The sequence below is a fragment of the Thermobia domestica genome, chromosome 8 (assembly GCF_964235325.1).
Source record: "Thermobia domestica chromosome 8, izTheDome1.hap1.1, whole genome shotgun sequence".
Classification (NCBI taxonomy): domain Eukaryota; kingdom Metazoa; phylum Arthropoda; class Insecta; order Zygentoma; family Lepismatidae; genus Thermobia; species Thermobia domestica.
Window position 1 is genome coordinate 297,521,093 of NC_137461.1, and position 130,614 is coordinate 297,651,706.

At 35.1% G+C, this 130,614-nt stretch overlaps 1 protein-coding gene across 1 annotated transcript; it reads right to left on the minus strand.

Moving 5' to 3' along the window:
- Positions 1-32,642: 32,642 nt before the first annotated feature.
- On the minus strand, positions 32,643-98,806 carry LOC145693743 (uncharacterized). The gene is made up of 3 exons (XM_081770040.1): positions 98,188-98,806; positions 87,797-88,349; positions 32,643-40,395 (listed from the first exon to the last, which is right to left on the minus strand). Exons 2-3 carry the CDS (start codon positions 88,282-88,284, stop codon positions 38,847-38,849), a joined length of 2,037 nt encoding a protein of 678 aa, XP_081626166.1. The 5' UTR covers positions 88,285-88,349; positions 98,188-98,806; the 3' UTR covers positions 32,643-38,846.
- Positions 98,807-130,614: the final 31,808 nt, after the last annotated feature.

Sequence of the window (130,614 nt, forward strand, 5' to 3'; positions counted from 1 at the left end):
TCAATGGTAACTAGCCTTTTTGTGCTATTAAATTTGAGTGACCTATTGAAGAATGAATAAATTTTGTTTGCAATTAAAAAAGCGGAGGTCTACTTTCTGTACCAACCATAGAAAAACAAATTTGTTTGACCTATTCACTTTTATAGCAAGGAGCAAAAGCACGAAAAAAAAGGGAAGAAGGTTCATTATAACAAGCTAGGTATTTTTATACCATTTTGTATTACGGGTGGTCTATTTCATTTGTGTAAGAATCAGAAGAAAAGCTCAGAATGTTATACCTTTGTGATGCTACATTTTGTATTATTTTTGTGTCATCCAGAGAACAATTTAAATTGCCTCTCCCGTCACTAAGAAAGGCTCATAAAATATTGAACATGAGATTTAACAAACCAGAGTTGAGTCATAATTGTGTAGAACAGACTCCATAGCAATTTGCGTAACAGCATGCATGGCCATTTTTGATCACAGCAGAAGAATCAGCTCATCAAGGAAAAGAAAAGTTTTCAAAGTTCCATGTTGCTGCAGATATTTAACATTTGTATTCCTAGTATAGTGAGGGTTGTAATATACTGCCTATTGCTCAACGATTCAATTATTTTTAGACTTTCCTTCCTCGTCTAAGTCAAAAAGACAAATATATATTTTTGCATTTATGTATTTTATTATAATGGAATATAAGTTTATGGAGTATATTTGGAAAATAATAGAACATACATCATGATGTTTTGTATTGCTTGAAACATATTATTTAAGACGGAGAATGCATAGAATGCTTTTATTGTATGTATATAAAATTAATTATTTGATTTGTTTTTGCTGAAGAGCAGAAAAATGACTAGCATGGAGATTGTTTATGTTTCACCTAGAGAAAAAGAAATGCAGCGTGAAAATGAAAAACCTATACTGTTAATTCATCCGTCTGACCCTGATTTGCCAGATGAATTATGTGATAAAGTGAGAATCATATATCCAACACAAGAAATAGAAGAAGTGTATTATTTTAGACGCTATAATAGATATAATGATGAAATACTCCCGGAAAGTGATGATGACAGTATTTCAAATATTACCTGTTTTGGAGTGGAAGCTAATGAGTGCGGGTGTACTAGTGAAAATATTAGTAATACATGTGTTATACAATTATTTAATGAGTACACACCAAATTCAGTATTATTATGTAAAGCATGTGTTGAACATAATGAAAATGAAAAAGATCACAACTGTTTGCTGCAGTATGATTACGAATTATTACAAAAGGTGTGGACGATCTTAATTAAACGTGAAATGAGAGAGAAAATCTATAAATTCTATTTAAAGAAGCACTTTAAAGGTTGCAATATTAAGAACACTTATACTTTGGAGAAAAAATTTAATCTGGTGTATGAATACATTACAGAGTGTGATTATTACATCAAAGAAATAGTAGAAATGTTTTTAGAGAAAGATAAACAATTATTTAATTTTGTAAATGAACACTGAGCCTACTGTAGCATATGCATTTGATTGTGTAAGAATAGAAGAAATTGAGTTGATTTGATGAGTTGATTTTGAGTTTAACGTCCCGTTCAGCAGCGAGGCTATATGAGACCTGGACCTACTGATTAACGTGGAATCCGAACCACATGAGCTCCCACCGGGTAGAAGAAATTGAACTGATAAATGGATCAATTTGTAGTACTGTAATATTACAAACATTGGACTCTGGCAACTGAATTGTCAGTGGGAGTCAATTTAAATTGTTCTCTGGATGACACAAAAATAATACAAAATGTAGCATCACAAAGGTATAACATTCTGAGCTTTTCTTCTGATTCTTACACAAATGAAATAGACCACCCGTAATACAAAATGGTATAAAAATACCTAGCTTGTTATAATGAACCTTCTTCCCTTTTTTTCGTGCTTTTGCTGCTTGCTATAAAAGTGAATAGGTCAAACAAATTTGTTTTTCTATGGTTGGTACAGAAAGTAGACCTTCTCCGCTTTTTTAATTGCAAACAAAATTTATTCATTCTTCAATAGGTCACTCAAATTTAATAGCACAAAAAGGCTAGTTACCATTGACCTTCTGTGCTTAAGCCACTCAAATTTATTCTTTCCTTTTTTCTGCTTGTAACAAAAGTGAATAGATCACACCAATTTATTCCTTCGTTTGTTTAAATAGTACAACATGGTGAAGAAATTGGGTAGACCAAAAACACAAAAAGCTATAACATGCTGAGCTATTTAAAATGGTATTTCCTTCCTTTTTTCGATTTGATACAAATTTTTCAAAAAGGTATAAAATTCTAAGTCAGTTAAAAATGGTTCTCGTTGGTAAAAAAAGAAATAGGACACCCCAATAAATGGCACAAAAAGTATAGAATGCTGATCCTTCTTTTCCTTTTCTGGTTAGTACAAAGTGTTAATTCTTTCCTTTTTTTTCTGCTTGGCTAGTTAAAATGACCTTTCTTTGATTTTCTTCTGATTGGTACAAAAAGTAGTACAAAATGGTATAAAGATCTGAGTTAGTTAAAATGGTTCTTCAAATAATACAACATGCACTAGAAATTCTAAGCTAGATAAAAATGGCATTTCTCCTTGGTACAAAATGGAATAGATCACTTAAATTTATCCCTTCGTTTATTTAAATAGTTAATATAGCATATCGTTGCTTTCTTTCTTGTTACTCCGTCCAAATTAATTTTTGCGTTACAGAAATTCTGCGCTAGTTAAAAAGGTCTTTTTTCGCTTATTCTTTCGTTTATTTGAGTAGTACAAAATGGTATAAAATACTCAGCAAGTTAAAATGGTTCTTCCTTGTTTGGTATAAAAAAGTAGAACACTCAAATTTGTTCTTTCGTTCATTGAGCTAGTAAAAATGTACCTTCTTCGATTTTTCTGGTTAGTACAAAAAACAGGCCACTCAAATTTATTCTATCGTTTGTTTAAATAGTACAGAAAGGTACAGAAATTCTCAGTTAGTTAAAATGGGTTTTCTTCGCTTTTTCTGATTAGTACAATTTTGTTCTTTCGTGAAAATCCTTTGGTTGCTACAAAATTAAATAGCTCACTCATATTTATGCCTTCGTTTATTAGACTAGTTTAAAATGATATAAAATGATCCTTTTTTTTGCTTATTCCTTTGTTTGTTAAAATAATACAAAATGGTATAAAATACTCAACTTCGTTTTTTTCAAATTAAATAGCTCACTCAAATGCATTACTTCGTTTAATTGATTTTAGAGTTGACACAAATTATAATTCCTTTGTTTATTTGAATACTCCAAAATGGTGCAAAACTAAATACTCCATTGTTTATTTGAGTAGTAAAATTATATAAAATAGTCCTTCTTCGCCTTTTGCTGAGCCATTTCTCATTGGTACAAAATTGAATAGGTCACTTAATATTCAGCTAGTTCATTTTTTCTCGTTGGTATAAAAAGTAGAACATCGAAATTATTCTTTCGTTACAGAAATTATGAACTTGTTAAAATGACTCTTCTTCGTTTTTTCTGATTGATACAAAAATAAAATAGTCCACCTAAATTTTATTCATACTTCACTTCTTTTTTTCTAGTTGGTACAAAAACTAAATACTCTATTCCTTCGTTTATTTGAATAATGGCCCTTCACTTTTTCCAGTTGGTACATAAGGAAATAATCCAATCAAATTTTTCTGGTTTATACAAAACTAAACACTCCATCCAAATTTGAGTATTACAAAAATGAAATGAAATTCTGAGTTAGTTAAAAAACATGGTCCTTCTTGCTACAAAATTGGAAAGCTCACTCAAGAGTACAAAATAGTATTGAACTTCTGAGCCGGTTAAATTTATTCGATTGTTTGTTTCTTTAAATAGTACAAAATGATTTAAAATACGCAATTATTTCTCGTTGGTGCAAAATTGAATAGGTCACTCAAATTCACCCCTTCGTTTGTTTAAATAGTTAAAATGGCATATCTTTGCTTTTCTTCTGATTGGTACAAAACATAAAATAGACCACTGAAATTTGTTCCCTCTATTATTTGAATAGCACAAAAAAGGTATAAAATGACCCTTCTTTGATTTTCGCGTGATTGATACAAAAATAAAATTTCGTTTATTTGAGTAGTACAAAATTGTACAGAAATATTGAACAAGTTAAAATGGACCTTCTTCATTTTTTTCTGGTTCATACAAAGATGAATACTCCATTCAAATTTGAGTAAAATGGTCCATGTTCGCTTTCCCAAATTTAGCCCTTCGTTTTGCTTAAATAATACAAGATGACATATAATTCTCAGCTAGTTAATATGGCATATCTTTGCTTGCTTTCTTGTTAATCCATTTCAATAGCCTAAAAAGGTATAGAAATTCTGCGCTAGTTAAAATTGGATTTCTTTCTCATTAATACAAAAGTAAATAAGCCACTCAAATTTATTCCTTCTTCACTTTTTTTCTGCTTTGTACAAAATTGAATAGATCACAAGGCTTTGTTTAAAGAAATTAAGGCTTAAATATTTGACCATCGACCTCGATAGTCAGTACTTTTGGAACATGTAATAGTTGATGACGTATTACTAGATTTGGAAACAGCACCTCAATACGTTGCTCTGTTTAAGGGTTATTTGCGTTTAAATATTTGACCTTTGACCTCGATGACCATTATTTTTGAAACTTTTAGTAGTTGATGACCAATAACTAGATTTGGAAACAACACCTCAATACTTGGCTCCGTTTTCGAGTTATTAGGTTTTAAGTATTTTGACCTTTGACTTCGATGGTCATTATTTTGGAACTTGTAGTAGTTGATGACCTCTTGCTAAATGTGGAAACAGCACCTCAGTATGTCGATCCATTTAAGAGTTATTTGGTTTTAAGTATTTTGACCTTTGACCTCGATGACCATTCTCGATGACCATTATTTTTGAAACTTGTACTAGTTGATGACCAATTACCAAATTTGGAAAACAGCACCTCAATACTTGGATCCGTTTTCGAGTTATTAGGTTATAAGTATGTTGACCTTTAACCTCGATGGTCATTATTTTGGAACTTGTAGTAGTTGGTGGTCGATTACTAAATGTGGAAACAGCATCTCAATATGTGGCTCAGTTTTCGTGTTATTAGGTTTTAAGTATGTTGACCTTTGACCTCGATGATCATTATTTTGGAACTTCTAGTAGTTGATGACCAGTTACTAGATTTGGAAACAGCACCTCAATATGTGGTTCCATTTAAGAGTTATTTGGTTTTAAGTATGTTGACCTTTGACCTCGATGGCCACTATTTTGGAACTTGTGATACCTGATGACCTATTACTCAATGTAGAAACAGCAGCTGAGTATGTGGCTCCGTTTTCGAGATATTAGGTTTTAAGTATGTTGACCTTTGACCTCGATGGTCATTATTTGGGAACTTGTAGTACCTGATGACCAATTGTTAAATGAGGAAACACCACCTCAATATATGGATCCATTTTCGAGTAATTAGGTTTTAAGTATGTTGACCTTTGACCTCGATGGCCACTATTTTGGAACTTGTGGTACCTGATGACCTATTACTCAATGTGGAAACAGCACCTGAGTATGTGGCTCCGTTTTCGAGTTATTGGGTTTTAAGTATTTTGACCTTTGACCTCGATGGCCACTAATTTTGGAACATGAAGTACCTGATGACCAATTACTAAATGTGGCTCTGTTTTCGAGTTTTAATTTTTGACCTTGATGGTCAGTACTTTTTTCATGATCAATTGCTAAATATGGAAACAGCACCTCGATATGTTGTTTCGGTTTCGAGTTTGACCTTTGTTCACGATGGTCAGTAGTTTGAGGATATGCTTATGTCATTTCTGCTATGTTAAAATGTTCAAATAGGGGTTGAAAAAGTAATCATAAAAGGGAACGAGTTCACCCCCTAAAAAGTGTTCATAAAAGGGAACGAATCTTATGTATTATCTGCTCTCCTATGTAATTTCATTAGGGGTGGAAAAAATGGTCATCAAAGCACCCTCTAAAATGATTATCTGTAGACCGTGGGTGTTCGATTGTAATCTTTGGTCGTTATGTTAAAATAAGGGTTGGAATGTATTCTTATGTCATTTCTGTTATGTTAAAATAGGGGTTGAAAAATATGCTCATAAAAGAGAACGAGGTCACCCCTAAAATGAGGCCTGCTATGTTATGTAGTCTTCTGCTCTTATATGTGTTCGTAATCTTATGTTACCTACTATGTTAAAATAGTGCTATGTGTTATCTGCTCTTCTATGTGTTATCTGCTATGTTCAGAATAGGGGTTGAAAAATATGCTCATAAAAGAGAACGAGTTCACCCTTGTTATGTTATGTACTCGTAATCTTATATGTTATCTGCTATGTTAAAATAGTGTTGTGTTATCTTCTCTTCTATGTGTTCGTAATCTTATGTATTATCTCCTATGTTAAAATAGGGGTTGAAAAATATGCTCATAAAAGAGAACGAGTTCACCCTTGTTATGTTATGTACTCTTATGTTTATCTGTTCTGCTGTGTGTTCATAGTCTCAGTGTAATTTCTGCTATGTTAAAATAAGGGTTGAAAAATATGCTCATAAAAGGGAATGAATACACCCTTGTTATGGTAGGTAGTCTTATGTTCTGCTGTGTGTTCGTAATCTTATGTGTTATCTCCTATGTTAAAATAGGGGTTGAAAATATGCTCATAAAAGAGAACGAGTTCACCCTTGTTATGTTATGTACTCGTAATCTTATATGTTATCTGCTATGTTAAAATAGTGTTGTGTTATCTTCTCTTCTATGTGTTCGTAATCTTATGTATTATCTCCTATGTTAAAATAGGGGTTGAAAAATATGCTCATAAAAGAGAACGAGTTCACCCTTGTTATGTTATGTACTCTTATGTATTATCTGTTCTGCTGTGTGTTCATAGTCTCAGTGTAATTTCTGCTATGTTAAAATAAGGGTTGAAAAATATGCTCATAAAAGGGAATGAATACACCCTTGTTATGGTAGGTAGTCTTATGTTCTGCTGTGTGTTCGTAATCTTATGTGTTATCTCCTATGTTAAAATAGGGGTTGAAAATATGCTCATAAAAGAGAATGAGTACACCCTTTTTATGTTACGTACTCTTTTGTGTTATCTGTTCTGCTATGTGTTACGTAGTGTTATGTGTTATCTTCTCTTCTATGTGTTCGTAATTAACATAGGGGTTGAAAAAGTGCTCATAAAAGGGAACGAGTTCACCCCCTAAAAGTGGTCATAAAAGAGAATGAATACACCCTTGTGTGTTACGTATTCTTATGCTCTGCTGTATGTTCATAGTCTCAGTGTAATTTCTGGTATTTTAAAATAAGGGTTGGAAAATAAGCCATGCTCTTTTATTAGCTGTATTTCTGCTATGTTAAAATAGGGGTTGAGAAATGTGCTCATAAAAGAGAACGAGTTCACCCCCTGAAAAGTAGTCATAAAAGAGAACGAATACACCCCCTAAAATTTGGTCATAAAAGGGAACAAATTCACCCCCTAAAATGTGGTCATAAAAGGGAACAAATACACCTCTAAAATGGAGGTCGTAAAAGACCGTGGGCTCACGGTGTACGGTGGTCAATTTCCCAGGGGCTCCTGAGTTGTCCTAGGTTGTCTTATGTTGTCCAATACTGTTCCAGATCGATCCATTTTCTACTACTCACGTCACAAATCCTATGTAGGTGTAATTTCAAAGTTTCTAGGTAGTCTCTAGAGCAGTGGCTCCTAATCTAGGGGTGCGAGTCTCTGACAGAACTAAATTTGAAATTACAAATATTACAAATGTTGTAACAAACATTAAATTCAATATCAATTAAACACGAAATAACTATTGTGTAAGAACTGTGGTTTCATTGACAAAACTTGTAAAATATAATATTCCACTGCATTACAATGCTATGCAGGAATCTTGCTGGAAATAAATATAAATTTGTGAGAATATGGCTATTTATAGTTACTATTATCATATGCAGGCCCGTTCTTCGTACGGGTAGAATAGGTTTATGGTAAATATTAAAAGTTACATTTGATCACCCTTTCCCTGTTACGTAACTTATTTGAACAAAAGTGAAATAAAACCCCTAGCTCGACCATGTACAAAAATGTGTTTCATACGATGCAGTATTTATTGTTTGCAAGAAATCTAAATTCTCTTCTGCTTTTACGATTCTTTTATTTCGAAGTGAGTTTATAAAATAGAAATGTCCCACATGCTAAGTATGTTTAAAAATCATTTCAGACGTTTCAAACACTTTGCCACACTGTAACTTTTTTTGGAAGTAGAATTTTCGAAAACGGTGGGGCATGTCCACATGATGACCTCGTTAAGTAAAAAGTTTATATACCTAGTTTCATCTCCTTGACTTGGAATATATTTAATTTCCGCCGTATATATTAAACCCTCCACCCTCTTAGGATTCGAATTTTAATGAAACTGACATGGTTAAGAAATGGTTTCAGCCAAGTGCTAACTAGGTTCTAAAATTCTCAATCATTTTTCATGAGATGAGACGGAAGTGGAATTTCCTAGAACGCTGGGTTGCGTGTCTACGTGGTTTTTATATTAAATTTCATCTTCATACATGAGAGATTTGTAAGATACTGTATTTTTAGCAAATATTTTAGACGTTGACCCCTCCCTTTAGGATACGCATTTCAATGAAAGTGATATGATGAAACAATGCTCTAGAGTAGTTCTAAATATGTTCAGTAATTCTCCTCGAACATTCTATGATGATAAGACAGCGAACCCCGATTTGAATGTCGAGAAATAAGTAAATTAATTTCTTCCTCCTTCTGCTTAAAAGGACAATTTCGAAAACTCTGAAATACGTATTCCATTATTTTTAGTTCATAGTAGGTGTACCAAATTTCACATTTCGAATTTAAGCGAATTTCACATTTAATGACATTTTCTGAATAAATAGTGGTAAATTTTAATATTATAGAAATCGTCTCTTTTCTCCATCTTTAAGAGGGGAATTTCCGGAAATATACGTTCAATTATTTTTAGTTAAGAAATCAAAGCCAAATTTCAAATCTCAAATGTAAGCAAATGCAGAAATTTTAATAGGTAGACACTATCCTCCATCCTCCTCTTAGGACAGAATTTTCGGAAAAGCTAAACATGTATTGGTTTGTTTTTAATTGAGTTTAATCTTGAAATTTCACGTCTCCAATATAAAGAATTCCTACATTTAACATTTTCTAAATATAAATGAAATAAAATACAGTTGAAAATTTAATGTTATAGGAATTACTCCTTTCTTGTTTAGGTTCGGAATTTTCAGAAACTGTCAGAAACATGTTCAGTTATTTTTGATGGTTAGTTTATATGCTTAGTTTCATCTTCCTTTCTTCAGGGATTAGCAAGATACATTATCCTATTTACGCCCTAAGGATACACATTTCCAAAAATCCTTCTTTATCCCTTGCTTTCGCCAAAAAGAGTATTCTTGCTAATTATAGTATTATGGTTTCGTCGATAATGAGTAACTCACTTATATTGTCTTATATACAGTATACACTACTAACATTATTGTTATTATTTTTGTTGCTATTACTGATGATTTGAGAATACAATGCTGCAACTAAAATTGCAGAAACGGTCAAAGACATGCGTGAATGATTTGGGCTTGAAGTATGTAGGGTTTAAGAATGTGGGCGCTTGTTAAAAATGTGGGAACAATTACCCTAGAGGATCCCAAAATTTTAATTCAGAAAACACAGCGTCCTGTATCATTTTCTACTTTATAACACTACAACGAATAATCTATAAGAACATTGTACTTCTGTTAAATTACCTCGCTCAACAGTACTAAATGATCACCGAAGGCTAACATGAAATGGAGGCCTCACACAACTAGATCCGCTTCTTCTTGAGTTAACTAAACATTAAGTATAACACCGAAGTACCATTATAGATAAAGTGAGACTGTAGAAAAAATGAACCTTTCCTCTAACAGTTAAAAGGAAAACAGAACATGAACGCAATAATAATAATAATAATAATAATAATAATAATAATAATAATAATAATAATAATAATAATAATAATTTAATTTCTTAAAAATAGTATTCAAAAATAGATAGAGGAAACTGCAGTCTGGTAATAATTATAAGGAACCAGATTAAAACGTATTAGCCACTTCTCAGCCCACTGAGGAAGAGAAAAGTTGAAAGTAAGAGATGAAAGGTAAGAAAGGAATAGTAAGAAGAAGAATGCAGTTAGTCGATGATTTGAAAAATGGAATCAAATATTGGGAATAAAAAGAGGAAGCTGAAGACCGAGAAAGGTGAAAGAAGAATTTCCAGACTAGAACCTAAGAAAACACACAATCACACTCACATCTCCTGTTAGTCCAGTACCTGCCAACAGATAGAATACTTAATAATAATAATAATAATAATAATAATAATAATAATAATAATAATAATAATAATAATAATAATAATAATAATAATAATAATAATAGACAACGATAGCTGCTGCGACTAAGTTACTGCGCACGATAGCTCTTGAAAGAAAGCCTTTTTTTTTTTTTTTTTTTTGCAAACTATGGTAGAGTAATTATTTCGAAAGAGCTAGTTAACTGAAGTGATTCATTAACCGAAAGTGGTAGAAATCAGCCATTTCGAAGTTTTAGCGTTCACCAGTATAAAACAAAAACGGTTTTCGGCAATCGATTAAGCATTCCAAGAATACCCTTCATCTCCTTTCGTTACCAACCGAAAGTGGTAGAAATAAACAATTTCCGGTTTTACGTTGAACACTATAAAGCCAAATCGATAAATAGGGATGAGCGGCTTTCTGTAATGGCAAATTCTTTAGATTGGATCTGGCAAAAGATTACCGAGAAATAAATTACCACACGCAAATCAAGCCCAAAACTTGGCCAAGCTCGGCTAGCAAATATAGAGATCTTAATTAGGTTGAGGTCTACCCACCACCGAATTTTGTTCCGATTCGGCCAATAGTTATGAAGAAAATGCTGCTGGCTAATTAAGTAGTTATCGAGAAATAAGGTATGAAATGCAAGCCGCGTCCACCCGGTTCTTGGCCGAGTTTGACCACAGAATATACCAGTACTTATTCCTTAGGGAATGGGCTAGTAGCTCACAAAATTTAGTAAACATCCGGCTAGTAAATAATTTAAAAATAAACTCTAGTAAAAACCGTAAACAGGATGACGTGATATGTTATCAATTAATACGGATTCCGAAATTTGTATCACATTTCTTGCACTTCTGGTATTAATAGAGAGATTACTATCGAGATGGAATACACTCTTGCGGTACTTAATGAATTACATAAAATAACTTCTAACTCTCCAATCTATAACACTCAGTTTATAACCGGAAGTGATTGATATCTGCCACTTCTGCCTTTAGTATAAAGGTTAGAGTCGAGATAGAACATATTCTTGGGACACTAAATGATTATAGAAAACCGCTTCTCGCTAACTGTTACCTTTTCTAATCTATTGCGATCAACACTGAAACCGGAAGTAGTTGGGTTTTGCTACTTCCGGTTTGGAGTTTAAGAGAGATAATAACTTACCTGTTCCCACAACGTTAAATTGATTCCACAAAACTGCTTGTCCTATATCTTATAGTTTATGATCTATATAAATTAAATTGAAACCGGAAGTTATAGGTGATTTCTACACTTCCATTTTACTAGGGTGTTAAGCACGAAGATGAAAGTTACTCCTGGAAGGCTTTATCGATTGCCGAAAACTGCTTCTTGCTATCTATTATCGTTTTCGCTCTATAGTGATCAACGTTGACACCGGAAATGGCTCAATTCTGTTACTTTCAGAATCTATTAGCTTGTTAAATATGAAGAAGGTAATCCTTGAAAAGTTTAATTGATTTCCGAAAACATCTTCTCGTTATCTATTATCGTTTTTGCTCTATAGTAATGAATGCTAAAACCGGAAATGGTTCATTTCTACCATTCCTAGTTGTACTAGAATGTTAAGAATAAGATGAGAGATTATCTTGAAACGTATAATCGATTGCCGAGAACCGCTTTTCGCTATCCATTACCATTTTTGTTTTATATTGATCAACGTTAAAACCTGAAATAACTCATTTCTACCATTTTGTTTGTCGAATCAATTCTAATTATGAACTCTCTCGAGAAAATCACACTACCCAGATAGCACGAATACTTGCGGCAAATTTTTGCTTCGTTTAGTGGAGCAAACAATCTGAAAGTTTGCGAAAGCAAAATTTCTTAATATTTATTACAAGCTTTTAATATGATCTGCAACTTTTCACTGATTTGTAAAAATAAATTCACCACTGCAATTAACTTGCATCTTTTTTGAAAATATAGCGTTGAAAGTTTGCCGTCGCAAACAGTTTGCATTTCTTTAAAAAACTTGTTTTGAAAATTTGCTGAAAGCAAATATGTGATAATATATCCGAGTGCGCGCGCATCGTACCCAGAATTCACTTCGCTACATCAACTGTGACAAAACAAGCCGGAAGTGAGAATCGAGATAATCCAATACATCAGAGGACTCCAGAATAAACTCACTGGTTTCTTATCAGATGTTTTTATTGACCCAGGCAGCCTGGCGTTATTTTGTGAATGTGTGTGAAAGTAAGTACAGGGATATGATCGTTGAGTAAGTAGATAAATTGCGAATTCGTTAAGTATAATTTGAAATTTAAGTACGCTTATCCACAGACAAAGGATATATCCTTTGTCTGTGCGTTTATCGTTCGTAAGTTTTTTTATATTTGACAAGTAGCGTAAAATGTTTATTGCTTGCCACTAAGAAAAGACGGATCCACATTATAAAAATTTTGATGTTCTATAAAGTTAGGTTTCACTCTTTTTCTGTTGCCGGGTTCGCTTATAAGCAGATGATTTTACTAAATGGAATAGTTATTTTTACATGTTGAGTGTGTTCTATCTGTGCTTGATGCGAAATCAGGTTGATTCGAGATAGGAAGGTTGCAGAATTCGAAATTTTGATATTTTCTTACATTTTCGCACAATTTTCAAACTCAAAAAAAGTGGTGGGATGCGTTGTGAAGAGACTTCAGAAATTGGCATCTGGTACTAAGTATTATTATATATACACACAACAACTTGCTTTTTTCAACTTTTTTTCTATAAAACAGTTTCTGTTAATCCCCTTATGCATTCTGTAATATGATCACTAAGTATTGTTATAGTTTGTAGTACATTGTCATTCTAAAGTCAAAATCAAACTTTATATATACATGTTTTTTATATATATAATGCCCTTTATTTACCGTATAGTATTTTTTAATGTTTCATTCTAATCATCTTATAGTTATTTTTATATGCTTGTCCTCACACATTCTAATACGGTTGTGCCATTACCATGATTTTTACTGTTTTTTTTTCAACACGACAATTTAGAAAAGGCTTAATCCTTTGTACTTGGAGCCATCTGGATGCCGCCATGTTTGTTTATGCATTTGGAAGTGTCTGTTTTCCCTTGTGCATTATCTTCGAGTATAATGTCTTGTTATTGGGTAATTTGTCGTCAATTACTACTTTGCTGAGCAAATTGTGCAACTGACTGTAAAATTTTGGATTAAAATGTACAGGCTAAATTCGTTGAAAGGTCAAATTTATTAGATTTGTTTCAGTGGCTCGCTTTTAAGTCGAAAACTCCCTACGAGGAACCAGAGAAAGTTTTCGTGTCCATTACAAGAGTAAGTGATGGAGTAAACGTTGATGTAACCTTCAGAAATATTCAGGTTTAGGCGTTTTCTATTTTTTAAGTATTTATGTATACACATATATAAATTAAATGACGTTAAAATAGTCGGTTATAAGTTACTTCTTATTTTATGAACAAGAAAAGTGCAGCTGGAAGAAGCAAACTACCTTCTATATTTGCTCTCTCCAAAAGGATGTAGGCTGATAAGGGCCATTTTTCGCCTATCGAACACCAGAAAAATGTAAAGTGTCTGTAGAGGCTAGATACATTTTGTTCACTCATAGGTCGAAAGACACACTGAAACAAAATAAATTGATCCTCCTATCAAAGCTTACACAGCGTTATATTATTACGAGTCTGGTTTATTTAGGTTCATCGAATCCTTCTTACTACAAGCCTACGTCAACGACAGCAAACATTGTCAAAATGACGCAAAACTACCTCTTTTTGGACACTAATTTCTATGCCTTATTATTTTCTTTCTCACGTATCTATTATATTCACATACAAAACATATCTTCCAGTATACAGACATTGCAAACTTGTCTGAATCGGACTCTACAATTTTTTCGGTGTTCGATGGGCGAAAAATGACCCTTATCAGCCCATCTCGTTTGCTTTTTTTTATATAGTTGTACTAGTTTCAAGACAATTGCTGCAAATTTTGATTAAGATATGTAGAAAAATTCTGAAACTAGTGAGGTACAAGTCAGAATATAAACTGCTTGGGATTTAAAGACTATTAAAGCATACGAAACAGAATGTCTCATTCCGATTATATTTAGGCGGAACCTGGAAATAACAATGAAAAATATCTTCTAAACGTCACAGGTGATTATTCCATGAATGCAAACGGAATGCTAGATTGTGTTTCCTATGTTTTAATAATATTAAATCGCAAGCAGTTAATATTTTGACTTATACCTCGATTACTAGTTTCAGAATTTTGATACATATTTTAGCCTTATACCAAATTTGAAACAAACAGTACCTTCTAAATTTGCTACAAACATTACCTTCTAAATTTTTAAACAAACATTACCTTCTAAATTTGAAACAAACATCACCTTATAAATTTGCACCAAATATACCTTATAAATTTGCAACAAATATTACTTTATAAATTTGCAGTAAACATTATCTGATACATTTGCAGCAAACATGATCTTGCGATCGTGAGAGCACTTTCTGCAATGTTGCTGCAAATTTTTTTTTATTTTCACCAAATTTATCATCTCATTTTCGGAAATTATGTTAAAGAAAATTTACACAAAATATTTGCAGCAAAGTCCTGGCAAACTTTCTTGCTGTGCAGTCGCAAACATATCGTTTGTATTGGCAGATGTTTTCGTTTTCTGAGGCAACTTTGCTGCAAAGTCAACCTGGGGTCAACTTCGTTATTTCCATTGAACGTTCGGCAAATTTTCTCATTTGAAAAGGTAAGTTCTTTGCAAACTTTTAAGTTTGCCTTTGCAAATTTTTAAACATTTTTTAAAAAAATTTCTGTGTTATCTGGGTATCTACTTATTGCAATAATAATAATAATAATAATAATAATAATAATAATAATAATAATAATAATAATAATAATAGAAAATTCGCATCCTTTCAAATGTTATCCTTCGAAGTAACGGACGTATGTATGTACGTACGTACTAACATTACGATATTACAAGTTCCACTACGTGATCCTAATAATAATAAAATCTTAAAGAGGATCATGTTATATTTTCTATAGTGGCTTGGAAACCAGAAGCTCTAACTAAAAACTAACTAACTCTATGGCCTATGGAACCCGGAGGTTCAGTGCCGCGTTCAGAAAAGCTCTCCACTGACTTCTATCCTTAACTAATTGCATCCAGTTTCTACTTTGTATTCCTATCTCTGCGAGATCTATCTTAATATTGTCCTCCCATCTGCGCCTAGGTCTTCCTAATGGTCGTTTTCCTATGGGTCTACCAGTCAAGACTTTGAAAGCGTTTCTACTTTCTTCCATTCTAGCTACATGACCTGCCCACCTAAGCCTCCTAGACTTGACGACCCTAACAATGTTGGGTAAACCGTATAAACTATGTAGTTCCTCGTTATGAAGCTTCCGCCATTCTCCATTCTCGTTCCTCTTGGGTCCCAATATTCTTCTCAGGATCCTGTTCTCAAATACTTTCAGTCTATGTTCTTCCCTCAGAGTAAGCGACCATGTTTCACAACCATACAGAACAACAGGCATGATTATCGTTTTATATATTTTAAGCTTCAAATTCCTCGACAGAATTCGCGACGACAAGAGATTTTGAACCGAATAGTAACACGAATTCCCTGCTTTTAGTCGATATTTAATTTCTTCGTGAATATGATTTTCGTCTGTTAATATTGATCCTAAATATTTGAAAGTATCCACTTTATCAAAAGCATTATTTAATATTTTAACGCCTCCACAATTTGCCGGAGCAATTGTAGACCAGAAGCTCTAGTATATTTATTTCACTTCCGATTTGAGTAGATGGATTACTGCCCAAATGGAATATACTCTTGGAGCACTTAATGAATTACCTAACAAGCCTTCTCGCTATCCATTCTATAACGCTCAATGTTATAACCGGAAGCGATTCATTTCTACCACTTCAAGGTTTAGTAGAAAGATTAGAATCAAGATAGAACATATTCTTGGAACACTTAATTGATTTCAGAAAACCTCTTCTCGCTATTTAATATCGTTTTAATCTGTTGTAATCAACACTAAAATGGAAAGTACTTGACTCTTGCTACTTCCCACTTGATCAGAAGTTTAAGAGAGAAGACGATATTTATTGCCACGACCTTATATTAATTCCTAAAAGAGCTTCTTCTTATCCCACTATGTAGATTAATTTGAAGCCAGAAGTCATAGTTAGGTTAATTTCTATCTCTTCCGGTTTTACCAGGATGTTAAGGATGAAACTGACAGTTATCCTTGATACCCTTTATCGATTGCCGAAAAGTGCTTCTTACTATTTATTACTATTTCCGTCTATAGTGATCAACGTTAAAATCGGAAATGACCCATTTCTACCACTTTCAGTTGGCGAATCACCTCCATTAAGGAACTTCCTCGAGAAGAATCACTCTACTTATTTATTGCAAAAAGCAGAATTTAAAAAAATCGCATTCGTCCAAAGTTATCGTGTGAAGTAACGGCCGCACGTATGTACGTACTAATATCGATAAATTCCACTACGCGATCCCAAATAATACTTCATATACCCCCGCCACACACACGGAAGTATACCTGGTATTATCCACACGCTTACGCCGGAAACTAGAAACACACAGACACAGACAGACAGACAGGGAGAGAGAGAGAGAGAGAGAGAGAGAGAGAGAGAGAGAGAGAGAGAGAAAGAGATCTTGTTGTACCTTTATACTGAATGCACCATTACTCACAAAATCAATTAAAAAAGAAAAATGAAAAAAGTTGTAAATGAAACTTTCAAAGACTTTTACCATTGCTGCGTGTAACACATGAAATTGTTCCATAATGATTGATTATTAATATGATGTATACGGGTTTCTTAATGGTAGTATAACTAAATGCCTTCAAATTGACTACAAAATAAAAAGTGAAATTTATTCCTCAAATTTTGTAAAATCGAAGTCGTTGGGCATTATGGGAACAGTCTACAATAACAATATATGCAAAAATATATTAATATACTTCGCGTTTTCCAGTGGGTGCAAGAGAGCTTCGAATAATGTTCGATTTCATAATCATTAGTGAATGTAAATATATATATATATAGACACACACACACACACACAGAGAGAGAGAGAGAGAGAGAGAGAGAGAGAGAGTAAGAAAAAAAGTGTCTCGCTCCCTTCTCGCACCTGTTCTGCGTCGGAGCTAAACCATGCCTCTTTGTAAAACGTATTGACCAGTCTAACCTAAGCAGAAGCATCCCAGCACTCAAAATAGAAATCGTGGTCGAGAGGTTTAAGGCATGTAATAATTGTATTTTTAATGATCATGAGTACGGGTTCGATCCCCTCCACTTCCATTTTTTTAACTTTTTGCAGCTACGTCGGAGCCTTCAATTTTTATTCTTTGCTAATTGCAAATGGCGTTTACATTCGAAATGAGAATTTCGTGGCATTTGTTCGGATATTCTTCTCTTTCGAACAATAATAATTGGTACGAAAGATTAAATACGACCTCTTTTACCATCTCTCATGAATTGTATGTATTATTAACAAAAATTTTTAAAAATCTTCTTGCAGGGAATTCGAACTGACGTCCTTGGCATTTGTAAGCCACTACCTAACACCTTAACCACTACACCAAGATCATTGCTAGCAGTGTTGAATTCAAACATTTTCACCCGGGGGGAATGTCAACTCCTCGGGGGGAGGGTTATTTTTCTGTATTTTTGCAAGAAAGCAGCATATTTAACAATTCCATTCACATGCACATCTTACCTAATATTGACAAGGTACATTCGCGAAGTGTCCTCTCGCGATTCGTCTAAAATTGATTTAAATGCAAAGTTTTCTGCGGCCCAAAGTGTATTGTACTAATTTTAGCGGGCCATACGGGTAATTTGCATATTTATGGGCCTTCATATATCCGGAATTCATACACTACTATAATGCTTGGTCACAAAATTGCTTTTAGTTTCTTTAGATGTAACGGAATATGAATGTGGGCATATGCAAAACAAATTGGATCAAGTACTGCTTCTCTGACAAGTTTTATCCACACCGGCCGCCATCTTGGATCCGCCATATTGGATTCAATTTTCGTTTTTTCAAATGGGAATAGGTGCATGTGATACATCAAATTCATACAAAATTTTCTCGGAAATTCATTGGTGTAGTGAGATTTACGGTAGCTTGTACCATTTGCAAGATATTGAATGTTAAATGTGAGGCACTTCACAAATTCAACCATTAAAAAGTTGTGCAGGGCCTCGTATGAATATGTGATCTTTTATTTACGTGATTCATTGTTGACGAAATGTCTTCTGAACGTACATACATACAGACACACAGACGTAAATAGGATATGGTAGATCTTCACCAAAATCTGGTCGTATCTAGATTTACATTAGGCATTATGTTCGTAATACAATACTTCCTTGTTCGTGGAATAACATGGAAGTAATAACAATCACTCACAGAAATGTTGTAAGATTATGACACCAATGTTGTAGAGGGTTTGTTTATACCTACAGTATTTTCCAGTTAGAAATTGTTTTGATTTGTCAACATCAAAAACGTAAGCGTAACTCACATTACTCTGTAATGTCTATTCGCGAAGTGCCTAGAGGGATTTAACATGTAATATCTCGCAAATGGTACAAGCTACCGTAAAACTCACTACACCAATGAATTTCCGAGAAAATTTTATATGAACTTGATGTATCACATGCACCTATTCCCATTTGAAAAACCGAAAGTTGAACTCAATATTGCGGATCCAAGATGGCGGCCGGTGTGCATACCACGTGCCAGAGAAGCAGTAATTGATCCTATTTGTTTTCCATATGCCCACATTCATGTTCAGTTACATCTAAAGAAACTAAAAGCAATTTTGTGACCGAGTGTTATAGTAGTGTGTGACTGAATTCCGGGTATATGAAGGCTCATAAATATGCAAATTACCTATATGGGCTGCTAAAATTAGTACAATACACATTAGGCCATGGAGAACTTTGCATTTAAATCAGTTTTACATGAATCCCGAGGGGACACTTCGCGAATGTACCTTGTGAGACTAATTGCTGATAAATATTCTATGTGAGATTACAATTGAAAAAAACAATCCTTTAATTTTATCTAAAACATTAAATAAAGACTGGCAAAAATATTTTAGACTAAACTTTAACTGCTATTTACAGTAGCTATTTTTGTTATGATTTCCTATATTCAGTAGTTACTGTTTGTTACTAATGTAGAAGTTTTTAAAAAGATTTAAATTAATTCAAATATATTTTTCCTAAAACAAACATACATAGGAATATCTTAACAAAAAAGTTATCATTCTTTCTCACACTTCTGATTCTAAATCAAGCATATTAGCCTTGGTTTCTTCAGTGCATACACATCAATAGTTTAGTTTACGAAATCTTCAGTAGGATTAGTGCCGTGTCGTGGAAAATCAGCGCTTGGCGCGAGTGTATACGAAGGCACCCCCCCGTATATATGAGTGAGGTCGACGGACCAGCCGCGAAAGGTAAGAAAATTTTAAAAACTAAACCCTGCTTTTCCTTGCTTTTGAGCACTTTTCATTACTATTTTCCTTTCATTTCATATATGTGCAAATGTCCACATCGCACTTACTTCGGCGCCCGGGGCCGTCGCCCCGCTTGCCTCTCCCACATGGCACGGCATTGAGCAGGATCTTCATCACCTTCAATAACAATCTTTCACTTATATACTACTATTATATTGATAAATTCTATATAAATCTCTAACCCAGGAAGGATAACTGTTCCTCCCTGATCCCTCTAAATGACGCCCTCTGAATCTCACCCTTTAACTGACTTATTTTTAATTGAAGAAAAGTGTGTTTACTTTAACAATCGTAAAACACATTACGTCTGTTACTTCCGATGCGAGGAATGGGATTTAGGCGCTCTATTTAAGATAATGTAAGAACTGTACATTTTCAAGAACTGAAGTCTGCTGACATCAGAGATCATATAGAATGATCAAAAGATCTTCTCTATCTTTCCTTTCCTATCTCAATCTGTGCTAGTGCTACCTACTAATATATAATATAGGGCGAGAGTATAGTACCTACTAAAATACAAACCTTTTTTCAACAGTTAACAATTTCATGTTCTGCCAAACTCGGTCATAGCGTTAAGAAATGCAACTTTTATTCACTATTTGGTATCCTATCTTAGATGTTACATGTTTAATATTTATATAGAATGGGTCTGCGTCATTTATATGTATATTGAGAGATCGGATTTCGTCTGCACGTGCACGGAAAGAAAAGCAAATAATGGGGTGAAGTAATTTCTACATTTTGTGACTGAAATTTTTTGAGTTTCTCCGGGGCGGAATGAATTTTCTTCGGGGGGGGAGATTCCTCCCCGGGCTACCCCCTGAATTCATCCCTGATTGCTAGGTAAACGTTTCGTTATCAGCGTATTTGCTGGTATTTGTATTTTATGTTCCCACTTCGACAATTTTTAATCTTTTTTTCTCCGTTTAGCAGCTGTTTCTGGATTCTCTTTCGGTGTCGTCCTTTATTTACACTATACACTATTCGTATTCACAGTTTGTGCCCCTCTGCAATGTCTTATTTAGATTAGACTTTTCTTCTTGCCGCTCAGTAAACATTTGATTGATTTAATTCTCATACTCTCCATGGATGGAGCGCGGGAATGCTAGACTCAAAAAACAGGTGTACATTTACTTTCCTGACAGACTGTACTTTTTAGTATTCGCAGAAAAAAGCAGCATATCTTTCTTATACGCCGTGTTATAATAGAAAAGAAGAAAGATAGGAGGACATATGAAATAGACAGCAACGAAGATAAAAAACTGAAAGGGAAAAATGTTTTCAATTTTCTTTTTCACATTCCTATTATTATTATTATTATTATTATTATTATTATTATTATTATTATTATTATTATTATTGCAGTGCAGTGGACATTAAAGTCCCCTATGATCCTTTGTATTCGTTTCTCACGTCCTTATGTCTTCTTTTTTCAATTCTTAAAATTACATCCAGCATTTGCTTCGTTTTGAATAGGCTCAACTTCAGTTGGACAAAATTTTTCGAGTGGAGTCAACTTTCAATTAAAACTCACTTCAACTTGGCTATGCTCATCCCTAATAAACACGATCCCACCCAGAATTAGCCTGGGATAGGGAACTTATATTTAAAAGAAATTATAATCTTAGCAAAATGCAGAAGTACTTTAGTGTGAGAGAAAAAAGGAATGAAATCTCTAATTTCTATTTCTATTAGTCTTGTAGTTCTCAGTCCGTGGCAAAAGTACTGATAGGAATATGGACAATGAATAATGATTATATTGTAGAACATTCCACTTTAATATCACAGGAATTTCATCTTCCGGTTTGCTTCATTGCAAAAAATTATAGAGTATATTATTATACTATGTAAAGTATGTGTACTGTTGCAGGCACGTAACGAGGATTTCGTAATTGGGGGGTTCGTGACATGAAATAATGTGGTTATCAGACCAGGTCTCTATCATTTTAAACCATTTTAGTGGCAACATATATTGGTTCGATTAGCCAAGATTTCGTACTGGGGGGGGGGAATGCTGGGCGTGAGATGAAATACTGTGGTTATCACACCAGGGGCTCGATCAATCTAAACTGTTTTACTGGCAACACATATTGACAATAAAATGGGGATATGTTAATAAGTACTTTAATAACAAACTATGTAGGAATCTCGAGTAAAAGAATTTTAAAACAAGTATTGAAAAATATTTTACAATATCTACGTTAAATGCCGGATGTATGAACCGCAAAACCTCACCCGAGGGTTTTTAAAGGTTCCCTGCATCTTGCCTGTAAATACTACTTTTTAAAACACTTGAAAGAGAATGATATTTTCCCAATAGTTCAATTATTTGAACCAAGTAATGAGCTACCAGGACTAAGAATGACGCACAAGATGTCTCTTACTTTCGAGGGGTTTAAAAATAAGCTTATATAAAATAGCTCTTGCATTGTGCCTCTTGCAAGAGTTGAAACATTGCTGGTGTGCAGGCGCTGTGACTCTGAATTTTAAGTTTAATAATTTTGTCGGCGCTGTGACTCTGAAACCCAACGTCGTAGAGATCAGTAGGCTGTCACTCTGCCACCTCAGAAGTACATTTTACAAGTATGAATTTCTAAGTTAGAACTTAGGAGTTGGTAACACAACTTAGATTTGGAGGGTTGAATCATAAATAGTTGACTGTAGCGATAATTAGAAAGAAGCCAACACTAACCCGTAAACAATTGTCATGCCTTACGGTAATATGAACTTCTTTCCCGTCTCGGTTTCACTTTTCCTAACTTAGTCTCACGAAAGAGGCTTTTCAAGTAACTTACACATTTTGTTCTAGCAGCTCATAGCATACAGTCAGTTAAGTTGGGGTTGATTTCATACAAAGTTAGAACCTACCGCTTGTGTTTCACACCAATTAAGCCTCTTGAAATTTTCATGTAATTTTCCATTTTCCTTCATTGTAATAAAATCACTTGTTAGAAATTTTCTCTTTGCTTCAACCAATATAGATCCACAAGCTAATCACAAATACAACTGAAGTTATAAGAACTTGGTTTCAGAAATTTCTGGTACGAATCTCGGTGTATGCCCTCATCTGAGATTCATGGTCCCAGTGTCTTATATTTCCGAAGTAGCGAGCAGAAAATGACGTCTGCCTTCCTAGGCTTAAATGCAAGTTTCCCATTTCCGAACTTGATTGCTAGGTAAAAGAGATGGAAAAGCTGTCACTAAAACGCAAGATCGGTATAGGAGAGGGTTTACTAGAAAATTCTGTTCTAAGCGAAATAGTATGGAGACCTATAATCCGGCTTCATACTATATGGTTTCTATCACACGTTGAAGTGAGACACAGGAGAGAGAGAGAGAGAGAGAGAGAGATAGATACCTTGAGTGAAACTTCCCTCACGTGTACTTACGCCGGGAGCTAAAGAAAACACTCCATATAAACAGAATACACTTTTAATTCCACTGCATTAATAATTGGACACGTATCTGGTAGTGATTTTCTGGGTCGTGCATTATCAAATTTTTCGCATTTCTTACTTGTCACATTGTTTCCTTTCTTATCATTTGTAAACTACTAAAGTATTAACTAACTAACTAACTAACTAACTCTATTGCCTATGGAACCCGGAGGTTCAATGCCGCGTTCAGAAAAGCTCTCCACTGACTTCTATCCTTAGCTAACTGCATCCAGTTTCTACTTTGTATTCCAATCTCTGCGAGATACATCTTAATATTGTCCTCCCATCTGCGCCTAGGTCTTCCTAATGGTCGTTTTCCGATTGGTCTTCCTGTCAAGACTTTGAAAGCGTTTCTACTTTCTTCCATTCTAGCTACATGACCCGCCCACCTAAGCCTCCTAGACTTGACGACCCTAACACTGTTGGGTAAAGCCAGTGGCGTATTTACGACTTTGTTTCGGGAGGGGCTTTGCTAACTTTCGGGGGGGGGGCTTTGCCTGTAAATGTGAAAATTCTACAAGGTATTTCATTTACTTTACTATACTAAGTAAGATTTCGGGGGGGCTTAAGCCCGGAAGCCACTTCCCTAAATACGCCACTGGGTAAAGCATATAAATTATGTAGTTCCTCGTTATGAAGTTTCCCCATTCCCGTTCCTCTTAGGTTCGAATATTCGTCTTAGGATCTAAAGTATTATATTTAAAAAAATAAAGTTGTAAGAATGGAGTGGATCTACAAAAACATTGGAGATGAAAAACGTTATTTCTACTTAAGCTTGTATAATTATCAGTACACCACACTAAATCCGCTGAATTAAATTTTTGCTTTTTAACATATATGCATGTTTCCGAGCAATATCACTTTGCTTCGGGTATTAAGAGAAGAGTTTCTTCTCTTCTTATGTTCCCGCCCGATATCATACATGTATTAATATGTGCTTGGATAAAATATATACACGTTTCAAATCAAAAAATAGGTAAACAGTTTACGGGGTTATGAGGAGCTATCAAGAAAGCAGAATTTCGAACAGTAATCTATAACCGATTTTCGTAATCATATTTATCCAGGGAAAGCAAATTGTACATATAAGGTATATATGGATAATTGTGTATATATCTATTTACAAATGCTTACTTAAACTTACTTAATTATAAAATCCGCTCTGTTACGTTCGATTTTAAGTCTCTCTTGTGAGATATCACTTTCAATTTAATTTCTTGCCAATATTAAAACGGTTTTTTTACGTATCTGCAAACACTTCGTTTCTTAACCCCTTCCGCTACGATTTTTTATCTGAATGTTAATAATTGACGTATAAATTATAAAAGTGTATTGTAGATATTTTATCATGATATAACTTTCAAAACATCAATACAGTAACCCTACGTGATGCTACAATAGTTTAAATTTTATGACGAGTGTGACTCGTCACTGTGGGACCTGGCACCGGGAGGCTCTGATGCGCTAGACTTGTCCTTTCAGTGCAATGGGTTAAATGTGGTTTGTTTTTATTACTTGAAAATATCCTCACAGCTATGAATTAACATGGATGTTGGTAGGCTGATCTTTCAATAAATCTTTTCCACATTCCTCTCACGTTAAGGCCTTTTGTCTGCATGCGTTACGGGTGTACAAAATTTTCGACTTTCAAAAATTTCATTGTCTCAAGACAGGGAACTTGTATCAGATAAAATATGTATTTTATAATTCAATTTTAAAGTAATCCCTTCCTTCCACTCTTAGTTTATATAAACTTTCTAAGCTCTATGTGTTAACACTATGCAGCCCATTTTGATTTCGATCGCCTTTCCCCAGCTGTAGGCACATGTAATGTAATTCATGTGATGCTCTAATATAGCTCAGAGAATTGGATTTTGGTTGTATGTTTTCCTCAATTGTGGCCAGATATATTTCTACTGTTTTAGCCTTTGCTGCTACATGTGAACTGTAAATTGCTGCACTCTTGGTAAATAGAATGCTTTCTATTTTTATGTTAGCGTGAGGCGTACATGACGTATTTGTTGTGCATTTCAACATGTGCGTTACCAAGGTTGGCCTTTGAATAAAATCTTCTCTTTTCTCTTGGTACGAGGTTTCTCTTCTGTCTGTACTAAGTATCTTGCTAAATATGACTATTCAAGGGATTCTACTTCAATCTTACTACGTGCAAAGGGTTTGAATTGTATATTCGAAAATGTGTGTTGGCAAACTTTTAATTTAGGATGAATGTTACATTATCTTATTCAATTAGGATGAATGTTACAATCTTTTTTGCCAGGAAAATCTTGTCTTACTAATTTATTAGTACTTCTGTCCGATGCTGCGGACAGCATCTCAGAAACTTCTCAACTCGACATTTTGTATTTGGACCTGTATAAGGCTTTCAATTCTCTTGCACACTATCTTCTTCTATACAAACTCAGTTCTAGATTCAATATACATGGTAAATTACTTAGTCTTCTAGAAACATATCTCAGTAATAGGACGAGTTTCAGTTTCAGGTTACTTTTCTGACTTTATTCCAGTAACTTTTGGAGTTCCTCAAGGCAGTGTTCTGGGTCCACTTCTATTTTTATTATACATGGATGATCTGCCTTCTTCGTTTAAAACAGCTCTACCAATATTCTATTTGTTGATGATTGCAAACTCTAAAGAAAAGTTAAATCAGAGTACGATGATCTTGCTATCCACCGTGATGCTTGTATTCTTCTCAACCGGTGTAACTCTTGGAAACAGTTTAAACATCGAGAAATGTGCTTCTCTTACGATTACTCTTAAGAAAAGGTACAAAATTGGTCATCACAACAAGTCCTGTCACCTCTTTCAGGGATAGTGATGTTACTATTGACATTAAGCTTACTTTTGCGGATCATATAAGCACAATATCTTATACTGTTATGAGGAAACTAGAACTCCTTTATCTCTTCACTGACATAAAAAACCCTAATTCCTTAAGCTTGTCCTATGTCATATGTTGCTCCCACTATTGAGTACGGTTCTTCTATTTGGTTTATGGCCTGCCCTACTCGTCTGAAAAAATTAAATTCTGTAATTAATATCTTTTTAGTTATTGTATCGTATTGAGTACCTCATCTCCGAACACTTTCGAGAAAGGACGTTTTAACATTTCTCAATATCAAATCTCCCTTAGTTAGAAACAATTTCTGACCTAATATTTTTGCATAAAATTGTAAATGGCCATATATCGTGTGAACAGTTAACAGATCAATTTTCGCGTACCCGCTAGAACAACACGGTCTAGTGATCTCTTCTACACTCGAGCTCTGAGAGAATAATATTGTCCAGAGGTTCCTTCTTAACCGAATTGTTATCACGTATAATCAGCTACCAGAAACTATAGACGTTTTTTTTTTCAAATGAGCATACCTTCATATCTATAAATGAACTATCTTTGTAATGTTGCCATTGTACTGCACTGTCTTGATTTCAAATTATTCTATTGTTATGTTACACAAGTGTTTAAAATGTTTCAGTGTAAAATTGGCTGTATCTGAAACCTATTATAAATAAATAAATATCTGAACTTAGACTATATCTTTTTCCATACACTATGCATGTCTAGGGTTACGTCTGTACATATCGATATAGCTTTTGCCAAGTGAATTTTTAATAAATCAGTTTGGACAGTTTCGGTCACTTAAAGTTTTATACATGTACGTGTGAATCTAAGTGCAATTAAAATGGAAATCCAAACTTTTCAAACTTTTGACACGTGTGAGACCTTTCAACTCTATGCATTTTCAACTATATGTGCTGCTAAGTCTGACTTCTTAGTAATTACGTTTTCACAATTTTGGCACATTTGTGAGGCTGTTCATCTGTATATGTGACTTGTTTACCAGAAGAGTTTTTCCCGGAATACCTTTCGATACTCTTGGCAATAATGAGGTTTTAGCTGCATGTAGGAATAGAGATGCAACAGCTCGAAAAAAAAACGGCTTTTTGGGAAAGAACTCGTATTTTTCTGCTTCGCTTTTTTGCTTGGGAAATTTTTGGGCTTTTTTCAAAATTTTGCTTTAAATTAATAAAACAGACTTTGTTTCGCTTCTCTACAGCACAAGAACTCATTTGATTAGTGGTTGATGTAGATAATAATATAGAACCTCTAAAATAAAACATGAATTTCGAAAAGATTTTTTTAAAATTCTTAACATATTTACGTTATGAATTCTAAAGGATTAACTAATATATATATATTGACAACCTCGCTGCATCGTGCCTTAAATCTGGGGATGAATTGCTTACTGATACAAGAAGATTGCTTCCGTCCATTATCGGAAATGGACAGGTATTAAACCAATTTTACTGTACGTTTCGCGAGAGGTTAATTTCAATGACAAACATCAAATTAATTTAAATAACTAATGTATTCTGATTAATTTAGTAATGTGTAAAGTGTGATGTTAAAGATAGATACGACATAACATTCTCAGATTTCAGTACTCAAAAACCTCAGAGAATTTAGACATAGGCAACAACATAGCTGACGACATACCTGGAACTGCTCGTAGACTGGAACATGGACAATGGTTGGTTTGTTGACTATTGTCCAACTATAAGCCAACAACAGGAGACCGTCTGGTCTCGATCCTAAGACCGAAGTTCCACACACCTCGTCGACCTCTTCTCTCTCGACTATAATCGCTTGAGTACTTCCACTCAACTTTCCTCACAATTCAACAAAGATTTGGTTTTTATTGTCATGTTCCAGACGATGGAATTTGTCTGCTCATCTCTGGATTGACGTCAGATGCCTTAGCTATTGGAAAACTTTCGTTTCTCCATTGTCATGCCATGTCCAAAATTCTCAGACAGTTTATTTCTGCCAATCTGCATATTATGTCATATCCCAAATTGTGTATTTTGTTAACAAGCTGAATTTACAAATATCTTACTTCATTTTAAAGCTTACACGCTCTTTTCTCAATTCTTTTCTTTACAACATAATGCAAACACTGTCTAGACAATGTCACATAAACAATAACAAAACCATGTGTAATATCTTACTACATGTTAGTGTTTACATTTTCCCTTATTCTTTATGTAACCAAAACTTGACTTTATTTCAATACAATTTTAAATCAGATTATTCTTAGATAGTTAACAATAAACGATAATGATAATAATTGATCATTGAGTGCATCCACATGCCCCCCCTCAAAACTGAGGTAACATCGTTACCGACTAGATCTCCGTGGAGATCGGTCTCTGTTTACCTATTTAAAATAATAAATAATCTGATTATTACAGTACCTTTTTTTCCAAAACAAAAATGCTTTTTATCCTACAAACAAAACACATAAATTGTCATTATCTTAGTTATTTATCTCATTCATTTTATAAGACCTTCTTTATTTATTTACATTACTACTATTTTTATTTCTTAAATTAATTCATTCTGTATATTTGTTTATTTACTTTTTTCAAACGTTCATAATATCCACATAGTCTCTAAAACGTATTCCTCTGCCATCTATTAGTTAAAACGTGAACTACGTGGTACTGATCACACCAGCCAAGATACATACATACTCACTTCAGTTATCATTTCGTTTTCACACATCTGAATGACGGAATTTTCCTTCCGGATGTCAACACATAGTTCATTACCATAACTTCCAACTCCAATGTTTTTATTTTGGTCGCCAGGAATTTATCCTTACCTGGTTTCCTTTTTCTTTTACACTGATAAGACTGTAATTTAACACACGAAAAACACCAACAGATTAGCTTTACACTATTTTATTATTTTATCACTTTTTCTTCATAACCTACGCCGTTAAAAAAAATTTCACTATGTCAGTATTGTACAAACTTGCACAATCTTTTTTTGTGTAATTGGCAACACTTGATTACACTTCTGAACGCACTGCTATGTCAGTGTTTTTGAAGTCAACCTTGACAATGTCTTCCGTTGACGTGTCCCACTTTTTAGTCTACAAACACCAAGCCGGTCTTCACCAAGTTCTTTTTACTCCACAAATTGTGAACTACATTCGGAATGTTAATCTAATCCTCACCAATATTCTTCAATTTTCGTGAAATTGTTTCGTCATCTATATTCTCGTTAACCTATGCAAAAACTCATATATATTAAACACTGTTAACTGAGTATGAAATGTTTTCAATTTATCTGTGTTATGTTCTGTGTAGTGTAGTTTCGCTATGTTCACTTAACTATGTTTTTCGTGAACTGCGCATAGAGTGCATACTATTACTGTTTGGGTAAGTACATATATTTATTTATTATAGTTACAGTTACATTATTAATATTATTATTAATATTATTCGCGTTCTTTTATTTAAATCAATCTATTTATTTAATTCACAAGAATATATTTATTTAATCACCCTAAATATCGATAACTACAACCAAAACCTGTTTACAGATTCGGGGTTTTAATCGATGGAAATCCACATTTCCTTGGATTTCGATGAGCTTTGGATGTTCAACGGCTGCTCGACTTGCCGTGCATCTATAAACCTGCTTTGTTTCTAGTTATCGTTTTATTTTAAAACCTATCTGTTAATATTAAACTCTATCAAATATATCACTATTATTTATTTATTTTTTTCAAAAATGTCATTCTTCTTCACACTCATAATTACATTTTTTTTCAAAAATCGATATTAACCTTCCTATCACTTCCGCATAATAATAATAATAGTCAAGACGTCTCCCAACTATTTTCTTTTGTCATTAATCGTTATAAAATTTAAATTACCTCGCATGCAGATAATTAAATTTTAATACATTATCACATTCGGTATTATTATTCTAAATCTATATATTGGCTCATTTTCTGTTCTTGGTAGCTAACCAGCAACAAAACAATTTTTGCCATAGTCTATATCCGTGTATCTTTTATCTCATAATCATATAAGTATAACTTAAATTACTTAACTTTACTACATAACGTACGCAACGTCCAGTGTATCTATGTTATCCTTATAAATCCATTATATTAAATGCCATTTGGCCTAAGCTTTGAAACGATCACTGTAAATCTAGTATCTTAACGTATATATATGTTTATCGTCTCGAAATTGTTCTTATCTTTATTTAGGGCAACTTTAGATCGGTAATACCTGCATCTTTTTCTTCCCTAAACTTATTTCTTCTTTCTCTCATTTTTTTTTCTTTCTTACTATATATTCTCTATAACCTCATTTATGCTTTATTTTCACTTCCTAGCATATATATACTTATTTCTCTATATTTATATTTCATCTATTTTCTATACTATTCCTCGTATGTATTTTCTATATTCTTCTCTATATTCATATTTCTTTTCTATAATATATACACTATTTGTCTAACTTAGGTATTATTAAAGTCACATCCATACTTATTTTTTAATAGTCACAATATTATTCTCTATCTTTATGCTATCACTTTTCTATTTATCTATTATTCTACGGCTCTCTTTCTCTTACTATCCTGATTATACATAATTCTCTCTTTCATCTCTCGTCTCAATCTTTATGAAAATAAGCGTTAATGACTCGCTACTTATTACTTCTAGGCCTGAAACTAACCTAGTCTTCTACTAGATCCGCCAGCCTCTCTTCTATTATTTACTGAAATTACTTAAAATTACTTCTCTTGTTACTTCTTACTTCTTTCATTCTCAATTACATACTTAATTCTTTAACTCTTAATTTCGTACTCTTAGGATTTTATTCTAAATAGACTGGATTCACCCCAAAAAGAATTTGTCACCGCTTCGCAAATGATAAACGAGGCATCCTCCTTGTCTCTTCTAACTCTATCATCGAAGACTTATGTGATTCTCTAAATAAAATATCCTCATTGACGTTTTGGAAAGACCCACTTTTAACTCAACGAGAATGTGATTTCCCGTCTACTTAGTATTTTATCCTCCAAGAAATTCGCCTAAATTTTAATGTTCATGTACTAATTAAGTCATTATGTAATTTTAATTTTTAATTTTCTTACCAGCTACAGCCATTAACCACTAATTTTCATCATGCATTTTGTCTAGTCTTTGCCTTCTCCTTTTACTCTAGATATTCTTATTCCCTATATTTTCATTTATAGATAGCATTATTCATTATATTTCCATTCTTCTTTAACGTCATATTTCGTATCCCTTGTTTATTCCTTAATCATTTTATCTCACAACTAGACTTATTTCTCCTACTCCTTCTTACTCCTTATGTTTACTTAATCACTTTATCTTTTAGTTCTGTATTTTTATTCAGTACTCAATTTATCTCACTAATTAAACATTTCGATTTATTTATTTACTATACTTAACTAAATCTTTCTAACTTCCTAATATTATTACATAATTCTATTATTATTCTAGCCTAACCTATAATATCATAATAATAATACAACATTAACTTAGTTCTAAAATAATTATAACTATACTTATAACTATATTTATATATAATAACTCTTTACTATAATACCCATTAACTTATTTCCGCTAATAATTCTAAGCCTAATTATTTACATATAATTACACAACTGATTATTCAATTTACTGGAACATCTTAGAGTTTCTTTTAATGAATAAGTCAGCAAAAGCTGCTAAATCTAATAACAAACTGTCATTAGCTATAATGAATTGGGCCTCCTTCTCATATTGAGCTACCGTAGGAAGTAACTCGGCAATTTGAATCGCTTGAGAGCACTCAAAACGAAACCTAAATCTATCAAGCCACTGATTCACTCTCATTTGATCTTTACTTGCTTTGAATACAGCACAAATCTTATATTTGTACCCTTCTGTTTTTATGACGAAAAAGATTGCCCCACGTAATGTAATACATGTTTCGGAAATATTTGATATCGTCGCAAGCACATGTCGTCTGAAACCCAGTTCTAAGAGATCATCCATGCTAAAATCCTTTTCCGTAAACTGTACTACATAATAATTTCTATATACTCTATCTAGTATATTTTCTTTGATTTTACTCTCAGTTTTTACTCCAAATGTTGGACTGTATCCGACAAAGTGTCGCAATACTCACTGATCCAGATAATAGTACCGTGCGTTCGTAAACATGGTTGCAGGTTTCCCATTATCTTTCATCACAGGGTAATGAACCCTATGATTGTTTATTAACGATAACATATTTTACCAATATATCCAACTTAATTTCTAAAACAAATATCTGCAAGGGTGGGCGGGTGGGTTTTAAATTTCTTTAGAATTTAAACACTTTAATCTTAGCTATTAAATCTTATATTAGGGATCTCCACCTTAAAATGTCACCACCATAACAATGGTGATTAATTTAAATTATTTGGAACTAATTATACACGCACCGTGACAATCTAGACTGGAATGCGATAATGATCATATCTCCACCAAATAACCTACGATAAAAATTTATAATGTAGGATTTACGCTTAACGTGCGAGAGGTAATAAATTACTTATGTATTAACTGGAATCGAACCTAAGCATCTGCTCCATGATAACCTTAATAATGGCTTCTAAATACCCCTGGGATCGGTACAAGGCTTGAGCCTTTCAGCATACTCTACCATGACAACCTCGCTGCATCGTGCCTTAAATCTGGGGATAAATTGCTTACTAATGCAAGAAGGTTGCTTCCGTCCATTATCCGAAATGGACAGGTATTAAACCAATTTTACTGTACGTTTCGCGAGAGGTTAATTTAAATGACAAACATCAAATTAATTTAAATAATTAATGTATTCTGATTAATTTAGTAATGTGTAAAGTGTGATGTTAAAGATATATACGACATAACACTCTCAGATTTTAGTACTCAAAAACCTCAGAGAATTTAGACATAGGCAACAACATAGCTGATGACATACCTGGAACTGCTCGTAGACTGGAACATGGACAATGGTTGGTTTGTTGACTATTGTCCAACTATAAGCCAACAACAGGAGACCGTCTGGTCTCGATCCTAAGACCGAGGTTCCACACACCTCGTCGACCTCTTCTCTCTCGACTATAATCGCTTGAGTACTTCCACTCAACTTCCCTCACAATTCAACAAAGATTTGGTTTTTATTGTCATGTTCCAGACGATGGAATTCGTCTGCTCATCTCTGGATTGACGTCAGATGCCTTAGCTATTGGAAAACTTTCGTTTCTCCATTGTCATGCCATGTCCAAAATTCTCAGACAGTTTATTTCTGCCAATCTGCATATTATGTCATATCCTAAATTGTGTATTTTGTTAACAAGCTGAATTTACAAATATCTTACTTCATTTTAAAGCTTACACGCTCTTTTCTCAATTCTTTTCTTTACAACATAATGCAAACACTGTGTCTAGGCAATGTCACATAAACAATAACAAAACCATGTGTAATATCTTACTACATGTTAGTGTTTACATTTTCCCTTATTCTTTATGTAACCAAAACTTGACTTTATTTCAATACAATTTTAAATCAGATTATTCTTAGATAATTAACAATAAACGATAATGATAATAATTGATTATTGAGTGCATCCACAATATATTAATATATTAATATATATATAATTTTTTAACTTCTTACAAAGAAAAATAAGTAGTTTTTTTTATAAAAAAGATACACAAATAACTATCTAAATTGCATGTAGTATTATTACTTCAAAATATCACACACCCTCGTTTTCAAACAAAAAATAAAACATGAGAGAAATACATTTATATGACAATCTTAAAAGCTGCACATCAAGAGCTTAGTTTAGGGTGGTCCTGTACATTCTTGAATTTTTTACGTTTTAAATTTTATATACATATGAATATTCGAACTATTTTTTCATTCATTGATCACATACTTAATAATGTTACCATCTATCAGGTCCTTGGAATCTACAAAATCGGTAAAATTCTGAATTCTATAGGTATAATTCACAGACTGTTCCTTAAGCTTGTTCAGAATCGGAAAAGTACCAAATTTTCTGTTAATGGATCATATGCGTAATAGACTGTTCGTCTGATCGTGCGGTTTCCTAGACTTATAACCACCATCACGGTTTACCAAGCCCTGAAGGTTTCTGAACTTTTAACGACAGGAATTCAATATATCATTACGAAACTTAAAAAAAAAAAAAAAAAAAAAAAATCCTATGGAATACATTTAAGAAGAGTGGAAAGAATCAATTACTTTTCCAATTCACTAGAAAGGCGACAAAACTGAATATAATAATTATCGAGGCATTTTACTTAACATTCTATTAACAAGATTGATTCCATATGCAGATTGGAGATTATCAGTGTGGATTTAGGAAAATCGATCAACTATCGACCAGATATTTACTATTCGATAAATGCTCGAAAAGAAATGGGAATATATTACCCAGTACATCAGCTGTTTATTGGTTTCAAAAAGGCTTTCGACTTGGATAGGAGGGAAATATTGTACAACATTCTTACAGAATTCGGAATACCGAAAAATCTAGTTAGATTAATTAAAATGTGTTTAAATGAATCTCAAAGTAAAGTCCGAGCAGAAAAATTCTTGTCCATGAGCTTCCACGTCGAGAATGGCCTGAAACAAGAAGATGCGTTATCGCCATTATTGTTCAGCTTTGTTCCGGAGTACGCTATTAGGAAAATTAAAGATAGCAACCAGGCCCTAGAGCTGAATTGTATTCACCAGGTTACGGCGTATGCTGATGATGTAAATTTGGGATGATAGGAGAACAATAAAAAGAAATGCAGAGTCCTTATTAAACGCTTAGGTTTAGAAATAAATGCAGAGAAAAACTAAATACATGGAAGTTCACTGAGATAGTAATATGGCAAATTATGGATGCGTTAAAATATCAAATATTACTTTCGACAAAGTGGATACTTTCAAATATCTGGGATCAATAACACCAGACCAAAATCATATTCACAAAGAAATTAAATGTCGACTAAAATCAGGAAATTCATGTTATTCAGTTCAAAGTATTTTGTCGTCGCGAATTCTGTCGAGGAATTTAAAGCTTAAAGTTATAAAACGATAATCATGCCTGTTGTGTTTTATGGTTATAAAACATGGTCGCTTGAGGGAAGAACGCAGACTGAAAGTATTTGAAAATAAAATCCTGAGATGAATATTCGGATCCAAGAGGAACGGGAATGAGGGAAACTTCATAACGAAAAACTGCATAATTTATACGGTTTACCAAACATCGTTACGGTCATCAAGTATAGGAGGCTCAGGTAGGCAGGTCATGCAGTCAGAATGGAAGAAGGTAGGAACTCTTTCAAAGATTTAACTGGAAATCCAATCGGAAAACGTCCATTAGGCGCAGATGGGAGGATACTATTAAAATGGATCTCGCAGAAATAGGAATACAAAGTAAAGACTGTATCCAGTTGGCTAAGGATTAAAGTCAGTGGAGAGCTTTTGTGAACGGGGCAATGGACCTTCGGATTCCATAGGCCATAGAGAGAGAGAGAGAATATATTTAAGTTAAGCACAACTGCACAACAACCATGAGTGAGTGGTTAGCTTTTGCGCTTCTATCGATAAGTCCGGGATTCAACCCTGCATTCGACGATTCTGACAAAAGTTTTTGTTGATTGTATCTGTGAATGTAGAGATAATGCGTGTACTGTGAGTTCTGGCCAACTTCCTTTCTTATCATTTTTAAATTGTTGTTATTACTAATTACTATCAGTGACGGATTTGCGAAGGAGGTTAGGGTGGGGATGTTTTACAGGTGAAGTTCGTACCCCGGAATTACAGAATTTCTAAAACAAACGAAATATTTGTTATGCCTTTACTCATAAACTTTCAGCTCTTCTCAAATAAAAATGAGGTATTTTTAGAAAAACTAAACATTAATAAGAAAAACCCCTCCCAAAATACTTTTCTAAATCCCTCACTGATTGTCAGTATTAAATGGTCTTCAAGTTTGTATCCGGAAGCTTGTTGCTGAATATACAAACAAAACGAAATATTAGTTATGCTTATACTCATAAACTCCCTAATAAAAATTAGGAAATTTTAGAAAAAAAAAACATTGAGGAGAGAAACACCTCTCAAAATACTTTTCTGAATCCGGTTATGATTATTTGTATAAAATGGTATTCAAGTTTGTATCTGGAAGATTATTGCTAAATCATTGCACAGCTACAGTATAACAAGAATGTGGAAGTACGCTTTGACAGATATACTGACAAACGTACTCTCTGACGGATACATTGAAAAACAAAATTTAACTTACGTGCTAGAAGCTGGAGTAGGCCTACTAATCTCTAGGAAATGAAACACAGATGACTAAAAAGAAATGACGTAGAAAAGAAAAAATGTCGATAACTCAGAAGTTAAAATAAAGTTAAATATCTTCTACAGCTGCCCTCAAATACTACGTACTCTATGTTTACTTTAATTTATAAAATATGTGTTCCATCCATCATGATGCTGAATTCCAGAGCGAAATACAGCATTTAGTTCATGAAATATTATTTAACTTTAGAGTATACGATAAGAAAGCTATTTAAATAGAAAAATCATGAAAATGAAAAATCCAAAATTTCCAAAATTCTCGTATTTTTCCCAAAAAAGCCGGCTTTTTATGTGCAAAAAATTATCGATTCAAAAAAGCCGGCTTTTTTGCATCTCTATGTAGGAATATATGTTTTACCGAATATTTTCTAATAACTCCCTTTTGACACTATTTGCGCCCGTGAGCTCGTCACTTCTATGTGTCAACATGTGTTTTGTCGAACTATAACTATCAGTAAATCCTCTTCCATACTCTTGGGACATTTTGACTTTTTTCACCTATATGTATTAACATGTGTTGCCAAATTTGAACTTATTAACATGTGTGAGCTCATTAACTCAATAATTTACATATGATACGGTATGCATATATAGGCTACTAACGTTTTCATCAGCTCTCGTTTTATCCATAAAACTGGTAATGCTACTAGATGAACATTCTTCATAGATGGGGGAACTCTTCATATCTGAAACCGCATCAAAGTTTTATCAGCCACCCTCGTTACTAAAGAGTCATCAATGCTTTTATTGTTGCTACAACCTGACGTAGGTTGTTCACTTCCATTCACTTGTTCTGTCCCAATTTTTTGCCAACAATCAAAGAAATTTTTCCCTTGTAAACCGTTAAAAATTGTTTTCTTTAGACTTTCAGGACACTTAAAACATTTACTCACATGATCTGACATTTCATTTACATTTTCGTGTATAGTATTTACCACAATACTTGCAGTTTACTGATTTGTCACTTCGTACATAATACGCGCTCCAAATATTACTTTTATTTCTACCCAGTTTCAGTTTTTTCTCTTCATGAATAATATAAATCTTAGGAAATTCAACTAAGATAAGAGGCATGTCTACTCTCAACAAGTCTCAAATCAATACCAGTACTGAACTTAATTACAAAAAGGAATTGTTCCAAGCAATGTTACAAGATATAAATTATGTTTCCAGTTTCAGGGTTGCATCTTTCTTTAAACACGTTTGTATCTGGAAGATTTTATTCTGCTATTTTTTATGTATTCTTATTAGGTAATCTTGCAGTTTGTAATAAATACCCATTTGGGTAGGTAAATAAAATTTCGGTATTTACCCATTTTTTATTTATCTACCCAGTGGGTAAATACCCAAGTCCCACCCCTAGTGCTGCCAAACTTCCAGATTGAGTCCTTTTGCACATTCTTGGGACGTGTGGGGGATTTTTACCAGTATGTATTAACATGTGCTGAAAAATTTCCAGGTTGTGTAAATCTTTTGGCACCCTGCGGTTTTACACCTGTATGTATTAACATGAGCCTTGCCAAACTTGAACTGCTAGAAAACGTCTTTCCACACTGCTGGCATAAGTGGAGTTTTACACCCGTTTAGATTAACATGAGTTTTGGCAAATCTCCACGTCGATTAAATTCCTTTCTGCATTCTTGGCACCTGTGGGATTTACACCGATATGTATTAACATGTAACTTGCAAAACTTGAACCTTTACTAAACCAATTGCGACACTGTTGGCATGTGTCGGGTTTTGCACCTGTATGTATTCAAAGATGTCTTGCCCAATTTCCACGTTGAGAAAATCACTTAGCACATTCTTGGCACACGTGAGGTTTTTCATTCTTATATATAAACATGTATACTGCTAAATTTCCACGTCCGGTAAATCCCTCTCCGCACTCTTGTCACGTGTGGGAGTTTTCGCCCGTATGTATTAACATGTGTGTTGCCAAGTTTCTACGTTCAGAAAATCCTTTTCTATATTATTGGCACGTGTGGTAGTTCTTGCCCGTATGTATTAACATGTGTGTTGCCAAGTTTCTACGTTGAGAAAATCCCTTTCCACATTCTTGGCACATGTGGGAATTTTCACCCTATGCGCTAACACGTGTCTCGTCAAATTTCGCGTCCAGTAAATCCCTGTCCGCATTCTAGGCACCATTCGGTTTCTCACACATATGTATTAATATATGTTTTGTCAAATTTAAACGTCCAGTAAATCCCCTTCCGCATTGTTGACACCTGTGGTTTTTTCACCCGTATGTATTAACATATGTCTTGCCAAACTTCCACGTTGAGAAAATCCCTTTCCACATTCCTGGCACGTGTGGGATTTTTCACCCGTATGTATTAACATGTGTGTTGCCAAATTTCCACGTTGAGAAAATCCCTTTCCACATTCTTGGCACGTGTGGGGTTTTTCACCTGTATGTATTAACATATGTCCTGCCAAGTTTGCACGTCTATTAAATCTCTTTCCGCATTCTTGGCAGGTGTGGGGTTTTTGACCCGTATGTATTAACATATGTTCTGCCAAATTCCCACGTCTAATAAATCTCTTTCCGCATACTTTACAGGTGAGGGGTTTTTCTCCGGAATGTATTAACATATGTTCTGCCAAACTTCCGCGTTGAGAAAATCCCTTTCCACATTCTTGGCACGTGTGGGGTTTTTGACCCGTATGTATTAACATATGTGCTGCCAAATTTCCACGACTAATAAATCTCTTTCCGCATACTTCACAGGTGAGGGGTTTTTCACCCGTATGTATTAACATGTGTGTTGCCAAATTTCCACGTCTATTAAATCCCTTTCCGCATTCTTGGCACGTGTGGGGTTTTTCACCCTTATGTATTAACATATGTCCTGCCAAACTTCCACGTTGAGAAAATCCCTTTCCACATTCCTGGCACGTGTGGGATTTTTCACCCGTATGTATTAACATGTGTGATGCCAAATTTCCAGGTCTTTTAAATCCCTCTCCACATTCTTGGCACGTGTGGGGTTTTTCACCCGTATGTATTAACATGTGTGATGCCAAATTTCCAGGTCTTTTAAATCCCTTTCCACATTCTTGGCACGTGTGGGGTTTCTCAGCCGTATGTATTAACATATGTCCTGCCAAAAGTCCACGTTTATTAAATCCCTTTCCACATTCTTGGCACGTGTGGGGTTTTTCACCCGTATGTATAAACATGTGTGTTGATAATTGTGCACGATGATAAAATCCCTTTCCACATTCTTGGCACGTGTGGGATTTTTTACTCGCATGTGTTAACATGTGTGTCGCCAAATTTCCGCGTTGAGAAAATCCCCTTCCACATTCCTTGCACGTGTGGGGTTTTTCATCCTTATGTATCAACATGTGTGCTTTGAAACATCCAGACTGAGTAAATCCCTCTGCACACTCTTGGCATCTGTGCGGTTTTTCGCCCGTATGTATTAACATTTGTCTTGCCAACTTTCCACGATGAGTAAATCTGCTTCCACACTCTTCACACGTATGAGTTCTCTCACCAGTATGTATTACCATGTGTGCAGCCGAATTTGAACGATTAATACATTCCTTTTTGCAGTCTTGGCACGTACAAGAATTTTCTGCTGTATGTATTAACGCTTGTGTTGGCAAAAGTGATCGAGAGATTCTTTTGCAAACTTCCTTGTTAGTACGGGGTACCTTACCAAAATGAGAAATATTATCCATTGGTGTAATGAACGTGTGTGCTCTTCTGGAAGGAGTATGTTTACGGAATCTGCAAAAAAAATTGAATAAACACGAAATGGAAATATATAAGATGAAACACCACAAAAATGCAAGCGTTGGTATATAAAGTGCAGCACTAATAGGAATATATTTAGTTTGTATTACACTTCTTTTGCATCTAAAATATGAGAGGTTCCCAAGTAGTGATGGGTAATATTCCGGAAATTTTTGTACAATCACAAAGAAAATTGAATTATATTAGTATATTATGATTTCATAGGATAATTCGTTTCTTATCACCGTTAATTAGTACTGTTATGTCCAGATGATTTTTCAAAATTTATATTCTGAACGGCATTATGTTATTATATTTAGAGAATACCCATAAATGTATATTTACTTACAATATGTTCTATGCAAGTAAATATGTGGAAAAAATGGTATAGTACTTCCACATATTTTTACACCGCTAAACAGTTTAAATTTATACGTAAGTGGATTTTCTAAAGTTGATTCTAATATTGTTATTATAAATATATTAAATTTTTATATGTTATAAACAAATTAGGTTGGGTAACTATCAGAAGACACATGTTTCACCATGTCTCAGAAGACATACTTGCGCATACATTCTAATAAAAGTCCAATTGAGCAAAGCAATATATATATTTAAAGATTATATATTTGTGCATAATCTTAAAATATATACACAAATATATGATCTTAAAATATATATACATATATACTGCTTTAGTCAGTTGGCGTCTTATTAGTAATCTTGAATTTTCCGAAGCTAGAATGAATAATTTACAAGTTGCGCATACATTCTTATGTTCACAATATTTGCAAGATACTGACCTAGTGTTATAATTTAGCACCTAACATTGAAACACACGACCTTTCTTGCTACCTATTTCTTGAAATTTCATGCGTTATTTCACATGTAAGAGACGTCGAGTCAGAGAGAGGAGACACCGACATCTATTACTAACGATGTTTCGGGGTGTATTAATTGTACTTCATCTTTGTTTCTAAATAATTTATACATTACTTTACAAACTTGTTCCTTTTTATCATTTCTAAATTTGTACTTTGCTCCTCTTTAGTGCAAATAGAAATGGTAATTAAAATATCATATTAGGTATTTATAGTACGGTCAAAAGTTTTTTTTAAATCTCCAAATTTTTAAAACCTAGAATAATAATAAATGAAAATAAAGTAATTAGACACATGGTTCTTCTAATTTGGAAGATAAAGTAATGAAAATAAATTCCTTCCCGGGAATTTATATGCCAGGGAAAAAAGAGGGAATATTCCCATTTTTTATTTTCCTTCCCACCGGGAATATTCCCACTGCCCATCACTATTCCCAAGCACTCGTACATATTTCGTGATGAACTGAAATCTCATACTATGGAACTATTACATGATATGTCGAAGAAATACGGAATTTACAACAATCGAGTGTTTTCCGTAGCACTTATATTCTCCACAGACGAGAATCCATTGTGTTTACATTTAAAAGTTAGAAATCAGATTAACTCAAGTACGCACCAAGGTGCATATGTTACAGTATGGAATGAACATGATTTTATAGGTGAAAATGGACGTAGGAAGTCAATTAATATATTTATAAATAACATTGTTAATTTAAGTGATAGAAACTTTAGTCAATGCGAGAACTTGTTGCAATTACAACTACCAGAGACAGTTACTATAATCACAAGGGAACAAAGGAAGGCTATAACAACTTTTAAAATTTTGCAGTGTAACATAAACTGCAGGTATTTTTGTACCCTCGGATTGTTTTCATATATTTGATTTTACTATTCTCAGACTGTTCTGATATATTAAAATTTTAATCCACATTACGATCTTCAGGGCCATTGAAATATATCTACGTGGTTAAATGTGATACAATATTAGGTGCTTTCTCGAAATAAAACCTTTCGAGAAACGTCGAGTTTCCAATTCCTCGTAACTTTTCACCTATTTATAAGAAATGTAATTAGGAATATAAAATTCGGCGCTAGGATAATGAGCAAATATAGTGCCCCGTTCGTCTCCTTTGTGTTATTACTGTTACAAGCATTTCGAATTTCATAGGTTTTTAAGCTGTAACGTCTTCATCTTGCACACCGGAAAAACACTCTGCTATTCTACAATCCGGTTAGCACCTAGAATTTAAATTTGTAATATACTCATGACGACATTGAACGAAAACAAAATTCTATACTTGGTTTTCAATACTACTATCGCAGGGTATGTCAAACAACGTCTCTCGGGTATTATTTGCATTGCGAAAAAGTTCAGTGCTTATTGTTTATTACTTTAAAGTTTAAAGAACGTGTCAAGATAAATGATCCACTGTTTATTTAAAAAATGAAAGAAACGTGTTATAATTTACATTATAAAGGGAAGGTGGTTGAATTTTTTGAAATGAATTTTATAATATATTGGATGTCTAACTTCACCTCAGTTTTTATCATCTTCCTTTCATTGAAATGGGTATGATAAGAACAGAATTAGAAATGTTCGTCAAAAATTATCATCTCACGAGTCACTCTTCTTAGAGAGAGATGACTTAGTACGCATGCTTATCATTCAAAATTAACTGCGTCGTGCACTAGTGTTTTGGGAAATACTGTATTCCCAAGAAAAGGTAAAAGATCTGTGTATTACTTCTCAGTATGTAAATTTCAAATCCAGCTTCTTTCATTAGGTCAGGAAACGAGCAAATCGTTTGAAATTAAATTTTATACTGAAGTTATTACTGCCTCGGACTGCAATGAGGATCCTATGAGTAGTCGAACTTATGTAAATTGTAGGCCGAAACTAGGATATATGACAAGTGGATTATGTCAGGATGGTGAAATTTGCTACATAAAATCTTTACTAAAAACCAGTAGGCAAATGATCTACGCTTTAAGGGTTGAAAGCGGGCTATTTGTATAGTTTTCAGTTATATATCAAATTATCGTTTTGTAGTACAATATAAAATTATTATCTTATATACAGACTCTATCACGTCATCTAATATAGTTTAGTGGCCACAGTTTTGCCAGCACAGAAGGAATTCTAGGAAAACTAGGTTTTCAAGTGGATGTTGCGTCTTAAACCCATATATCTCCGATAAATGTACCGCAGATACAAGAAAAGAGCAACTTAGATGAATTAGCAGAGAAAATAGAAGATAGAACAAAATTAGCAATTACAAACTCAACAAAAGGAAAAAAGACAACCAAACGATTACAGAGTAAAACTGAAACCTTCCGGACCAGTGAAATAGAAGACGTGAAAAGAAAAACACGTAAAGCTAGGAAACTTCAACATATAACAGAAAGTAATTTAAGACGAAACAGATTATAGATTATAGAGTTTAAAAAATACTAAAATAAAATGATAGAATCAAAGAAAAACAGCTGGAAAACACATTAAAATTAATTTAAATCTAGATCCCTGGGGTGAACTCTACAATTATAAGTAAAACACCTACCACACTCTAAACTCTGAAAAGAACAAATGGTACATATACAAATAATGGGGAAGAAACAATAGACTATCTAATAAGTGAAAAAGGAAAATCTCAGTCCGACTCCGACCCATGTTAAAAAATGCGTTTGCTATAAAGAAGCCTTCATTCTTCTCAAGAAATATAGTCTCTGTTTCCACGCCTACGATCCATTTTTCACTCAAAACGAGTTGATAACAGAAAGTCGACCCAAGTGCTAATCATGTTCAAAAATTCATTTCAAACGTTTCAAATGTTTCAAATGTTTCATAAATCTGGACATTTTATGAATATAAAATATAAAATAGAAATATGACCTCTGACACCTTTATAAGTTTAAATACACCTTTATTTATACCTTAAAATGAAAATATAATTGTAATGAAAATGTTCAGACAAATTAGACGAAATTCCTTCACCCCACCATTTTCAAACGATTTCGGATCCTGGGTTGAAATGAACTAATTTATGGTTTCATTAGTAATACTCACATATTCAATAATTCTATTGCTGAAGGATACAGTGTTCGATTGCCTATTTATAAACATGTTATGCTGATTGCAGCAGTAATAAAAAAAGAAATCTACCTATAAAATATATCATAAGTAAGAGTATACTCTGAAGTCGAAGGAAAAAAAACACATCAACATTCTTATTTCGAGAATAGCCCACGAAATAAAATTTGAGTTTTATGTTCCACGATTATGCCGGTTAGGCTAAAGGAGACGATGATGATGAAAGAATGAATGAAATGGGGCGGAATTAATAGTGGGAGAAAACCCACGCATACGGTGCTTGTCCACCACAAAGTTCAGTTGGCGGGGGCTAAAATCAAAGCCGGCTCCCTACACACCAAAAGTGAACGCTCTACCACTGAGCCACCGCGCCTCCCAAAAAAGTCAGTTCAATAATAATAATAATAATAATAATAATAATAATAATAATAATAATAATAATAATAATTATAAGTAAAGTGGAAGCTCTCCAAGAATTGATTTTGCAAATCTATGGCTCGAAATCATTGGTCGAAGTTAAGTCAAACTTTAACCTTATACTTGCAGTAGACATTTGCATAGAGGCCGGTCCGTATGTTGCGCTTCGCCCCCTCTCCTAAGTTCTCTTTCGCATTTGACCCTCGACATCTGCCACCTTACCAATCTCTATATAGATAAATTTCAACAGTTCAAACAGTTATTCTGGTCATTTTAGAGACACTCTCGGTAGTTTCAATATTAAAACTATTGCGTACAGTCGAAAATTCGAAACGAATTTCTTGTATTATTAAACTAACTCTGTTGTAAAACTCAAATTAATCATTCTCTGTAAATTTACTTAAAAAATGAATTTGCAACAATTCAAATTTTTCTTTACAGGATACAAAGTGAAAATCCAGTAAAATTTGTACAAAAACGAAGATATTTATAAAATAAGCTTTTCTATATGATTATTTCGTATTGTTAAAATTTTGTTCATCGACGGGGAGAGGAGAGCGCTAAACGCTTTTGAGCCTAGGGGCGGCAAAACAATAAATACGGCCCTGGTCGAACACTAAAATTAAATCAATCATAGTCCGACTAATATTACATAAATGGTATAAGGTATATCTGTTTTGGATAAAATATAGATGAAATATAGCTTTAGGAACACACGTGAGCTAGTTGCATCCTCCTAAGTTGTTCCGCTCTCTGAACAACGATTAAGGATTATATGAAAATGAATTAAGTGGTCGAGGACAGCACATTTACTCTAGTAATACAAAACATTTATTTATGGCTGTTCTGCGTAGTTATATCTATACAAAAACAATTACTTGCTAACTATATGAATTTCATTTCCAAGTAAATAGTCGGTGTATATGAAATTCTATATACTTATCAAGATGTAATAATGTCTCTCAAATACTCGCTCAGAAAATATGTAAATTCTATTTTCTATTTGGATCAGGCAGGAGTGCCCACAGGCTGCTTTTAGGGCGTTGGTTGCACCTGTTAGACTTTTTTTCGGGGGGAGAGCATATTTTCTTTAAAAATGACAGAATCACACTTTTAATTATACTATAATTTTCCTTTTAAGAACGGCAACTGTCAAGGTGAATGAATGTATTCTTTGGGGCGTGAAAGGATAAAATTTTGACGGAAGGTGGAAGAAAATACTGTATAGAATGATCCTGTTTAGAAAGAATGGACACGGGCTACTAAGTGATGCAGTCTGCATGCATTCGACATGCAAACCAGTGTGGAAACTCATTGGGGAGGGGGAATCTAGCTAAGAATTTAAGCACTCTGTTTTGGGGGCGAACAGTATATTCGGGGGAAAAATGCGCCCAAGTAGTTGGAGAGATGGGCTCGCCTCGGCCGAGGGCAGGGGAGGGCTGCTATTCTTATGTCGTTAACATCTAGCCCAAGATTCAAGATTCCACTCCCCTCTAGAAAATTCGTAAATAAAACCCTGACTTAGTCTACAAAATTCCTATTAAACAACGGCAAGCGAAATCACAAGAGCAACTTATAATTAAGGGGACAAAGGAAAATATTCAAACCAGTTTTGCCGGTAATGTATCATTAAAAATGTAGGTAAATACAAAAAAAATAATTTAATAGGTTATTTTATGATACTAAATTATGAATGTTCTTGACCGGATTTCGAGGCCAAATACTCCAGTGTGCCTGACAAAACATCAAGACATTCCATGATTATCTTCTATTTGCTTCTAAGAAATACCTGATGACAAAGACACTAAAACTTCTATTCCACGTTGGCCAATGAAAAAAAAAAGGCCGGGGACCAAAGATAGTCCCTGCTTCCCTATGGTCGTTTAACAGCAGGTGTTATCTTCAGATAGGGAAAAAGAAGCTTTTGTGTACAGAAGAAAAAGTTTACAGTGTTTTCGAATTACAATATAGTTCTCTCTGCTATTGGAAGAACCAGGTGTCTACTTTGCTCCAACCTCACTCAACCTCACGCTCACAAACCCATTTCGACCTCACGCTCACCTCACCAGTCTGACCTCATGCTCACATCAACAGCCTGACCTCACGCTCACATCACCAGTCTGACCGCACGCTCATATCATTCTAACCTTACGCTCACTCAATCTCACGCTCACATAACCAGTCTGATCTCACGCTCACTTCGTGAGGTTGAAGTCGAGCGAGCGTGAGTTCGGAACTCGTGAGCGCCGACCTCATGAGTTTGGACATCTTTGGTCGTTTCCGCTTATTTTTGCTTTCATTCTTGACTTAGAATTATGGTATTGTGTACCTCTTCATAGCTACTTTGCTACCGCTAATGCTTTCCATGCGTGTGTTCCAGGTTCAATGATCAGTGGTATGTCATACCTGGGATAAAACCCTAATAGTAACCCATATTTCACTATCAGCAACAGACTTTGTTTCATATAGCCTTAGTACAGTATATACAATTAAAATATAATAAATTAACTTCAGTACTATATAGTAGTTAATTTCCTTCCTTTGTTCAATAGCTCCTAACGGATAACGCAGCACGAGTGTATTTAATCGTACTGAAATTGAAATTTTCAATTTATAATTTATTATCCAATATATTCTGCTTTGACTGTCATTTTAAAAACATAATATAACGTTGATTATCTTAACAAATAGGGTAAATTATTACCACAATATATTTTGTTTCAAATTGATGAAATGCTTTATAACACGAACTTCCTGAACCTTGTAGTGGGAGCTACGGCACTCATCTTTGCTATATGTGGTCTCGGGTTGGATCACCAAACAAGTTAATTCAAAGTCCGATGTTTGGCATAGTTCACGTCTCACTTTAAATACATTCTGCTTTTTATACAAGTTCATAAGTTCGCAATGCATTACGTAAGCATACAAACATAGATTAAGCTTATTCCTGAGCTCTCAGTGGTGTATGTGACCTTTACTCGAGAAAACTAATTACGTTGGAATTTTATATTGACTGAAATCCAGTCACTTGCGAAACATGGACATACATATTATATAAGTATATACGTAATAATATGTGTATCTTTTTTCGAGTTATCTATGTCTATTTTCTCTCACTCGCCAGGACAAGTGATTCTTAACTTTCTGTCGGATTTGTTTTGTATTAATTTTCGGAATTCTGCTGGAACATGAAGGATTGAATAATCAAAAACACTTTTTTTTTTCGTTGTACGACTTTCGATAAATTTTGGAACGATTTTTACCCTACCTTACCCAGTAAACGTTATATACAGGACGTCTCAAAAGTCCCGTGACACAGGATAATTCTGTTATTATCAGAGTTACAACAAAATGTAAGAGGAGTATACAGTTTCCAAATATGATATTTTCAAACTAAAGTGAAGTATTTTTTTTAAATCGGGCAAGCCGTTTGTGCTGTACACTCTTTATGCGACCAATGCTAAATGAAAATGCAACGTTGACATTTACCTGAATCTACAACATAAGGAAATGAAATCACTGTCTCTTACGCTAACGTGTCGATGGCCAGCCTGCACTTCAAACATGGCCTCATTCACTTTATGTTGTAGGTCCAGGTTGCATTTTCATTTAACATTGGGCGTATAAAGAGTGTACAGCCCAAACACTTCGCCCGATTTAAAAAATAATTTCACTTTAGATTGAAAACACTGGAAATGGGTTTCCCTCTTACATTTTGTTGTAACTCTGATAATAACAGTTACCCTATATCAGGGGACTTTTGAGACACCCTGCATATATATATATATATATATATATATATATATATATATATATATATATATATATATATATATAAACTTCAGAGGTAGACTATGCTCAATCACTTTTTGGTCGAAATTGAGTTAAGAGTACTTTTTTAATACAATATGTACTTTCTACAGGTTAATAATGTAAGTCTAAAAGCATCCTACTTAGTGATGATGATGAGCGCATGCAAGGACGAGAGCAAGACCAAGACCCGGGTGATCTTGGTCTTGGTTTTGCACATCCAGTCTTAGTCTTGGTCTTGCATCGGAACCCTTGGTCTTGGTCTTGCTTGCAAGTGTTGCATTTAAGAAATCAAATGATTTTCATAGGTAAATTTTGCTTTGGATATAAGGGATAATAACTTCTATAACGCGCCAGTAGTAACGGAATTACAATATATGTTTTTAAATGTAATATAGTTTAACTTCGTGTGAGTATGGTGATAGTGTACAACATAGGCGACGACCTTTATTTCTTTTTTTTAAATGGGTGCCCACGCTTCACTACTTACAACACAAATCACAACATTAGTGATTTCTTCATATTTTTAACAGATCTAATACTCCACTGGTTCCCAAACTGGGGAGGCTGCCCGTGAGACTCATGAAAGAAAATCATGACGGCAGAGGTAACTGAAATACCATGAATTACAAAATTATTTTTACACTCTAAAGGTGTCAGTTTTTTCTTTTCAGTCACGATTAGTTAATCTTTGTAATGTACAAATTTCCAATTAAATATTCATATTTTGTTTTACTAATCCAATATGTAGTCTAAGGGGCAGAAATATAGACATTACCCAAAAGCGAAGAAAAAAATTGGAGGCTTTCGAAACGTTTGTATGGAGCAAGCAGAGGATTAGCGTGGTTGAATGGAAAACGAATGAGAAACTGTTAAAAATAGTAGCGGTAAGAGAGGAAAGAAGAATGTAGATGTAATTAAGAGGAGAATGGGGAAATGGTTGGGACATTAGCTAAGGAAGAATTGTATTATGAGGGACGTGCTAGAGGGTATGGTGGAAGGAAAGAGAGAGAGAGGGGCGAAGGAGACCAGTTGAAGAAAGGTATTAAAATAGAAATTTGCTACGTCAAGACGAAGAAACTAGCTGAGGATTACCATACATCGAAACTTCTTAGTTGCAGCAAGTGACCTGCCAATAATTGCAGAACAGCTATGATGATGATGATATGTTTAGTAGGCCAAAAAGAGACGAAATAAAATAACAATGGTTATAATGAAACCTCTTCATATTTTACAATAATTGATATCTTAATACCTGTCTGTCTATTGTGCAAACTGAATTTATTTGTACATAGATTTTCGACGTGGATTAGAACTACAAAATAACGGCATCAAACTCGAATTTATCTGAAATAACTGTACAAAATCATTCTCACTTTTGAACATGGATTATTTATTGTTGTATAAAGTTATATCGCCCAATCCTCGATGTGCCGTATATCTAAGGAGGGAAAAAGTTACACTGATCATATTTGAGTTAGATACACCTGCCTAATACCGTGTAGCACCATCTTCACACGGTGACTGCCCAGCACAGCATGGACTTCACGAGGCGCCTGAAATGTTGTTGTGGCATCTCGATCCATATTTGCTGCAACGTCTGCCACAGAGCCCGCAGGTTGGTCGGAAGAGTGTCCACAGTCCGAAGGCATTGTTCCGTAGCGTCGCAGCGAACACAGATGTGTTCGACAGGATTGAAGTCCGTGATGGCCAGGAAAGAGTTGCCAGATCAGAGAAGTGCTCATAAAACTACTCTGCTGCGATCCTAGAGCAGTGGGCCGGCGCGTTGTCCTGCTGAAAGACGAGATCACCGTTCGTATGTTGCAGCCGAGCAAATGACAGGACATGGTTATCCAGAAGGTCGCCGTAGCGTTTACTTGTGAGGAACCATGTCATACGTGTTAGGGGACAAATTTCAATCCATGCAAACCACAATCATCGGCCTGAACAGTTCCCTGCAGGCACGATGGATTCATTGCCTCATGTGGTTGGCGACGCACCACGCATTCGTACCCGACCATCGCATTTTCCAATGTGAAACGTTACTTATCTGTCCAGGCAAAAATTTCTCACATTTTCACGGTCCAGTGGCGGTGTTACTTTGTCCATGCTAGACTATGCTTCCTGTGTTGTGCGGTTAGATGGGGTACTTGCGTGCGCCGATGGATTCTTTACCCCATGCCGAGTAGGTGGTTGTGTATTTTGTGGCTCCTCACATGGCGTTGTTGTCCTGCATTGAACCTCTCCGCGATGTGACGCACTGTAGAAGGTCTATCGGCTGTTACGATGCGGGCCAGAAGGCGCTTACCCATGTCGTCGGCACTCTCCTGGCCGCGGCAGTTTGCCGGTGCGGCTGCGGTTTAAAATCAAACCATTTTCACGGTCCAGTGGCGGTGTTACTTTGTCCATGCTAGACTATGCTTCCTGTGTTGTGCGGTTAGATGGGGTACTTGCGTGCGCCGATGGATTCTTTACCCCATGCCGAGTAGGTGGTTGTGTATTTTGTGGCTCCTCACATGGCGTTGTTGTCCTGCATTGAACCTCTCCGCGATGTGACGCACTGTAGAAGGTCTATCGGCTGTTACGATGCGGGCCAGAAGGCGCTTACCCATGTAGTCGGCACTCTCCTGGCCGCGGCAGTTTGCCGGTGCGGCTGCGGTTTAAAATCAAACCAGGTACTCACGACAAGCCCTTGATTCAGTTGCCTTTGAAAGGTGTAACGCTCCCGCGCTTAAAAGTGAGAGACCATCTAATTCGTCCAACAATCTCACACCAAAAAAGAGTTCGGAATAATGAACTATTAGTGAGGACGAATCGGCCGATCACAATATAGTGGGGTGCTTTGAGTATCACAACCGTGCCCCTGTAATTCAACGCCAACCTCAATTGGAAAATCTTAAGTAAATAAAAAGGATATAACTATGTTTTTAAGATTTATATAAGCAAAATATCAATTGAAAGCCAACTGAATTCAATTCAACAATTTATTTTCTTTAGCAGTTTCACGCAAAAATTTGGTGAGAATTATTACAATAAATATCACTTCTTAAGCATACTACATATAATTTCACTCCTATTCAATTCTTTAATTAACAACAGTTTCGATACTTCATAACTACTATTCTCGCTAGATACTAACAAAATTTGTAGAATAAAATATAATTTAATTGCAACGATTAACTATTACAAAATCTCTACAACCGAGAAATATTCAATTTGATATATATATCTATAATCTGTAAGGCAATAGTCAGCTGACAAAACCAGATTCTCTTTTTTTTATTTATTTATGCAAGCCAAATTAAGGAGTAGATTGTGACGCTAATTTTCAAATCGAAAACCCAAACCAATCCAATTAATAATCCGCTAAAGATCACCACTACAAGCTATAGTGATTTAATTGGGTTCAAAAAAGATATAACCTCAGAAAATTGATCAATGCAGAATTCCAATAATTTCTAAATCTAACTAACTTCCAACAAATAGTTTCACTAAACAGCAACAAGTCTGTAAAGCTATTAAACCTGGTCGAAGCTTACACAAAAATATGATAAATTCCAAACCAACAAATTTATTTGAGTCAAGAACAAAAAAAATCCCTATTTAAAGACTAATCGGAATCAAAATAACAAAACAAATCAAAAATATAAATTCAGAGCAAACCAACTAGGACTATAAGTTCAAACAAACAAATTTATGACTAATTCAGAAGGTTAATTTAACAACACTTAAGATTATTAAATTAGAACACGAAATTACCCCCAACAACCAATAATGACGGCAACGAACTGAGTAAAATTCAACCTTAAGTAATTTAAATGAATATGCTAGCTTCAATCACCCAAACAAAATAAGCCAAAAGCACCGAACTTGTTTAATATTTTGGGCACTAACTTAAACGAAAAACCTCCAAAATATAAACTAATCTTGTAAAGATACTCAATACTGTATTAATTCAAATGGGTCGTTAATCTAAAACGAAGAAAATCATTTAGCAGACCTGATTTTTCAAATAGGACGCTAAACCAAATAGAACGAAACCATTAACAAAATAAATGAACACCTCAAAGGTACTCAAAAATTGAAGCAACGAAAATGGGACGCTGATTTTCCAACTAACCTTCAAACCAAATTAAACAAAATTATTCAAAACTGAAGCTACGAAAATGGGACGCTAAATTATTACAAATGGACCCTTTGACAAACCTGAAATAGTACTAACTTTACCAATCAAAACGTAACTTTACTGAAATAAGCAAACAATTTAAACAAAGGCAACATATCCTCAAACTAAATTAAAAAAAGAAAACAAACTACGAAAAACCCTTACTTTAATAGCGGAGAACTCAATAACATGGAGAAAGACAGACATACATAGAGAAATACAAAATATAATTATTCTCTACTTACCACAAAAATTTTAACGGCAGGCTTAGTCCACCTCTCTCATCAACGACCAGTAATTCAGGAGAAAAAAACAGCTGACTTTATATTTCCAAACAGTAACAAATTCACACAATGATTAGTCAAGTTGATTGGAAAAGTCAAAAATTCTAACTCAAATCCGAGCGATGTAATTGCGAAAATAGAAAATAATTCGATCAAAAAACGTCCCTGTTAGAATTTACACACACCCGCTCAAGCTTGCATACAACAACTCATTGACGTGGCAGACAGAGAGCACGGGTGGGATTGCTTCCGAGCTACGCAACAGCACCTCAGGCAACTTTCAATTCTTTCTAGCTTCCGGCGCTAGCAAAGCAACGCACCAGCCACGAGGAAGAGATCAATGATACAAAAGTTGACTACTGACGTAAGATTACATAATACTAAATACAAACAACTAAATTACTTTTAAATGTAACTTCTTTTCTGTTTTTTTTTCACATTTAAATTTCCCATTTTCGATTCTAAATTTCTTCTTTTTAGACTTTTTTTTTTACAAAACCGAGTTTTTTTACTTCCAATATAATTTCACATAATATAGTCCACACTAAACCAATAACTAAACGTCTCTCCATTCCAAAAACTTAATAGTTGTATAGTCCAAACAGTAGGATACCTCAAAAATCATGATACATAAATAAAAACTCTCAGAAAATATTGTGGAGACGAGTCCATGTTGTCACAAAGTCCAAGTGCCGTATTCACTTCCAAAATTGAGCCAGTAGTCTGACCCCTAATATTTGACCACGGTCCTCAGGTCCTTCGTCTTAGCCATCGCGCGCGGCACTGATACGGATATCGAGAGAGGATGCACATGGCAGCAGTACACGCGCGATGTGTTTCATTCACATACTCTGGTGTAGCCTCTGCAGGGCAGTTTCTGTAACTCTTTTCTTGTCTCTAATTCAACTGGTGATCAGTGTATATTGGTAAACAGTTATTAAATGTATGCGCTATAAGCATTCGCCCATGAAACCAAACCTGCGGTCACATGCACTGTTTTTTCTCAATGTCATGAAAATGTTATTGCAATATTAATTTTATGTGCACACATTAAAAATTTCCAACGGGTGCTGAAGCCTCGGAGCCAAGGAATGCCCATGTAGTCGGCACCTATGGTGTACGGAATTACTGATGTTCCACACTTTTCATTAGTTTTTGAAAAACACCACTAATATGTTTTGAAATGAAATCAAATATCTAGTTTAACGTCACATGGTGATACATCGACGCTAAGGTAGACAAAGATGGTAAGAAAAGAATGAAATGGTGGAATTAAAGTAGGATGAAACGGAAAAATCCCGAGAAAACTCACGCACACTGTGTTTATCCACCAAAAACGCTTACTTGGCGCAAGCTGGAATCGAAAAGGGGACCTCGTGCTGCAGAGATGAACGCTTTTCCACTTTTTCTTTAAAAAAAAAAAGGTCATTCCAACCGGAATATTGGTCTCCATGGTCATCTCATACATATTCTACTTAATCCAAACACGACAGGGATCCGCAGACAGAAAGATGGAGGACAGCTAAAATTCTGACCATGCTCACCAAAGGGGTTTGAAACCCCAGTGGATCGCGCCTCGTGATCCGAAGGCAAACGCCCGAGACCACTCGGCTATTGCCACCGGTAAACACTGAGCAACTGCGGCCATAACATGTTTTAGTTTGCTTTTCGCTTATCCGCTTCTTATAGACAACTATTATTCTTTGTATGATTTCCCAAAATCCAATCATGGGTTGTCGTAAGTAAATCAAATGATGATCAAAGTAAAATCAGACACTGAAGTTCTTATACCTACTAACAATTCATAGAATTATGCTATTAGTCGTCCACGAACAACCGATTCAGAAATCGACATACTGTAGCTATATGCTACAGTGCAGGTCGACTCGCACAGATTGCAAAAGCTACTGGCAACACATTCACTCCAGCGGCATTTTTTACTGAAGCCAAGAAATTATAGTTTGAAAAGCAGTATTATACGTCATACTTAAGGAAACAGTTTTTGGCTTCTCTTGTAAAATTACGAAATTATGACTTGGCTTAGTTTACCTCTGAGGTCCGGATATAATAAAATCATCACCATCATCATAATCAACCACTATCAATCCACTGCTGGATGAATGTCTTTCCAAGTCTTTTCTACAACTATTTATCTTGGACATTTCTTTTCCAGGTTACTCTCCAGTGGTTTGTGATTTCGACACACCTTCTTGTATGCCGACGTTTCCTAGGCTGATTTTGTCTTGTTGTATTCAGTCCAGAATTATTTCATTTTAATTTAGGAGTTTAACCTTATATTTTTTGACAGACTTTAACTACAAGGTGTCAACAAACACTGTGCTTTGGGGCTAATATGCAGGGATGTACAACTTAATGACACAGTATTAGTTGCTTCTACCTACTATCTGGAGTAGATAGGAATACATTAACACTTCTATCTCCACCAACCTACTGCGTAGGATTTTTATAGAACAACATGCGAAAGGTGAATTAATTACTTATAACTGAGACTGTTTAACTTTAGACTATTCATTTATTAAGTGATCTTTTAAAGTAAAGTTTAATAGGATGTTGTGATGTAAGATATTAGGTAAAACTACTAATTCACATTTCATATAATTGTTGGTGAATTGGTCAACGTTAGAATATCAGAGATGTATTATAACATACCTCGATGAACTGGATTCGAACTTCTGGCTACGAAGTTCGTCTTCTAACTTCCTCACAGTGGATGGATGTCCACTGGAACTGTAGTTGTTAACAGCTAATTCCCAATAGCAATTCTACTGCGAATAATCCTTGGAGACTCATCCAAATGGAACTCCGCCGACTGATCCTATAGACTTCCTGAGACTCATCCAAATTCAGTCAAACATTAGCTTTTTATCTTCGTGTTCACGATGACGAATTTGTTGTTCCTTGATTACAAATTCTGAAACTCTTACATCTCTGAGCCGAAATTGTGCTGAATCACAATTTCTGCATTTTCTCTCATTAACCAAATTCTCCAGACAGCTTATGTCTGCGAAATTCACACTTTTACCTAATTTTGATAATGTGTACATGTTGACATAAATTTCTACAACGTTTTACATTTATTTGTTTCGTATTTGTTTTTGTTATTCTTATGACACTGCAGACTCGTGTCTATTCCTTGAAGAAAACAACAAGCATCAGCAATGCGTAATATGATGATATAATATGTCTGCAACCTAATTACAACAATTTAAATTATAAACAAACATTTTACTATTTCCTTCTGAAACCAATTAATGAGATTGAATAAATTTAGATCTTAGAATCTTCCATAATTTTGGCGTACCGTGACACGCATACCGTGACACGCCCCCACTTTAAACTGAGGCATCTCCGATGACGACTAGATCTTTGAAAAAGATCGGCTTTCGGAGAACTCACTGTATATAAAATTTCAAAATTATTAATTCATGTGCAAATTACAAAATAATTCTTTTAAATTGAAAGCCAAAATTATACTGTTGAGAAAAACAAACAAAAATTAATGATTATTAATTCTCACGAATTTTCTTTTTTTTTCAAAAGTTCAATTAATTCTTTTCTACTTATAAATCCACATATGTTTGATAACAGTATACTGCATGTATCTGCCATCTGTTGTAGAAACTCAACACTACTAGAAACTTGTCTGTCGTCAACACACTAACGAATGTTTCCAACCTAAGTCCTTTCTTAGGGAAATTGAAACTGATATATTGATATTTAATTTATATATACACACACACAATAGTATATTTTTATGCACTTTCACTATGATTTTTCATCTTAAATTCACCAAAACCCTAATACACTAACAAAAACAGCATTATTGTTTCAGCAAACTTGACCCAAATTGATCAACATAGTTGGCAACTCAATGTCAACTCTGCGTCAACGCTTTTATGTTAAAGTGATGATCTTAGCAAAACTTCATCTTTCTTCTTCTCCTTTCCTGACTTCCGTTTAACCTTGACCAGATTATGTATCCGCTCAACGTGTAAAACGTCCTTCCAACACATAACGATCCACGTCCACTCTTCGTCCATTCACTCTTACAGTTTTACTGCATGAAATAATACCACCTCGATATCTGAATTAACCAATTCACAGTCCAAATGTGAACCAAATGTGATTGTGAATATTATTACTTTTTTTTAATTAAGTGTGCATTTTTCAAATTCGTGATGTGTGATTACTTTACGTGTGTGACAGTGTTATATTTTTTTTCACATCCTTTACTCATATATACATCATCTCTACTTTTTAATGGTAAGTACCCTAATTTTTATTATTTCTATTAGTTGATATTATTCATTAAATTTAAACTCTATTTATAATACTACAAATGTCTTATTTAAAAAAATATTTTTATTCCTATTATTATTTAAGTTTCCCGTAACCTATTTTCTTATTAAACTTATTATTAGATCACTTATTTTATTACAATTCACTGTACACAAAACATATTTACAGATTCGGGATTTTTACTGATGCAGACTCATATTTCCATGAATCTGGGAATAGGCTTTGGATGATTACTTGCGGCCATACTCGCAAGACATCTATAAATAACATTTTGCATACAGTTACTTCATTTATTTATTTAACTTTCGTTACTACTATTTATTTATTTATTTAAAAAAATATTTAATTTAAATCTCCATTCTTCTCCATACTCAAAATTATTTTATTATGTATTTATCTATTTAATTTGTCAAAATCGGGTATAAACTTAATAAAATTGATACATCTAGATGTTGTATCGATAATCCATAGTACATTTATTGTACTCCATAATCGTCTATTCTTAGTTCTTAACTTAAACGTTTTTAGTCCCTGGCCTTGCAACATAAAAACTATCCAAGTTGTTGTCACTTTCTGGTTTAATCAATAATATAATAATAATTAATAATATAATATAATAATAATCTTAATAATAATGTAATGTTAATAATGCTATATAATACTTAATTAATTCATTTTGCCAAATGGCCTAAGCTTTGAAACGATATCTCCGATCAGTTTAATAAACATGATACTTTAACTCGTCTCTTAATGTTCTGTATCTATTAAGGGTTTCTTAGCTGACTGCATATAGCAAAGTCCTATTTCCCCTAAAATATCTTATAGTAAGCTTCTTTATTCCTTATAGCTATAGCTAGAGCTCTCTATATTTCAACTAGTATATATATATTCTTTGCTTACTCATTAACTTATTTATTTAGCTAGCATCTTTTTTTCTTATTAACATTAATAAAATATAATCATAAGTTTAATAATATAATAATCATAATAATACTTAATAATTAATAATTAATAATTGTCACTTCCTGTTATAATAAAAATTCTTCAAGATTAATCAAAATCTTGACTGTCATATCCATAATAAACTATCTAGTAATCTATTTTTCTATTAAATTAGCTATCTATTTCTCTATTTTCATGTCTAAGTATGAATACTTATCGTAGCATCCAAGCATGTCGCTGGATGAATAACAATGATGACAACACTGTTGCCTTGAAAACGACATTTCTACAAATATTAAGCTTAATTTTAGCACCCAGTGAGGGCGGGTGGTGTGGGTTAAATTACCCTTATGGCCTATAGCCATGCTTATCGCCTAGTGACTATACTATATCCCTTAATATCGTAACGGGAATCGAATCCGTTGGTTCGATTCTTATCCTAATCCTGATGGCTAATCAAACCTAACGCATGTTATTACTCTTTCAAATTACTCTTGGCTTGCGACAGGTAATTACTATTACCGGGAATCGAACTCCTAAGCATCTGCACCATGACAACAATACTGTGCTTTGGGGCTAATATGCAGGGATGTACAACTTAATGACACAGTATTAGTTGCTTCTACCTACTATCTGGAGTAGATAGGAATACATTAACACTTCTATCTCCACCAACCTACTGCGTAGGATTTTTATAGAACAACATGCGAAAGGTGAATTAATTACTTATAACTGAGACTGTTTAACTTTAGACTATTCATTTATTAAGTGATCTTTTAAAGTAGAGTTTAATAGGATGTTGTGATGTAAGATATTAGGTAAAACTACTAATTCACATTTCATATAACTGTTGGTGAATTGGTCAACGTTAGAATATCAGAGATGTATTATAACATACCTCGATGAACTGGATTCGAACTTCTGGCTACGAAGTTCGTCTTCTAACTTCCTCACAGTGGATGGATGTCCACTGGAACTGTAGTTGTTAACAGCTAATTCCCAATAGCAATTCTACTGCGAACAATCCTTGGAGACTCATCCAAATGGAACTCCGCCGACTGATCCTATAGACTTCCTGAGACTCATCCAAATTCAGTCAAACATTAGCTTTTTATCTTCGTGTTCACGATGACGAATTTGTTGTTCCTTGATTACAAATTCTGAAACTCTTACATCTCTGAGCCGAAATTGTGCTGAATCACAATTTCTGCATTTTCTCTCATTAACCAAATTCTCCAGACAGCTTATGTCTGCGAAATTCACACTTTTACCTAATTTTGATAATGTGTACATGTTGACGTAAAATTCTACAACGTTTTACATTTATTTGTTTCGTATTTGTTTCGTTATTCTTATGACACTGCAGACTCGTGTCTATTCCTTGAAGAAAACAACAAGCATCAACAATGCGTAATATGATGATATAATATGTCTGCAACCTAATTACAACAATTTAAATTATAAACAAACATTTTACTATTTCCTTCTGAAACCAATTAATGAGATTGAATAAATTTAGATCTTAGAATCTTCCATAATTTTGGCGTACCGTGACACGCATACCGTTTTGGATGATTGGTAAGCATCAAAGGAGTGAGATGATTGGTAAGCATCAAAGAAAATACACGCCATCCTGCATCAGAACACAATCCTATATCATTTTTCATAATTAGAAGAATTTGGCAAAAGTTGACGTCGCAGAAATTTTTACTACATACAGTAATTTAAATGAGGAAGCTTCGAAATTTGCGGGGAGATTACCCACTTTCATCTTCTTGTATTTGCAATGGCCGATTTTAGCCATAACAGATGGGAATTATATTGACACCCTAAAATACTCAGATCTACATACAAGGTTTTATCAAAATCTAATAATTTTTAAATATATTATACCAGAAAATAATTTTGTATGTGTGCAACCTTGCAACTTGGAGTGAATTTTACCTTTTTTTTTTAAAAAAAAAAAAAAACCTTATTACCGGGCAATGTAATGCATAAAACTGGTTTATTTCGGAAGGTTGGAGGAAGGTACAAAATGTTACTATACAGTAAAAGCTCTTTATTCGCGGGGTATATGTTCTATAAATATGCCGCGAATACAGAAACCGTGAATACGTAATGGTAATTTATATAGGATTATAGGGGATACGTTCCTAGGTGACAAAATAAAAAAAAAAACAAATACATATATAAAAAATCAATTTACTGTAATTGAAGTTTTTGACCATATTGACTAATTATCTTCAGGCTTAGGCAATGGTTTGAAGAATTTTGTATTTTTTCTTGCTTGGCAGTTTTTAAAAGCTGCTTCAATTCAGACTGATATTCAGCAGTGGCATTAGCAATTTGCCTCTTAAAAATAACACTTCGTTCCATAGACGGATCAATTTTCATAAAGAAATCACAAAGCTCATTTGCCATTCTTAAACCTTCACTAAGATTTTTCAAATTAAATGTCATGTTTCCAGTGCTTGTTGAAGCCCCTTCTTCAATGGGCTGTGAATTTAACATTTCCTCCAAGTCGGTTTCAGTCAAATCTTCATCTTGCGATTCAAGCAATTCATGAATGTCACTTGATTCTATCTGTTCGAACCAATCTCGTCCTATTCCACTCGCAATTTCGGCTATGTTTGCAGTCAAAGTTTTAATTTGCACACATTCTTCGTCATTTTCCGCAGTCAGAGCAGGCTACAGTTTTTTCCAGCATGACTTCAATGTGTGTGGCTTCAGTTCTTCCAATACTTCTTTTATGTTTACGATGCATTTTGCTATGTCAAATTTCTTCCAGCATTCCATAACATTCATATCAGGATTACATTCCATATTATACAATACGATTTTGAAGGTTCGTCTAATGTAATAGAGCTGGATTATTCCTTGGTCCATGTTGAAGCAAAGCCGTCGTGTTGGGAGGTAAAAATGTCACTTTTATATTTGGATGCATAGTTTCAAGTTCGCCAGGATGACCTGGTGCATTGTTCAAAACAAGAACTGCTTTAAAGTCTAAATTCTGTTTTTTAAAATAAGTTTCAACTTCAGACACAAAAGAATTCCGGAACCAGTCACAAAAAATAGCGCTTGTAACACACGCTTTCTTATTAGCACGCCAAAACACTGGCAGGTCGTCCTTGTTTAGATTTTTTAAAGCTCGAGGATTTAACGATCTGTAAAGCATCAGTGGTTTAATGACACAATCTCCAGATGCATTAGAACATAGCAGCAGCGTAACTCTATCCTTTGCTGCCTTAAATCCAGGAGCAGACTTTCCGCTTTTAGAAATGAATGTTTTGTTTGGCATTCTCTTCCAAAACAGTGTAGTTTCGTCTGCATTAAATACTTGCTAAGGTTTGTATCCTCCATCAGCTACTAAGTTTGCAAATTCTTCTGGATATCGTTCTGCTGCAGCAGTGTCTGTAGATGCAGCTTCTCCAACGATTTCAATATTATGCAATGATTGTCCCACCTTAAATTTGTTGAACCAACCTTCCGATGCTTGAAATCCTCTATCTGTACATTCACCACTACAACTACCATCAGGTTCTTTAAAATGAGCGTAAAGACGCTTTACTTTCTCCCGGAGGACCACTCAGGGGCACCCTTTTCTGGTTGCGGTCTTCGATCCATAATGACAACGCCACTTCCATTTTTTGTATTGCTGGATTACGAACAATTTTCGCTGACAGTGAAGTTGAAGCTAGAGACGACCTTATTTTATCTTCGGTTTTTTTTTATCGATAGTACAGTTGATTCGTTGACATTGAATGAGCGTGATATGGGTGCAGGCGACTCTCCAAGGCGTAAACGATCAAGCATTTCTATTTTCACTTTAAGCGGTAACACAGATTTTTTTCGTGTCGAAACACGTTTCTCATTTTTTTTTAGTTGACATTACTGTATAAATTAGGAAGACAGTGGTAGAGACGTGTTACTAGATCACTATTTTTGTAACGAATGGAAAGACGAAACAATAAAACACGCAAAGCGGCTCTTACCAAAGGACGGAACGTCTAATAATGTGGCGGCATTTAGAAATATACTTTATTCATTGAGTAATAAGGTTGCTTTCATTCTGTTCGTTTACATTCTCAAAAACACCGATCGCGGCGAAGACGGCTTATGTCGAAGTCCGAACCAATACATCGGCGATATCATTTAACAACATACTTTAGGGAAAGTTGTAATAAGTTCTATTTTACATTTTATTAATCCATTTGACGGCGTTTACAAAGGATATTGGGTTGGATACCCATTGGAATCCTTTTTATTATTATGTATGTACGTACTGATTAGATCCGCGAATAAAGAAATCTTTAGCCGGGAATATAAGAATTGGGTCGCATTTTTTTTTATCCGCGAATAGTGAAAACGCGAATGAAGGAAGCGCGAATAAGGAGCTTTTACTGTACAATTGGATAAGGTTTACGGGGTTGAGCGGACACACACAAATGTTGATCGAGTAGAAAGATAGAAGTTTTAAAAGTTTATCTAAAAGAAAATATATGTCAGATGCAGGATATTTTCAAATTCCCTTTGTCAAAATCTGACGACATAAGAAAAATGAAATATTTTTCAACGTCCCATGATTATGCCCGTTAGGCTATGGGAGACAATGATTAAATCAAGTGAATGATGATGGAAGAATTGGTACGATGAAATTGGGAGGAAACGGAAGTACCCCGAAAAAAACATGGACATGATGTCCACCACAAATTTACTTGTCCGGGGATCAAACCAAGAACCCCATCCCCACCAGAGGTAAGCGCTTTACTTCTGAGCCACCGTGTCCCCCGAAACAACGTAAGAAAATTAGAAGGAAACATTTTAAGAAGGAATACATTTCAAAGGTAAAGTCACTGCGCGGATGATCATCTCAATGAGCAGAAGAGACTAATATGCCTCCCTCCTATATGAGCTTCTTAAAACCATTTCCTTCATCCGGATATTATCCTACGTGATGAGAGCGTGGTTCCGGATTCGATTCCAACAAGAATAATTAAAAATGTTGGTGTTGACCCCCAAGGGCGCCGATTCTCTGTAAATTTGGGGGGCCCATCCAGATGCAAAAGGAATATATGAGGATTTTAAGGCAAATTGCATTCAAACTATAACAAATATTGTATAATTATAAATACAATGTGAGGGGGCCCACATGAGCTTTAGGGAGCTCGTGCCCTCTTGGCCCCATAGGATCGGCGCCCTTGTTGACCCCGCATGTTGAGAACACTTACGAAGCTAGGTGAAATCAGACGAAATGGAATCAGATCTAGAGAGCCTGCATTAAGACTGTACTAAGGCCATTATAAGGTATAGGGAAAATCGGTTGCCTTACTCTCCGACACAAATGCATGAAAATAATTGATATTTTGGCATACTAAATGTTGCCGTTATAACATGTTAATTATTTTCCTATTACAAAGGAAATTTGTAGAATAAATAAATAAAATAAAATGAAAAAGTGTGAATCTTTGGTTTTATCAAATACGACATTCCTTACGGATGATTGCCGTTTACGTATGAAATAGGAAAAATTTAAAAACCAAGACTAGTCAGAATTTTCTATGTTCCGAAAATGAAGCTGGAATTTCTACTCACATACATTCCTTGTCGTTTTTCTTTCAACAGAAGTCCCCACGCACCCACCCTTCCCCGACTTCAGCTATTGCCAAAAAGAAAGGGGAAGAAGGGAAAATACATGTAGTGACACCTAGCAGTTGAAGGAGCATTATGTCCACTTAGAAAGAGAAAAAGTATTCAAATATCGAATTTAGTCAATGCATAATAGTTCATAAATGACGCCTTCTTACGTTTAATATATGTATTACGACACATTTGAAACAACTAAATTAAAATATTGATTTAAGGAGAACAACCGTTAAAATTTCAAATGTCGTGTTTTTTAAACTTTTATTGATTCACAAAATTACCGTAACTTTCATCATAGATCTAATAAAATATATTAGGTTTTTGAGAAAGGGACCCTGAAGCTACATAGTATAATCCCAAGTCTATAACATATCCAAAAATTATGACAATATTTCACTTTGTTAATTAACAGGAAGGAATGAGAGCATACATGTTTTTCTGAGAGTAGGAAGACAAATTTTCTGAGTAGGAAGACTCTTAAGGAAAAACTACAGCAACGTTTATCAAAATGACACTTTTTTCACAAACGTTATTGATATTTGCCAAGGGTCTATTTTTAAAAAATCGGAACTAGCTTGCGGCATAAAATACATAAATTTCGCCTAAAGTTACAAGGTCTAAAAAAATTCGAAGAGGGGATAGGAACACTCTAAATATGCCCTATTATCTGGGAAGAAACAAACAGACACGCACACAAAAGAATTTTCGTCTTAAATGTCCATGGTTATTTCCCCGTTGGAATAGTTAACGATTTATAAACCCAAACCCAATGTTACCAAGAGAAGAAAGCAGGATTGCTCCGTTCCAAGTTCAAAACGGGATTTTCCCTCATCATCCACTGCATGACACTTGTTTTCATACTATACTCTACATACTGTATATTTGAGTCTTATTGTAATATGATTATTAACTTACATAATCGAAATAACAGAACAGAAATGAGATTTTACTTATTTTCATTTTCAATTAATTTATTTCGGAATTTGATTTAAATTATCGATTTTTATTTAAAAATAAGGTAATTTAAATCAGACTTGTTTAAATCAATCCTCCCTGGTTCTACAAGCTGTCATCCACTTTATGATACACTATGTGATCAAAAGTATGCGGACACCTGGCTGAAAATGACATACAAGTTCGTGGTGCCCTCCATTAGTACTGCTGGAATTCAATATGGTGTTGGTCCACCTGTAGCCTTGATGACAGCTTCCACTCTCGCAGGCATACTTTCAATCAGGTGCTGGAAGTTTTCTTGGGGAATGCCAGCCTATTTCTCACGGAGTGCCGAACTGAGGGGAGGTATCGATGTAGGTCGGTGAGGCCTGGCACGAAGTCGGCGTTCCAAAACATCACAAAGGTGTTCTATAGGATTCAAGTCAGAACTCTGTGCAGGCCAGTCCATTACAGGGATGTTATGGTCGTGTAACCACTCCGCTACAGGCCATGCAATATGAACACATGCTCGATAGTGTTGAAAGATGCAATCGCCATCCCCGAATTGCTCTTCAAAAGTGGGAAGCAAGAAGGAGTTTAAAACATCAATGTAGACCTGCGCTGTGAGAGTGCCACACAAAACAACAAGGGGTGCAAACCCCCTCCAAGAGAAACATGACCACACCATAACACCACCACCTCGGAATTTTACTGTTGGCACTACACATGCTGACAGATGACGTTCGCCGGGCATTTGCCATATCCACACCCTGCCAGCGGATCGCTACATTGTGTACCGTGATTCGTCACTCCACACAACGTTTTTCCACTGTTCAATCGTCCAATGTTTACGCTCTTTACATGAAGCGAGACGTCGTTTGGCATTTACCTGCGTGATATGTGGCTTATGAGCAGCCGCTCGACGTTGAAATCCAAGTTTTCTCACCTCACGCCTGTCATAGTACTTGGAGTAGATCCTGATGCAGTTTGGAATTCCTGTGTGATGTCCGGATAGATGTCTGCCTATTAAATTTTACGACCCTCTTCAACTGCCGGCAGTCTCTGTCAGTCAACAGACGAGGTTGGCCTGTACGCTTTTGTGCTTACGTGTCCCTTCACGTTTCCACTTCACTATCACATCAGAAACAGTGAACTTATAGGGATGTTTAGGAGCGTGGAAATTTCGCGTACAGACTTCTGACACAAGTGACACCCAATCCCCTGACCACATTCGAAGTCCGTGAGTTCCGCGGAGTGCCCTATTCTGACTTCTCACAATGTCTAATGATTACTGAGGTCGCTGATAATGAGTATCTGGCAGTAGGTGGCACCACAATGCACCTAATATGAAAAACGTATGTTTTGGGGGTGTCCGGATACTTTTGATCGCATAGTGTATTATTGCGTTTCATTTTCATTTCTTAAAATAATATTTTATTCTAATATAGAGTGTTATTATCTTGATGCATGTCCAAATAATCGTATAGATCAATATGCTTGCCAACTGATATACTTTGAAAATATTATTGATGCGTAAAACATGCACCAACTGTACAATAATAGTACATATTTCTCTTAAGGCTGGACGAAACTTGCGGGGCTGGTCCCGTAGGGAGCAGGCGCGAAGCGATGATGGGTAAAAGCATAAACCAATATGTTTGGAAACTACAGTAGCTACTCATCAGTTAAAAGCAACCTCTCTACTAAAGCCGGAAGAGTTAAAAATTTTGTATGAGTCACAAAATTTTTTGACATTAACGCAGCATCTCGAGACAATTGGACATATAATGAAGTTAAACCTATAAGATTTAGTTACAGTATAAAAATTTTGAAACGACAGGAAAAAAAACTTACATCCTGATTATACACAATCCAGCTAAATCCTGTCGAACGGGATATTTGTTATAATGTACATTTTATAGTACCATCTGTGGGCTTTTTTTTCTATGTACGCTCTTCGTCAGAAGGCAATATACTATAACTTACTACACTTTAATGCTTGTTACTATATCTCCACTTACTATATCCAGTATATGTATCCTTTAGAGAATTATTGCCTTATTAACTAAAGTTTGTAAACGAATGTGTATTGAAGCTATGAACATTCAATTCTTTTATAGAGTTTATATTTATTTATAATTTTCACTGCATCACCCCCTTCCAAAGTAAAATTTGCCATAAAAAGTTTTGTATTGATAGGCAGAATAAGTATGAAAGAAAAGCGTGTATTGATATAGGCCTATAAAGCTTTTTCCTCATATGTGTTCCGTCTATCAAAACAAAACTTGCTACACACATTTCTTATTCCCTATATAATTTTTCGAGATACATTTGGTTTGTGTGCTTTTACCCGGGGCCACTCCAGAGGAGTCCAAAATTGATAAAGAATTGTGGAGGGAATTTTTTCGACATTCATTTTCATCTTTTCAAGTATGTTACACAGCACCTCTGGAAAGCTAGTTTCGTGCTGAAGAGAATGAACTATAAACCATGACTCTGGAATGAAGAGAGTTGATGCAATATCTATTTCACTGCAAGTCTACGATTTTCTTTATAATAAAAGGGTTATTGGGCCTCAGGTACTTACTCCCTTGTCCATTGCACCTACTCTTTTGTGCATGAACATATGTTTGTTATGTTTATCGAATGGACTACGTTTGATGCGGATGTCCGGATGACACATTGATGTCTGTTTCTTGTAAAGACGGGGGTTAGAATCTTAAAGCATCATTAGGTAAGCCGCTATACTCTCATCCAAGAATATATATTTTCCACTATGACAAAAAAGAAAAAACACGAAAAAATCTATTCATTCAAAAATACTTAAAATTGCAATTTTAGGGGCACCAATTTCCAGAATTGTCCGGAAAAGGATTCTCTAATAAGTCTGAGTGTTATCTGCACCCCAAGCTGAGATTCTTGATCTTGAATGTTAATTAAAGGGCCTCTACTGATTTACAAAACCGCCGCCTCTGCATCGATATATTTCTGAGGATTGGCATTTTTTGGTTCTGTTTCACACAAAGTACTATCCTCGTAATACTTGTAATGTAGAAATTATTTAAAAAATGTTTTCTTCAATTTCTACAATGATACTTAACAAGACAAGTATTTCACTAGTACAAGTATTTAAAAATAAATTTCACTGTTATGATGTTAAACAAGTTATCAAGAAGATACTTCCTTTTGTATCAATCCGCTGCGTAAGTTGTGTAACACACGCACACACACACATAAATTACTCCAGTTGTGCCTTTTCTTAGACCATGATATAATGCCACCGATACTAAGAGATGGAGTTATTATGAATGTCCATTGGACTAAAGAAAAGTACAACCAATAACAACCTATTCTGCAATCGAGAACGGACTTACCAATGAAGAACGCTGAAACGGAAGATTAGCCATTTAGCATATTCGATATAATTCCCAGATACTCTCAATATTACTGCTATGACATATATTATGTGATTTCTATTACTCTGCACCTATCATCTATAACTCCATCTGCCGATAATCGATGTAACAACGTGAAGGATTCGTAGATTAACTGCTATTGTTGCCATCTGACAACACACCATTATTGCACGTCTTGCAAATAACAACATAAGTAAAACACTGCAATGCTAAACAAGACTATATTATTCATAAAAACAAATACTTTACATGTTACGTCTCGATCTTCTAACCAAGATCCTCATCAGACATACACTAAATCTGTATACAGTGCAACCATACTAATATACAAGCCAGAAAAACCTTCCTGCTCCTTCATTGGTCTGGACAAATAGAAAATAACGACGCCCGTTGAAGATAGCTTAAGTCAATCACAGACGCCCAAATATATGATGACTCGACCAATAAGAGAGCCTTTCAAAATAATAAGAAAAACATTATGAATCAACAATAACACACAATCCCCTGCATTTGTGAATGAGCGTTTTCCATTCTGTATTAACACTCAAGCCTTTACTCCAGTTCATTAAGTACTTATCTCTTTTTTCTACCCGCCGTGCCTCCTTCCACTTCCTCGGAAACATACTTTTTTCATATTCTAAGATAATAACCTTCTCCTAGTACACCTTATGTCCTATTGACATGTTTGTATATAGCATTAATTTCTCTACTATATTTACATCACTTTTATGTTATCACTCTTATGTTGTTTAACTCTTTCATTCAAAAATTTACCCCTTTCTCCATATATTTCATATCACAATCTAAACATTTTATACAGTATATAACACCTTTCTTCTCCTTTTGCTTTGAATCTTTTCCCTTACTTCTCACTAACTCTAACAACCTTCTACTGCCTTTTCTGTACGTTCTCACACCCTGCTTTCTTAGCATCATTTTAAGAACTTCTGTTTCCTACTCTAACTCAATAATACCATTCCATATTACTTCTTTAACTTCCTCCCATTTTTTATCTTTCGCGAAACCCACAGAAGCTTTAAAAATATCTTTATACCCATTCTCATATAACTGCTTTCCAAACTTTTCAATGTTGTCCTCTACATTTTTGTTACTAACGTTGGTAATTCGTGTCATCATAATTCTTATAAAATTAGATTTTTTGCTTTTGTCCACACTAGTTTTTTTATTACAATAAATAACCGCATTGAATTCTTTCTGGTACCATTGTGTTCTAATTCTTCTCCCTTCTTTAGTCATCCAGATAACAAAGAATACATTACTTCTTTATCTCAAGCACTAACTCTATGCGTTTTTCCTAATCCTCAAATGATTTTTACAAAATCCAATATCTCTTCTTTAGACTCTTCCCAAATCCCAAAACAGTCACCAACACACCTACACAAATACCTGATCTTCCCTTCTCCATTACCTTCTTCTTCCATAATGATATCTGATAACACAGGGCTTACCTTAGACCCTATACTCAAACCTTCCTTAATTCTTTATATGTCACTCTTCAGTTTACAAAAACTAAAATCCCATAAGTTGAGATCTTTTCTTATGTTCTCCCGTTAAAAATTTTTCATACTTTCTTCCCCCATGGACATCCAGACTAAACAAAATACAATTGTTTTCAATTACAGCATTAGTTATGTAGTCTATTACCTCACTATATTCCTTAACTACCAATGAGTCCTGTCTCTTATCCACTTTAAAACTGGTATTAAATCAGTCTCCAATGGTTCAAATTAATTATTCTTACAATCCATCACTGGTCTTAATTTCACTTCCTTTCAGTGAATCTTTGCAAAACCTTTTAACACTGGTATTCTCCTTTATTCATTTACCCACTTTTTGACCCCATTCTTCTTCCTTTATTTCTTGTATGATCTCTTCTTTCTTCTTATCCACTAATTCATACTGACCATCTATTAATTATTTAACCTTGCCATTATACCACCCTTCATCATTATTCATTTTACCACCCTGACAAATACAGGGAATTATACGTTAATGCTGATTCATGATATTTTTCTTGTTATTTTGAAGTGTTCTCTTATTTGTTGAGTATTCATATTTTTGGGTGTCTATGTCTTCAACGGGCGTCGTTAACTGGCTATTTGTTCCGACCAATGAGGAAGCAGGTAGGTTTTGTGGCTAATATATTGGTATAGTTGCATTGTATACAGATATTGTGTATCTCTAATACTGCTTGTAGACGATCCAAGAAAGCTTGAACAAGACTCTTGTTCAAGACCATTCAAGAGTATTTGATGAAAAAGACGTCATTTTTGTCTTGAATTCAATAGTTTCGTTCAAGAGATTTCGTTTCAGTCATGTTCTAAGCAATATAATTCAAGTGCATTCAAAAGCCAATCAGCGCCCGAGATGATTCCACGAAAATACAAAACAACTATGATGGCGTCGTGAGACAGAGCAGCAGTTGTTCAATAAATATCTTTTTATTACTCTTTTCCACAATTATCTGATATTGAACGTATGCATACTGAAAAGCAAATATTCGCACTGGAAGATATTGTTAATATTATTGTTGATAATATAAACGATTTACTGTAGGTACTTACAGTGTTTGCATCCTTATAACTATGTTAAATTTTGATTAACCCTTTTCTTGACAATGTATCCTTTGGTATACATAATTTTTTGGAACATATTTCGTTCTTTGAATACCTATTTGGCAATGTATCCTATGGGATACATTACATCACAGCCTTGTCTAAATAAAACATGTAACTAACATGTGCAATTCTCTATTATTTTATAATGGCACGGAAGTCGCATCCAATATTTTTCTGAGCAACACAAGTCTCCTTGCCAAGAAAAGGGTTAATTGATAAGTATAATAATACAAATTTGAGAACTTAATATACAAAAATATCGGGTGTAGATTAAGAAAGAAGAGCCAATCAAATAATATATATATCACTTTTCTTGCTTCAATAAGACGTTTTGTACTGTTGTTAATCTGGGATTATAATAAATAATTACGTACAGATTGATAATATGCCCGCAAATTGAGGTACCCTGGAAACAGTGTTTCTTTCTGAAATAATGTTCCGTGGGGGGGCACTCAGTATTCCGCCAGGGGCACTGCTGGTACTATTCTATTTTTATTATATAATAAACGTATTAATTTGTTTTGCTGCGTGGGGACTGTCAGAGCTCCGGGGATTAGTGCCCCCAAAAAACAAATCTGGAAGAAACACTGCCTGGAGATGACATGCTATGCTGTTATAATATATGCAATTCTTCTATCACGAAATTTACACGTAGTGTTTTAGAAGTTATTTCTTAAGGTAGGAGTTGCGTTCATATGCACGTAATTAATTTTATGAGGTATTTCCCGTAAAGTAAAAAAGCACATTCAAACTTATGCTACATATACGAAATGGAAAAAAACTAATATCGAGAATGATATTTAACAGTATCAGGGCAGGAGGGTAGAACAGGGCCCACGCAAGAATACGTCCATAGGGAGCAGGCGCGTCATTGATGGAGGTTATAGTGCAGGAAACACAAGAATAAGAATAATGCATAAATAAGAATAGTGAAACAATCCTTTGACTAACATTCACTCATTTGAATTCAACTATAGCCCTTGTAATGATTTGATACTGGTAACATTTAACTTCCAAACATAAAATACTTGTTTCCTACATTATACAAGCATGTTCCAACTGTGGAAATGTTTCCTACATTATACAAGCATGTTCCGACAGTGGAAATCCTTGTCCCAGGCAATCCTCTTTCATATGCACTCACAAATTTTAACAGTAAAATTGCTATTTGTTTGACGGGTTATTCTAAACCAGTACCAAATATGGGATAAGTTTGTGTAAAAAGTCTGATGCAGATATGGGCGGTAAGTCCATTAGCTGAAAAAGTATTATCATTGTTTCGTTTGGTTTCCTGTTTTTATCCTTTTTTAAACAGTCTCCGATGCCATAGCATAAATAACATGAAAAGACAGTCATTGCCATCTATTATACAAAATTAGGAGAAACAGTTCGATTTTTTCTTGAGTGTAATTCTGTCATCAGTACGTTATATGGATAATCAGATTTTTAAAAAAGCTTAGTACAGGTAACGATTTTTATGCCTAAGCAGCACTTTACTCTTTTAACCTAAGCTAACCAAACTCGTATTTAATGTAAAAGGTACAAAATACTTACTGAAAATTCGATGGCGTTAATACAAGATCAATTTTCTGTTTCCTAAATTATTTAATATAATCTATTAAACTTCAAATGCCTGGAGAAAGTTGAGAAATACTAATATACATATTCATGCGTAGGTCTGAAGTAGATCAGTACGCAGTTTCGCTTTTATTTGTTTTCATACTTCCGATCAATTGTTTTGGACTGCCACCTATTAACAACTACATAAAACGTAATTTAATACATCTATGGTAGTTTGAACGTTGTTTCAAGTTCATTCGCGACTCTTGTAAACAATATTTCTTTAAATGTGTAAATTTGAGGTATTTAATGGTCTTGTTCAAGCTTTCTTTGACGGTGCCCAATCAACATAATGTGGATCTTAGTTAGGTCAAGGCGTATCATGTAGTTTTTAATTGAATGTATAAAACAATCTTGTTTACCAGTGTAGTGTTTTAATTATGTTACCATATAGAAAAAGTTTAGTTCTCCATAGCGGCTGAAAAAGGCCGAGGAAGGCAATTCACCATATTGCATTTCTGCTATATTGTGACCTGTAGAATAGTATACTGTGGTCCGTGGGCGCCATTTTTAGAAAACCCGATATGAGTTACTATTGATTTGAATACCCTCACTTATACAACAATAATGTAAATATTAAAAAATGTAGTAATCCACTCGATACATTATCTTATATCCCGTACTCTTACTATCGAAAGCCTTTATATAAATTTCTTTACGTATACCATTGGACGTAGCAATACACCGACACAAATCGATGACTATTTATATCAACAAATATCGGCATACACACTATCACTTTTACAGTATTATTGTAGATACATCCAACATATAGAACGTCCACTTAATATTTGAACATTTATTATTCACATACACTGACGGATGGTTGTTCCATACTACCCTCTGCTTTCTCCTGCTTCCAGCGTGGGAAATTATTTCCTGTCAAGTTTGGAACTTCCATCAATCCCAACTATCTGTATTCCCAACGTCACTGCTATTATCGTCTTTCTGACTGGTAATAAATTGTCTCGAACAAGGACCGAACTTCTTGAGAGTAGTTCGAGGACCCTAGCGGTATAGATGAAGCTGATTGTTAATTTACGCAAGTGTTTATACATAATAATGCAAAATATCAGATATAATCTGGAACTTGCAACTAGGAGATTGAGCTCGCAACAATATCTTTTTTTAATCGTTCAATTGTTATTAACGTTATTTTGCATATGTTGATTTGCTATTTCAAAGCATTCTCTCGGTGTGTTCAGATGGTTTGCATAATCGACAATTATCTACCGACTCAAAGGGTAGTGTATTCCCATCATTAGGATTTACAAGCTGAACTACCTTATCACTAAATGTGTCTCTACAGATATACGGGCCTCTAAAAATATTTAACGACTTAGCTTCTGCATGTTTACTTAGATGATGTTCTTTTATGAAAATAAGATCTGCTTCTTATCTTGATTCGAATTATGTTATTCATTCCTTCTCTTCAATTTTACATTCTTCTGCTCTGATTTCAGTAACATTTCTTGCCACTCTTGAGATAATCAGGGTCGTCACATTCCTTATTGAGTTACTGTTCAAAAGTCTCGTAAGAGCAGCATGCTCATCTATATTTAACATTAGGGATGCTGGAGATACACCTAGCGAACTTGACACGCTATCGCTATAAATCAATCTCAGGCATGGTTGAAGATGCTGATACCATATCTAGTGATCTTCGTTAACTATCATTTGAAAGAGTCTTAGAAGATCTAGATGTTACCTTTCGGTGAAGTTATTGCTCGGACGATACCTTATTGTGTAATGTATCTTGATGCCTAAATTCCCCTCACTTCAGTAAAGGGGTGTATGTAGACCACCGAAGCATTCTCACATAAAATTTCGGGTCGGTCTAAGTGCTCAAAATAGTCCTGCAAGCTCCTAATAACAACCTGGGTGTTGGCTTTACGATGTGGATATGTGACCAAATATACCGCAAATTATTCTGAAACATATAGTATATATCTGCATTTTTGGTTGATGGGGGCCATTGTCGTAGAAAATCAATATACACAATTTGTCTGACATTAATGTGATGATTCGATCAATTTCACAATAGGGTAATAGTCGTCTTTTGTTTCCGTACATTTTCTGTAATCAGTGATGCAACAAGTCATATTTGGTTTCGTGTTTTTTCAATACAAAGCTTGTTGTATCGTGGCGATGGTTCGATCAACTCCTCAATGGCCTTCGTCATGGTAAGACTAACAGTACTGAAACAAGCGTTTTTTTGGGATGCTCACCTTGAATACGTCAGGATTGGATTATTCTCATTTTTCCATCTTGTTCTTGTTCTAAAGAGGTGGCTAGTGATATATGGGATGTGTCACGCCTGTACATAAACCCAACATTAAGGTCTGGCGGTGCTAATTTTACTTGTTCGAAAATCCTTTGATTTAATCTAATAAATGACGCTTCACACTATTCTGTCCACAACCATTTTCTTCCCTTTTCTAAAAATGCGTAAGGCGGTGCGGCAACTCCGGACAAGCTCTCAAAAAAGTATACTAAATATTGAAGGAAACCTAGGAATCGTTGTAGCGATCTTATGCTTACAGGCCTTGTGTACTTTACTATTGGAGTTAGATTGCACATCCTTCTCTCTCCAGCTGGAGAGATAATGTATTCAAGGAACTTCCGAGTTGATCGACATTTAGCTCACTTCTCGAGACTCACGTAAATACTGGCTTTTTTCAAACATGCAATTAATGTTCTTAATTATTGTATTCCCATCAAGGGTGTCATGAGATAAATATACGTAGTCTACGTATCTACCGACTCCTTTACCAAATTCCTGTTTTGGCAATATTCTTTGGAATGCTGCAACCAGTTGTATTGATACATTGATGTATCCGTACTGCACAACCGTAAATTTCTATTTTTTTTCTTCAAAAGTAAATTGTCGCGAAATAGGGTGTAATTGCATTGCATGGTAAGAGAAGAAAATCCAATTGAGATAGAAACTTGCTATACCTAGTTTTAATAAACGTTATCAATTGCTCCTTCAACTGTCTTAGTCGGATATGTTTTTCATTTCTTTCACACCCAAACACATTTTAATTTGGAAAATGGGGTTAGAATAGGTAGATACACTTGATTGTAAAATTCCAGCTTCATACATTTTTTTGATTTCTTCTCTAATTCGAGATCTATACTTCAGTGGAGTAGGATTTTTGTTTCTTGCTATGGAATCTTGTGCATTCACCTCTACCTTAAATGTAAGTTTATGACGTCATCCATGATGATCTTGGAACATTTCCCTTAATTCATCGATTAATCCCTTAACCTTCTTTCTGCGTCTGATTTAAGGAATCAGCTGATTCATTGCACTCACGCGTCTCTTTCTTTCTTTCAGTAACACGATCAGTTAACCCAATTGTGTTGTCTGGCCTTAAGTATTGTACCAAGTAAGAGTCTTCAATACTGCTTTTAGTAGTTCTTCTGATAGAAGAAGAAGCATACGGATTATTTTACTCACATCCTGTCCTCGAATTCTAATAATTGGATGATTGAAATTCAAAGCAGCGCCTAATTTCTTTACTGCATCAATGCATCATAAAAAAATCTCTACACTCAGCGCCCATACGAAAAACGCTTGGACGTTAATTTGAACACTACCTATTGAGACCAATATCTGAATCTCGCCTAACACTCTCCTGGCCTTCTCTGCAAAATACATCGCTGGCACATAACAATCGAGAGTGCGTCACATTGTAGCTAGCGCGCCTCCATGCATCACAAGTCATAAGAGAAACTTCACTGCCGCTGTTCAATAGCCTTTGGTACTAAACTCCGTTTATGGAAATGTTAATCTTGCTTGTGAAATGGATGAATTATCTATAATATCTTGGCTTCTTTCCTCATCTTCTACATCACTCTTATCCTCTATTTCTCCCTTTGCGGTGTGGGCAGAACAAATAAGATACCTCTGTATTGCAATAATATCATTTTCCACACGCTGTCGATATGGACCACTATCAATGCGTCTTAACAGTCTCCCGATCAATGGTTAGATTGTGAGCAAGCCTGGTCATTACCACGTGTGGTCTTCTCTGTTGGATGTTCAAAATGCTGTGTGACTACGAGACTCTTTTTTGGGTTTATATGTATTAATATCACAGAGTTGGGTTGAGGGTATTCCTGGTTCATTTGTGAGTGAATCTTCTTGATCAGATGTTTGGCTTCCAGTTGCGCTTTCCCATCTTTTTCTACTTGCCATTCCATGGAGATCGTCCTTTTCGTGGTCTTGGTCCCATGTTTGTTTCCTGAGGCATTACTTCTTGCTGAAGAATCAGTCGATCTACCTTATTGTTGCATGTCGTCTGATAACTTTTTTCATATATATCAAACTTCCTAATTCCTTCCCCATTCGTAGAGACTCTACTCGCTCCCGGAAAGGAATATACCGGTGAAAAGACCAATACCTTACTGTATTTTCAACCTAGTTGCCATGATGTCCGAGAGAATGTGAGGTTCAGGTGTATTCGGACATAATTCTTGCAATTGCTGCAATTTATGTGTATCAAATTCCTTACAGTAGGTTACTTGCGAGTGTCAAAATGCTAATTTCTGCATACAGTCAATTTACTTGCCACAACTGGTGAAGATAGACGCGTCTATATCAATGGGTTCACTAACTTCTGATATAATGAAAAGGCTTCCTTTACAATTTGAGCTAACTCCTCGGCGGGTCATCAAATATTAGAGGAATTATTCGAAGAAATTGTTGATTTAACAAGTTCATAATGGCAGCTACTTCAACTCTCGCTAAGAAGGTTAGCACTAGGGGTCTATTGGGTTGTCCACTAAATCTTGTGAAGTGCTTTATTTCAGTCAGGTTGACTGGTAATCGGCTCATCTTAATAGGATGACTTTTCTTATCCAGTACGGGTATGACGTCTATGTCACTTGGTGTCCCATAATATATTTCTTCTGCCTATCTCTCTCTTCCTGGATCTCCCATATGATACAAAAGAGAATCATTCACATGCTTTTCCTTCTTCCTTTTATGGAAAAATCTGCATCGCTCTTCCCCTGCATTACTGCTTTGTGAAGGTCTTGTTTTACAACGGGACTTCTTTGAAGCTATCACACATTGATCAGAGTCGTAAAATACTTTTACACTGTCATTGCTACGTTTGCCAACTCTACAATAATCAAAACTAAAGTGTTGTTCATCAATCTTAACAGGATTTGCACTGTTCACTTCGCCATAATTCACTGTCATGATTACTAGAGGTACGCGCGTTTATATTATCCTGACAAATAACAAGGTCATCTATTCTTTTTGTGATAGCACTTCATTATCTGCTTCAACTCGGGTTACTTCTTGTTGCATAATTGTCATGTCATTGTTTAGTTTCCCTTATCTTATCGATATCTTCATCTATACTCTCTTTTAGTTGTTCAAGTTGCCTTGTTAAACAGGTATTAACATCATTGAAATGCTTACTTGTTTCATCTATACGTTGGGATAATTGTTGGGTTACCTTACATACTTGTTTATTCATATTGCTTATATTTCTCATTAACTCACGTTCTATACTCCAAACATGTTCTGACCTCTTGAATACGTGTGGCCACTTCACCTGTTATTTCATCCACTCGTTTAGTTAGACTTTCCTTCTTACTTCTTCGAAAAATAGAGAAAAACATTTCGTTACCGGTAGGACTGTTAGAAGATGGAATACTTAATACTTAATTGTAAGCATTCCAGTCGAGAAGTTTTCTATCTATTCTTAGTAGTAATGAATCATCAGTGCTGGAACGCATAGGGTAATATTGTGTTAAATATAGGTGGATTACACGTTTAATTAGTTATTAGTGAATCCACCGAAATACTATCAATAAAATGCTAATAACCAAAACCTTTAGAGAAGAGCTTAAACATCCCAATGCAAGGAGTTCGAGATTTCCATCCGAAATATCGGTAAGAAAGTTAACATTATACATTACTCATCACTACTGTAACGTGTAATCTTAATATTGTTCTTCTATTGAACACTTTATTCGGACAAAAAAAAATATTAGAAAATTGTCAAATATATTTCAGATTTAAAAAGGTGATGTGTGTATCCGAAAAGCATGAGTCAATAAAAACTTCATCCATGAAACACTCACTACTTCACACCACGATCCACTAAACCAAATATGTACCTTAACCTTAGTAAATACTATGATCTACCATTCTTAGCAACCACTGTTGTCAACCTTCATCTGTTATGTTCGGCGTCTAAGAAACATTTGCCGAAAATGATCATTATATATTAACATTTCTATGTGTACTTATTTAAATGTAATACATGATTGAAATAAATTTTACGTGGTGAGAGGGAAGAAAACAGAAAGAACGTTGACATCCAGAATGTGAATCTTTATGGCTAATTCTAAAACGAGCCTTTCCTCTACAGTAACTGTACATCACGCCATTATGATATATGCAGGTTGAATATGGGTTATAGCTTGCCTAAAAGCAAGAGTCAAAAGTGCACGCAGAAGCAAAGTTTCAGTGAGGGTAAATTGAAGTCACTTCCTACATAAGTCAGTCTGTTACTGAAAGTCTTAAATATTTTCGTTCTTCTTCATTCTCTTTTTTATCTCACACTTTCTATCAAAAGTCGTCTACTTGAAACTCAAAATTTCGAGGTAATCAATTTCTTACTCCAAATCATTGAAATAATTGAATGCTTACTTATTTAATAAACGTACAAAAGCACACGTTATATTAATAGTGTTTGCTTACCATTTCATTAAACAATTACAAAGCACCAGTTTCAATATTTCTGACTATGACTAATTACCATTAACGGTTATGTGACTAATTATCATTAAATACAAAGAAAAAACCCTAAAGTTATAACTTGATAACATTTCGTTATAGAATAGGCATTGCTGTCTATACCTAAGCAAACTGAAGTATCGAAGTAATGTATTCGCTTGAAAAAATCGAAAGAAAGTAGTTGAGTATTCATAATTTATTTCTCTTTGTAATGTTATTAAATCCTATCGATTTCAATAGAATTTCAATCCTCTTAGATTCTCTTACCTTGGGCTACGTAACTGTAACATTTATTTGTAGAATGGTTATTTTAAGTTTAAACATCCCATGTTTATGAACGCTGGCTAAAGGAGAAGATGAAACGCATAACAATAGTGCAAAGAGGACAGTGAGAACACGTCAGAACTCCAAGAAACCGAAGGAACCATCGTGATTTGGGACAGAACCAGTAGCCCCAATGCCGGCCGGAGGTGATGACTTCTCCAGTGAGCAACCTTGACCTTGTAACATGGTCAATGTTCAAAGAACAAAGGAAAGCGTTTTTTTAACAGAACATATTATTTTACCTACAAATGTCATACAAAAGTAGCAAGAAAAAACCTTTTTATCTATTAGCTTTGCGGACGGTACAAGTGCATATTATGAGACACTCCATCTCAAGATATAACCTTGTAAGAAACGAACTTTTACAAGTTAAGTTAATAAGCCATATAATAAAATAAGCTACTTGTAAAAGAGGAAAAGTTGAATTTATGGTTGGTCTAGTACGAGTTCGTTAATGATACATCAATATTAAAGCAATCACAATAAGTGAAAGAATTCTGTAACGTCATATATAAAACTCGATAATTCGTGCAAGGATCTTATATATATATATATATTGTGGATGGGTCCGATAAGTAATCAATTTTTAATATCATTTTATTGTTATTATTGTAAAAGTTAATCTGATTCAAAATCTTAATAAGATAAAATTATGTTGTGTTTAATCAGAATCAGAAAAAGTAAACATTGTCATGCTGTAAGTAATTACGCATGATGTTTGTTATTGTTTATATGTCGTTTAGACATAATGTGTAAATAATGATGAAAAGACAGAATTTAAGAAAAGAGCGTGTAAGCTCTATGTTGTTATAAAATATTTTGTGTACTCAGCTTTGTTCACAAAATACACATTTCGGGTATGACATAATATGCAGTTTAGCAGAAATGAATTGTCTGAGAATTTTGGACATGGCACAACAATCGAGAAATGAAAGTTGCTAACAGCTGTGACATTTTGACGTCATTCCAAAGTTGAGGGGACACATTCCATCGTCTGGAAGATGGAATAAAAAGCTATTCTTTGTTGGATCAGGGAGGCAGTTCAGAGACAGTATAGATGGCAGTATACGGGCAGTATAGAGGGCAGTATGGAGTAGTAGTTTGATGGAAGTTTGGATAGAGCGATTGAGGCACGAACATCCTACGAAGAAGCTGAACGAGGTTCCAAGATACCTTGGTCGCAGGTTCGAGACCAGACGACATCCAGTTGTCGGGTGACAGCTGGATACCAGACATCGAGTTCCAGTTCAATCATCGCCCATGGTTCCAACAACAGACTTAACAGGTATGTCATCGGCTGTGTTGTGGCCTATGTTAAATTCTCAGAAGTTTATAGGTTCTGCGACTGAGAGTGTCATGTTATATCCAAAAGCATAAGCATCACACAATACACTTTAAATTAATTAATCAGAATATAGTTGTTATTTAAAGATAATTGATTTCACTCATTTATTATTAACCTCTCGCTAAACTATGGTTTATTCCTGTCCATTCCGGATAGTGGACAGAAGCGGCCTTACTGCATCATATTAAGCACTTTCAGCCCTCATTAACTTATAGACCCGATGCAGGGAGGTTGAAATGGTGGAGGCGACCGTTGGTTCGATTACCGGGAGGTCTAGTATTTTAAAGTTTTAGTTACCCACCATTGAAATGGTGGAGGCGACCTTTGGTTCGATTTCCGGGAGGTATAGCATTTTAAATTTCTTACTAACCCACCATTGAAATGGTTAAGGTAGTCCTTGGTTCGACCCCAGTAGGGCAATCTAGGTTAGAATTTAAAGGTCAAATAAACAACTTGTCATGGTGGAGTATGCTGATGGCTTACGCCTTTAAGATCCCAACGTATTGTCATGGTTTGAGATGCTGTGAGCTTTCGATCTTAGTACGTAGTAAAGATATAAATTAGTCTCATGTTGGAGACAGTATATCACATTAGTGATATTAGTGGAGATCCCCAAATGTAAATTTAAACATTAGAGTGAAAATTTAATAAGAAATAATCCCGCCCACCCACCCTCTAGAATAGTAAGAAAAATGTTGTCGTTATTGAATAACAACAGGATTCATTATCCTGTGTTAAAAGGAAATGGAAAGCCCGCGACGTTGTTTACCAACACGAGGTTTTATTTATTAGACCAACGGGTACTGCGACATTTCGTCGAGTACAATCCTACGTTTGGAAGTATTGTGGAAAAGCAAATAACAGAAAACATAGTTGACAAAGTCTATACTAATTATTATGTCATGGGATTCACAGAAAATAATTTCAGTATGGAAGATTTAGTAGAGCTTGGGATGAGGCGTCATGTGCTCGCCACAATTTCGAATATATCAGAGACGTGTAGTGCGTTGCATGGGGCAACGTTTTTCATTATTAAAACGGAAGGTCATAGGTATAAAATATGTGCAATTTTTAAGGGTTGCAAACACCAGATTATGGTGAACCAGTGGTTGGAAATATTTAGATCCAGGTTTGAATGTTCACAAGCAATTATAATTGCGGAAGTAATTCCAACTATGGCAAAGTATGAAAAAGAAGCCAAGTTTATCATTGCAAATGATAAAACGGCATTAGATGTAGCAGCATTTGCCGAGCTATTTATACAAAGAAATGTTAAGCTATTTCAATAGAGTGAATTAGTAGTTATGTAAAGTAGATGTACATAGTTAGGATTACTGTTATTAGTAGACATATATATTATTATTTAATATTTTGGGAATTTTCCGTTATTATTATTATAGGTAAATATAGTTAGAAATACAGTAAGATTTAAGTTAGACATAAGTTAATATTTTAGTATTGATATGGGTATTAGGTTATTATTGTAGAGTTAAGTAAGCTAGAATAAAATAGAATTAAGTAGGCTAGAAGAAAATAGGATTAAGACATATATTTAAATATAGGTAATAAATAATGCTAAAGATTATAAATAATGAGATAAATTAATTAATAAATGAAGATAAAAATTTAAACGATAAAGAGATTAGGTGAACATAAAGAATATAAAGAAGTAATTATTTTAATAGAGAAGAAATAAGTAATATTAGTTATAACGTAATGAAGAACTATGAGATTATTTAAGCTATCGATAAAAAAGAAATATAGGAGATTATAAAGTCTACGATTTAAGAGGCAAAGTTTAGACGAATGAAAAAAAAGAATGATGATAATAACTGGTGAATAATGACTTTAGTTGTATTAAAATATAGTAATTGGAAGAAAAACAGAAATGAATTAGGCAAATTTTCTTAGAGGAAAATACTAGGTAGACGGGAAGTCACATTCTCGTTGAGTTCAAAGTGGGAGTGTCCAAAACGTCGATGAGAATAATTTTTGTAGAGATTCACATAAGTCTTCGATGGTAAAGCAAGAAGAGACAGATACAGAGAGAAATAGATGCCTCGTTTACCATTTGTAAAGCGGTGACAATTTTTTTAGTGAGTCTAGTTTATCTAGAATATTCCGAAGAGTTCTAAATTAAAAGTTCAAAATTTCGTTTTAAGTTAGGAATAAGTGCATAGTGAGAAAACTAAATACATGGAAGTGCGTCGGGACCGTAATACGGCAAATTGTGGAGGCGTTAAAATATTAAATAATACTTTTGATAAAGTGGATACTTTCAAATATTTAGGATCAATATTAACAGACGAAAATCATATTCACGAAAAAATTAAATGTCGACTAAAAGCAGGGAATTCGTGTTACTATTCGGTTCAAAATCTCTTGTCGTCGCGAATTCTGTCGAGGAATTTGAAGCTTAAAATATATAAAACGATAATCATGCCTGTTGTTCTGTATGGTTGTGAAACATGGTCGCTTACTCTGAGGGAAGAACATGGACTGAAAGTATTTGAGAACAGGATCCTGAGAAGAATATTCGGACCCAAGAGGAACGAGAATGGGGAATGGCGGAAGCTTCATAACGAGGAACTACATAGTTTATACGGTTTACCCAACATTGTTAGGGTCGTCAAGTCTAGGAGGCTTAGGTGGGCAGGTCATGTAGCTAGAATGGAAGAAAGTAGAAACGCTTTCAAAGTCTTGACTGGTAGACCCATAGGAAAACGACCATTAGGAAGACCTAGGCGCAGATGGGAGGACAATATTAAGATGGATCTCGCAGAGATAGGAATACAAAGTAGAAACTGGATGCAATTAGCTAAGGATAGAAGTCAGTGGAGAGCTTTTGTGAACGCGGCACTGAACCTCCGGGTTCCATAGGCCATAGAGTTAGTTAGTTAGTTAGTTATAAGTGCATAGTAAGAGGAAAAGCATGAAATATCATGAATAGTAATGTAAAGTAATTTTTAGAAGAATAATAGAAAAGAGGTTGGCAAGTCTAGTTGTAACTAGGTTTTGTTCCAGGCCTAGAGGTAGTAGTAAAATAAGCAACATGTCATTCACACTTATTATCATTAGGATTGAGAGGAAAGAAGGAAGTAAGGATTGGAGAGAATGAGAAATAGTGAAATAGACGAATAGAGAGATAAACTATGATAGCAGATAGAAAATAGTGACAATGTAGAAATAATAATGGATATGACGTAAAAATATACTTGAGTTAGACAAATAATATACATATATAGAGAAATGTAAATATTGAGAAGATTATAGATAAATAATATGAGATATATGAAATATATGAGATATATGAGAATATGAGATATTATATAGAAATAGATGAAGTATATAGAGATAAATAGATAAGCGCTAAGAAGTAATAATATTGAAGAAATATATTATAGAATATAGTACGTAAGAAATAAGTTTTGGGAAGAAAAAGATACAGCTATGACTGATCAAGAGTTACCCTTAACAAAGATAGAGAAATAATTGGAGACGATAAAGAAATATCTTCGTTTATATACGAGATTAGAGAAATCGTTTCAAAGATGAGGCCTATTGCATTTAATTTAATTTAATTTAGAATAATATAGTGTGCGTACTTAAGTTAAGTACTTCAAGTAATATTTATAGATTTATGACGAGAAAAATACATGGATATAGACGATGGCAAAAATAATTGGTTGTTGATTAGCTACCAACAACGAAAATAAGCCGATACATTGATAGAGAGTAAGAATACCGAATTTTAAGATTAATTAAAATTTAATTATCTGCCGGTCAGGTAATGTAAATTTTACACCGAATATTGACGAACAAGTATAGTTAAGTGATATTTTGACTATAGTGCGTAATACAATACCGATTGTTGAAAAAAAAGAGAACATTTAACAGTGTGAAGAAGAATAATATTTTGAAAAAAAATAAAGAGAATAGAAATAAATAAAGAAAAGTAATATAATGTAATTTTAATAGATAATTTTTTTTTGTTAATAAGGTAACTAGAAACAAATCTTGTTTAGAGATGGATGGCGAGGTGGACCGCCATTAAATATCCAAAGTCCGTGTTCGAATTCCAAGGAAATGTGGAATTCCATCGATCAAACAGGTTTTGGTTTTAGTTATCACTAGTCAGGGAAATTAAATAAATTGTGAATTAAATAAATAATGTAATTTAAATAACATAACGCGAATAGTAATAATAATAATAATAATAATAATAATTTAAATGTAAATGTAATTAATTAATAGTTGTACTTACCAAATAGTAATCTAGACGTAATTCATGAAGCAGCAGGTCATTAAAGATATTGAAAATACACTACACGAAAACACATAACACCAGTAAACTAAAAGATATGACATTCTCAGATTGTAGTACTGATAATAGATGACTTTTTATCATAGGTCAAGGACTGGATCGATGACAGATCAATTGTTCGAAAATTGATCGACATTTCGAATATTGTTCACAACTTGTGAAATGGAAGGAAATGATTGCAGACTGACGTGGTTGAAGTAAAAACTAGGCCACGTAGTTGATGGTCAAGGTTGGCAAAAGAAAAGAAAAAGAAAAAAACTGAATCATCAGTGAGTTGAAGTGAAGCAAGTGTAGCCAATTCCACAAGAACAGATTGTGGGAGTTGGTGTAGTTTTTGGCAAAAGTGAAATTTTTTTTTGGTTTTTGTAGTGATGATTGAGTGAAAGAAAATCATAAAAAGTGTGCAGTAAAAATATTAGTGTTTTCGCATATTGAGTTACAGTTTTAGTAGTGAAAAAAAGGAAAACAGATCTGGTAAGATTATATTCTTGAAGAGCAAGGAAAACATTATAGCTGGAAAGTATGATAAAGAAGTATGCATGGACATCCGGAAAGGAAATACCATCCTTTGGAGGTGCGAAACGAATTGCTAGTTTATCATTAGTTGTGAGAGTTGAGCTTCAAGAAGTTCAAGGTTTTGATAACAGATGGCGCAAGAATGCGTTCTAAGAGCTATTTGGATAGAATGAACACTTGAAAAAAAATACGTAAATAAACAAAGAAATTGAATAAATGAATTAAAGATGAATATTGTGATTAAATAGAGGAAGATTTTTGTTTTTAAGATAAATAGTTCAAAGAAGCATTATTTATATGTTAAAAATGATTAATTGCATTTGCTGAAAGAGATATTATGTTAATAAAATAATTATTGTTTTAAAATAAATAAATAAAAGCCGATCTCCACGGAGATCTAATCGGTATCGATGCTACCTTAGCTTTGAAAAGGGGGCATGTGGATGGATCCGATAAGTAATCAATTTTTAATATCATTTTATTGTTATTATTGTAAAAGTTAATCTGATTCAAATTCTTAATAAGATAAAATTATGTTGTGTTTAATCAGAATCAGAAAAAGTAAACATTGTCATGCTGTAAGTAATTACGCATGATGTTTGTTATTGTTTATATGTCGTCTAGACATAATGTGTAAATAATGATGAAAAGACAGAATTTAAGAAAAGAGCGTGTAAGCTCTATGTTGTTATAAAATATTTTGTGTACTCAGCTTTGTTCACAAATACACATTTCGGGTATGACATAATATGCAGTTTAGCAGAAATGAATTGTCTGAGAATTTTGGACATGGCACAACAATCGAGAAATGAAAGTTGCTAACAGCTGTGACATTTTGACGTCATTCCAAAGTTGAGGGGACACATTCCATCGTCTGGAAGATGGAATAAGAAGCTATTCTTTGTTGGATCAGGGAGGCAGTTCAGAGACAGTATAGATGGCAGTATACGGGCAGTTTGGAGTACTAGTTTGATCGAAGTTTGGATAGAGCGATTGAGGCACGAACATCCTACGAAGAAGCTGAACGAGGTTCCAAGATACCTCGGTCGCAGGTTCGAGACCAGACGACATCCAGTTGTCGGGTGACAGCTGGATACCGGACATCGAGTTCCAGTTCAATCATCGCCCATGGTTCCAACAACAGACTTAACAGGTATGTCATCGGCTGTGTTGTGGCCTATGTTAAATTCTCAGAAGTTTATAGGTTCTGCGACTCAGAGTGTCATGTTGTATCCAAAAGCATAAACATCACACAATACACTTTAAATTAATTAATCAGAATATAGTTGTTATTTAAAGATAATTGATTTCACTCATTTATTATTAACCTCTCGCTAAACTATGGTTTATTCCTGTCCATTTCGGATAGTGGGCAGAAACGGCCTTACTGCATCATATTAAGCACTTTCATCCCCATTAATTTAGGCACAGATGCAGTCAGATTGTCAATATATATATAGAAAGAAAAAAACTCGATAATTCCTTCTTGTGATCCACATTTGGTATTCTTAATTATTAAGGCGTTTAGTATATAAAATAATGTTTCAAAACCGATATATAAATGAATATTAAAGTATCATTTTTATACCATGAAAACTTTTTGAGTGAGAGAGGAAAGATATAGATAATTCGGCGAGGTACTCTTCCCTGTAATAGGAAACGTATTACCAAATATTCACATTACGAAGAGCCGTATAAGTTTTTAATCCTGATATTCAACCCTGGTGCAAGGAGGTTTCTAGCAATATACAATTACCTTTGCATAATTATCTCAGTGCCGAAATGTATTACCTTTTACAACGCTACGCATTAGGTTGCATTATTTATGTGTTCAAATGTTTGCGATTCCAATAATAGAGTTTAAAATAAAGGAAAAGTAAATACTTAACTAAGTATCGCAAATGTTGAAAAGAAATATTTATACAAAACATATCCCAGATGAAATAAATGCACTAAAACGTACCTCAGGGCCTGTGCATTGCTACCAAGTTCTCGATTATCTTTTTCTTGAACATCCTCTTCGTCATCGTCCTTGTCTCCGATAGTGGCAAACATGTGACTGCTTGACCCTTCTGTGATGTTTGTAAGATCGGAAGATATTGGCCTGATGTTACTGCGAAAATTTTCGGCATTTTCAAATGCATTAGCCGTGGGTAAACGCTTCACCAAACATATAGCTTTCGAAGTTAGTTTCCAATCTGATATTGTTTCATCTTCATTCCTTTGTAAATCGATATTCTCTATTTCCGTTGCACTTTCTCGTTTCTTATGTTCCACATGTACTGCAAGAGGGTCTTTATGGTCATTAGTGTTACTAGCACGTAGCTTATAATCACATTCTTCAAATGACTCATTTTCGGCTTTCATTTCAACTTTAATACGATCGTTTTCTGTTTTTATTTCAGTTCTATTATACGCTAATTTTAAATAATGTGAAGCCATTTTGATCATACAAAACTGTTCACGTCGGAGATTTGAAACCTTCAGGAGTTAATGTTCGTGAAAAACCAATAGATCTGAAACCAATAAAAATATTATTCGCTTTAACAAAATTTATGAGCGGGCCGGAAGAAGACAACGGTAACTGGAGCTTCAGGTGAAATTTAATTAGTGGGTTAAATTGTTTAAAATCACACTAGGGATAGAAAAAGTACTGAAAGGAGTACTTTAAAATATCCTTAATTTTACTACTACTTATACCAAAATATTGATAGACCTAAAAGCCGAAAATACAGAACTATACAGAAATATGGAAATACTCACCAATATATGATTTTTTAAATTTTACCCCATGTGAAAGAAAAACCTATTATTTTCTTCTACTTGCATACGAGATATTATAGGCATCTATTTTCTTTCTTCCATATCATTATACTTTTCTAATACATTATTATATTTTATCGAGATACGATACTTGCTTTTTTCTCTTTTCTTTACATACTATATAGTTACCAATACTCAACGTAGATAACTGTTGCATGAGCACAGAAAAGCCAAAACTAAAATATTTTCTACTATATTACTAGCTTATATTTTTAAAATTAAACATGACAGCAATGCTATACAAATTTTTATCGTATCTGAAAAATCGACATAATCCAAATAGTAGCTATTATGTCACTTCGGATAACTATGCCTTATGTTGAGACTATGCACACAATTTGTTAAAGAAAAATACGGAATGACCTCAAGATGTTTGGTTAGACTGAATATGGTTAGCTTAGATTAGGACAAAGTGGCACTAGTACCAGTAGCCAGTGGGATTATTCCCAGTGCACGGAAAATAAAAAATGAGGATATTCCAGGTTTTTTCTCCTGGCATATAGCTAGGTAAATGCCTGGGACCTCGGTGGAATTTATTTCCCTTTCTTTACTTTATTTTCGAAATTATAAGAACAATATAACTAATTACTTTGATTTATTATCATTTACTTCTCGAGAAGATGGAAGCATAATTCACGTGCATTTACTTTAGAGAAGGCTTATTAAAATACAAACGGTTTTGCAATAATTTTATATCATAAATTTTATGAAAAAGATCTTGTTAACGTATTTACTTAAAGTACACAAATTTAAGATGTTTGTCTCTTTTAAACGTGAAATCACATATAACCGTAAATGAAAGATTTGAAAGCAAACGTTATGGATTGGAGCGCAAGCGCTTTTAATTCCTGTTTTAGCATTTTAATAGATAGATGATTCGTTAAGTTAGATTTCCATTTGCACTAGAAAGAAGTAAAGTACTAAGTTCCAAATGATGAAAAGAAACCACTTTGTAAAGTAATATAGACATTCTGTAGAAATAGAAATGAAGTACCATAAATACACCTTGAAACAAGTTTAGTAATAGATGTCGGTCTGTCTGCTCTTTGAAAAAGATGTGCGTGTAGCCGATGGTGTCTGATAGGTGATTTTTCGTTCGAAGAATATCTACTTCAGTCTTAGGAAAAACTGCATCATAAATAATCTCTGTGCAGTTTACTTGGCGAGATTAGTATCATATTCATATGTTTTATTGCATTTTAAACTTTAGAAACTGAGGTCCTTATGACAATGGTGTAACAAAAACAGGTGGGGGCAAGGACAATAAAGGAAGAAGACAACGGTAGTTGCCGCTTCAGGTGAAATTGAGTTAGTGGTTGGAATTGTTTGTGATCACACTAGGGATGTAAAAAGTACTGAAAGCACTACTTTAAAATATCAGAAATTTTGCTACTACTTATAAGGATATACCCAAATGCTAAAAATACATAAATATACAGAAATATCGAAATACTCACCAATATATGATATTTAATTTTACCCCTTGTTAAAGGAAAACCTATTACTTTCTTCTACTTGCATACGAAATATCATGGCCTATAGGTTATTTCTTCCATATCATTATTATTTTCTTATATATTATTACATTTTTTTCGAGGCTTCCTTTTCACACAGCCCCGCACACGCCTTGCTACGACTAGGGTAGAGAGCATTTGTAGTTTGTAATGGCTGTCTAGCACAGCCTGGTGATTTTTTTACGCTGTATTTGTTACATTATATATCCAAAAGCTGTATTTATACGCAAATTGTAAAAGAACTCTAATTTTTCAACAATTACTTCTGGTGGTCCCATAGGACTTTATCTACGCCAAACGACATATTTTCATGTTGACAACCGCAAATCCTTCAGGGCTCAATAAGAAGGAAATTAGTAAAACAATTATATTTTTTCGCCAATTATTTCGAGTAGTGTGCCTAAAGAAAATCTGCATGTTTTTCTCTACCTTATAGGCAAACAATCATATATTATTTCCTCCTTTTACAAATATTGGTTTGACTCAGACATGAGTGTTAGTACATTATATCATAGTTGCCTGATAATCTTCATCTCAAATTCTTTTTTTTTCTACGACAGTGAATGTTTCCTCCCGAAGCTACAAAACTCCCTCAGGAGGTTTTTCCGATCGGACTGAAGTAGGGTTACAGGTGCTTTCGCAGTGTTTCTTTCAATCTTAGACAGAAAACATCTCAACTCGTCATTACTACAATTAATTTTCCAATCACATATTAACACTGGGTATTAAAGACGTATGCGTACTGCGTGGCCGAATATACTGAGACTGTGCTCACATAAAGACATGTTTCCAATCATGGGCGGATTAAAGGAGGGGGCGAGGGGGGCGATCGCCCCCCCCCCAAGAGCCCTCTAAAATATTAAAATTGCACACACTGCCGCTCGTAGCTTACCGCCACACGAACGAAAGTTTGGGATCATTCTTGCATTATTTCAAAAGAGGGTTAATTCTTTAAATTCTATTTAAAAATAGTCTCCGACTAACGATAATTCGAGTCATAATATCAGATAAATCTCTGGAAGAAGGACGATGTTACTTGAGTCCAGAACATCTGGAAAACTATCCATGGCTGGTTCTTTTCCATAAGGAGATATATATTTTTTTTTTTTTTTTGTAAATATTGCTCACTTTTTGCAACGGGTTTTGAAGGGGGGGCTATCGAAGAAACGTGCCTCTCCAAACTCTTGAGATTAAAACTTTGAATAAATTCGCTACTTTCTACGGTATTTTAGAAACTCACAACAAGGCACAATATTATATTAACGCTCTTGAGGTCGGAAAAGCGTTTCTGAAAAACTACTGAGGACCAGTGAAATCAGTCGAGAATCAAATCAACTCGTCAAGAAGACAAGTCATCCAAAATCGCGACAAACTGAAATTAATGTTGGGAAATGTGTAATTCCTTGGGAGTCAAGACATTGCTTTTCAAGGCCACACGGACAAGGGCGCCGATTTCTACCTAAATTTGGGAGGCCATTCAGATACAGAATGTATATATATGAGGATTTTAGAACAAATTGCATTCAAATTATATCAAATATTGTATATTCATAACTACAATAGGGAGGCCCACATGAGTTTGGGGGGCCCGGCACCCAGGATCGGCGCCCTTGCACAAGGACGGTGCGTGTGTGGATAATTGGACCTCAGATGGTGACGGTGCAGAAACTAAGTTCAACGAGGGCAATTTTCGAGAATTGCTCAAATTTAGAATGGCTTGTAGTGACGATCTTTTAAAGAATCACTGGAAGAAAGCATCGGAAAGGATCATTTTTGCAGATAAAAAAAAATGCCCTCATTGAGGGTTGGGGATGAGAAATCACGTCAGTTTTATTCTATTATGTTTGATGAGACTACGGTCGTTTCGCACACATCTCATCTGTGTTTGATTCTAAGGTACGAACACAAGGGTGAAATAAGAGAAGACTGCTTCGGTTTCATTCATCCTCGATCAGCAGAGCTGAAATGTGAGGACATTGGTTCGAGCTCGAAATCCGAAGACGCAGAACCGCCCGAACTCTCACTGACTGGAGGGAAAATTGGAGAAATTGTTCTATCTTTGCTACGAGATTTCTCACTCGACCCGAAAAACTGCGTTGGTATTGGTACAGATGGTTGCGCCGTCATGACCTCTCAAAGTCACCGGGCAGTGCAGGAGATCCAGAAAGAGGCTTCAGACGCTCTGCACTGTTCATATTGCAGTCACAGCCTCAACTTGTCCATCTCCAGGTCGTCGTCAGTACAGTGCATGAGGAACTGTCTGGGAACAACGAAAGAGATCATTGCGTTTTTCACCGCATCGTCAAAACGTAATACTGTCCTTAAGCTTATGGTTAGTGGCCAGTCGGAGACATTGTGTGAAACGAGATGGGTTGAAGGGAACGACGCGGTGTTACAATTTTACGTGAAATTCCAATAAATAAGTGAGGTTCTATAGTGTGTTCAAAATGATCCGAGTTAGATACAGCAGCCAAAGCATGGGCACTTTCTTCTGCTATGCACGACAGCGAGTTTATCGTAACTATTACGTGTCTTCAGGGTGTTCTCACGATAACTCTCTCCTCAATCGACTTTTGCAGAAGACGAATTTAGACATGAACGCAACGTCAGATGCCATTCACGACACAATCGCAGCATTAAACAAGAAGCGTTCAAACAGCAAAGAATTCAAGGCAACTTTCGAAGCAACATCCAGAATGGTTTTCCAGTGTCGACGTGCAGATTCAAACTTCTCATCTCACCCAAAGACAACACATCGTACGAACCTCAGGGCAGATGACACGACATCTTACTACTGGAGAACTGTCTACATTCCTTTGATGGAGTCGGTTGTAGAAGACCTCAAAACTCGTCTTGCGCAGGAAGTTTTAAATGTATACGGACTCAACATTCTATTGCCAACACGCGCAAGTGACTAAACTCTGAGCAACAACTTCCACGTTCTAGCAGAAAGATTTTACAAAACTATCGGAACTCAAGAAAAAATGCTGTTTTCCCTCTTTAGTTCTGAATTTGCAATCTGCACTTCTAAATGGAACTCTATCACGGACTGCGTTGGAGGCCTTAACCACCAGCGACGAAGATCTTCACGTGACTATTCGAAAACTGCTGCGCATACTTGTAGCCCTGTGGTACGGATTCCACGTTAATCAGTAGGTCTCATATAGCCTCGCTGCTGAAAAGGACGTTTAACTCAACATCAACTAAATTTGTAACCCTGCATTCGAGCGTGGCCAGTGCAGAACAATCTTAATCGACATTGCACCGACTGAAAACGTGGTTGCGATCTCGTTTTGGCGAAAAGCGGCTGAATGGACTAGCACTTTTAAATGTCATAGGGACACTGTCGTAGATCGCGACAATATTATATCGACAAATACGCTTTGTGTGGTATTCGCCGAAAAGCGTGTTTTGCGTTGAAACTTGTAAGTTCTTTTGTCCTTTTGTTTAATTCATTTTACTAAAATACAGAAATATTATGAGCGTTCTAAAATATGTTTAACCTGATATTTTTTCTAGCGAAATATTTAGTAAAGCATAGCCACGACCAGGCCTGTAGACAGAATATCTTTTCGGGGAGGGGGCATTGTGGTGAAAATTCCGTAGCAATTATATCTTTCACCCACTTTTCCTGAATCCGTTTTACCTTTCTTTTTTTGGGGGGGGGGATTTCGGGGAACATATCCCACTCTACAATAAAGAGCCCCCCCTAAGACGTTTGGTTTAATCCGCCAATGTTTCCAATCAAGATATATTTTGTTTTCCTTAGTAATTGTACGAAGTTGGCAATCTTAAATTATACCCTGGATTTCACAGACCGGAATTTACTTACTGGATGAAGAGGAAATCGTCCTTACTATTCTGTCGGTGTTCTTGTCTGATACCGATTTTATCTCATCCTAGCACAAAAATGGCGAGAAAATATACCTGACAATATTATTCTCATAAAATTGGAAAAGGAATTAAGTGAACGTGCCACCCGGTAATCTTTTTGCTCCAGGGGCATTTCACACGCATCAATAGATTTGATCTAATTTAGCATATTGTGCGACAGAACTACCAGCAGCATATTATTCCCTTTGGATTTATGAAAATTATTTGCGAGTGATTGATTGTAGGAATGAGGGGACCTCAGGAGGAATCTTTCCCAAGATATGCAATTAATAGGCTGATTTAATGACACACCAGAGCACGAGATTCGCAGTGTTTGAATCACAAGGCATTCGTGTTGTTTGGTAACACAAACTGGTTTCTTTTTTATTGTAGATATTTTCTATAGTGCCGAGTATTTACACACAAATCATGAAAGAATTTATGTTTTAAACAATTATTCGTGCAGTTTTACTATACAGATCCACAGTACAAGTAGTTTTAGCAGTAGGAGTAGTAGTAGGAACGGGTTAGAAGCCCCGTAGGTGTAGGATGGTTTCTGTTCTAGACATAATATGTGCAAATTTAAGGCTTGGCCAAATGTTTCCGTACATCTTAGAATCTCTAGATTCGTATAGTAAAATTCCACCCAACTATTTCTGGTGGATCCCGTGATTTCCATCTATGCTAAGTAGAATTTTCTGATGAGAGCGAAAAATTCTGGAGGATAATAAGAACCGTAAGTACGAAATTTTTACGTGAAATACTAACTCAGAGTAGACTTTAATATACTTGATCCACCTTCGCATCGACATGTAGGACCGCTTCAGTACTGTAAGATAGAGATAGGAATGGGTTAGCTTAACCTTAGGGTAGTTTTGACTCATTTTAGTTTTTTTTTTTCTGAGTGAGTATACAAGTTGGTGCAAGCATTGCCAAGTTAACCCCTAAGTTTATTTATAAACATGTCTAAATTCACGTTGCCACATTGTGAATTAAATATTTTATACACTCACATTGGTATATTTTCTTCTAGAAAAACACTGACGGTTTTAAAAAATAAGGGCTCAAAGATACAACATACAGGTCACAGATGCAAAATTAGACATTACTGCTGTGTCGCCGGACCAACTTCAAAATCGTAAAAACTGACGGAATTGTACTGCATTCAGTTACATTTGGTTGGACTAAATTAAGTTACGTTGGATTACGTTATAAGGCATGACGTTTTACTAGACGGATAAACAGTACAAATAGTGGTAGTAGTACTAAGAATGAAATGAAATCTGAATTTTACGTCCCACGTTTTTGTCGGTTAGGCTAAAGGAGACGGTGATGATGAGAGATGAGTGAAACGGTGGAATGAAGAAAGTGGGAGGAAACGGGAGAACCCCGAGAAAACCCACGAGCACGGTGTTTGTCCACCACAAAGTTCACTTGGCAGGGGCTGGGATCGAACCCGGGATCCCAAGCACCAGAGATGAACGCTCTACAACTGAGCAACCGCGCCTCCCGTAGTAGTACTAAGAGTACGGTTATAGTAGGAACGCGCAAATTCTCGAAAATATATTTTTCGAGAATATTCGCTGGGAATCATCCCAGGAAGATTTAAAAAAATGGGAATATTCCGGGAATGTATGTACAAACAAAAAGAAAATTGCATTCTATTGCTATATTATGATTTCTAATTAAAATTAGTTTTTTTTTTATCAGAGTATATTTGTGATTGTTATCTCCATAGGTTCTTTAAAACGTATATTTTGAACGGTATTATGTTATTTAATTATATTTAGAGAATACGCATAATTGTATATTTACAAATATGTCTTATGCAAGTAAATACTTTGGAGATATTTGGTATAGAAAGTCCAAAAATTTTACACCGTTAAGCAGTATAAATTTACATGTTAGTGAATTATCTAAACTTGATCCTACTACTGATATTGTAAACACATTAATTACTTATGTTATAAAGAATTTAAGTTATGCAACTGCCACAAGATACTTAGTCTGTCGAAAAACTCGTAAGGTTGCTAGTGTAAGGAATGGCATATATACAGAATGTTGATTAAAGTACACTGTGCTTTGTTACTGTGTACTATTAAATCTCTAATTTAAGAAAATTATTTACAATATTTACGGTGTTACAAAAATTCTGCAATATCCCTTGCACATGTATACACACGTAAAGAAGAAAACAAATACTAATTAACACAGGTCCGGAAACGCAAGTACTAACGAAACATCCTGAGATGCAACCCTCATTTTGATAATATTATATTTTAAATGTAAACGTATTTACAGCTACAAAGATTCTATTATTCAATATTTGATTGTTCCTCAGAGAGCGAAATTCGAGTCAGAGACGACGACAACATGCATTACTAACGGTTATTCGATGTGTAGATACACAGCTCTGTCTAAAGAATTTCTAGATAACTTCACAAAGTGGTTCGTTTTCGTCATTTATAAATTAGTATTTTGATACTTTCTAGTACAAATAGAAATGGGAATTTAAAAATCATATTATTAATTAGTTAGGCTATATAAAGTGCAGTCAACGAATTTTATTCTTTTAACCTCCAAATTATTTAAAACGTAAATCATAATAAATGAAAATAAATTCCTTTCAGTGTTCATATCATGGAAAACACCCGAAAATATTCTCATTGTCCATCATAGGTAATAGCAGTACTGGTAGGAACGGGTTAGAAGTAGTGATGGGTAAATTCCCGGGAAGATATTTTTCGGGAATATTCCCAAAATGGGAATTTATGTTCAATCAGGAAGAAAATTGCATTATATTACTATATTATGATTTCAAAGTTGAGCTAATTTTTATATTACAGCATATTATTACTGTTGTCCACAGAGGATTCTTTAAACTGTATATTCTGAACGGTACTATGTTACTTTATTAACACTTTGTTATATTTAGAAAGTACGCATAAATGTATATTTATTTACAATATGCTCTATCAATTAAATATGTGTGAAAAAATTATATAGTAACAGTTTAAATTTATATGTAATTGGATTTGCTCAACTTGACTCTATTACTGATATTATGAACACATTAAATTTATAAATGTTATAAAGCAATTACATTGGGTAAATGCTAGAAGATACATGTCTCACCAATTTATCAACATTTGCGCATACATATTTATGTTCACAAAATTTGCAAGATACTTACTTATCTTTATAGTTTAGCACGTAACATTGCCATACACAACCTTTCGCTCTACCTAATTCTCAAAATTCCATACGCTAATTCACATGTAAAAGAAGTCCGAGTACTTCTTCTGAAATTCGAGTCAGAGAGAGGAGACAGACCGACTTCTATTACTAATGGTGGTACAGGGATTACTAATAGTACTTCATTTCTATTTCTACATAATTCTAAATTACTTTACAAAATGGTTCTATTTCATCATTTGTAAATTAGTACTTAGTTAGTTTTGGCAGTTCTTTAGTATTAGCAACTACTTTTTTGCGATATTTAATTTCCATGCGTTTGTTTTATGGTTTCATGCGTTAAATTACGTTCCCAACATTAAATTCAGACAGCGTTGCAGAGCGAGCGTTAGCAAATGAGGGCGGGTTAGTGCCCCGCATGGCACTTTTTTTTTTTTTTTTTTTGTATCTTCGTTACCAACAATTCACTTTCTTTTCTCACATAAATCACTTCTACTTACCTTTCCGTTTTGTATAAAGCCCCTACTGCCCTAAAAAAAAAAAAAATGTGTTCTATACTTCCTTGACTACTTGAACATCACTATTAACTCATTTCTTACGTAAATCATCCTATTTTTTGCTAGTTTTGGCCCCCCAATTCTAAACAATTACCTTACTTTTTAGTGCCAATGGAAATGGAACTTAGAGAATCATATTATTAGTTATATAAAGTACCGTCAATAATTTTAAATTTTTTAATCTCCAAGTTCTTTAAAACCTAGAAGTAAATCATAATATATTAAAATAAAGTAAGTAGTCATATGGTTCTTATAATTTGGAAGATAAAGAAATTGAAATAAATTCCCAGGAAAAAAAACGGGAATAATCCCATTTTTTAAATTCCTTCCCACCGGGAATATTCCCACTGGGGTTTTGTTCTCGATATATTATGGGCAAATTAAAGACTTACGCAATTTTTTGTGTACATTTTACAACCTATGGATCCGTTCCGCACAGTAAAACAAGAGTAACTGTCAGTAAAAGTCCACCCGCCTCCACATACAGCACCGCTTACAACATACAAACAATAAACACACGCTGTTACCAGGTCTGGATATTAAAAACTAGCGAGGTTATGCTCCAAAGGTAGTGGATTTGAACTAGTTGTAGTCCCAATGTAAAAAATGAATTAATTTGTAGGTATACACTTTTACGAATCATATATATCCTTATCGATTTGGAATACATAGAGTTGGAATTATATCAGATATATAGGTTGGCCGCGGTTATGTTTTAATGTAAACTCCATACTACCTCGGGAGTAATAGAACTGCAATGAACTTAAAATAAAATGAGCAACTCTCTAATTTCCTAGCTGACATGTTTGCTTAACTCAGTTTTCTGCGCTCTGAAATACACTTTACAAAGTAAACAGTATGTCGTTTCACTGTTATTCCTCACTTCTTTAATTAAATGGCTAAATTCTTTATCTGGGAGCCATGAATTTTGGACTATTTATTGTAACTCTACTTACTCCTTATGTTAATAAGGATAAGAGAGTAACACAATTAAATTTTCGATTTTCACGTTTACACCAGTGTTGGGCAAAATAAATTGAAATCAATTGCAATTGATCAATCAATTGAAAGTAATTGCTCTGAAAATTAATTGCAATTGATTTCAATTGCAATTGATTTCAATTTGTAATTGACAATTAATTTCAATTGCAATTGAATTCAATCATAAAATTTGCAATTAAATTTTCGTCAATTGTTAATTGTTAATTGGTCACCAGGCAATTGAAACTTTTAATTGTTAATTGTCAATTGCAAAGGGTGCAATTGAAACATTTAATTGTTAATTGCAATTGACAATTGAAACTTGTAATTGTTAATTGTAATTGTTAATTGTAATTGAAATCAGCAATTAAAACTGAAGATAAGAAGATGTGTGTGTATTGTGTTGTCCACTTGTTACTGTTTTATATATTTCAAATAAGGTACTTATAAGAAATGCTGGATACTTACCATCCCTTCCCCCCCCTGGGAAGAAAGCCAGGAAACTAAGTATTTTTTAAAATATATTATGTTTATGGTTCTATCCCCCTCGAAAGAACTCTATATGCCCGTCATGCATACAATAGGAATGGGCACCAGCGAGTTCGAGCGAGTTTTCTTTAAAACTCGACTCGACTCGAAGCAGACATCTTTGAGCTCGACTTGAGATCTCGGCTCGAAAAATTTCCCCCAACTCGACTCGAATTCGGATCGAGTTTCCAGTCGAGTCGAGCCAATTCGAGCTAAATCCTTTGTGTAGTTCCAAGTACTACTATCTTCAAGTATCCTACATAGACAATATAATAATCAATGATACTACTACTAATACTATAATTAATTATCATTATAACACCGTGTACCTGTATAAACATGGAATATAGGCGGTTTGTATCGGGATACTAAAAATTAGTTGACTGTCGATCTTGGTCGTCAAGAAATCTTCAGAAGGCAAGGACATCGGTCACGAGGTTCTTGGTTTGAGTTCAGGAGGAGCAAGTATTCGGGCTCGAGCCAAAAATTGTTAGAAGTTATGGGACTCCAGCCAAACATGTTCAAAACTGCTCGACCCGGGCTTAGGGTTGTCAACAGCTCAAGCGGCTCGCTCACAGCTTATTCACTTATCGAGCCGAACCGAGAAGTAAGCCGAGCCAACAGCTCATCCAACCGAGCCAGCTCCAGCCGATGGCTCACACGAGCCGAGCCGAATTGAGCTGATTGCTTACCCCAACCGAGCCCGTTCGAGCCATCGGCTCAGTTGAGCTGACTCGAACCCAGCCTATGGACTCGTTTCAACAGAGCTGGTTCGAGCCATTGGCTCCAATCGAGCCGAGCCGATGACTCGTCTTTACCGAGCCGGTTCAAGCCATTGGCTCAATTGAGCCCAGTCGATGGGTAATCCCAACCAAGCCAGCTCAAGCTGTACGCTCAGTTGAACCAAGCCGAGTCGGTTGACATCACTATTCCGGTTGGGCTTCTACTTTGGCTAAAAAATTGGACCGTGCAGTTCTCAGCCTTGATGGTAAGAACTACAAAAAATGATAAGAAATCTTTAGTTTTACGTCTCACGCTTATGCCGGATAGGCAAAAGGAGACGGTGATGATAGGAAATGAATGAAATGAAGAAAGTGGGAGGAAACGGGAGAACCCCGAGAAAATCTACGAGCACGGTGTTTGTCCACCACAAAGTACAAACTGCGCGAGCTGGGATCGAACCAGGGACCTCAAGCACCGGAGGTGAACGCTCTACCACTGACCCACCGCGCCAACTGGTAAGAACTACAGTATATACTTATATTGGTGCTCACGGCGTCATTAACTTGTTCCGCCACCAACGAATTTCAAGGTACTTTGTTCTGCATCTTTTGTGCGTGTTTTGTGTCGCTTTATGCGCCTATTCCCACATTTTGTGCATCACCGGAAGTGGGTCAAAATGGGCCTACAAATATGGCGGAACAAGTTATTGCTCTTCTGCCACCAATGAATTTCGAGATTGTTTCCTTCACATCGTTTTGTGCCGTTTTGTGCGTCTACTTCCGTTTTGTACGTCGTGGGAAGTGGGTTAAAATGAGTCCCCAAGGTGGGACGAAAACGATCAAGAGTTCCGCCACTATTAAATCTCGAGGTCGTTTATTTCACATCGCGTACCCTTTTGTACGTCTATTTCGATGTTTTGTGCGTCACTGGAAGACGGTCAAAATGGGCCTCGAAGGTGGGACGAAAATGACCCACTGCTCCGCCACTACCGAATTTCGATATCCTTCCTTTCGCGTCGACTACTGAATTTTCGTGCTGTTTCGTGCCCCCATTTCCACGTTTCGTGCGTCACCAGAAATGGGTCAAAATGGGCTTCCAAGGTAGGACGAAAATGACACACTGTTCCGCCACTATCGAATTTCGAGGTTGTTAATTTTACATCGCGTACCCTTTTGTGCGCCTATTTCGACGTTTTGTACGTCACTGGAAGATGGTCAAAATGGGCTCGAAGGTGGGATGAAAATGACCAAGAGTTTCGCCACTACTGAATTTCGATATCCTTCCTTTTGCATCGACTAGTGGATTTTCGTGCCGTTTCGTGCCCTTATTTCCACGTTTAGTGCGTCACCGAAAGTGGGTCAAAATGGGCTTCCAAGATGGGACGAAAATGACCGAGAGTTCCGCCACTATTAAATCTCGAGGTTGTTAATTTCACATCGCGTACCCTTTTGTACGTCTATTTCGACGTTTTGTGCGTCACTGGAAGACGGTCAAAATGGGCCTCGAAGGTGGGACGAAAATGACCCACTGCTCCGCCACTACCGAATTTCGATATCCTTCCTTTCGCATCGACTACTGAATTTTCGTGCTGTTTCGTGCCCCCATTTCCACGTTTCGTGCGTCACCAGAAATGGGTCAAAATGGGCTTCCAAGGTAGGACGAAAATGACACACTGTTCCGCCACTATCGAATTTCGAGGTCGTTAATTTTACATCGCGTACCCTTTTGTGCGCCTATTTCGACGTTTTGTACGTCACTGGAAGATGGTCAAAATGGGCTCGAAGGTGGGATGAAAATGACCAAGAGTTTCACCACTATTGAATTTCGATATCCTTCCTTTTGCATCGACTAGTGGATTTTCGTGCCCTTATTTCCACGTTTTGTGCGTCACCGTAAGTGGGTCAAAATGGGCTTCCAAGATGGGACGAAAATGACCAAGAGTTCCGCTACTATGGAATTTCGAGGTCGTTAATTTCACATTGCATACCCTTTTGTGCGCGTATTTCGACGTTTTGTGCGTCACTGGAAGACGGTCAAAATGGGCCTCGAAGGTGGGACGAAAATGACCCACTGCTCCACCACTATACCTACCGAATTTCGTGGTCCTTCCTTTCGCGTCGAGTAGTGAATGTTTCGTGCCGTTTCGTGCTCTTATTTCCACGTTTTGCGCGTCACCAGAAGTGTGTGAAAATGGACGTCCAAAGTGTGACCAAAATGACCCATTGTTCCGACACTATCGAATTTCTAGGTCGTTTCTTTCGCATCGTTTAGTGATTATTTTTTAAAAAGTTTTCTGTGCCTACTTCCTCGTCTTGTAGTCACCGGAAGTGAGTTAAACGGGCCTTTAAAGTGTGAGTTAAATGGCTCACTATTCCGCCACTATCGAATTTCGGGGTTGGTTCTTTCGCATCGTTTAGTGTGTATTTTGTACCGTTCTGTTCGCCTACTTCCACGTTTTGAGCATCACCAGAAATGCGTCAAAATGGTCCGAGAAACTAGAGCCATTGTTCCGCCACTATCGAATTTGGGGGGTCGTTTCTTTCGCATCGTATAGTGCCTGCTTTGTACCGTTTTGTGCTCCTATTTCCACTTTAGTGCTTCTATTTCCACTTTAGTGCGACAACAAAAATGGGTCAAAATGGCCTACAAGTATAGCGGAATAACTTAATGCTGTTCCGTCACCATCAAATGAGGTCGTTTCCTTCACACTTTTTATACATGATTTGTGTCGCTTTGTGCATCAGTGGAAGAGGGTCAAAATGGACCTTGAAAGTGGAATGAATATGTCTTTCTCTGCCATATTTGTAGGTCACCTTTGACCCACTTTCGTTGGCCTACAAAACGTGAAAGTATGCGCAGAAACGGTATAAATATGCACTAAACAATGCGAAAAAAGCGACCTTGAAATTCGATACTGGTGGGAGAGTGGATCAGTTTTCTTCCCACATTGAATGCCCATTTTGACCCACTACCATTGATTCACAAAACGTGGAAATAGGCTTACAAAACGGTAGAAAACACGCACAAGACGATGTGAAGGAAACGACCTCGAAATCGTTCCTGACGGAACAACATTAACTTGTTCCGCCATATTTGTAGGATAACGTTGACCCATTTCCGGTGACGCAGAAAACGAGGAAATAGGCGCACAAAACGACACAAAAATGGTAATTTAGCTTAATTACATGGAAATTTTAAGTTTGTAAGCTTAATTATATGGAAAATTTTATACATTTTTCCTTTAAGTTGGTCTACTTTACGTTGATTTGGGACTTTTAAATTGTATTCATTTTTCCACTGAAAAATATGTATAATTCAACAAGTTGATTTGATTTTGAGTTGCTTTTGGGGTTTAACGTCCCGGTCAGCAGCGAGGCTATATGAGACATGGACCTACTGATTAACGTGGAATCCGAACCACATGAGCTCCCGCAGGGAATCGAACCCGGGTTTCCCACGCCAAAGGCGCGTACGCTAACCGCTTAGCCACGGAGGAGCTCTATGATTCAACAAGGAAATATTTATTAGTTATAATTATAATAATTATCTATTTATATATAATTGAATTCATTGTAATTTGGTCCATAACAAACACTTTACCATTTCGTACTAGCTGTTATACCCGTTCTTCGCACGGATCAGATAAAATATCAATGTAAACAAATTGAACAACGGGAGAACAATTAAGAAACATTTCTAACATTGGATATATTTTGTGTGAATATATATCCAACAACGTACATGTGCTTTCATTGGGAAGGCCGATGGGGCTGAATTTGAACGTAAACACTATCGGGGGTGTCACTATACGTCTGAGCAACCCCGATAAATATGGATTCGATACAAATTCCACTACTTTTACATGTCCCGGTGAACACCCCCTCAGACCCCCTTGGTTCGTATTGTGAAACAATCTCCTCTGGCCCCCACCAACCCCCAACTAATACCACGAAAACTATGAATGTGACACTAACATCTGCCCTTTTCTACTACTTTTTACATATGCCTGTAAAAATCCCTATAATCCTCTGGTTCCAATTTTGAAAAAAACAATGCCTCTGGTCTGCAGCCGATGGGGGCTGTATTTGGAAGTCAACGCCTGTGGAAGTATCACCATTCATCTCAGCGACAGCTAAAACTATGGATTTGACACTAATATCGGTCACTTTCCATTAGTTTTACATGTCTCGCAATTCCCCACCCCCGGTGACTCCCGGCCCGCATACAATGCTGGCTAAATTTGAAAATCATCGCTAATGAAAGTATCACCATTAATCTCAGCCACCGCGAAAACTACGGAATTGACATCGGTCATTGTGGATTATTTTTACATGTCTCGTGATCCCCTTCATAATGCCCCCGTTTCTTATCTGATGGGGGCTAAATGTGAAAGTAAACGCGGTCTTGAGTTTCACCAATGAGCTCAGCTACTCCGAAAATTATGAATTTGACATTAATATCGGTCATTTTCGATTATTTTTTTACATGTCTCGGAATTCCCCCCTCTGGTGACCCAAGGCCCGCATACAACGGTGGATGAATTTGAAAGTCATCGCTAATGGTAGTGTCACCATTGATATCAGCAACCGCGAAAACTATGGATTTGACACTAATATCGGTCATTTTGGATTACTTGTACGTTTCGGTATTTCCCCCCTCCCCCCATTGACCCACGGCCCGTAGCAGAATACGGTGAATTTGGAAGTTAATGCGATCGGAGTTTCACCATTGATCTCAGCGACCGCGAAAACTATGAAATCGACACTGATATCGGTCATTTTCTACTACTTTTACATGTCCCGGTAAACGCCCCCCTGAGACCCCCTGGTTCGAATTTTTTCGAAAAAGCTTTGCCTTGGTGTGAAACCTGGACCAATGTATCTTTGACCAAAATTTGGTAACTCTCGGTCGACTTGTCTGGTCCCTAGGCCGGTCCCGGTAAACGTCTCCTGGAGACCCCATAGTAAGGAATTTAAAAAAAAAAAAAAAAAAACTCTTCGTCTTGGTCTGGGGCCTAGACCAAGCTACCCGTGACCAAATTTTGAAAACTTTCGGTCCACTCGTCCCGTCCACAGGCCGCACAAAGATAGACACACAGACACACGAACAAACTATTTTATTTATATTAGAAAGGTCAGATCCGCTGTTATTGTATTAGTGCGATGCTTGAGCGATTGATCGTAGAAATTCAAACTCCGATGAGTGATAATTTTATAGGCTTGTTTTATTACAAGTTTAAACTCTTTAGTCAGTAGAGAAGAGGGCGTGAATCATGGGTCAGAGTTGATGACAATGGGTTTTGGCGGGTCTGTGGGTCACAGTGAGTAAGAGTGATTTATGGTGGGTCAGAGTGGGTCACGGTGGGTCGTGGGTCACGACGGGTGGTGAGTCAATTGGTCGTGGCTAAAGTTTTCATTGCCCCACGCCCTCTCTGAACTACAGTGTTGAAAATTAATCAGTGAAAATCAATTGCAATTGATCAATCAATTGAAAGTAATTGCTGTGGAAATCAATTGCAATTGAATCAATTGCCAATTAATTTCAATTGCAATTGAATTACAGAATTCAATTGCAATTACTTTCCACTGCAATTACTTTCAATCAATTGATCAATTGCAATTGATTCTCCTTTTTTAATGGCCAACTGCAATTAACAATTAACCATTACTTATTTCAATTGTTAATTGCAATTAACAATTAAATTTACAAATTAATTGTTAATTGTTAATTCAATTGAAATTTGCCCAACACTGGTTTACACAGGAACAGCGTCGGTGATATTGGAACAGCGTAAACTCATCAAAATATAATGTTGTCAGATCTTGACATTGAAAAGTACTAAAACAAGAGGTGGTCCGGTATCGAATTTCTAATTAAACCTTTTATTGTATATAAGTACCAAGGAACATAAGCATATAAAACTAACAATTTGTGATCTTATGTATGAAAATAAGAAAGTTACATAAGGCTATATTCTTAAGGCTTGTTTTAGACGGAAGCATTTATCGTACCATTTCTCGTAGCAAAAATCGTGTAAAGTAGCAAATGCTATAGCATTTTCATGCCATGGCATATCCTATGACATTTCTTGTAGATAGAACCTGCTCTATTTCGTAGCATTTTCCCCAGACCGGAGGGAAGTTACAAACACGTTTTTGAAAACGAAACCTGGGTGGCAGTGATCCAAAAGTAAATACTAAAATATCAAACATCCCATTCGTATAATATTTACTCTTTATTTTAATCAGTTTGTTATCAATCCTGATGATAGCAAACACACTATACAATAAAAACTACATACTCCAACAATTTCAAGAACTCAATACCAATTCTAAATAACTAATTTATGTTTTAATCATTTCTATAGTATCAAAAAAATACGTCTAAAATATGCAGAATATTAATCTTTCTATTATTCCATTTCTTGTTGAATTCACATATAGTGAATATCACACATTATTAACCTCGCATGACAAGTATCCAGCTTTTCACATTGATTTACTTATCAGAAACCAACAAAACAAGAAACCACACTCAGCAGTCCGCATACGTTAAAATGAAAAACGACCGGAAAATCATACCTCACATAATTAGCTCTGGCTCTCAAATTTTCCTCTTCAGTCCAAATATAAAATCAGTTTCGGTATCAAGGAGAACCAATCAAGTGGAAAAGCAAAGAAAAACACATTTATTAATACACATATCTATTCAATTTAAATTAAAATTTAAATAATCCAATTTTTAATCATGCTCTAATAAATACATAAACTACAGGCTTTCTATTATTCCATTTTTTGTTTACTTCACACATAGCTAATGTCACACATTATTAACCTCGCATGTCAAGTATCCAGCTTTTCACATTGCTTTAGTTATCTATGGAATTTCGAAGGAAACAAGGGGGTATTATGATGGCAGTAGAAAATAAGAATGGGAAGGTAGTCAGCGAGAGAAATGAGGACATAGGAAGGTGGAAAGAATACATTGAAGACTTATATGAGAGTAGGGATAGACCGTGTAGCCTAAATGTTGAAGTAGAAAATGAAGTAGGGGAGGATGATAAAGGATTTAGTATTCTTAGGGATGAGGGTGAAAAAGCTATATCCGAGATTAGGAATGGAAAGGCAACCGGAATAGATAACATACCAATCGAATTCATTAAATATATAGGAGACAAGGGAAAGAAAGAATTGTTCCGACTATGCAATGAAATATATGAAACAGGAGTATGGCCGAAAGACTTTCTGAAAACGATCATGATACCGATGGCTAAGAAATCGAACCCAAAGGGATGTGAGGATTATAGAACTATTAGTCTCATATCCCATGCAGCTAAAATTCTGCTCGGAATACTGAACAGAAACTTATATGAAAGAACAAATAAAGAAGTTGAGGAGGAGCAGTTCAGGTTCAGAAGAGGCAAGGGCACAAGAGATGCAATTGGATTATTAAGAGCGATCGGTGAAAGATTTATAGAAAAAGGGAAAGAGGTGTATGTTATATTTATTGATCTAGAAAAGGCTTTTGACCGTGTGAATTGGAAATTGTTGTTGGGAGTTCTAACGAAGATATGGTTGGAATGGAAAGATAGAAGACTTATAAGAAACTTATACATGAACCAACAAGTAAGTGTTAGGATAGGGGAAGAACTGACGGAAGAGAGTGCAATTGGAAGGGGAGTTCGACAAGAATGCTGCATCTCGCCAACACTATTTAATGTCTATCTAGAAGAGATAGTGAAAAAGAGTTTACATGATGATGGTATTTCGGTAGGAGGTAGAATCATTAGACGCATAAGATTTGCAGATGATATGGCGCTTGTTGCAGAATCTGAAAAGAAAATCAATAAAATGTCAGAAAAATGAGAAAGGGCTTTGAAGAATGTGGGATGAAAATAAATGTTAGAAAGACAAAAGCCATGGTGATTGGAACTAAGGGGTCTGTGTCAAATATAAAAGAAGGAGTGGAGAAAATAGAACAAGTGAATAGTTTTCGATATCTGGGTAGAGTAGTAATTGCGTCACCCTATCGAACTATTGATCATCCAATTTGGGGCCTCATGGACCATAGCGAATGAATCAGGGATGCTTTGGCCCGGGATTGCATCACCTATTGAAATTTTGCTCATACTTATTCAGGGGCCATGCACGCCGGTGCAAATGAGTCAGAGGTACCTTGGCCCGGCTATGACGTCATTGAATTGGGAGTTTTGGATTAGAGGTCATGATGATTCTTTAAAATTTATAAAAATATGGTCTTGATGATTCATTACGTTATGAAAATAGTACAGGTTTATGAATGCTTTTTACTTTCGTTCCCTTTTATGGCATAAAATTTGGGGATTGTGATCCCTTTGATGAGATGGACTATCACTGGTGCGAATGAAATCATTAGTTTTACGTCCCACAGTTATGCCGGCTAGGCTAAAGGAGACGGTGACGATGAGAAAGGAATGAAAGTATGGGAGAAAATTGGAGTATACCGAGCATAATGTTGCCCAACACAAAATTACTTTCGTGGGGTTTGAACCAGGGACCCCATACAGCAGAGGTGAACGCTCTATCACTGAGCCACCACGTCCCTTACTGGCGTGAATGAAGTAGAGGTATTTGGTTTGATATAATGTGTTTGTTTGACGTCGGGGTGACCCTATTTCACTTTTGATTATACAATTTGGGCTCCCACATGGACCATAGCGAATGAGTTAGAGATGATTTGGTTCGGGATTGCATTACCTATTGAAATTTTGCTTATGCTTACTCAGGGGGCAGGGATCACTCAGGACACATAAGATCACCTTGATCCACGTGACGAGAGGGTCCTCGTTCCCTTTGATGAGTATAAAAATATCAATTTCGGAACTTGTTTTTTTTAGCTTGTCCTATTACCTTTCAAGAGACATTTTTGTTATATAATAGAGTACAATGGTTTACTTTTTAATTTGGGAGTCATCGTTCTCTTTGATGAGTATTGATTTTGGAACCTTATTACGTTATATGGAAGCATATTTAAGATTATTCTCTTAAATTTGATAACTACTTTGTGATCCATTTTGCTGCACTTCAGGGGTGAACATCGATACCTTAAATGTGTTGCAATCGTCCCAAGTTCGATTCTTGGTGCTAGTTTAGGAAATGTTGAATTTAACGTTCCCGCGAAAAACGATGGTGATGAGAAATGATAGGACGAAACAGGGAAAACATGAACTTCCTTGACTGAGGATTGAAGCAGACACCTCACACATCAGAAATAAGCGCTGAGGCACCGTACTCCATTGAGAAGTTTTAATTTGTTGATTCCTATGTTATAGACATTCCAATGGTCCTGAGTTTGATTCTTGGTGCTAGTTTCAGGAAATGTTGAGTTTGACGTCCCCCTTGAAACGATGATGAGAAATGATAGAACGAAACATGTGGAAAGATGAACTTACTTGCCTGCGGATTGAAGCAGAGACCTCACACATCAGAAATAAGTGCTGAGTCACCATGCCTCTTCGGTGCGAGCAATTTTGCGTATGAAAAGAACATGAAAGATTATGTTTCATTACACATTTCTGCTCGTTGTTACCCTGAGTTCAAAAATATGGTTACATTGCTCTTTATTGAAGGAATTGAAAAAGATTATTTTGATTAATATGCATTTTAAAAGACATTTTTCTCTCTTGACTTGCTACAAGCTAGCAACAGAAAAAGGAAATACGTAAAACCTTCTGAAGGTGACTAATGTTGCTTTTGCTGCGCAATTTTGTAGGAAGTTTACTTGTCGAAGATTACTCATAGTCATCCTACAGGATACATAATCATGATTTTGGCAACGTGACACCGCATTAATATGTTGAAATTGGTTAAATAGATATGAATCTATAGATAACTCTAGAGATCACGCTATTGAATTCTTCCGGCTGTGACAGTACACGTATGTACATATGTGTCACGCCACGTATTTTGGGTGCGGCAGTTTCTAAGAGCCAATCAAAATGCAAAAGAGCAATAAGTTTCCATATTTGTGGAGATGATAAAACGGATGTACTGACGGATGTGAGACTTGGGTGTGACCCTCGAGAATAATATAAAAGAACCTCAAGGTCTCAAACGGTTGTTGAGAGGTGCAGAAGTTCAGAAGGTCCGAGGTCCAGAGGTGCATAGGTTCGAGACGTCGGTTGTGACCAGACAGAATCATCGTCAAAGTTTCTAAGAGTTACAAGAATACTACCATAAGGTATGTATAATCTCTAGTTGCATCATAAAATTCAAGTTTAGAGATGTCATGCGGTACTTCAAAATGATTTGTGTACCTACCATAAAACTTTCAAGGTTAAGAACTGTTGTCGCATACTTCGTATTTCATTTTCCATCTCCAATAACTTGCCTGAATAACTTGCCTGTTAATCAATTTATATTAAGATATATAACAATCAAATGAACTATCAAATATCACATTATTCTTATTAATCATTCAATTAAATGTTGTCATATATTACCATTTTAGTTATCTAATAAACTTACTTTTTATAAATAATGTTGTCATTCCCCATGATTAAACCACCTTTCCCATGAAAATCATGGTGTAATTTGATTATATTTTCTTTGTGACATCCGCTGTAGAATTAGCGTGAGCAGATCTCTACATTATGGTGGAATAAAACGAGCTAAGTAATACAAAAGAGTCTGCACATCGTCACAAATGGGGGCTCGTCCAAAGCTTTTCTTCTTTCTTTTTCATTTTTCGGGACGAAAAATTTTGTGGTGCTGCTATGACATCTTTTCCTTTTCTATTTTATGTCTTATGTTATGTTTTGGTATTTTGTTCATAGTGCATGATAATTTAAGCAAATTATGTAAGTTGTCGCATTACTGCAATTGTGTTATTTTGGATTCTAATGTCAATTAGTGATCTGATTATATTGCTCATAGTGAAATACCCCCCCATTAATTTTTTCTGATTAGAGAAAACAAAACAAAGAAAAAATAGTGAAAACAGTAATTCAAAATGTCTTTCCATTGGTTCCCCTTTTTCAAACCTAAGAAATCCCCACCAAAATTTCATGCTTGGTATATTGCAAAAACGGGGGAAGCAAGTTGCAAATATTGCAGAAAAATTCTTGCTGAGAAAGCCGCGCTTACGCAGGCTTTGCGCTCCGAAGTATGTCCCATGGCAAAAGAAGCAACAGATCTGCCCGTGCAGCAAGCCAGTTTCCGAGTAGCCAGTTCGCCTACTTTACTTGAACCGCGGATAAACCATCCACAGCAGAATAGTTTACCCTATCCTGTGGATAGGGAACCGATAACACAAACGCAGCATTATAAAGAGAATTTAGCTAAGTTCGAAGAAACTTGTAATAAAATGCCATCCTTGACTCCTTTGGACAGTACACAGTATAAACCAGTGGTCGCGAAACGCACAATTTTTCTTAAGCCAGAACAACTGACTAACCCTTCTAATGAAGGTGCAGTTAGTTCTTCCGAAGAATCCCCTGGTATTATGACTAGTGACTTTGAGTTCGATCCTAAGTTAGCGTCAACACCTTTAAAGAAAGAAGAACAGCAGCAAGTAGTTGCTTCAGAAGCGGTCATGGATGAAGTTTATTTTCCATTTGACATACCACCTCATGTGGGCGACCCCTTGAAAATTCTCCACCTGAATCAAGTAAATATGATTCAGAAGACAAAATTAAACAATTGGCAAAGAAGGAGCTCTGTCAGGAAAAGACTGCACGTGACGTACTAACACCGAGTCCTTTCTCATATGACTCAGGCGAAGAACTTAAAGAGTTTATAAATGAAGAACCTTGTATTGAAAATCTACGTCTCCTTAAATATCCGCAAATTGCTTCTCATCCTCCTCAAGTGAAATATTCTCCCACTGCCGATAACGCACTTGCGCTTTTGTTATATAATAATATTAGGCAAGAAATTTTAGATAATCACGAAGTGAAGACTCCCTCAGAGGATTCATTACCCTTGGACGAGAATAAGGCAATAAATGTTAATTTACTCCCTCCGAAACGACCCCAAATAGAAAATTGACAAGATCCTGATGAATCAAGTGCACGGGAAGAAACAGAAGATCGAGTAGCCAGTGTCCCGGTATTGAAATTGCCGAAATTTAAAGGAAGCCCTAAAGAATCTGTTACAAGATTCCTTGATGAATATCAGACCATATATCGTGCTCTCGACTGGCTCGACCAGGAGCAATGTATATATCTAGCGGCCTGTCTCGAAAATTCTGCCCTTGATTGGTTCCTATGTCACAAGGATGCCATCCAACAGTTGCAGTTTCGAGAATTAAAGCAAATGATTTCTCGAGCATTTCCTGACGATTTATATAAAGGACAGCTTGAACAAAAATTAAGGAGAAAACGACTCCCTCCTCGTTTCCCACCTGACAACTTCGCATATACTTTAATACGAGACTGGAAGTTCGTAAGACCTGAAATGGGAGAGAGAGAATTGTTACGCCTATTGTATAAAGCGTTGCTTTCAAATTATGTCCAGGCCTTAGTATTAAAGGAAGTATCGACAATAGATCAAGCTATTCATGTGTTGCGTTTATTGTATTTAGCTGACATTTATACTGAATCTCATCGGGAAATGAAGAAAAAATATAGAGAATTAAGACCACATCATGTAAAACCTTATATGGGTGCTAAAAACAATTCGTTTGTTAAAAGAATGTGGACATATAAACGTGAAATTGGGAGAGATGGTAGGCCAATTGAAGTGAAAAGAGCTCGAACGAATTTGTGTGATCAAAGATTGCCCACGACTACAATTCGAATTTTTAATAAAAAAGTAGACGCATTATTAGACAGTGGTTCGCAAGTCTCTGTTTTGGCTGAAGAAATGATCCCTCAAAATTTTCCAGTTGCTAAGCGAATGCGTGCCACTATTCGTTTGCGCACATTAGCGGATAAGTTAACTCAATCACTCCCAGTGGTTCGGTTAAGTTTCCAAGTTGGACTTATGGTCGAAGATCGCGTCGTTTATGGTTAAATGTGGCATTAGTTAAACAGTCTCAATTAGACGAGAAAATGGTTCTAGGAATAGATTTCATTCAGCGTTACACGTACGGTATAGGGTTACAGTCTATAACTATTAATGGCAATCAAAGACATCCTAACATGAAGTTTTATGTTCAGTATTTGCCAAGCCGCAAGGAACAAACAGTATTAAATCTGTCACATGTTCAGTTTTGCAACAAAAATGGTAACTCTAGGACGAATAGAAGCGTTAGCTCAACATCAGTACCACCTACGAACATTGACGTGCCTCAAAGTAGTTTAGAACTTCATGATTCAATCTCCCTTTCTGAAGACGCACATTGTGATTCCCAACCTGAGGACGAATGTCCTATATTGAAAATCAACTGTATTGAGCAGGAAACATCTCGTAACTTGATCACAACTGCCAAGCGCATGCAAATACCTGCTGGGAAAGTTGGTTTAGTGCAAGTTAAGCCATGTTATCCTATAACTGGAGATCATTATGTTGAACCGAATGATGTTTTGTATCGAACTTACTCATGTTTAATACCACCTACAATGTATGTAGAAGAAAATGGGTATGCTAAACTGCCTGTGTTTAATTTGAGTAAGCGGGACGTGACTATTCCAGATGCTCAAATCATAGGACATTTGGAGAAATGTATTCCTACACCAGAGATAAGAGTGAACACGGTTAAAGCCAGCCCACTCTCCGCTGAGAAAGTCGAAAATTCGAAATCTAAATTACAACACGATGTTGGCAAAGAAATTGACACTTCCCCTGACCTTTCGTCTGAAGATCGAAAAAGGGTAGTAGATCTATTGAATGAATTTCAAGATATTATTGCGTGGACAATAAATGATATAACTGTAACACACGAATATGAGCATAGCATAGAATTATTTTCAAACATCCCTGTATCTTCACCACCCTACAGAGAGACCTTAGAGACAAAAGGAGCCATGAAAGAAGAGATTGATAATTTGCTTAAACAAAACATCATTTCTAGTTGTTGGTCTTCATACGCATCACCAGTTATTTTAGTTAAGAAGAGGGATAATTCTAAGAAACTCATAGTGGACTATAGAAAATTGAACTACGTCATATCTCCTGAGAGTTACGCTCTTCCATCACTCAACGACCTAATAGATTTATTCACAAATATTCAATTCATAAGTTCAATAGACCTCAGATCTGGTTTTCTACAAATTCCCTTAAAGGAAGAGGATAAATTGAAAACTGCATTCATTTGTAGTGCCGGTTTGTTTAATTTTAATGTGGTCCCAAAAGGTCTCTCCACTTCCTCCGTAGCATTTCAAAGAATGATCGACAAAGTGTTTGCAGGGTTAAAATTCAATATTATGGCATGCTTCGTGGATGACTTGATTGTTTTTGGAAAATCTATAGACGAAAAGTTAGATAGACTTCGGAAAGTATTCACTCGTTTGCGAGAAGCCAATCTAAAATTAAATCCCTCAAAATATCACTTTATGTATGCTGAACTACCAATCTTAGGATTCGTCGTAGGACGCGAAGGGGTTAAGATAGATCCTAAACGAGTCGAGGCTATCACTAACTTTCCCGAACCAAAAACAGTTCGTGATGTACGCAGTTTCGTTGGATTGGCTAGTTATAATCGAAGATTTATTAAAAACTTTTCAGTTATCGCGAAGCCCTTAATAGATTTGAGTAAGCCTGATGTAATCTTTCAATTTGGAGATAAAGAACGTCAAGCCTTTAATATCTTAAAGGAGAAACTCGTTACTGCCCCAGTATTAGCCATCTTTGATCCTGAAGCAGATGCTACCGAATTGTATGTAGATGCTTCTGAATACGGAATTCGCGCCGTATTAATGCAAATCAAGAATGGAGAGAAGAAACCGATTGCTTATTATAGCAGAAAAATCTCAGACCATGAAGCTAAGTCCTTAACGATCCCAGAAAAAGAGACCATGGCTTTGGTACAAACCGTGTTACACTTCCATGAATATCTAATAGGAGTGCCTCACTTCACTGCATTTACTGATAGTTGTTGTGTTTGCTATTTAAGGAAGATGAAAAATCTGAAAGGCAAATATCTTCGTTGGTTAATCCGTTTACAATCTTACAACTTTACGATTAAAGCGATAAGGGGTAATCCCTCTAATCGTCATTCAGATTGTATGTCATGATATCCGACGCAAACTCTAAGTGAGGAAGAAAATGCCAATCGCGAAGATGGACTGTGTATAAACACGATGAAAATTGACGCGACTGATGTAATCAAGGCACAGAAAGAAGACGAATATTTTGGTAGAATTCGTGATTTAGTAAGGTCTGATCCTACTAATAATGAGGCTCGCCCTTATGTATTAGTAGACGAGGTGTTATATCGTAAAGCCAATAACGATTTAAAACAATGTGTTCCACGATGTATGATCCCTGAAATTTTATATGCTATCCATACATCATGTCTAGAAGGCGGACATCTTGGAGAGAGCAAAGTGTTTTCTCGTGTCAATGAGCGATTTTTTTGGCCTCGAATGGGATTCGATATCAAACAATATATTAAGACATGTCGCGAATGTCAAGAACGTAAGGACTCAACCACTACAGCATTAGGGTTGCATGAACCAATTAAACCACTAGCTCCTTTCCATACCTTAAATTTGGAAGTATTTGGCCCACTGCCCTCCTCTAATGGTTATAAGTATGTCATCACCGCTGTCGATATGTTTCCAAACTATGTAGTGGGACGACCATTAAGAACAATAATAGCCAAGAATGTTGCAAAGTTTTTGTTGAAGGATATTATTTGTTATTTTGGTCCACCCCGCCATATATTGTCAGACCTTGGTTCTAAATTCCACACACAAGTAACTAGCGAAATTATGACTGTACTCGGTATACATCAAAAGTTTAGTATTAATTACCATCATAGAATAAATTCACGAATGGAGAAATATGATCAAGCTTTGGTAAACTATTTGAAGAAATATATGTCTACTTCCCAGAAAGATTGGTCTCTATTTGTTAGAACTGCTTGTTACTCTTATAATACTATAAAACACAAACACCATCCTTGTTCTCCTTTTGAATTGGTGTTTGGTAGAATGGCTGAATTAGGACTCGAACTCGAGACTCCATGCCGAACCCCGTATGGAAAACTCGTGAAAAAGAATCTTGATCGTATAAAGAAAATTAGCACAAAGGCCTTAACTAGTCAGCAGTAAAAACAACAAGCCAAAATTGATAAGCGTAGGAAAGCCCATACGTAAAAAGAAAATGATTAGACCTCATTACAAGTTTGGTAACTAAGCCGGGTTATTTCCTAAATGTATGCAACGTGCATCATTAAGAAAGTTAATGTTGAACGAACGAAGTTATATTGTCCAAGTTCTCTAGTTTCAACCTGATCGAATTGTTCGATCATTTCATAGTTAAAAAATGTTAAGTTATCGCGATAGGCATAGGAACTTCTAACGTGAAATTCAATGTTGATGCAGGCTTTCTGAAAGAAATGTTATATCAATACCTAAATAAACAATTAAATAAGTAAATGGGTACCCAATCAATTAAGTAAATATATTTATATGTATAGAAGGAATAAATAGAGAAAAGAGTAGTTGAGAGAAGTACAAAATGGTTTTAAATCCATATATGGTCGGAAACCCTGCTACAAAAAAAAAAAGGAGAGAAAAGAGAATAAGAAGAAAGTATATACAACTAAGGAAACAGCTTGATTCCTTGCGTAGGTATTATATTCCTGGTGTTGACAGCAGACCAAAGACAGACAGACAGACAGACAAAACAAAAAACACCAAGTGAAAAGAAGAGAGAAATAGAGAAATGGAAAATAAAAAAAATATTTATTTGTTAAAAGTAATACTTCCGTCAGAAGGATTGAAAATCGCATTAATGAGAGAGAATAAGAATTAAAAATAGGATACGCCTTCGTATTTTGTAGGTCCAGATAGGCTTTTGCCCACGCAACCTCATCTGAGCTTAGTGAACCATTGCCTTATTGGCAAGACGGAATAAAACACCTTATGAACGTTTTCGAATTAAGTATGCAGTTCTAAAAGCATGTAACAAACTAGAGTTAATTATGAATACATATTACATATTACAACTGGTTTGAACCCCGTGTATTGGAAAATATCTTACTCTTAAGGCAGGTCGTGTATAAATAAAGTTGATTGACTAAAGTTGAATGGATCTGCTAAGGTTAAGTAGGTTTACGTGCCCTCCTTGATGCTCTCTTGGAGCTCCATAATGTGACATATAGTCAACCCAAGTTAAAATCAATCAACAGAGTGTACTGATGAATCATGGAGGACAATGATTCTATAATAATAGAGGCCGTGGTATAGGAGGTCATTATATTAATAGAGGCCAGACGTGATAGACAGATTAACAATAAGGATAGAACTCTCAAAATGTAAGACCTATAGATAAAACTCAAAAATAAGCGAGCATTGGTATTTTTTATCTTATTCATTGTATTTCTTTCAATTTTATTTTCTTTCCTTTTACTGTTTAAATTTCTGCGCAGGTAATTAGTAGTTAGAAGAGATAGCTAAGGAAATAAAAATATATAAAAGGGACTCATATAATAATTTATATTCCCTTATATCATAAGATAACCAATCATGAATCACTGTGTGCTTCGTCCTCGTATAGACGAAAGGTGTACGTTTCCATATTTCTATTAGTATTATTTTACTCTAAAGCATTAGATAATGCAGCAGTGAGAACGATGAAATTGTCATTTGAAAACAGAAACAGACAAGAACACGAGCAACAATAATTTAATTTTGTATAATCATGTTTTGCTTCCTTTTACAGATAATGCCTCTATAAATTGTCATTGGTCGTAAGTAATTACGTCTTGCTTTGTTTGTATTAATGCAATGCAACATTATAGTATATTCTATAAAAAGGTATTATAGTTACATACATCATTGTATTACAGATACTGCAGATGGATGACAATTCACAATTCACCGTTTGCTTGAGCACTATAGGTAGCCCCGAAATACCTGTGTACCCCTCCCTCTTTATTTTTTTTGGGGGATTGGCATGAATGTAGGTATAGGCATGAATGTGCTCTGTTATGAAGCAAGGACGCCTTCTTCCCCTTTACTTCTTTTTATTTCCGGTTTATTTCCGGCCTGATCCAGCAACGTTCTGTACCTTTTTTTAAAAAGGTCTCTCTCTCTAAGCAAGTATATGTTTTGTAATATATTTCATACTTGTTAAAAAATATATATTGTGATATTCTTCATATTTGTTAAATCAAACATTGTTCTTTTCTCAACGATCTTACTTTATAACAGTATTATCTGCTATTATGTAATAGTGTTTTCTTGAGTAGTTACTACATTCCGGAAGTAAGTTATCTACTTCCTTATTCAACTGTTATCAGCACACACTCTCAGGACAACAATCCTTATCTATAATTTGTATGCAATGAAGTGCGTTACTTTAAAAAGAAGGTTCTAAGATATAAAAATCACCATCATTACTAATTGAGATGAATCCTCTACTATTGGAATTAGGTCAAGTTGAATGGCAACAGCCTTACTCAGAAAGTTTTCATGCAATAATAATAATAATAATAATAATAATAATAATAATAATAATAATAATAATAATAATAATAATAATAAAATGTAACTAAATTGTACCGTACATTAAAACAAATGAATAGTCATGAGCATTCTATAATCTGGAAACAATAATAAGATTAATAATTAATTAACATCCATTAATAGGCATAGTTCCTTCATCATTGCTAATTACAAGGCAGTAGTCACTATAAATACCTTTTATTTTCTCAAGGGTGCATATTATGAAAACGTATTCACTTTCAGACCACTAAATTCATGGTTTGGATTGGTCCTATTCTGATGGGATCTCTATTTCAGCAGTAAAGGAACTGTTTTCCACCTTACTCACACCAAATAGCAAATTATACTGCAAGGAAAATTAATAACATTAAATGAATTCTAAAGTTATTTAATCAAAGCTGAAAATTTAAAGAATTTAGGATGCTCTCGGATAGGAAGCCTTCCGTTCTCGAGTGAGCACGGAATTGCCTTTGATATTGTGTTACAAAATGGAGGCTGATCCTTGTTCGCCCACTGCTCCATTTCGAACTCTGTTTAGACGTTTGTCTTTAATCATGACCTTTACATTGTTATCTAATTGTCACCATTAAATTAGCTAAAAAATATTATTGTTCCATTGGCTAATAAGGAATATGTGCTCCACAGTAGCCTCTCCCAAGAAGGCTTTCTGCGTACGAGTGCATTTACTCTGACCGCTTTAGGTTGGATGAAGCGTCAGTCCTAAGAGTGATTTCTATTTCCTAGACAGTTTGACTCTTACCTGTGCTGACTATCTGAATATATCAAATGTTATTGAGTTATGCGCCTTACTACTCCTTATTAAGGTACTATTATGAACGTTATATTGTTTTGATTACAGATGAGCTTTGATTACAGATGATAATGTAGTTATGGTGATATTATTAGTACATAATTATATGTGTTGCGCAAGTTATGTTTCAGGCTAATGTTGATTATCTTTGTATTATTGATTAATATTGATTACTGTTGTTTTATCATTAGAAGTGTAGAAGTAACGTTATATAATCGCTAGATTTATTTGAATATGTATATGTAATAGTTATTTAGTTAAATTGTTAGATTATTATATATTTTGCACATTGTCGATATATATATATATATTTTTGCACAATAGCTTATGATGATTTTAAGCAAAGACCGAGTCATTATCATTCCCTATGTGTAATATATATAGAGTGTTGACTTCGTTCACATATTTTATATAAGAACACTATGTTCAGTAACTTATAGGCTAGCTTATTAATTAGTATATTACTCATATATCCCAATAGTATATTACTTATGGATACAGTTAGCACACATATAGATATAACTTCCTTGAGTGCACTACTGATTATGAAAAAAAAACTAAAATAAAATAAGAAACAAAAACACTCAACAAAACCTTGCCAATGAAACATGCATAAAACCTTTGCGTTGCATCAGTTATATAACTGATAATAAACTATATTGTGATAATAAGAAAAGTGAAAAGGAAATCAAGCAAGTTATGTCAATACTACATATTACACTACTACATGCATTACATGTCATTACTCATGCTACATTCCCTCTAATTACTAATTCTACATATACTCCAGACTCCATGCATTCAAGTCTTGTTCCAATGTGTAGGTGTTAATTGGTGAAATACTTCAGTCCTCTCACATCCACTTGCTGAGAGCATGCGAAGTGAATTAATAACATTCCCCCAGGGACACCCCTGCCTAACGAAGTTAAATTAAAATCACACTAGAGTCAGGGTTGCCGCTAACGGAAGTTGTTAGTAACCAACATAGTGCCATCAACCCCATTGCAGACTGTCAGGGTCCATCCACACACCAGACAGGGCGTTACATCATGCAAACTTTTATGGTATAGTTTAACTTTCTGCTACCGGCGTCCCCGAATAATTGGAGTAAATTTTCCTAAATTGTACCGGAAGTATTTTGAGCGGCCAGTGAGTGAGTCCTCTTAAATGTCATTGAATGAGTGTCTTCTTCCTCTTCAACGTGCATTCTAACCTTATATTCTAAGTTTTACTCATTAGTGTTCTTATCTTAATAATTATGGTGGACAACACCGTGTGTTTTCTCAAGATTTTCCCGTTTCTTCCCACTTCCTTCATTTCATCATTTCAATCATTACTCATCGCCACCGTCTCCATTAGCCTAACAGGCATAATCATGGGACGTAATTCAAGAAATTCATTATCTAATAAATTTTCATTATCTAATATTATTTTCATTATCTAATAAATTTTATCCCACTAATTTATATGGTACAACATGGTATTTAACATAGGAAAATAAAGTAATTTTGTAATAATCTAGTTCCTTTCTATACTGATGAAAGCTTGTTTTGCCACAAGTTGTAAGTACAATCAAGTTATTTAAAATGTATTCTCATTTCTAGCCGACGACAGACCCCTATTATCTCTTAATACAAATTATATTATTAAAAGACACAGGTAGACTCTTGATTAGGTAAAATAGACAAATAACACCATAAATAATTAATCATATGAACAGGGGTTTGCCTAATATCAATTGTGTGGATTTCTTTTACCTATTTACTATTTTAAAAGATATATATATATATATATATATATATATATATATATATATATATATATATATATATATATATATATATAAAGAGAGAAAGTCTATGCAACATTTGCATGCAAACATTTTATACTCTTCAACTTGACTATTACTTAATCTTATGTAACAAATTATTACGTAAAGTTGGAAGCCCGGAAGACTTTATCATCACAAAATTCCAACTACTCGCTATCAGCAGAACAAGGACACACATATGAATGAACAGACAAATGCATTATTATGCGGCTACGCATGCACTTTAGATTATACTACCAACGTTTTCATACTCATAAAAAAAGGATGAACAAGAACATAAAATAACAATATAAGAATATAGAATAAATTATTTATCCTTCCTTACTATATATCCATTCTATTAATTGTGTTGTGCTGTTACAGAAGTTATCATTAAGTATTAATGTATTAAAATTCGTTAATGGTGATTAATATTATTGTTATGTATTAATGATATGGATTTCTTAATTAGAGTTTATTTAGTTGTTATTTAGAGCTTATAAGATTATGAATTAATATGTTTTCAATTGTCTTTTCATGAGTAACTCTTGACTACGGCTCGAGAGGCACCTCGTTCAAAATTAACGGCCAGCACTGAAAGGGGATACTTCTAAAAATTGGTTAAATCTACAGACATTTGGAACACCTATTGGACGGACAAGTGAATGACTGTGAACTTTATAAGGATAGTTCACCCTTCAAAAATAGTATTCCTGGAGCACCTGCAGTATCACTAATGTGTTATTCGTGGTAGTCTATATGATGTTTGGTAGGACTAAGGAAAAGACATTCGAAAATGCCTATTTACTTACCTGGTTAACGAAACTTTCCTTTTCTTGTACTCGTTTTAATACTTTCGTTCTCGCTTTAATACTTTCGTTTTAATACTAATTCTACATCAATTTTTTTTGTCTAAGTCTTCACTTTACTAAATAACTGCCCTAAAATTGCACTAAATACACTGTACACTGTACACCACCTACTTGGCATACCTTCTGAATTCCTAGGATTGAATATTAAAGAACAATAGTATACTTTGATACGAATCAACATTTCCTGCCAACGCCCGAACGGATTTCCACTAATAAATTACAGCCACCAATCGAATAACAGAAAACATATTTTCAACCCATATTAGGCGTTATGGGTTCACTTGCTAACATTAGTAAGAATTAAAACGTCCCATCCCCACATTTTTTCACTAGTATATCGATATCGCACATAAACAGCTTGAAGGATATAATTGTAGTTATGTATACCCTATCTTGGTTTAAAACTCATACTTACAGATGGAAATATTGCTGCAACCTTCTTCGTTGCATTCACACAAGTTCCTGTAATATCATTTTAATGCGTAAACAGGAAACCCCTATCGAAGCATTGTGGTTGTCCACGGCGTAGCTCATAATACTTGTTATCTAATATTTCCTCTGATGTAATTCGTCTATGCATGAAATTGTAATTTTTTTTATTCTATGTATCTGTTCAATTGTCGTGATGTTAGTGAAATAGCCCCCTGGAAACGTTGACTCCAGATTGATTCCATGTTGATTCAAAATTATATTAAGGATCCGATTTAGTTCCTGAATACAAGTACTCTGAGGTTCGATTCCCCCTCGTCACAGATTAATAATATGTGAATGATTAAACTTCTTTAATTGGCTCAATTCGGTATACCTAAAAACTCGCCCATGACCAGGCGGAAGTAAAAACCACTAGGTGTGAAGGTCCCAAATCTAACTAAGTATTGGTTCGATTCTCCGAAGTTCCCGAATAATAAACAACAAAGAATCCTTTTCTTTCCTCGCTCCTTTGAATACACCTGTAAACTTTTTAAAACGCACAAAAAAGGAGAAAGGAAAGAGAGGATTATTCATTATTTTGGAGGATTACTTAAAACGAAACAGGGTTCCAATAAATTTTAAATTCATGACATGTAGACTCAAGGCAATTTCTATATATATATATATATATATATATATATATATATATATATATATATATATATATATATATATATATATATTTCTCAATATTGAACTAATATTCGTTGTTTGTCACGCTTAAAATAATATAACCTATAGTAAATTAAAATTCAAGATCACAATATCAACAGTTTGACGGTAGTTCCTCCTTGAATCTACATGAACTTAAATATTGGAAATTCATTATAATAAATTAACAAATCAATTGTAGTCAATAATAGTAATTCAACCTTTGTTGATATCTCGAATCCTTATGTAACCATTCTCTATTTAAACCCCATTAATAGTTGACGTTACTAATTACTCATTACCAATTACTTGGGTGACTAAATTGTAATCATTCATTTATCCTTGTAAACAACGCAACACGGCTGTCTTGCTATGTAATTACCACAATTTATGTGTTGGCATATCTTCTTTTCCATTCATCTTAGGTGCCAATCTCTTAATCAATGGTTTATGTTCTCTTATTTCATTCAATCACTTCATAAGCACAATATTGAAATTAAAATATGTGTGTAATGTAATGAAATAATGCAAACTATTGTGCTCCTGAGTATATTACATTGTTACTAATTATAACAATACTATTTTTGTGTGGTGTTAAATTTCTAATGGGACCCTATTTCGTTGAGTATGAGATGGTGCACATCTCACTAGATTGTAGTATTTAACGTACGTAACCGTATATTAATACTCACTTTTATTAAAGCTCAGAATTTGCCATTAGTGAATCTACTGTACTAAAGAAACTGAATTGAATTTAAGATAGTGTGCTGAACATTACAAAATCGCCGTTAGAATGATAAACCGGACGGTTCTCTGTTATTGTCCAGTAGTCTAGTTCACTCTCTGTCATTACTTTATTCTCTGTCCCTTTTGCATATATTACAATTCCAATAAAATGTGGATACTTGTCGTTAAGGTTTTTATGCAAGATTTTTTTAATAATGAATCTTTAGAACTGAGAACTGTTAGTTGTTAATGAACATTATGTAGGTTGTTCTCCTGTTGCATTCTTGCAATCGTAGCATTTACGATAATTGAGAAAATTGACTTTTCCTCTTAATGTAGCATGTTCAATATGTCATTAACTTTTCAACTTTAGTGTAATATTTCATTCAAGTGACTTCTTGCAAATTTTAGCACATTGAAATGTTGTTCATCTTTACTTTGATATAGTACATCAGTAATGTTATATGATGTGTCAAACTAAAATATTTTTGTTAATTGATGTTACTCATTCCTAATCACTAAAATATTCTTGTTAGTTGATGTAACTCATTCATAATCAACTGTATTTCCATTTTAGCTGTGTTATGTGAAGAAACAGGGACACCATTTTGTTATAAACGTTCTCTGTATTATTGTTAAGAAAAGATGAAATGCGACTATGCTGACAACAGACTCATAAGTATACATGACCTATGCTTTCTTCACTTTGCAAAAACTTTTTTTTCAATATATATATATATATATATATATATATATATATATATATATATATATATATATATATTTACGAGGGTCACTCGGAAAGTTTGGATATCTATGTTCCAGCTTCAACGCTCGCTTCTTGATGATTTTCGAGGTCGAAAATTATGAAGCAGTGGGAATGTGACGCTGAGTTCAAAAATATGGTTACATTGCTCTATATTGAAGGAATTGAAAAAGATTATTTTGATTAATATGCATTTTAAAAGACATTTTTCTCTCTTGACTTGCTACAAGCTAGCAACAGAAAAAGGAAATACGTAAAACCTTCTGAAGGTGACTAATGTTGCTTTTGCTGCGCAATTTTGTAGGAAGTTTACTTGTCGAAGATTACTCATTGTCATCATACGGGATACATAATCATGATTTTGGCAACGTGACACCGCATTAATATGTTGAAATTGGTTAAATAGATATGAATCTATAGATAAATCTAGAGATCACGCTATTGAATTCTTCCGGCTGTGACAGTACACGTATGTACATGTGTGTCACGCCACGTATTTTGGGTGCGGCAGTCTCTAAGAGCCAATCAAAATGCAAAAGAGCAATAAGTTTCCATATTTGTGGAGATGATAAAACGGATGTACTGACGGATGTGAGACTTGGGTGTGACCCTCGAGAATAATATAAAAGAACCTCAAGGTCTCAAACGGTTGTTGAGAGGTGCAGAAGTTCAGAAGGTCCGAGGTCCAGAGGTGCATAGGTTCGAGACGTCGGTTGTAACCAGACAGAATCATCGTCAAAGTTTCTAAGAGTTACAAGAATACTACCATAAGGTATGTATAATCTCTAGTTGCATCATAAAATTCAAGTTTAGAGATGTCATGCGGTACTTCAAAATGATTTGTGTACCTACCATAAAACTTTCAAGGTTAAGAACTGTCGTCGCATACTAGTATTTCATTTTCCATCTCCAATAACTTGCCTGAATAACTTGCCTGTTAATCAATTTATATTAAGATATATAACAATCAAATGAACTATCAAATATCACATTATTCTTATTAATCATTCAATTAAATGTTGTCATATATTACCATTTTAGTTATGTAATAAACTTACTTTTTATAAATAATGTTGTCATTCCCCATGATTAAACCACCTTTCCCATGAAAATCATGGTGTAATTTGATTATATTTTCTTTGTGACATCCGCTATAGAATTAGCGTGAGCAGATCTCTACATTATGGTGGAATAAAACGAGCTAAGTAATACAAAAGAGTCTGCACATCGTCACAGTTTGTTATTGTGAAATTGCAGAATCTGCTTATACTACATCAGCAATTTTTTTCTCAGCTGACGGACTTTTAAAGCTCAACTTTACATTTATGTCAAAACACTTTCGTAACATATCGGTGAGTGTTACATTTTTTAATCAAGTTTAAGGAAATTGAATCACATTTTATATGTGCTAATTTGAATTTCGGAAGAAACTAACGGGTCAACGGTATGATGTCACGATCAAAATTGCGATACTAGATGTCGTAACGATTGGTGTGTAAGGGGAAAAACGTGAATAATGTCAGAACCAATCAGATTGTTTCCTTACATCACGTTTCGGCTCATGATACATGATGAAAACTGTGTTTTCATTGATTCTCCGTGATTTCATCTATTAATTTCCTCGTTTCTGATTGGCTGATAGTGATGTCACTTTATAGTTGAACACGTTTCAGGCCTAAATAAAATTCTTAATTCCATTTTCAAGTTCTACTTCCTCGAAGATCTTGAATGAACGAAGGTGTACCTCCTGTCACAGCGTGACTTTACTCCGTTCTTTGAATTTGAGGTAAGTTCAGTACCGGCGGAAGGGCTGGGCGAGCCGGGCGACCGCCCGGGGCGCCAAATTTTAGGGGAGTGTGGGGGCGCCAAAATCCTTGCTAAATTTATATTATTGTAAACGGTGAACTAAAAATTAACTTTTTCATAAATTGTGTAGCAACATTGGTTATTATCTCATGCCATAGGCCTCACTCTTTATAACAACCCCGGTTTCTTCTTAAATCTCCTATAAAGGAAATCCCTTCATCCCTTCACCTTATTTGTCTATAAAAAATCTCCGCTGACAAAGCTAAAGGCTATTGTTGAGAATTGGGAGTTTTGAGCAACAATAACACGCTTTGACACTTACAACCGCCGCGGTGCCGACAGTTGCACTCCTTGCGACAAAGCTATGTCGGCCGCTCTAACAATACACACAAACAATATTGAGTTATCGGTAACAAAAAAGAAATTAGTCCTGTTTGTACTGTCAAATGTCTCGTGAAAGAACATTATAAATCAGAAGTCATGTACTCCCATGCGCAAAAAAAAAAAAAAAAAAAATGCGCGTATACTGTAACTCACGATTTTCCGTATTTATTCCTTTTTCCTTACGTTTATGGGTAAAATTGAGTTATTAGTACGGTGTATGTGGAGATAATAGAGAGCAATCCATCTAAGGAGATATTTCCAAAAAAATATAATAAAATAATAAAAATATAAACAAAAAACAAAATTATGCTCGGTTTTGTGTATACTGGCCACGATGATTTCTAAGGATTTTTTCAGTAGCACAGCACGATTGCGGAGGGAATTGAGTAGGGGAGTCGAGGAGATGGATCAAGGAACTGGATACTGGACTAAAATGTTGCATTTATTGGTTAAAACCTAGTGTGTAGATTGCCTGCCAAATATAAATTAGCTTCTGTAACTAAGATGTCGTACGAAAATATAGAATTAAACAGGAAAACTCATATGTTAAGGTTCGAAGCGATACGCACCATGGTTATGAAGATTCTTTCCCTAGAAAAAAGATCAAACACAACGTAGCCTGTGTGGTTAGGTGGATAGAGTGGCGGACTCGTAGTTATTTTATTACTTTGACACCACATCGAATCCCATCCTATCCCATTCTTTATTTTTTTTACAAAACATTATAATTTTCATGTTAATAAGAACCGAAGCAATATACTAAGGACAACTTATTGATATCCAGGATTACAGTATTATTGGTAACAGCTATTGTTTTCAGTTCATGTTGTTGTATAGCTTCTCTCACCCTGTTTTCTTGGGAAAATAACAATTTTGTCTCCAACAAAATGTAAAGGATATATACGGACACAAAAAGACATCTTAGTATCAAACGTGATTTATCGTGATGAAATGGACTAGTTTGCCATTATTAAAAAAAAAGAACTAAAGTGAATTACCGAAGTTGACTTCCCTTTAGCTTTGAGCTAAAAAATTTTTTTTTCTTTATAAGACTATACTTTATGAGACATGGTGTGTGATCATACCCACAAATTTAGCTAGGGAGTGAAAGATAATCGTTTATACAAACATTTTACAGGTTTAGGTGCGTGAAACACCAATACACCATGGTCTCGCTTATCCGACCATCCTTTGTTACACATACCGTATGATCCGATATATCATTGCAGAAAGCACCAATCGGTAAGAAGAACTGCAAGTTTTGGTCTTAATCTATTTTTCATGTATATCGCCTAGCGCGCCCGTCTACACGTTGACTCATACATCTATCAGTCAGTGCAGACACGTATCCAGGTTTTCTATTCGGAGGGGGCCCAACACGAATCCTCGTAAGCACGTAATTCTAATGTTTTAAAAATATCAATATCAATAATAATAATAATAATAATAATAATAATAATAATAATAATAATAATAATAATAATAATAATAATAATAATAATATTAATAATAATAATGCAACAGTTCTGTATTTCTCTTAAACTTTTTCCTACTTTTCATTTATTAACCGGTTTACTTTGGAAACTGCATTATAGCACAAACAAAATGAAACATATTTTCGAGTGAAATGTAACTAAAGAGAACTGTCTGCTACGTATATCACCTAACAAAAATAGGAAGAAGACATTGAGTGTATCGTTCTAATATATTAAAGTTAAAAACAGAACAGAAACAAAATGTTAATCCTATTTAATTCCTGTTCTTTAATTCCAAATGGTATAATGGCATTATGGTATGTTCTTAGAATTATAACAAGACAACAGCACATTGCCCAAAGTTTGGACACTGACTATTAGTAAACTGATATAAAAGAATCTCAAAAGGGTAAAAGCATGTTTATTAAAAAGTGCTTGAGTTTCGGAGGGGGACAGCCCTCAGGCCCTCACGCTGGATACGTCCCTGATTCAGTGCAGTGCAGTTATTTGTTATAAAACATTATTATTAGATGTGTAATATGTAAAATTATATCATAAGTTTTACTTTTAATAGGTCTTTTCTTAGCACAATTATCCAGCGTTCTGCCTGCCTGTTTATGTCGGATAAGCGAAATTCTACTGTATTTCCAAAGCTAGCATATACATGAACTAGAATTGTATTGTCCTAGAACAGACAATAGTGTGAAATGCTTATATTAAAAGGCTGGAATAAAAAAATAAATACTGTTTTGGTAGCGTGAGAACAAATTAAAAACAATTCAATATATTTCCTAGGTATTAGATTATCATCTTATTGTGTCGATATGTATTCTTTTTTTAAACATAGTTTTAAAAGTCATACCATTCTCAATATTCCTAAGGAAATCGAAAGAAAAACTCCTATGTGCCTCTTGTGGCAAAGCGGCTTAAGCGCGTGGTCTGAAACGTTAAGGTATAGATAGAGTACCCGTACTTCAAAAATGCAAATCCGGGACGCTACTAAATTACGAGAATCTTTGAAATGCTTAAAATTGAAAGAAGTGTTGAATACTAATTTACTTTTCTTCATTAGATAGAGTTGTTCAAGCATTACGTTATTACATTTTTATTCCTTTCACTAGACCTTCTTCCAAGGGCGCCGATTTCTCTGTAAATTTATTTTCTGGGAGGGCATTCAAATGCAGACGATATATATTAGGATTTTAAGGCAAATTGCATTCAAATTATGCCAAATATTGTATATTCATAAATACAAAGGGGGCCTACATGAGCTTTGGGGGGCCCGGCCCCCTAGGATCGGCGCCCTTGCCTTCTTCCTAGTTAAGCAAACATAAGCAGATGATTTACTCCCTTCCCTTGGTAAGCAAAATTGTTTTTGTTTCTCAAGATTTGTTGTGTTTCGTGAAATAACAGCAGGAATTTCCAGATTACTTAACCATCTGAATGAATGTTTTCACTTAGACCCATCCCGTCGATTCACTTTGCCTAGGACTAAAATAAATTAAGGGTCAATAATGAAAGAGACATGTGGATCGAAGATCTTTCTTTGTTCGAACTTTGATTTTTTCAAATCCATGATGGGAAATTATATTATGTGTACAATTTTCGAAATTAATAATATACAATCGTAAAAATATCTTACAAAACGATGGTTTATTGCAAAATACTTTGACTCAAAGAATAAATTACAAGTAATAAACTTGTTACTTTTCCTGAAGAGTCTAAGTCTTGAATGAGACAGAGGCTCTTCAGCGTAGTGCTTGGAAAGATTGCCTCACTTGTTCTACCTTCCCGTGACGCAGCCTTGATTCGACTTGATCCTAAAAGGATTATTCAGAAGTCGAAGTCGGAAGATGTTTCCCTTTTTCCCAAACACTCTTTGTCGATTACAATCTGCCTCACTTGTGAGGGGACAACCCCATGCCGTAAGCGTCGGTGGACTACCGATAGGCAACTAGCGACATGTCCCTAAAAATTGGTGGTCCCGCAGCCAAAAATTGGTCCCACTTCCGCTTTGAAAATTATACCACCACTGACAGAGAAGCGACGGAACGCCAACGAACCACAAAATTGTCCCCCTAAAATACGTTAAATCGCCTTTGCATTAAGGTGAGTCTACAAACATTTTTTAAAAAAGTAAAAATAAAGTGCCCTGAGCTGGGCGTGAACCACCAATCTTAGGGTTATTAGTTGCGTGTTCTTCCGAATTCGCCACGGAGG

Excerpts from the sequence above, each read along its gene's own strand:
- LOC145693743 (XM_081770040.1), bottom strand. The coding sequence starts at position 88,284 with ATGATCAAAATGGCTTCACATTATTTAAAATTAGCGTATAATAGAACT. Across the intron at positions 40,396-87,796 it reads AGCAATGCACAGGCCCTGAG|ATTCCGTAAACATACTCCTT; the intron begins GTACGTTTTAGT and ends TTTTTTTTGCAG.